The 144,179-nt window shown below is 43.8% G+C and overlaps 1 protein-coding gene across 4 annotated transcripts; it reads left to right on the top strand.

Moving 5' to 3' along the window:
- Window positions 1–56,707: 56,707 nt before the first annotated feature.
- AMOT (angiomotin) lies at window positions 56,708–117,687 on the top strand. 4 transcript variants are annotated; one of them, XM_047844912.1, is made up of 14 exons: window positions 56,708–57,111; window positions 65,315–65,387; window positions 71,663–71,811; window positions 73,770–74,703; window positions 81,230–81,707; window positions 85,903–86,047; window positions 87,112–87,204; window positions 89,763–89,908; window positions 103,433–103,582; window positions 104,545–104,735; window positions 112,988–113,110; window positions 113,864–114,096; window positions 115,191–115,886; window positions 116,247–117,687. In XM_047844912.1, the coding sequence occupies exons 4-14, from the start codon at window positions 73,832–73,834 to the stop codon at window positions 116,342–116,344; spliced, it is 3,225 nt and encodes a 1,074-aa protein (XP_047700868.1). In that variant the 5' UTR covers window positions 56,708–57,111; window positions 65,315–65,387; window positions 71,663–71,811; window positions 73,770–73,831; the 3' UTR covers window positions 116,345–117,687. The 4 variants fall into 4 exon arrangements, with proteins under 4 accessions (XP_047700868.1, XP_047700869.1, XP_047700870.1 ...); XM_047844913.1 differs by lacking the exon at window positions 71,663–71,811; XM_047844914.1 differs by lacking the exons at window positions 56,708–57,111; window positions 65,315–65,387; window positions 73,770–74,703 and having other exon boundaries at window positions 71,712–71,811.
- Window positions 117,688–144,179: the final 26,492 nt, after the last annotated feature.

Raw genomic sequence — 144,179 nt, 5'->3', positions numbered from 1 at the left:
CAAAGTGGTTACTTTTCCCCTCCTCCCTCCTGCCAAAAGCCTGGGGGAATTTTTCTCTGACGTTCACTGCTAAAACCAGGTCAAGCTCCTAGAGATACCATTCACAAAAGTGTGGATCCCTCCTTATGATTGGCTCCTCCTGGAGTTTTTAATTCTCCAATTTGTCAACATTAAGCATCCCGAAATTTGTCAACTGTAATTCAGGGTTTTCTACTCCATCGCTGGTTCTGGCAGAGGCTTCTAGTTATGGGTTTCTGCTCTGGTAACCTGTGATTATTTGTATTCACCTGTCTCTCCCATTTGGGGGGTAACAGTTTGCCCTGTGGCCTTACTTCTCTGATGGATCTAAGAAGAGTCGTTGATGTTTCCACTTGTTCTACATTTGTACTTGCTGAGATGTAGTGGCCACTTCCAAGCTCCTTACATGTTGGACTGGAAACCACACATCTCAGTCTTTTTAGTCTGCTATGACAAAAAGGACATTGTCTGAGTGGCTTCAACAGCATTTGTTTCTCATAGTTCTGGAGATTAGGGAACCCAAGATCAGGGTGTCTCCAGGTTCTGTGTCTGATGAAATCCTTCTCTCGAGTCTCTTGGATAAGGAAGGGCTCCTCCCTCATGACCTCATAATGCCATGGGGAATCTGGCTTCAACCTTTGAATTTTGAGGCAACGCACATGGTCAGTCTATAGCACCAGATGGTCTGAGGTTTTCATCACACTGGGAAATATACCTTAAAACAAATGATATTCCAATCTAGAGAGCATGCTACGAATTCCTCACACTATTACCAAGGGATCAATGGTTTGGCAAAGATCGTGTTCACACATGATATCGACAGTCACAAGAAAAACAATATCATCACTGGTCCTAGCATCAAGGAAAGACAAAATGAAGCCTCATGTAAAAGTAAAGTATCCTACAATCCCATGACAAACTCAGTATTCCTCACGTGCAGGTTCCTTAGCACACTTGCCCTGAAGAAGAGAGACTTGTTGTGTAGTTTTATCTGTTTGTTATTTTGTTAGCAGGCAACACCGGCAAAACTTTTCCACTGTTTTTTTTTTTATGTTTATTTTGGAGAGAGAAACAGAGTGCAAACAGGGGAGAGGAAGGGAGAAAGGGAGACACAGAGTCTGAAGCAGGCTCCAGGCTCCGAACTGTCAGCACAGAGCCCAACGTGGGGCTCAAACTCACGAACCGTGAGATCATGTCCCGAGCCCAAATCAGCTTAACCAACAGAGCCGCCCAGGCAGGTGCCCCAAAAGCGTTCCACTGCTAGGCAGGTCATATGTGTCAAACCTCTCACATCCAGAGGCAGAGGAACTGATCTCAGGGGTCTTTCCCCACTGTTGAGCAGTGGGATGGCAGGGTCCCCTCGCAAAATAAAAGAGAACTTCCGAACGGGACCATTTGGACAGGTGGAAGACCCAACAACTTCTCATGTCCGAGTGCTTAGAGTCACTGTTTTCCTTTCTATTTTGTCAGTTGCCTAGTTGCCATTAAACTTGCCATGCCAGGTGGGATCATTGCTTTAGCGTCAGCACCCCAAAATAGGTAACCCTCCGTGTCATGGTACCTTCATCCCCAGAACTGCTTCAGATACCTTGCAGAAGACGTGTCTTTCTTCCAGCTATTTGGTGCGAGTACTTCCTTTTGAGCCATATGCTGTTATTACTAATTTGCTGCAAGACATGCTATTAGTAGCAAGACTAGTCTTACACAAACGTGGGGTATACAGCCTCTTTGTGTTATTCCAGGGACAACAGGAAGTTGCCCTTCGCCAAAAATATCTCTCCAGCTTGTTCTATGAGGCTTGAAATCATTTAATGAGGACCTTGCATTCTCTTTCAGAATTAGAGATGCAGATGATAAATCAGATACTCTTGGGAGACAGAGCATTCCGGTTCCTACAGTATTGGGCTCATATCTCGGCAATCGCACTTAGCTATGTCACTTTATAATTTATCTGTTTGCTTGTCGGTCTACCTCCATGAGGTTGTGAATTCCTTGAGGGTACAGACTATGCTTCATTCATCTCTGACTCCTCAGGATTTTTACCAGTGCCGGGCAGAAAGCAAACACTCGGTAAACAACGTGACAAAGGAGTGAATTAATTAATGAGCAACTTTATACTTGTCGTGATGTCTGAAAGGACTGAGAAGAAGCCCTTTCCTGGTATTAGGGATAGAGGAGAAAACAAAAACTCTGTCGGGACCCAAAAAGAGGTGTAGGGAGAGAGTAAAGATAGTCATGACTATAGAATGTCCACTGTTAAAAAGACTGTCCTCTTTTCCTAATTCAGGGTTACTTCATCCGCTTACTTTTCAAGGCGCTACATCGATGCTGATTGTTCTAAGAAAAAGAGTTAAACCATTGTCTAAATGTTTCATTTTTCAAAAAGTCAGAAAGACCTAGCTGAGTTTGCCCCCAAGGATTGAGCTTTGCTGCTCCTTTAGAAAATTAGCTCTCACTGCAGGAAGTGATTTGTGAGCAGTTTGAGAGAAGACCAATGTTATTAAAGTCAAATTCTGTATGAAAGGAAAGCTCATCCAAAGTCCAGATCTGAATTAGAAAAATTAAAGGTCCCAGCCTGCCTGGTTCATTCTTATGTTCTAAGTGTCTTTAGAAATATGTTGCTGAAACGATCCAGTTGTAAAAATCCAGTAGGGTCATTATATTTTCATACAAACAAAAAAAGCCAACTCTAACCATTACATTTTCAGCTCTTAAAAAATTCCAAATAATTCATTTGTTTTGCAAGTATTTATTGAGCACCTACCATGGAACAACATCTAAACTCCGATTCTCCACGTGAGAGCTTGATTCCTCCTGACCCCGGGTGAGAAGGATGCAACGGTAGATAGAAAAAGGACCACAAGTGTTTGTGGGGTATGTTGCTCGTTAATTAAAAAAATAAAACAGTATTTTTAACCCTGTTCCTGTTATCAAAACAGCTGCCACAAACTAGCTGTGTCATTAGGAATCAGTTTTGGTCAAGAAGATAGAGGTCTTTGAGGGGCGCCTGGGTGGCGCAGTCGGTTAAGCGTCCGACTTCAGCCAGGTCACGATCTCGCGGTCCGTGAGTTCGAGCCCCGCGTCGGGCTCTGGGCTGATGGCTCAGAGCCTGGAGCCTGTTTCCGATTCTGTGTCTCCCTCTCTCTCTGCCCCTCCCCCGTTCATGCTCTCTCTCTGTCCCAAAAATAAATAAACGTTGAAAAAAAATTAAAAAAAAAAAAGAAGATAGAGGTCTTTGAGAGACTCCTTTTTAAAAATATTTTTTAATGTTTATTTTTTTTTCAACGTTTATTTATTTTTGGGACAGAGAGAGACAGAGCATGAACGGGGGAGGGGCAGAGAGAGAGGGAGACACAGAATCGGGAACAGGCTCCAGGCTCTGAGCCATCAGCCCAGAGCCCGACGCGGGGCTCGAACTCACGGACCGTGAGATCGTGACCTGGCTGAAGTCGGACGCTTAACCGACTGCGCCACCCAGGCGCCCCTGTTTATTCATTTTTGAGAGAGAGAAAGAGACAGAGCATGGGTGGGGGCGGGGGGGAGGGACAGAGAGAGAGGGAGACACAGAATCCGAAGCGGGATCCAGGCTCTGAGCTGTCTGCACAGAGCCCGACCTCATGAACGGTGAGATCAGGACCTGAGCCGAAGTCAGTTGCTCAACCGACTGAGTCACCCAGGTAGAAGGTCGTTCTATATTCTTGCCTTCTATATTCTATATTCTATGGCTCTATCATTATCTTCCTGTAAGATGGAAAGCAAATCAGTCAAGCTTTATGTGTCCATTTCTTCAAAGGCAAGGTAAGAATCATCTTCCCTGATATTTCTGTACTATAACATGATTTTGATTATAAGATTTATATTAATAAAGAACAATAATATTAGTGAACATGTGGACACCCTTAGTGTTCTAAGCCCTTTTGTATAGTCTGATTTAACGCTCTCAACTCTACAACGTTATTGTTACTATTTTCAGTTAGTTTACAGGTAGAGAACACAGCTCGAAGAGGATAGATAAGTTGGAATCCAAGCTCAGATCTGTGTGATTCAAGAGTCTGACCTAGAGGTGACTAGGCCATTTAACATATTAGATTAGAATTAGATATTATACCTTAGTATGAACTAATTTATTATATCCTGAGCTCTGGAACCCAAATGAAACAAAATGAGCTAATCCTACTGGATATGATTTCTAAACCTACGCCTCATCCTGCAACTTTAAGTTATCGCTGAAACAGATTTGATCACACAATTCACACTAAGATCCTACTACCTGATAAATGCTACTCTGTGTTACCCTTCTAAGGATCATCGAGCTATACCAGGAGACGCGAGCCACAGGAATTGTGAAAAAGGCATTTTTAGATTTGAGTGTCTCTTTTAATACTCTGGATTACAATCATGGGCAATCGCTTACTCAGTATATACACGGGGAACCAACATTGCAAAGTGTCATATAATTATCTGTATAAGCTAAGACAGAGACTAGAGATGAGAATCTAGGAACATGGTTAGAGATCTGCTATTTTAGAGCCATGCCTAATCTATGTATACAGGAAACATTTGAGGATCTACTGTGTGTGAGGCATTTTTAAAAGAAATATTTCATTGGATGTCCTATGAGATATGTGTTATTATGCCTAATTTGGCAGATGCATTACCTGAGAATTAGAAAAAGTAGCTAATTTGTCCAAGGTAGCATAGCTAATAAATGTACAAATCAAAATCATAAAGGCATTGGTGTATGTGGTGTTTCCTGGCCAACAGTAATTTCTCACTCTTTCTCTCCTAACGGATCCCCAATATGGTTCTGGCAGCAATATGTCCAGACCTACGAGGTGAATCATAATGATTTAAGCCAGCAATGGCAGCCCCATACCGCTTTGCCCGTGACTAAAAATTGTCTGTGGCTTCTGAAAAAGGCACGGAAAAAGGAAGCCCTTTTGGCATTGCTGGTGCATCCTGCTTTGGATGCTGTAATGTGACAATGTGGTACTTGGAACCACAGCAGCCACTTTCAAACTGTGAGGGAAGACATCGCTGACTCCCCGAGGAAGGCAGTGGAAGGATCAAAGCAGCTTGTCTCCTTAATGACATTGTTAAGACACCAGCTCAATTCTGGGGCCACCTCCTTTTTGATGGCCCTGTGGTTCGGCTGCTATGAATTAGGCATGCTATTGTTTGCAGCCAGAAGAAGCATTTTTAACAGCTGTTATAAAATAGAGTATATGATAGAGGCAAATGAGCGGTATACCAATTAAGTGCTAGTTGAGAGCAAGAAGAGGTCCTGTAGGTTGAGTTCATCAGAAAGAGTTACATACAATAGGATGACCTGAGTCGGGTCTTGAAGGATAGTAGATACATTTAAAGATAGAAAGGGGTGCCTCGGTGGCTCAGTTGGTTAAGCATCTGACTCTTGCTTTTGGCTCAGGTCATGATCTCGCTGTTCATTAGATCGACCCCCGCATCGGCATCCACACTGACAGTGTGGGGCCTACTTGGTATGCTCTCTCTCCCTCTCTCTTCGCCCTGGCTCACGTGCGTTTGCGCTCTTTCTCTCTCTGTCTCAAAATAAATCAACTTAAAAAAAAATAAAATAAAGATAGGAAGAAAAAAAGGATGTTAAGCCAAGACCACATCTGTCCTATTTATTGCCATAATTCCAATTTCTGGCACAGTTCATACCACATAGCAGGCGCTCAAAACACGTTTGTGAAATGAATGAATAAATGAGAACAGATGGGGGGGAGCAAGAAAGCACGGAGCATTTTAGACAGATAATGGACAAGGAAAAGAATGTATGGGATGGAGAGTGGTGGGAGTTAACGGAGGTGGCAGGCAGAGGATGAACAGTTTAGTCTGTTGTCTTGAGAGATTTGCCTCTTTCTTTCACCATTCCTAATCGCCCCCCCCCCCCATCCTACAATCGTAACAAAATCTACCAGGGCATTTGATATGGTGACCTATAGTATATCAAGTGTATATCTGAGTGACAAAACAAATTAAAAGTCATGGGTCAGGAGCATTTCTAGGTGGACTGAGAAATCTAAATATCACAGACAATATTAAAATAAAGAGTTTAGGGGCATCTGGGTAGTGCAGTCAGTTAAGTGTCTGACTTTGGCTCAGGTCACGATCTCATGCTTTGTGGGTTCGAGCCCTGCATCGGGCTCTGTGCTGGCAACGTGGAGCCTGCTTGGGATGCTCTCTCTCCCTCTCTCTGTCCCTCTCCCACTTGTTCTCTCTCACGAAATAAATAATAAACTTGAAAAAAGAAAAAGAAAAAGAAAGAGTTCAGTACCTGGAAAGTACCTAATTCTGCCTGTCAGCCTAGATACTAAGCCCCCACCCCAACAACTTTTCCTGGAGATATGAAATATGCCAATCTTGAGAAAGGCTTTCTTTTTGCTAAGTGATCGCTTCTCTTCTGATAGCAATTTCTTAGAAAATGAGCTCTGACACCCTTAACAGTATTCTTGTGCAGTTGCCATATTAAGTGCTCTGGTCTAAGAGACGAAAAAAATTTACCTGGAGTCATTACTTCCATAAAAATTAGAATTGGCATATCAAAGAAATTTCCTTCCCCTATGGAGTCAGGAGAACAAGTTTTATAATATAAAATGACATATAGATGTAGTACAATAAACATCATGTGGAATAAGATTTATCCAAACTGGGGGAATGTTAAGATTGAACTGGAATGCCGTGAGATAGGTCTAAGCCTTAGTGAGTACATTTTGTCCCTCATCATTTTCTAGCCCCCCGCTCTACTCTCCATGCTGCACTGTCTACTCTTTCTAGAATCCTGACTCAGGAAAGAGTTTGAAACTTGCTCATGGCAAGAAATCAATGACTGACAATGATAATAGCTACCATTTATTGAGTGCTTTTCATAGACTAGGTAGTACTCTGGGTGCTTTACAAACATTATCTTATTTAACACTCACAACCTTATGAGATAGGTGTGATTATATTCCCACAGTTTACAGTTGAGGAGAGAGGCTGAGAGAGGCAAAGCAACTTCCCCAGTGTCATTCAGTGAGTGGCAGGGCTTGTGTTTGAACCCAGGCATTCCAGCGGGCGCGCCTATTGGCTACCTCCATCCCACATTTATTTTGCTTTTCTTAACATCAGAGATAAAACATTAGAATAGAGAAATAAAACCCCTCAGGTTGAATTGCAAGTATCTGGTACGGGGGCAGGTATCATTGGTTTGGCATTCCGGCACTTTCGGTGCATGTTGAGTATGAATTAACGCAAAATCCCTAGATTGAGGCCACCATTACAGTTTTTAAATTAAAAAAAATTTTTTTTTTTTAAGTAGGCTCCATGCCCATTGTGGGGCTTGAACTCACAGCCCGGAGATTAAGAGTCTCGTGCTCTACTGACTAAGCCAGCCAGGCCCCCAACCATTTCAGTTTTGAGTTCTTTTTTTTTTTTTTCAAAAAGATCATTTAGCTCCTGAAATCAACCCTATTAATTTGATTTGTGTTGCTGTGATCCATATCCTCCTACGACCTATCAAGTTGCTTATGTGTTGATTGGGTTTGAGTTCATGATGATTTAACAAGAACGGTTTGCAGCCTAATGTTATTTTTATGCTACATCCTCATATTTTCGTGCTTACTTTTCTTCTTCTTAAAATTCTTTTTCAACAACTTGATTCCTTGACTCTCTTTCCCAGTGTTTGTCTACCATGTAGAGAGTATAACCCAGACAGAAATAGGTCTTGGTATAGTACCAATGTACAAGAAGAACTTTTTTGGGGCGCCTGGGCGGCTCAGTAGGTTAAGCATCCGACTACGGCTCAGGTCACCATCTCACGGTCCGTGGGGTCAAGCCCCGCGTCGGGCTCTGGGCTGATGGCTCAGAGCCTGGAGCCTGCTTCGGATTCTGTGTCTCCCGCTCTCTCTCTGCCCCTCCCCCATTCATGCTCTGTCTCTGTGTCAAAAATAAATAAACATTAAACAAACAAACAAAAAAAAAGAAGAACTTTTTGCTTGTCTGCCCACTCTCCAGCCAAGAAATCCTGATTATAATCAGCAAAGGAGAACACCAGTTCTAATACATCAGTAATAGCAGACAAAATGCTTAAAACATGACCTACAGGTTGAAAAACCTACTGTATGTAATGGACTATGTGTGTAATTTATTAAGCAGTTCACTTTAGCATGAATATGTATAAACCGATATGCAAATAATTTCAAGCATCACTAATAAGGATTTGGGTATTGACTACCAGTCCTTTCTTAGGAATTCGTGAAAAAATTTTGTTACCCTGTCTTCATCCATGATCTGTGCCCTCATTTCCGTATATCATGGCAAATATGAAAATCTCAAATGATTCTCAATCTCTCTGTATGCAATTATTCAAAACTCAGACTTCGAAAGTCATGATTCCCAAACCTGGTTGCTCTTGAAATCTATTAAATCAGAAAGCCTAAACTATGTCTTTTAAAGTGACCCAGCAGATGTAGCCAGGTTCGGGAATCACTGAACTAAATACAGTTTTCATCAAATATATTTCTATAGCTCTTGGTTTTTTTTTTTTTTATTTACTACTGCAATGACTTTTATAGATGTTCGAAGAACTATGGGCTCTGTTAAATATTTCATCTCCAAAACTGAATCTATTACAGCTGCCTGCAAATTTTTTTTTTTTCTCTCTGTGCTGTGCTGGGTAATGTCCTCTAGAAGGTTAATAAATATTCCTCACTAACAATGAAAAAAAATGAGCTTGGGAAGTAGTGGGTTAAAGAAAGTTCAACAAGTTTCCTTATTGGAGTGATTCTCAACGCTAATACTATGCTAATATTCAAAGCAAATACCTAAAGGAAGATTCAACGTATGATATTTTCCACAAGCTTTTTTTTTTTGTGGCAAAAAAAAAAACGCATAATAAAATTTACTATCTAACTACTTTTAAGTGGAGAGTATGGCACTGTTAACTATATGTACATCGTTGTGCAACAGATCTCTAGAACTATTTCATCTTGCAAAACTAAAACTCTATACCCACTGAACAATTCCCCTTTCCCTCCTCCCCACAGCCGCTGGCAACTACCATTCTATTTCCTGTTTCTATAAAGTTGACTATTTTAGGGCACCTGGCTGGTTCAGTCTGCAGAGCATATGACTCTTGGTCTTGGGGTTGTGAGTTTGAGGTCAACGCTGGGTGTAGAGATTACTTAAAAATAAAATCTTACACAAAAAAAGAAATTGACTTCTTTAGATGCCTCATTTAAGTGGAATCACGCAGTATTTGTCTTTTCATGACTGGCTTATTTCACTTAGCAGAATGCCCTCAAGTTTCATCCATGTTGCAGCATATGTAACAAGACTTCCTTCTTTTTTAAATGCTGCATAGTACTTTATTTTATGTATATACCACATTTTCATCCATTCATCCACTGATGGACATTTAGATTGTTTTTGTTATCTTGACTATTGTGAACAGTTCTGCTATGAACATAGGAGTGCTGGTAGCTCTTTGAGATCCTGATTTGGGATAAACACCCAATAGTGGGATTGCCGGATCATATGGTAGTTCCATTTTTAAATTTTTTGAGGAACCACAATGTTGTTTTCCATGGCACCTGCACCTTTTTGCATTCCCTTCCCAAGTTAATTTTGAACACGGACATGTTTTCTCTTGGAACATCTGTTAATTTCTCATAGAAAGTAAAAATTCCAAAGGACACGTTTGGGAGACATTATTATAAGGCACTCTGAATTTTAACAAGAAAATGAACAACTTCTGGGCTCAGTGCTACCTCAAAAAGTATTCTTCCATCATGTTAGATATATTGTTTTGCTACCAGACGTCCTGCCCTTGGGAAGTTCCTTATCATTTAGAGGAGACAGAATCCATTCACATTTAACATTTAGAACAATAAAAATATGTGCTCAAGGCTTCAGTGTAAGAGATAAGTACATTCTTTTTGATAATGAAATAGTACAGCAAAATCTTGCATTTAGAACACTGTAACTAAATAATCTCATTCAAAGCCTCTGAATTTCTCCTCTTCGTTAGCCGAGTATCCATTACCTGTGTCCCCAGAATTAAGAGGGTATGAAGGGAGAAACAAGAGTTATTATAATACAAATTATTCAAAAATGAACTGACCACCTATAAAATTAGTCTCTACCCAAACATCTCTTCCTGCCTAGTAGGAACCTATGTTGATCATTGTCTGGCAGGTTTCCTGATATTGTCAGACGATATAAGGCAAACCGATTTCAAAGTGAAACTACAAATCCTGCAACACATTTAGGATTTCATACAATTGATGAAACTGATGCTGAGGAACTACCCCGATCTGGTACAGTAAGTCCAGCTATCAAAAGAAGAATGAAGAAAAGGAAACTAGCAAGGATGATACCAAGATAGATACATTGAAGAAAATGATTTGAATACCAAAAGTTTCAGAGAAGTCCTTGGAAAATGGAAGTCCTTGACTACTTCAGCCTTTTAAGCATTTTGTTGCAAAAAAAATCGTGCAAAACTACAAGGCGTGCCCAGGTTTTGGTACATTTTGGTGAAAATAAACTTTTTTTTCCATCTTTTTGTTTCCATTTTATGAAAACTGGAATGCTGTCACTATCAAGGTTTGACTCATACAGACATCATCACTAGTCACACAGAACAGTCTTTTATTCCGCTTGGAAAATTAGCCAAACACATTGCATCTTCTCAGCTATTTTGCAAAAGAATGGTTGCGCTTGGAGGCTTCTTTATTTACTTCAGTTTGCAAATATTCTAGGCATTTGCAGGTGCCAAATATCTGAGCTCTAAATAAACAGAGTAGCATTTTGCTCCATTTATCTCCCTTTCCAGATGCAGTACCTGGCATAGTACTGACAATTTAGCTGGTGCTTTCAAAATGATTAAATTAATTTGAGCCCTTTCCCTGAAGATTCACAATCAAGAAAGTTTAGCCCCTTTGATTTGTGAAGCTTGAAAAACAAGTAAGTTGTTCGACAAACAACAGCTAGGCTCTCTCTCAAGGTACAGTCATTGTAAGGACTTTGTGGATGCTATAATGTTTAAGGACAGAATCAGTGATTCCTAGACAATATGACAATTTGAGTATGCAGATGAAGATAGTCTTTAGTTTCCACAGATAGATTCATCAAAGACCAAAGCAGGTAATTTGTTAAGATTAACATTATGTAGACATGATCTGAATTGGAACAAAACCAAAGGGTTATAACTTCTTTCTACCTTTTCTGAATAGTCTTCTTTTTTAAAAAAAATACACGGTATTTAGGGGTGCCCGGGTGGCTCAGTCGGTTAAGGGTCTGACTCTTGGTTTCGGCTCAGGTCATGATCTCGCAGTTTTTGTGAGTTCGAGACCAGCATCTGACTCTACGCTGACAGTGTGGAGTCTGCTTGGGATTCTTCCTCTTTCTCTCTCTCTCTCTCTCTCTCTCTCTCTTCCTCCCTCCCTTTCTGCCCCTCCCATGCTCACACTGTCTCTGTCTCTCTCAAAATAAATAAATAAACTTGAAAAATAAAAATTAAAAAAAAATTTAAAAAACAGCATTTAGATGCACTATCACTAAAGCAAACTATCTAGTATTGTGCATAAAGTACAACAAATGTATTAATGTGTTTTTAAAAATGAAATGTGTTTAAATTTATTTAACTATTTTTGGAAAAGTGTCTGAAAGGGCTTTTTTTTTTTTTTTGGCAGACTTGGAACAAAGATTCATGATTACCATGATTACTTAAAAATTTCCCTCAGCTCAGGTCATGATCTCACGGTTCATGGGTTCGAGCCTCACTTTGGGTTTTGTGCTGACAGGTCGGAACCTGGAGCCTGCTTCGGATTCTGTGTCTCCCTCCCTCTCTCTCTCCCCTGCCCCCACTCACACTCTGTCTCTCCCTCTCTCAAAAAAAAATAAACATTAAAAAAATTAAAACAAATTTCCCCCTCTGAGGAGGCATTTTACTCATGATAAAGGACACTAATGAAGATGAATTCTGAAACCAGTGCTACTTATAGAGGTGTAATTTCCTCCATGGATAAGTTTTTAAAGTCATAATCAAAGCAACTACAGGGGCCTAAACAATTATTAAGTTATCTTCCTTTTACATTCAGCAGAATTGTTTCTACCTTCTCAACTCCTCTGACAACGCCTTCAGTGGGATCACTCCTAGTAAACACGGTCCCTGCCCAGGAGGGATATCAGACAAAATAATTCATTCATTTTTCCTCATCATTGGGCAAGAGACATTATGATGGAAGAGAATGTTATGAGGAAAGGAAGTAAGGATCACAATTGCTTCAGCCTTCAATCAACAATTGATGACTCCCTTCACTAAATGTACTCTGGGAAGTTGTTGTCTATGCCAGAAAGTTCTGTTAAAAGTAGCAGTTCTCAGGGGGCCTGGGTGGCTCAATGGGTTGGGTGTCCGACTCGATTTCGGCTCATGTCACGATCTCACAGTTCATGAGTTCGAGCCCCTCTGTCTCTGTCCTTCCTGTGCTCACACTCTCTCTCTCTCTCTCTCAAAATAAATGAATAAACTTAGAAAAGTAAAAGTTCTCAAATTTCCTCATTCTTCAAGAAAAACAAGCAAAACCACGCAAAAATGATTCTTCAAACAAAAACAGTTACATTTCCATCTACACATCCACCTGTGCAGCCAGCATCATTTACTGAGCATCTTACTATTTACCTGCCAGCTTAAACTCGGATTTTGAGATGGTTTAAGCATCAATCAGTGTCCAGAAGATTTCAGGCTCTCTAAGATATTCAAAACTCTCATGGCATCCAGAAGGTTCTTAGAGGAATGTCTTTCACAGGAGTTTCCTAAGGCCTGATATTATAGCTCATGTTCCCCTTATTCAGAAGACATCCAAAATAAATGCTAATTTGAAAAGAAATGAAGCATTGGATTCATACCTCTTTTTGGCTTTGCTATAAAAATATAATCCTGAGAGGAATATATGTGCTCAGTTGTGCCGCATGTTGGAGTAAAGAAACATTCATCAAGTTCATTACCTGCAGAGCAAACCCTCCCACATCATTCACTCCAGCCACAACATCTGGATAATTGGCCCCAGCCTGGGGGGAGACACCCCCCCCACACCCAGGATTTCTGGATAATTCTTGATCATTAGGCATGCAAACTCTCCTCAGTGCTCACCTTGAATGTCTTTTCTCCCTTCTGTTTGGTCTACAGTCTGTAGTTTCAGGTTCTCACCAACTATCAAAGCACCTGAAGAAATTAAGAATAATGTTGTTGGAAATAAGTTCTCTTTAATTTAATAAAAATATGAGAATCCAGAAGTAATATGAAAGTTTCTTTTCCCTCTCCTTCCTAGGCATTACGCTTAAGGGTTTAGTTAACTCACCTCTTCCTGTACAGTTCTTTGGGGCCCCAGAACGGAGAAAAAAACATCCTAAATCCTTCCCCTACTGATATTATAAATAAGAAAACCCAATGCTTATCACTTTTAGATTGTTCAAATCATTAGGAACGTAGTTTCCCATCAGCACAGAGTGTTTATTCTTCTAGATTTCGGAGGAAATCTAACACAGTTTCCAACCCTCGTATAATTATAGGAATAGCTTATAAATTTTTTTTAGCTCATAGGTCTTATTATAACCAGTACTTTACAGTGTGTGGCACATAGTAGGTTTGCAATAAACATTTAATTGATTGATTGATTCATTGATTGATTGATTAAAGACTGACTTTATGCTTGTAAAATGCTTTAGGATTTATCTGGTGGAAATGTTATGGCCAAGGCTGATATTCAGCTGATATGCCCAATTACAGCCTTAAAAGTTTCCAAGACTTGCAGAGTCACCTTGACTCTTGGCATTGTGTTCTGATTGTTAAATATTTTGAATATCTCTCTTAGCAACACAATGCCATAGCACAAGAGAAAAAAACATATATGTGTGTGTATACATATACATATACATATACATACACACATATTTTATTTGAACCTGTTTTCATAGAGTGTTTAGGACCCAGGCCCTTCCTTTTGGATAACAATGACTGGGTTTGTCTGAGTTTGGAAGTGATCAAGGATCAAATAGAGAAGTAAAGCTACCAGGAAAAAAGGGTAGGCATTGAGGGTGGTGATGGAACCATTGTATCATGCTTGGTTTTAAACATGGAGACTAGGACGTTAAATTATGGTTTTCCAGAGGTGAAAGTGTCAGGGACACAGGAAGTCAGAGTTAGACTGCTATTTATAGGTTAAGTACAAGGGAGGTCAGATATCTCTTCAAAATCCTGTTTTCATTTCCTTTGGGTGTATACCCAGAAGTGGAATTTCTGGATTGTATGGCATTTGTATTTTAAATTTTTTGAGGAAACTTCATATTGTTTTCCATAGTGGTTGACCCATTTACATTCCCCCCAACAGTGTATAAGGGTTCCCTTTTCACCACATTGTCTTCGGCACCTGTTGTCTCTTGCCTTCTTGATGATTCTAACAGGTGTGAGGGGATAGCTCACTGTAATTTTGATTTGCATTTCCCTGATGAGGAGTGATGTTGATCATCTTTTCATGTACCTCTTGGCCATTTTCATGTCCTTTTTGGAAAAAAATGTCTATTTAGCTCTTCTGCCATTTTTGATCAGTTTGTTCCATGCCCGCCAATGGATGAATGTGTAAAACAGTTGTAAATATACACAATGGAATATTATTTAGCCATCAGAAAGGAGGATATCCTGCCATTTGTGACAACATGGATGGACCTTAAGCACATTACGCTAAGTGATATAAGTAAGACAGAGAAAGACAAGTATTGTATAATATCACTTATATGTGGAATTAAAAAAAAATCAGGGGCGCCTGGGTGGCTCAGTTGGTTAAGTGCCGGACTTCAGCTCAGATCATGATCTCATGGTTCGTGGGTTTGAGCCCTGCATCCGGCTCTGTGCTGACAGCTCACAGCCTGGAACCTGCTTCGGATTCTGTGTCTCCCTCTCTCTTTGCCCCTCCCCCACTCGTTCTCTCTCTCTCTCTCTCTCTCTCTCTCTCTCAAAAATAAACATTAAAAAATTACAAAAAATCAAATCTGTTTAAAAAAAAAACAGTAAAATGGTGGTTACCAGGGGAGAGGGAGCAGGAAGAGGGGGTGGGTGCTGTTTAAGGGTACAAACTCGCAATGACTCCTAAACAAGCCACAGTGCTCTAATGTACAGTGTAACGATTATAGACAACAATGCTGCACTATACTTATATAATGTGATAAATATCACTATAATGGCAACATATTACAATATATAAATTTATCAAAGTTAACAGGTTGTACGCCTTCAATTTACAAAACTGTTGTATGCAAAATTTGTTCAATAAAAAAAAGAATAAGGTAGTTCAGAAGCACAGGCAAACCAGGATAGATCACAAGAGGCCCACCGTGTCTCCAGCAGGAAGTTCTGCCATGCTGACACCCAGCACCCAGTCTTTATCAGCCTAGGTCAGGTTAACCACCTGTTGCCCCATCCGCCTACTCCCCCACTGGGACCTAAATAACATCTCAAATCTCAACTGCCAGCTAAGTAGAAACTTTCAGCTTGTTCCTTCATGAACTACTATGTGTTCTTCTTCCAGGAAGCAAGGCAATGTTTTCGTATAATACTTGTGTGTTGTGTGGAAGGAATGGTACTCTGATGCCAGGTGAGTGTTGTGAAGCCAAACGTGCCAAGAGATTCCATTTTACCTTGATAGAGACTTTGAAAATGCGAAGCAGACTCATAAGGTGTTCTTGACCATCTGCAGGTCACAAACATATGCCATTTTAAGATCGCTCATCTTTCTACCTTCATTTGAGATCCACATATTGCGTGAAATTGTCAAAAGGGGCACGTTTCCACCCTGAGGTCAGAAACGTAAATAACAAAATCCTCAGCAACAGCTTTGAGGGCTTACGACCCTGAATTGCACCATCAAACTCGATACTGCTTGATGATTTCTTCAATAAGATTCAGCAGAATCACCCTGTATATGGAGAACATGGTAAAACTCTTGACTGGATTCAATTTGACATTTTTAATGGCCCAGAAAAAGCTCCTAGGTGGTAAAACAGTATTGCTAAATGTCTCCTAGATCAAAAGAGCAGTTACCAATATTAAGCCTGCTCAAAACACTCAGAATTCGGACCAACTGAGTCAACAGAGCACAGACCGCATGCGTGCCCCAAATCTACAGGTCCCTGCAAATATACAAACCTATGCTCAGGCTCTGGATGATCGAAGTTGCGCTCACTGACTCAAGGTTATACAATGCAGATTCTCAAAAAGGAAGGGCCATTCTTAGACTTTGTCTTCCGATATGCATTTTTTCAACGTCCTAGCAGCATCACATAATGTCACATCGCCTTACTTCAGGTAAGCATTTCTGCTTCAAGGTAACAGAAGACAGAAGTTGTACCATATTCAGAGAGTTCATGGCAAGGCATTTTTTTAAGATTATAATACTTGCAGCAGTTCTAAGCAGTGGCCCTGAGTAGAAGATGGCATGGCCCTAACTTGCTAAGGCACTTTCCACAGCTCTGTTGCAAACGCCTACTCTCCAAGGTTATTGACCCTTCAGGGATAAGATAATGGCAGTCGATGTGGCTAGAAGTTTCTCCAGATTTATGTCGTGTGGCTCCTCCACAGAAACCTCTTAGGAAGTGACTAGGTAAACATTTCTATCCATGGTAGTGCTGGTTTAGGAGGTGATAACAAATTTCTTAAAGTGTCTTCCAGAAAACCAGGAGGTTATAGGAAGTCTGTGCTATAGACCCCATTTATCTGTATTTACTTATCATCTACCTCCTTCTGCCAAGGGCTTGAAGTCATAAGCATGTATAAAATAAGAAAAAAAAACAGTGTATTTTACTTTTTAAGTTTATTTATTTATTTATTTTGAGAGAGCGTGCGAGCAAGGGAGGGGCAGAGAGAGATTTGCCAGGGGGTTCAAACTCATGAACCATGAGATCATGACCTGAGCCAAAATTAAAAGTCAGATACTTAACCGACTGAGCCAGCCAGGAGCCTCAAACAAAAAATTTAAAGAAACAGGACAAATGGAAAATCATAAAACTGGTGGGCGGGGGAGATCAGCCGCCAAAAATGTATACGTGTGGTCGTACGAAGTTACTGAAAATAGACTTCAAATTTGGTTTTAAGATATCTACTGGCCAAAGTGAAGATGGAAACTCGCTCAGTTATGGAACTTACTGTGGGCAGAAAATATCTGAATGCAGCCTTTGCATCTACATGCTTGAGAGTTAAAACTATATCTTTACAATTTAATAAAATGTGGTAGAACTGAGCCTCAGGAACTCGTGGCCAATGGGTTATAATACTGGTGTCCACCTTAAATATACTAAACACAAAAGACAGAGATGTTAAAAGGTAACTTAAAATCCATGCAAAATAAGCTGGATAGTTGATGAACAAGTTCTCAAAAATCAAAACATCCTGCCTTAACAAAAACAAAAAGCGTAAAACTCTGAAACTCTCAGCGATCGGAATTCAGATTTTAAACCACACATTGAAGTTTTTAGAGAGTAATTTTGCTGTCAAAGAGCAGAATGAACAGGGAAAATCACGAAGAACTGTAAGAGGGGAAAATCAACTTTTGTTATAAACTGGCCAATATGAAAGCTGTAGGCCGCCCCAAAATTCAAGGAAGCACCAAGTATTAAATTTGATCCAGATCTGAGGCACCTGGGTGGCTCTGTCAGTTGAACATCTGACTTCCACTCAGGTCATGATCTCATGGTTCATGAGTTTGAGCCCCACATCGGGCTCTCTGCTGTCAGCACAGAACCCGCTTTGGATCCTCTGTCCCCCTCTCTCTCTGCCTCTCATCAGCTCACTCTCTCTTGCTCTCTCCACTGAAGCAAACGGAAAGAGATATTGAGGGTGAAATCTAGATGTTAAAAGCTGTGGACGTGGAAAAACCTAGAGATTTTAAGCAACTTCCTGTAACAGAAACATCCAAAACTCTAAGGAAAATGGACCAAATCAACTTGAAATTTTTGGCTCAGATTCAGTCCAGTTGCTCTCATTCAGACATATATCAATCCTTCTCTTTTGAAAAAAAGTATTGAGGCACCTGTTGTCATGAGGCACCAGGTGTTGTATGGAAATGTTGAATCATGGGGCACGTGGGTGGCTCAGTCAGTTAAGCGTGGGAGTCTTGGCTTTGGCTCAGGTCATGACTTCATGGTTCATGAGTTTGAGCCCCGGATTGGGCTCTGTGCTAACAGCACAGAGCCTGCTTGGGATTCTGTCTCTCCCTCTCTCTCTCTGCCTCTTCCCTGTGTGCTTGCTCTCTCTCTCTCTCTCTCTCTCTCTCTCTCTCAAAACTAAACATAAAACAATTTAAAAACCGAAATGTTAAATCGTTATATTATACAACTGAAACTAACATTATACTGTGTATTAACTAACTGGAATTTAAATAAAACCTTAAAAAAATTTTTAAATGATGAGGCAAAAACATTAAAACACAAATACAAAAGAACTCACCAAAAACTATTTAACAGAGGCTGATTAAATTCAAATCCTGGAATCCACAGAGCTACAAATGTGACGGTGACACATTTGAATTATTGTCATGAAAACACTAAAGCATCTCTTTTCTGAGATTTAAAAATGTTATTGCCTTAGCGTTGAGAGAGCAAACGAAATAAAATTAATTATGCTCTGCCAAAGTGACTATTGATAATAATGAACATTCGTAGAACTCGACATGAATTTACACCATTTTATAAAAGTGCTGCTTGGTGCTTAAAAGATTTATCTATCTATTTCCTCCAGCTTTAGTATGAATGACTTAAATTAATTCCAAATATACAAAATATTCTTAGGAAATAATTTCAGAACCCGAGGAATACGTGAAACCCTTAGCCTTTGGCTAAGGCCAATGGGCCCAATCTTCCACCCCACAGATCAGAGATAAAGCATCCTGTAGAGTTGTTTCTGATCTTTCTGGTTCAATTCCCTAGCCCCACCTATACTCTCCAATACCAAGGACACTTAGACCACCCGACACAGTATCTCTAATGGCCCCTCCCTTCCATCCCCAAACCTCACCTTGGTCAGACGTTCCTTTCTTAGATCAGATGAGATCGGACACGTTCAGGGTGGTATGGCCGTAGACCTTCCTTTCCTAAATCACAGAGGATAAGGTGTTCCACTTGTACGATCTCCTTCCCATCCTATTTCTTTTTCCATCATTCACCCCTTCTTTTGGAGACATCTTCAATCGCTTCCTCTTTACTGCTCTCTTCTCTCTACATAAAAAATACACCCAGGTCCCCCACCTCCCCCCCGCCAACAGTGTTTTCAAAAAGACCTTTTATTTACTCGTGACTTCTTTCAGTTATGTTCCTAATTCTCCCACCTGTAATATAACCATTTCCTCAACTGGTGCCTCCCATCTTCTCAGCATCCAATTACTTTTTACCTTTTGAAATCCGACTTCTGTCGTGAAACTCCATGGAAAATCCCCTTTCCCACGTCCCTCTCATTCATTCATTTAACAAGTGTACATTGACTACCTACCATGAGCCAGGCACCATGCCGGCAAAATGAATACAAATATTGGTAAAACTCGATCCTTGCTATCAAGAAACAATCTAACAAAAATGAATAGACTTCTCAACCTAATCATCCTTGCTTCCTCTGCAGATGTATTTGAAACTGCTGACCTATCCCTTGTAAAATGTGTCTCCTCCCTAGTGTTTTGCGTAGATACTCTAGTTCTACTTCTCGAACTCTCCTCTTTTGGCTTTACTAGCTCCATCTAACTTTGCTAACTCCAGTTGGTGGGTTTGCTCTAAGGTTCAGGTCTGAGGTCCTTTTCTCTTTCTACACTCTCTCCTAAGCTATTCTTTTTCTTCTTTTAAGTCTCATCTCTGTATTCCTTTCCCGATATGGCACTTTCTTCACAATTCAATTACTATCCTAAAACATCATTGTACATTTAAAGCAAATTGTTGGAAAGCACTACAGAATACTTTTACCAGCACGTTAAGCTCGGTTTACCAGCAGTTCTCCCAGACTTCCATCTATCTGCTGATAAAAATCTTTTAAAATAATAATGAAAAAATAATACTAACAGAAAACACTTATTGAGGACTTCCTACGAGCCAAGCACTGTTACATAGTGACATACATTTAGCAATATACAAACCTCACAATAACCTTACACAACAGATATTGTCATCATCATAATTTCATGGAACAGGAAAGTGAGACGCCCTTACACAAACTTTGTGCAAAGGAAGAAAGGCAAAATTCAAACCCAAAGACGCTAGGCTAAACTACTATGGACCAGTAAGCAAAAATTCAAGCATCTAGAATTTGGACTTTTTAAAAAGTTAACATTCTGTAATGATTCATTTTCACACAGTCAATTTTGCTGAATGTCAAGGACATCATGACCCAGCAGCTGGGGTTATAAGAAGTTGACTACAGAAAGGAAGATTACAATACTATTTTCTTTCATTGATGAGTACCAGTGAGACATCTGAGTATCTCCTTTACTGCACAACATATATCATGCCTCTGAGTTCATTGATTCATTTGCTTACTACGCATTTTTAAAAATTTTTTAATGTTTGCTTATTTTTGAGACAGAAAGAGCACTAGCAGGGGCGGGGCAGAGAGAGGGAGACACAGGATCCAAAGCACGCTGCAGGCTCCAAGCCGTCAGCACAGATCCCGACGTGGGACTCGAACCCATGAATCGTGAGACCATGACCTGAGCCGAAGTCGGACTCTCAACCGACTGAGCCACCCAGGCGCCCCTGTTTACTATGCATTTGCTAAGTAGCTCCTATGGGTCTAAACTGAACTGGAATTTGAGGTCAATCTGCAATGTTCCATTGCAAAAAACAAAAGAAACAAAAAATTGAGGGGGTGGGAGACTCATAAACATGGTGCTTTTGAATTTTCATGACCAATAAATATTTTGGCATGGTAACTTAGTGACTTTCCTTGTACCCTTTGATCATAAGGGCATTAAAGATTCTCTTTTAAAGTCGATACAAGTAGTGACATATGAGCCTAACAAGAAATATCCTCACATTAGTCCCTTTCACATGGGGAGGGGAAGAAATACATTAAGATTTATCAAATCCATGTATATCCCAAACCCATTCTGTAAATCACAAAGGCTCCAAGGAAACAGACAAGGGAAAACAAACATATCTTGACTTAGCTACGGTGCACAATAATGATAATAATTCATATTTACATTGACACTCCAAACTTAAGAGTATGCTCACAAAGAGATATCATCTCATTTTATATAAAAGGAAACAAAAAGTTTGCTTTCAGCAGATTAATAAACTATACTAAGTCTATCTTTTAGGCATCCATCCATGCCCCCCAAGTGTTACCTTCAAATCTACCCCCCCCCCACCTTTCTGCCATGTTCTTTTCATTCCATTTTTCTGTCCCTATCACCAGTCACCCAACTCGGAAGAATAGGTCTTTCAGAGAGAACATACGTCCATAATTCATTCATTTGACAAACATTTATTGAACTCCTACTATGTGCCAGGCACTATGCTAGATGTTGGGAATAAAACTGCAGAAACATGGAGTGCCTTCTTTATGTCCTGGCTTCACTTTATTGGTTCTTATATCAGATTTGTCCCTTCCATCTCTGGTTTTTGTTTGCTCTTACTCAGACTTGGAGATACAGTTTCTTAACTCAGGTATCAGAGTTTGGTTCATGAGCAGCTCTACTCTTAGACTATATCCTGTCTTTGGCACCCTATGTCCTGTCTATACTATTTACAGGGTCTGTCAATCTGGCTTTGCTATTTCTACCTCAACAGTTAAGAGCTCAATTGGTCTGTAAGCCCATTATGGATACTAAGATCCCTGCCTCCTTTCTTTGAATTCCTGCTCATATACCTCTCTGTTGTTCAATTATCCTTTCATCTGTATGGGTCTTATTTTCCCCTTCCACCCTTCTTGCTTCCCCCTTTTTGTCCTCTGGTCTATACCCCTTAAAGCCCTGGTAATCTACACTGGTAATCTCCCAAGTCACTCTTTGGTAAAGCCTGAAAACCCATAACACATTTCTTAATGGACTGTGCATATTTTCCAGACTTCCTGGATACCTGACTTAACTGTCATGGAATCCAGCTTGCCCAAAGAAATCTACTTCAGTGAAGCCACCAGAGTCTCTCAAAGCCAACTGATCTTTTCTGGAATATGTGAACTCCTTCAGTAATTCAACCTTCCTCAAAACATCATCCTCCGGGTCATTTGCTCTTCATAGTCATAATCGTTGTTGGGCAAATATCCAAGCTCCCAGCTTTGATAGAGGTAAGGCTTTGGATTCTGGTCCTCTCCAGAGGTTCTGGACACCTCCCAAATTCTATGGCAGAAGAAGATGTCCATATTGCCTCAGTGAAAGGCTAGACCTAGACTTCAAACATTCCTTAGAAACAATGTCATGCAGTAGAATGCATACTAGACTGGATATCAGAAAATCTGGGTTCTCTAACTCACGTACAGAATGGAGAGGCCATGCTAAGTCATACTCTGATTGTTTCCAGCTCATGATGTCCACAAACATATTTCTCTGTAGCCTCTAGGACCAACCAATAAGATCGATTTCTGTAACCACTTTCTTCTATGTGAAAAGCCACATGTTTATGGCTCCTAGTCCACAGTGGCTGTGCTGGGTAGAGCTACATAAAAACAAATCAACAAAACAAAACCGAAGAGTCCGGACAAAACGCTGGCTGCAGGTGCTTCTGTTTGACATTCAGACATAACCAAATTCCAGAATAGCAGAGTTCACAGTGGCCAGTGTCATGGAAACCACCGCCGCCTGGGAGTGTTACAAGAACCACCAGGAAACTGAAAGCAGCATAGTTGGTTGAGGAGACAGAAGTGGAGAGGCCTCTGAGGCCTCTGTGTGGATGAGTCGCTTCCTTTAATTGAACCACTCAAGTAGCAGGAACCAAAATGCAACCCCCACAGACATTTAAATGGCGTTCATATTTCAGCGCTTGAATATCAGCTCGGTGAATACCTAAAATGGGGCTAAGTGAAAGTTGGATAACATTTGCCTGACATTGTCACTGGCCTTTCTCTAATGTCAAAGATGGATTTGCATAATTATGCTGAAAGCTAGGGAAACTGCACCCAGCAGGAGGTTTCCTGGCTGGTTTTAGGTTTTAGTCATGCTCCAGCTGTGAGTCTCAAGATGAAGAAAATCTCCTTTCGGAAATGAACAGACAGAGCGCACACTTCCTAAGACAGTATAGTAACAGCTTAAGGACAATTTACCTCGCATACTGATTTCCAAGGTATCATTAAGATAGGCCTGACAAGCAACTGATTGACTGAACAACCTTCTGCTTCGTATCAAAAAGGGCTTTGGAGAAGAGAGAGACCAAGCAATGTTACCTCATAAGCCTCTTCTTAATTAAAATTCTCTTTAGGCTGGCCAGATGCCTCATGGAAGGCAACTTCTAAAGAGCGCCACTGTAACAGGTGTGTGAAATTGTGCAATCCTGTCTTTCCAAGGTCACCGCAGTCATAAAACATCTCTTTTGGCTGTGTCTACAAGGGGGGAATGTTTAAGTAAAGTGAGGCCTCTTCAGCCTCCAAGTTTTATCCTTCCATGGGAGCACTCAATAACCTCAGGTTCTCACTCCCCAAATGCTTTTTCATGATCCACCTCTGCTCTCACAAAAGGATTTGAGGATCCTTCTCTTAGTGGGTCAAGAGGTTGCCTAATTTTGTTTTAGTTTCAGTTTAAACCTCAGATCCCGTTTTCTAAAATTTTAAATTACACCCAAGAACTTGCAATGCCTTGATAAGAAAAATTATGATTTCCCAGGTGACAGCGAGCCCGCAGCGATGTCGGCTTTCCAAAGGAATATTTTCATGCAGACCTAACAATATATTGCACGTTGAGATTTCATGGCTTACCAACTTTTTTATTCTTTTCACATAACATATATATTTTGGGGGGCGCCTGGGGGGCGCAGTCGGTTAAGCGTCCGACTTCAGCCAGGTCACGATCTCGCGGTCCGTGAGTTCGAGCCCTGCGTCAGGCTCTGGGCTGATGGCTCAGAGCCTGGAGCCTGTTTCCGATTCTGTGTCTCCCTCTCTCTCTGCCCGTCCCCCGTTCATGCTCTGTCTCTCTTTCTGTCCCAAAAATAAATAAACGTTGGAAAAAAAATTAAAAAAAAAATCTGTGGGTTCGAGCCCCACATCGGGCTCTGTGCTAATGGCTCAGAGCCTGGAACCTGCCTCAGATTCTGTGTCTCCCTCTCTCTCTGCCCCTCCTCCACTCGCGCGCGTGCACACGCTCTCTCTCTCTCTCTCTCTGCCTCTCAAAAAATGAATAAACATTAAAAAATTTTTTGACATATATGTTTCATTCTCCTATTGATTAAAAGAATGTCCATACAATGTCTGGATTTCACGGTGGAATCGATCAATATCTCAGGATGATTTCATGGGGAAAAGCAAAAATGACAACTCACCCTGTTTCATTCACTCACACTACTTACTAGGTTCAAAACGTGATTGTTTCTTTGTTTGGTTGTCCTGATTCTAAGGCACTGTGGAGGAGAATCTGCATGTGTAGTTCCACTCAGATCATTTTATCCCGTCCTATAGAAACATAACTTTTACAAGGCTTCAAATGCCGCAGACTATACCTTCCTGCTTATTTCTGGTTTGAACCAGAGTTGGAGCTTGTGCAATTTACTAAAGGGCAATTCGCCCCAGAACAACCTCACGAACACGAAGTAGCCAGATAGATGGATTCCGAATTTCTGATTTTTTTTTAAAAGGGCAAGAGTGCAAACGGCTAGCTTCTCTAAGGCAAAAAGGCAGCAGCAGAAACAAAAGCCACATCCATTTGTTTAACACATTATTATTATTAAAACAGGGCACTTGCACAACACTTCATAATTTACAAAGCCCTTTTCCAACCATTATCTTATTTTATCCTTACACCAGCCGCCTGGGGGACCGGTGATCGTGGATATAGGCATTTGACAGATGAAGAAATTCAGGCACCAAAAGGTTAAGTGACTTACCCAAGGTTGCACTGCGAGTTGGTATGCATAAGAATCAGTTGCCTTTTGTGCTAGATAAATGAGGAATGGAGGAACCTGAAGAACTCGCGATTCTGTCCCCTAAGAGTCCTGATTGAGAGGAAACTTTCACCACCGCGGCGTGTGGCTTTCTCATCTCTATTTCCACTACTGTGTTCAGGATATTAAACGTGAGAAGCAGCAGACAAGCAGGTCGCTCGGTGATGTGATATAGCTAATGTTCAATAATGAGCTAATGCTCAACATTATGCGCCAAAAAATCAATGCCCGCTGCAACCCAAGCACTGCAAAACACCCTGATTAAGGTGTGAATCCGTTTGGATTTCATGATGGGTTATTTCCTGATAATCTTGGTAAATTCAACTCTACCCCTCGAGTAAGTCAGGGGGTAATTTCCTCACGCCTTGATCTTATTTATTAACCATCAGGCAGCCCACCTAACAAATGTGGAACATCAGCTTGTTGTTGAATATTCGCTGTGACCGACGACGCATCTCAAGACTGAGGGATTCTGTGAGATCTATCGGGATTAATCTCCAAGACCTAAAATAGCCATGCTGCCCAAACTCTCTGGAGTTTAACAACAAATACCAATTAATGAGAACACAGGAATACCTTCTGCTCTGATTCCTGCTGATTTTTTTTTTCTAAAACGGGAAAAAAAATTAGATGGAGTCTCTAGCATATTCTATGAAGGCAGGCTTCCAAAAATAAAAAAAAAAAATGGGAAGTTTGCAGCATTTGTAGCAAACTTTGCTTTCCTTAGAGATGTTTTTAAGGTAGCTTGATATACTCTTATTTTAAAGGCTATGGGGGAAAATGAGGTTCATTCACCAAATTTTATTGTTGAAAAATAGCTACTAAGCCTGCTAGCTGAAACGTGTCAATGTAGAAAGCCACACTTTGAAGAAGATAATCACGACTTTTATATGCTTCCATTGCCACTGCTCAATTCTCATTTTCATCATTTAAAAAGTAAAACAGATTTAAGTAATGCAATGCTTATTAGCATATGAATATGGACCTAATTGTCCCTTCTTGACTCTCAGAAGGAATTGGCAATGTCTTCTATGTAAGTGGGTTAAGGAATGTGCCACATATACAATTATAAATAAAAACTTTCATTTGGAAAATTGCAACCTTATCTTCATTGTCATTTAGTAGTGACACAATAGCTCCCTGTCACCCTGCACTTTCCTTAGACGATTTGTTACAAGGATATGTGTAGCGCAGTAAAGACAAGTATACCCAGCGTATTGAATTATAACAGAGTCAATCAGTGCCTGGCAGCACTCTGTAATATCGCACATACTCAGGTTGCATCAAACAAAGCCAAAAGGATAGTTGAAAAATAAAAGCAAAATGGTTATTTGACATGAAGTAGACCTTGAGATAACCCCCAGTTTCTTTCTTTTCTTTCTTTCTTTCTTTTTTTATTTGGATTCAGTTTCCTTTTCAACTGGACAAACCGATTCAGGAAGTGGCATAGCCTGAATGTTCTAGAATTTTCTCAGAAATCTTTTCAGTGACCTTTTCTAAGACTCGAAAAATGTTTCCGCCTAACACTGCAAGTTTCTTTTTCCTACCAGCTTAGAAAATGACTGTCACATTTCAAAACATGTGCTAGAGATTGATGAGATTTTAGTCAAATTTGCTTGATGGTTATAAACACTCATTTAAAAAACACTAGGCTCATTCCTATATGTGATTGCTCAACCTGGGAAAGTGAAAAACTCAAAAAACCAGATTTCTTTTTCGTTGTCTATTGCCAAATACTAGTTTAGCTGATTGTGTTTTGTTTGGTTGGATTTTTACCCAGAATGAATACGCAAATTGCCATTTCATAGACCCCCTTGTATATGAATTTCAAAATATCCTTGCTATGTATATCCCACGAAGCCAGTTTTCAATACATTTGTTTTATGTTATACTGACATCTATGGACTCCATAAGAGAAATTCAGCTTTTTTAGAAAAATTCTGTTGGCTGCTTATAGGCAACTTAAAATATAACCCAACTAAGTAGATGAAGAATCTTTAAATCTCCAGTGAGTAAGCCACTGGCTAATCTTTGAACCTTATCATTCAGAGCAAAAACATTACAAAGTTCTTCTACCCACCTACAATCAAAACTTAAGGAAGAGGACTGAGGCTCCATTAGTAAAGTATTAATATCTCCTCTTTAATGAAGAGTGGTCCTTACTAGTGAGATAATAAGGGAGAGCCTGTCAGTGCGTAAACATCTGTTTACTGTATGGTGATAATAATATCCATTGTGTAATCACGAGGTGCTGAACATTGCACTAAACACTTTGGATATAATGGTGCATGATTAGAGTCTGGCCCTACCCTTAAGGAACTCACAGTCTAATGGAGGAGACAGATAAATAAAACAGGCAATTTACAATAGAGTATGATAAATACTATGATAGGATATATTTGTCAGGATAGGCTAAACGCCATAACAAATCTCAAGATATCAGTGGCTTAATTCTGTAGAGGTTTTTCTTCTTTTTTCTTTTTCTTTCTTTTTTTTTTCTTTATTCAAGTCAAAGTCCAATGTAATTAGAAGAAGGCAGAGGGGCCTCTATTCTGGCCAGTCATTTAGCGACCCAGAGCCCTTCAGTCTTATAATAATAGCATATCAATATAATAATAATAATATAATAATACCATATCAATACACATGATCTCTAAGATCATTAGGGAGAGGAAAGAAAAAGAGTGTGGAGAAAGCACATTGACTCTTACCCACCTCTGCCCAGAAGACGCATCACCTCTGCTCACACTGCACAGGGAAGAACTTAGACAGGTGGTCCCACTTAGACAAAGGAGGACTGGGCAAGGTCATCCAGCTGTGTCCCTAAGAAAAGGAAACAACCTCAGCAAACAACTATTGATGAGGAGATGTAACTAATGGCAACTAGAGGAAGCCAAGAAACTAAAAAAAAAAACAACAACATCCTCTCTAACTTCTTATTTCTTGTTAGAATAATTAAGACCTATAGAAAACTGGGAAAAAAATAGTTAACTAGTAACTAGCTAACTAATGACTAGATAATGAATAGCTTGAGTAAGCCAAGAAGCTTAGAATGATACTTTCAACTCTAAATTCTCATCTCTTGCTTGGATAACTATTGATAACTAGATGTCAGAAGTGTTGACTGCACTACCACTTATGTGAAGATCACTAGAATAGCCAGAGGAAACTAAGAAGCTAAAAACCTCATTCCTTCCAAATCTAACTTCTTATTTTTTGTTAGAATAGCAAGTGAGAAGAATAGGAAACTAGAGAAAAATAGAAAAATCATGTAATTAGTTACCCAGTAAGAAGATAACTCACAGCTACATACTACAGACTACTAGAATAATTGGAATGAGCCAAGAGAATCAGAAACACACACTCCACTGAATACTAATGTCGCATTTCTTTTTTTTTTTTTTAAGTCTACTTATTTATGTTTGAGAGATAGAGAACACGAGCAAGCAAGGGGCAGAGAGAGAGGGAGAGAGAGAGAATCCCATGCAGGCTTTGCGAGCCTGAAGCGGGGCTCAAACTCACCCGATATAGGGCTCGAACTCACGAACCCATGAGATCATGACCTGAGCCAGTCAGATGCTTAACCCACTGAGCCACCCAGGCGCCCCAATGTCGCATTTCTTATTTGAATAACAATGGGTTACTAGATACTGCTGGCAGAAACTGGGTAAATAGTTAACTAGAGATAACTAGAATAACCAGACGGCACCAAAAACTGAAAATCTCATTCCTCTCAACTTTAACTTATTTCATGTTCTGAGAATTGTTTGCCTCTTGATTTCTTCATTATTGTAATATGTCCCCTATTAAGAGAGATGCCTCACTGTTTCGTTGTAAACCCTGTCTGCTTCTACTTCACCCTACCCTGATGCTGAGGACCAATTTCTTGACTGGATGGCTACTGGCTACTTCCAAAATGTCTGCTCCATTACCAATTAGAGTCTAATACTGCTGGATGGTGTTCAGTGGTCATGGGCCACAAAGAGCCAGATATGGAGTGAGGTCCTGTTTACACAAAAGGAGAAGGAGGTGCTGGAACACAGGATATATCTGAAATCTGAAGGAAGCCAGGCAACCAGGTAGACAATGGCAGTTATGGTGAAGCGTATTTGCAAATGACATAATGCCAAATCAAGTCGCTTGAAAAGAAAAATAAAATCATTGGCTTGTATAACCGGGAAATCTAAGGTGCATCTGAAATATCTAGAACAGACACTCAATGCCATCAGGAATACCTCTGTCCATATTTTGCCTTTGCTTTCCTTTGTCTGTTGGCCTTCATTCTCTTCTAATGAGTTAGGCTTTTCCGTATGACAGGGATGATGACTGCTTATACCTCTCTTTCTTCTCCTAGATTTATGAGAGAGAAAGCAAAGCCATTTTTCTCTAGCTCAAAACTGAAAACCTCAAGGAAGGACTCGAATGAGCTAAGTTTGGTTACGTGCTCAACCCAGACCAATCAGTGTGGTTAGAGGAATGGAGTGTTATGTTTGGAGTCGTCTGGGTTAGAAACCCACGCCTGTGACCAATGAGGTAGGCACTATGATTGGCAGAATCACCAGCATCACATGATTGGACAGGAGGAACATTTCCCCAGAGGAAGTAGGGATGTGAGACAGAAAAACCAAGATAGAACCACGACGGAGTCCAAGAACTTGTAATCTAATTTTCTGAGAAAAATCCAGACTTGGGCCTCTGCTCAGATATTATCCAGGGGTTTGACGCAGATTAGAACTACATTTGTTCTAGGATGTTGCTAGCTCAAGAATATTTGTGCCGTTGGAATCTTTGTCAGGCAGACGTGTGTAATCAAGATAGCAGTGGGCATGGTTGGAGTTGAAAGATACACGGGTGAAGCCCCATTTGGTATGTAATCTGTAAGACATGAAATCTTATAAGAAGTCCAGTGAGGTGGTACACCAACCTGTATAACTTGCTATAATGGGTACTAAAATGGAGTCATTGTTCACACTTGATCTTAGCCAAAAGGCCGAGAAGCGATAGGAGTCATTGTTCAAAAATCTGGGCATGATGTATGGAAGATAAGTGTAATGTAATGAAAAACCTCTCAGAGATGAACCCTGCAGATCCAGGAGATGAATCTGAGCCATAATTGGAGACGTAATGGTCAAGGAAAGATAGGGAGTAGGATGTTTGCCCAAGGGTGCATGTATTTGTGCATATTTTTGAGAGAATTCAGTTTCAAAACAGTGGATGGCAAGAGAGCTCCAAAGCTGTGACATACCCACGATCCAAGTATGAAGGTCCAGGCACAAATTAGTGTTGGATATACCAAAATACATGATGCATATAAAGTATTCAGCACAATAAGCACATATTAGGTATTCAGTCAATGGTTCTATTATTATTATCACTATGGGCATGGCATTATGCCGGAATTACATATACTACGTGACAATAACTCTATTTAATAGGTACTGTTACTCTATTTTAAATAATGTGAAAAGGTAACAGAAAAGTCCATTTGCAGAGTTGGAATTTAAATCTAGTCGATCTGACTCCAAGGTTTGTGTTTTGACCGTCATGCTACATCCCATGGAATGCTGACGATATCCCATGAAACCTAGAAAGATCAGGCAATTTATGGTGTATTTTTGATGTTTAGAGCATGGTGTGGACTTTGGTAGTTAGTATTTCTATCCCTTATAGGATGAGAAATCCGACGTTTAAAAGGTTGGATTGACATTTCTGGAACGTTTCATAAAATTAATGATGCCACTAGATCTGTCCAGAATGAGGTGTTCTATTCACTCAAGCAAGAATATTGGAGTACATCATATTATGTCTGTACATAACATTACTGCTACAGTAGACTGAAATCCCACGCTGTTCTAGGGTGTAATGAAACATAACGTTCATAAGTCTCTGGGAAACTTGAGGGTTGTTACACAGAAGAAAGTGAACCGGTATTCACATTGTCTATATTTAGTTGGAAGGTGGTTTTCTCACCCTCCGTCCAAATTCATATCAGATTTGTACGTCTTCCAGGAAACTAGGCAAAAGAAAATGTAGCCTAGGAAGTCACGGATAAGAGGTTTCAGTCTTCAACTCTGGACACTGAAGGCACTGAAGCCTCCATAATAGTTATAAAACTTGGGGCACCTGGGTGGCTCAGTTGGTTAAGCATCTGACTTTATCTCAGGTCATGATCTCATGGTTCATGGGTTTGAACCCCACATCGGTCTCTGTGCTGACAGCTCAGAGCCTGGAGCCTGCTTGAATTCTGTGTCTCCCTCTCTCTCTGCCCCTTCCTTACTCAAGCTCTGTCTCTCTCTGTCTCTCAAAAATAAATAAACATTGAAAAAATTTTAAAAAGAAAATAGTTATTAAACTGCAGTGGGAAATAGGACAGGGTAGGCTAGCTCTTTGTAAGCAGTTTTTAAAAACTTTGAACTTAGGGATTTATAATTTAGCTAATCCTCTTGGCAGAAACCATCACACTAGACATTCTGGCGATAGTCTAATCGCACTTGAAGTTGAAGATATCTCCTTGGCTTCTTGCTTATTAAGCCCAGTTCTAAATCCTACATATCTGGGATGCTTTCTCAGGGCAGCCTTTGTCAATTCCTGGATGGTGGCTACCTACTCACTGTGCTTCTGGGCTCCATAGAACACTAGGGTCCTACCACATATATATTATTGTTTCTAGGGAGAAGAGTAAAAATTAATTAAATTAAATTAAACTATGGGGTCAAAATGTTTGGGAAAGAGTGGTTAAATGTTCAACAGGTATAGTATTCATTATGGGACATCTCAGAGGTTTTAATAAGCTTGCATATGCCATCAATCTTTAGGAGAAGCATCTAGTACGAACAGTTTTCCAAATGTATTTGAGCAGGGTTTTGCTTGCTTGTTTCTTTTTGATGACTACATACTAACATCGTATAGAAAACTAGTATGGTTCCACGAAATACAGTTTAAGGAATGTTAGTCTAGGCTAATGTAGCCGCAAGAATGACCTGTATCAACTGTATCTACACCGGAGGATCATGGTGGTGTCAGAAGTTTCTGGCAGCCAGTCTAAAAGTTCTCAAGTCAACCCAGAGGAAGCTCATTAAGACCGCTATCCCCAGCAGGCAGCATGTCTGACAAGTCTTTCAAATTTAGAAGCCAGTGTGTCTGAGGAGGGTCCCGTGAGCTCCAGCCCCCCATGATCTATATACCCTCCCCCTGCCTTGCTCTGCTGTGTTCAATGTTGAAGGTTGGCCTTTCTTGGCTCCAGGAGTTATATTCCAATTTTCTCACTGGCATAGAAGGTCTTTTCTCCATTTCAGTCTTTATGGCATGAACCCTGACTGCCCCGTTAGTGTCATACCCCTCTCCATGGGGACTATAGATGATTACGTGATTAAGTATGACAAGTAAATAAAATCGCATACGTCTTAAGAGGTTAACCAAATTACACGTGTAAAGCATTCAACACACATATGCCATATGCATGTCATATGGCATTCACTCAGCAACTGTCAGTTCCCAAATGGGTATTGAAAATCTCTTTAACAAAATCTATACCTTCCATTCCAAGCTTTTACTTTTCCTTGCGCACATTTTAATATTATTCAGACTTATTTTAAGCACAAACAGGAGTCACCTTTACTTTAAAAATTAAAATAACTGGGGTGCCTAGGGGGCTTAGTGAGTTAAGCGTCCACCTCTTGGTTTTGGTTCAGGCCATGATCTCAAGGTTCATGAGTTCAAGCCCCACATGGGGTTTGCACTCACGGTGAGGAGCCTGCTTGGGATTCTCTCTCCTACTGTCTCTCTGCCCCTCCCCTGCTCGCACTCTCTGTCTCTCTCAAAATACAAAAATAAAAAAACTAAGCATTGAAATAACTAAATAAGCCAGTCATAAAAATACAAGTACTGTATGATTCCAACTTCTATGAGGTATCTAGAATAGTCAGATTCACAGAGACAGAAAGTAGAATGGTGGTGGCCAGAAGCTGGGGGCAAGGAATGGGGAGTTACTAAAGGGTAGAGAGTTTCAGTTTGGGAAGCTGAAAAATGTCTGGAGATCAATGGTGTTGACAGTTGGACCACAACGTTGATGCACTTAACATCACTCAACTGTATTCTTAAAAGATGGTTAAGACAGTAAATCTTGTGTTAGGTGTGTTTTACCACAATTTAATTTTTAAATGAAAATTAAAAATATAACTAAACAAAAATGTTTCTCTCCTTCCTTGCTTGTCCTTCTTAAAAGATCCCTGCCTCCCTCTACTCTCCCATTCAACCAGTTTTCCATACGACCACCAGAGTGGTGAGTCTGACCACAACACTCCCTATTAACCGCTATGAGATAAAATGCAGCCTTCAGCCTGACATGCAAGGCTCTTCACCTAAAGCCCCTGCCTAACCCCACCTCGTAATACTGCCCAATTGTGTACCTGTGCTCAAACCATACCAAACTGCTCTTATGTTTCCAAACACGGTATTTCATGACTCCTTGACTTTGCCTAAAATGCCTCCTCAGACTCCCTTATCTGCCTGACAAACACCTCATCCTTCAAGCCTAGGTTTTCGTGTCTGCTCTGTGGAGCCTTCTCTGACACCCCCAACCCCTCAAGCCAAGGAGAACACTGCCTCTTTTGTATCACCACTCTACCTAATATGGCACTCTATCACTGCAGGTAGCATGGGGCATTGCAATGGTTTGTTTATACGTCTGTGCCCAGTCACTGGATTGGGAGGACCTCAAGGGCTCATTCATGTTTGTATCCCCAGGGTTTAGAGCTCAGGGCTTGCTACATAGGAATTGATTAATGCATTGTTGAGTGAGTGAATAAATACGGAGAAGTAGAAGCACAGATCTGTTCATTTTTATTCCGGTTTCCACCACTGCTATCAATAAAATCCTAAAAGAAAATCCTCAGAGGCTGCGTTGTCAGGACTGCAGGTAGACCAGACCTGGTGACGGAAAAGAGAAAGAGTGGCCAACCTCAAATGCCTAAAGTCTCTGCCTTCTTTCTGCTTTTCTGCCCCTAAGGAAACCACATCCGTCTTGGAACCAAGAATGTTTCACTTTCACGCTGTCTTACTAATAAAAGGACTCAGAGCTGGGGCAGGGAGCAGCACTGGAGGGGACTCGCTGAAGGAAAGGGAAATTTATTCTGGTTTTCCCGTTTTGGAACTGAACTCTGATTTTCGTAGAAATGCTATTATATATGATGTACACACTACTTTACTTCAAGCGTGTTATGGGTTAAGAAGCCTTGGATGGACTGGTTTGGGAGTGTACCCATAATTTATAACATTGTTTATATGGGAAAATTGTTTCTGAGTTCAAAAAAAACAAACCTTCGGAACTGAATTTGGTGACTTCCGGAATTCTTTTAGAAAGTACCACGAGTGTATCAATGGAAATCCAGGGATATATGAAAATGAAGGGTTTTAATCAGGGGAAAGCCATGATGGCTATATTTAACGGTCCCATTACAGATATCACGACTAGATTATACCAGTCCTACTCTGTGGTTCTTGAACTACACATTATTGCAACTAGTATCACATTCTATAACAAGGCAATCGAAATAAAGTTGGAAAATGCAAGTTTCCATTTTAACCTGATCTCATAAAGGTCCAGCATCCAATATAACCTGTGAGTGTCATACAAGATGCCTGCAACTTTGCTTCAGGACCCAAGCAGCCTGTAAAAGTGACGCGCCCTCTTTCAAGCACTTTTACAGAAAAATGTCAGGCCATGAAAATGACTCACTGACTTACAGTTTGTCATCAGGGTAAAATATTCCCTGAAATAAAACAGTCTTCTGTAGGGACCCTCTGTGCGTAAACAGATGCATTTGAAAAGCCCATATGACCTAAATGGTTATTTCTGGCTATTCTCCTTCCCACATCCAAATGTTTGTGATATATTACTATGCAGTTGAGGACTGCAAGGCAATACGCATGATTTGAGAGGAAACAGTTCATTTACTGACACTCCACAGAAAAGTTGAAGAAAGAGGCTTTCTTCTTTAAAAAAAAAAATAGGAGCAGGAATCTAAAACTGCTTTTAAGAATCACCATTTTCCTGTTAGAAAAAACAATCATGGATATCTGTCAAATACTAATGACAGTCTGTCGATCACACCCCAACCCCACCCCTCCCTGTTTTCAAGAGCTTGTCTTCTTATTGTAAAACTAGCTTTTAACTATTTCCAAAGCAGCAGAATTATATTGCTGCTATGTGTGACTGAAATGTGTGACAGGCTGTTTGGATTGCAATTCCAAGGCCCCAGTTATGACCCTATCAGGGAACACACTCTCCTCATTCAATAGAGCCTTGTGTCTACATAATGTCAAACAAATGGTAGGGCACTAAACAAATAATGAGCTGATTCAGTAACTTGTAGAGTGTCTCAGGTTGTGCCTACACCCTAGGTTGGCAACTTGAGATTCTTCTGAGGGGCACAGTCAAGCCTGTCCTGTGAAGTTGAGGAATTGTCTGGGCCACCCTGGCACATCTCATCTTGATACACCGTCATGAAGCTTAAGATACTTTAATATTCATTTAATGAGACTTCAATATTGAAGCGTAAGACTCTCGGACCTTTCTGAGATGTACTAAAATAACCTGATTTTGTCCTATTTTGACCATCTGATTCATACTCATTTAAATGCATCCTCTACTCAGCTGTGCGATATTTTTTAAAATGTTCACCCGGGGGGGCGACTGGGTGGCTCAGTCGGTTAAGCGGCCGACTTCGGCTCAGGTCATGATCACACAGTTCGTGAGTTCAAGCCCCGCGTCGGGCTCTGTGCTGACAGCTCAGAGCCTGGAGCCTGCTTCGGATTCTGTGTCTCCCTCTCTCTCTGCCCCTCCCCTGTTCACAGTCTGCCTCTCCGTCTCTTAAAAATAAATAAACATTAAAAAAAATTAAAATGTTCATCCAGGGACATCTTAGACTAAGACAAATGAAGGGGATTGATCTGCTTGTCTCCTGACTTTGGGCCCTGCTTTTTTTTTTTTTTTTTTTTAACCAATCCCCACCCTGTGCTGAGACCTACTTTTTAACAGGAGTAAACCTGTCCTCTCTACCTCTGCTTTCTTCTATCTCTGGATTCATCATTTCATCCTTCCCTCAACCTCAACACAAGTTGTGCACCCAATCATTGTCCAAGCTCAACCTTCCTGGCTTTCCTATGAACACTTTTAGTACTTTTTGTTACATTTAGCATGGATGGCTCTACTAACTAATATCACCAGTACTGTGGCTTGTCTACACAACTGGACTATATAATCTATCTGAAGAGAGGGACCTTGACTTCTACTTCATAGGATAGTGATGCAGTGTTGGGCATCTCTTCTCTTCCTGCTCCTGTTAGATATTTTACCTGGATCTTCTTTGCTTACCAACATGCACAGGACCCTCTGATTGGTAAAAATAACAAAAATATAAATCTGCCTTCCCTAAGGTTTTATCTTCAACTGGCTTCTCTTCTTAGTATATTCTCTTCCCTAGATGTTGTCACCCAGTCTCAGGACGTCAGCTATGAGTCATGAAGATGATTTCTTACTGGTGGTCCCCAGCTTTGATTTTGCCTCAGAATCCCAGTGCTACCTCTCAAAAGGGACTCATGACCTGGATAACTTTCATACTTGGCCCAGGAACAAAATCTCCCTCTTCCTCCCAAACTGCCTTTTCCTCTATGACATACAGATTTCTACTAATGGAGCATGAGTCTCCAAATTATTCTGCCAAGTTCAGTTTATTTCAACAAAGATCAGTTGGGTGCCTACCACGAAGAAGACATTGAGCCTGGAAATCATGCTGGCATGTTTAAATCTTCCCACTAAATTTTCCCTTTGGTTCTTTGTCTTCAGCCTATCCAGAGGCTCAGGAAGTTCTTATGAAAGTCACCCGCAGCCAAACCTTCCTCTTTATTGCCTTTGCCACTCACTCCAGTAGTCCCAAGACTCATGATTTTAAGCTTGCATTATAATTGCCTTCGAGCTGGTTTCCATGCTAGTATCTCTCCTTCCTCCACGGCAGAGGCTCTCAAACTTTGCTGCATATTAGTAATACCGGGGGATTTTTTTTTTTAAATCGTAAGGCCCAGGCTACATCTCACACCATTACGTCAGAATCTCTGGGGTTAAGAGTGAGGAATCAGTATTTTGTAAAGCTGCCAGTTGACTTTAATGTGCATCCAAGGTTGTGTGTGAATCAATGTTTATTCCATTCTACTTCATGCCTCCAGGGCTTCTACAGACACTGCTTTCATCATGCAACTCACTGGCTCAATCTCCCTAAGAAACCTCCATTGACCAACCTCAAGGCTCCTTACAATCTGACTCAATTTTATCTCATGAACCCCATGACTTCCCATCTCAATGACCATCTGATGAATACCTCGTCTCTGCCTATCCAAATTTTCCTCATCCTTCAAGGTCCAGTTCATCCAAGAAGAAGCTTTCCCGAAGGAATCCAGACCACAGTGATTATCTAGCCTCTGGGCACCTATCGCACATCTGGCCTATATCACCTTATATTGTAGTAACATTTTCTGTGTGTATATCTCATTTTCCTAATTAGTTTCTAAGTCCTGGTCACATAGTCTATATCTACCTTGTAGCCCTCTCCCCCCCCCCACCCCCGACACTATACTCAGTCCAGTGCTATGTACATAAGACATTCAATAGATATGCTGGTTGGCTTATGTTCATCCTATCATAAAAAATGTTTCAATCAACATGCAGCTAACTTTATAGGTTTGTGCCATGTTGTAATAGTATACAATTGAGCAATATGCTTCATCTGTACTCTTGTCAGTAGACTGACAAAAAACAGGACAGCCTCACTTTCAGATGGGACTGCTTATCTTGAATACCTCCTGGGTATAGCTAAGGCATGTAGATATACTGTATATAATAAACCCAAGGGAGGCTATTAACAATTCAACATTTCCTGTTCGTGTAGGAATGCTAATTCCATTTATCAAAGAAGCACAGAAACATTGTTTCTTTAGGCTGATCCTCCCTTTTTGGCTCCTCAGGGCCCAAGGCCGTAATCCCTGTGGAGCCAAAGAGGGGAGAAAACCCTCCCACTGACCCCCTGACCACTGGGTTAGAAAGTCAGGCTGAAAATAGTTAAAGATTTCTAAGTTGAGAAAGATTGAAATGGGCCATTTATAACTGGAGGTACTTGTGGTGTAGTGTAAAAAGCATTAGACTGGGGGCCAGAGGAGCTGTGTTCCTACCCCAGCTCTGGCACATAATTATCCTGTGATTTTAAGCAAAACACTGGGCTTCTATGGACCTCCGTTTCTTCATCAGTAAAAGAGGATTAGTAATAAATAGCATAGCGTTTGGGGGAATTCATAAAGAAAACAATATGTGTAACTATCCCTAACACACAGTAGGCACTCAATAAATGTCAGCAAATTTGAACAATAATGCTAAACTATGTCATTTGCTTATTTAGCATAAAATGCAAATATTTTAACAAGGAGGATCCATCCAGTTCCCCAATTAATGTTCCATACATTTTGTTAAATTGCTTTTTATTTGGTAATAAATTCTAAATTAGGAAAGTTATAAGAATAAAATGACACAAAGAACACTCACGCACCCTTTACCCAGATTCACCTGTTATTAGGATTTTGCTCCATTTTCTTCTATCTATCTATATCTCTCTATCTCTTTCCTGAACGATTTGAGGGTAAATTGCAGGCATCATGACCTTCTGCCCCTAATGCTTTGGTGTATATTTCCTAGTTATAAGGATATTCTCTTACATACCACCATCCACTTAACAACTTCAGTCATATTACCATCGGTACAATATTTTTTCCAAGCTTTGTCCATTGGCCCAATAATGTCCTGTATACCATATTGCCCCCCTCTCATACAGAACCCAGTCTCAGATGGGATTTTAAATTTTAACATTGAAACAGGGTTCTTTTACAAAGCATCGTGGTGAAAAACATAGGCTCTAAAGCCAGGCTGAGTGAGAGTTGAGCTCTGCCACCAATTAGCTGTGCAACCTTAAGTAAGTTACTTCATGTCTCTGTGTCTCAGCTTATTCATATGAAAAATAGGCTTGAAAACGGTACTTCACAAAGTTGTCGTAAGGATTAAATAAGTTGATTCACATAAAACACTTTATTTTTTTTAATGTTTATTTATTTATTTGAGAGAGAGAGAGAGAGCACGCAAAGGAGCAGGGGAGGGGCAGAAAGAGAGACAGAGAGAGAGAAAGACAGAGAGAGAGAGAAAGAGAGAGAGAGAGAGAGAGAGAGAGAGAATCCCAAGCAGGTTCTGCATTGTCAGCACAGAGCCAGACATGGGGCTCGATCCCACAAACTGTGAGATCATGACCTGAGCTGAAATCAAGAGTCAGACGCTTAACCGAATGAGCCACCCACGTACATAAAACACTTTAGAAAAGCACATAGTACGTAGTAAGTGCTCGATAATGTGACAGATATCGATATCAACATTTCTATAATTCCAATGCCAAATCAAATGTACACAAATTTACTGAGTACCTCTTATGTGCAAAGTATTTTACTAAGGTCAAGTCACATTTATCTCACCAGCTCCAGAGTCATAGAATGTTAGATTTCCAAAGGCCTTCAAAGTCATTGGCTCTTAATTTGTCCCTATTTCACAGACCTTGGAGAATCTGGTAAATAAACTCTCTGGAACTGCCCTCAGGGGATTTAAAAAAAAAAACAAAAGCAACTCCAGGAAAGATACATTCATGAACTAATCCCCAGAACCTGTGACTGCGACTTTATTTTGAAAACGAGTCTTTGCAGATGTAATTAAATTAAGGATTTTGAGATGAGGAGATCACCCCAGCTATCCCTGTGGGCCCTAAATCCAATGACAGGTGTCCTTATAAGAAATACACAGAGAAGACAGAAGGGGACAATGCAATGTGAAAATGGAGACAGAATGTGACCAAGAATCCAGGAATGCTGGCAGCCACCAGCAGCAGTAAGGGGCAAGGAAAGGAACCTCCCCTAGAGCCTTTGGAGGGAACATGACCTTGCTGATGTCTTCATTTCAGACTTCTGGCCTCCACAACTTCCCTTGCACAAGTTACCAAGTCGGTGGTAATTTTTTATATTAGTCTCAGGAAACTAATAGAAATATACATACTCACTCACAATCTTGCAGATTTCAGTGAGCCTGTGACACCCCCCCCCCCCCCATCCCTGGTACCATGCCAGCCAGGCTGAGAAACTCTGCTTTTAACTTACTTTCTCACTTACTGATCAGGAACCAGGAATGCAAGTAGGGCCTAAAGCTAGGTATTGAACTGGTGTGTGTGTGGGAGGAGGGGGTGCTCATTGTGGCAACCCAAAGTCCCTGATGTGGGGATAGGATATGGGAGATAAGTCCTTAGGGAACACAGCCATACTAGCTGGGCCTAGCAAACCATGGGATAGGACTGAAATATTTTCTGTTTACTTCATCAGTATCTCAGTCCTTCCTGCTTCCTCAAGAACCCTCCTTTCCCCACCCCCAATATTTGCAAACTAGAGAAAATAAACATCTTGTCACACCAAAGGAATTTGAACAAAGAGCACTTTAAAACAGAAAGTAAGCAAACCTAACACAATGGGGATGGGCATACCATTTGTCCAGTAAATTAAGATGTTAAAAGCATGGCCTTTAAAAAAAGATTGTACCTATATTTTCCCCTGAAAAAGCATGTTTGGGAGAGAGAGTGAGAGCTTGACCACGGTAGAGATCAAGCGTAAAGCTAGTTTTGGAGAAAGATTATGTTCTCTAAACTTAATAACCAGGAAATGCTGCTAGGAATGTGGGCTCGTTTGGGCCCTGTTGCCGGTACGCGCTGTTCTCCAAAAGATATGAGGTCATTTGGGTCACCCTCATCCGATATGATGGGTGTTCTTATAAGAGGGAAAGAGACCCAAACAGAGGAGAGCACTATGAGGAGGTACAGGGACACATGAAAAAAGATGGTCGTGTGAAGACAAAGGGAGAAATTGCAGTTAGGCTGCCAGAAGTCAAGTGGCACTTGGGTTTTCCCTCACACCCTCAGAGGGTGCATGGCCCCCTGAGTATGGACTCCTGGCCTCCAGAACTGTGAAAGAATACATTTCTGTTCTTATAATCCATTCCTTTCATGGCACTTTATTACAGCAGCCCTAGGAAACGAATACACACCTTGATTTGGGTTATCAATGAGACATTTACTTAATAGCTACCATGGGCCGGGCACTGTACCAGGCACCAGGGATATAGAAAGATAAGACGGGTCTTATTCTTGCTTTAAAAGCAGACTTCAGGGGCGCGTGGGTGGCTCAGTCAGTGAAATGCCCACCTCTTGATTTCTGCTCAGGTCATGATCTCATGGTTCGTGAGTTTAAGCCCCGCATCTGGCTCTGTGCTGACAGCTCGGAGCCTGCTTGGCATTCCCTTTCTGTGTGTGTGTGCGCGTGTGTGTGCGTCTCTCTCTCTCAAAATAAGTAAATAAACTTTCAAAATAAATAAAAGCAGGCTTCAGTTTTCGATGATAGATTAGGCTGTTTTCAGGGCCCCATAGATGCCTTTCCCTAACCTGTAACCTGGCACACACATATTTCTTGTTTTATTTGCTCACGTATGTAGACTATTTAGGTCCTCTGAAGACCAGATTTCTCCTGGCATTTTGGACTATTCCATTTACCGAGGGACATAGTTATTCACACAACGCCCTCTCCCTGGGGTGGCCACGAAGGAAGAATGGGGAAGGTTCTAAGGCACCTTTCATTTTGTTTCCTACCTGTATCTTTCCCGATACATCCATATCCCCACTGACATTTCTCCTGCTCTAAAATGAGGAGCTCTTCACACATTTTATGAAACACTATGCAGGGACCACAATGTGGCACTGTTTCATTCCTAAAATTTAATAAAATATACAGTTCATTTTATGTGACAATATGAGGCATTCACCTCAGGGTCTAAGGTGTGGGGAGGGGAGAGTGCATATTTAAGGCCAACTCAATGCCAATCTCAGTAACAGAGCCTAGGCCTTATCACTTGAATCCTGATGCCACCATGGTAAGCCTTTGGTAAACTGATGAAGTAGGCAGTATTTGTCTTTATTTTACTCCCATATTCATAGTTAGAGACCCCATTTCCCATAATGTTCCACCTTCTCCCTTCTGTGTATTCCCAGTAAGGTGCCCTTACTTGTATCCGTTGCCACAGTCTTGCTTTGGCTGTGGTGATTTTGCCTGCTAAGGTAATAACCAATAACAAGGGGTCAGTTTGAGGGGTGACCCTTCACAGAAGTATATTATTCTTAAAGGGGGCCCTTCTTAGAGATCAAAAAGTCCTCAAAACCAAAAGCAAAATGGCTCTAATGATAGACTGGCATGCAGTAGGTCAATCCTTTGGGGCAGGAGTCCTGTACTCTGTCATATTTTTTTATTTTTTATTTTTGTAAGTCTCCTGTGATTCTGGCTTGAGTAATTAGGCAATAAGGTGGACAGTGGTGTCATTTATGGAGATGAAAGATAGGAAGAGGCAGATGAGAATTATGGGTAGGGATGGAGGCAGATGATACATTTGGCTTTATATGTGTTCATTTTAAGATGCCTATGTAGCTTTCAGGGGATTTTAGCAGGCAGTTTGATACATGGATCGTGTAAGAGATGTGGCAGGTGGTATTGATTTTGGAATCATCAGTCAACATGTTTCTTTGTTGTTCTGTGAAGCCATAATAAACCTGTGCCTTCTAAATCTTCAACAGCAGGTGGAAGAGACATTTTTAAAAAGGTAGAAACTTCCAGGTATCCTTGAAACACTTTCATGGTCTTGGCCACTAGCTGGCCTTAACGCTCCCGGTTCAATCTAGCTGCTCTTGACCCAAGATAGGTGTGTGGACCTTGGTTGTGAAGTGTGACGTATGCAGTGGTTAAGGTATTCTTCGGAGAGTGGTAAGAGATGCCAGGAAGGCAAACGTGGTTCCTGTCAGTCTTGTTCCCTCACTAAATAGCATTTATGCTCAAGGAGAACTGGGCCGAATGAGTAAGAGGTTGGACACTCTTGGCTTTGGTTTTCTTTGTTCTTAATGCTTTGCAAAGTCTTCCTGGCCTCCAGTGGGTACACACCCTCTAAACCATTCTCTACACCACCAGGTTATTTTTCATAAAACACCACCTTTGTCAGTGTCCCAAACCTCCAAAAGAACAATTTCCAATTGTTCTAGTTGGCATCCAGGTTCCTCAAAACTCCGGTCCTACCTTTCATAGCTGAACTACACCTTTCCTAGCCTCTACACAAACTGTCTACTCACTTGTGCTGAAAACAAACCAGAGTTTTTCAGATGGCAAACCCTTGCTAATGCTATTATTTCATGAACTTCTCTATCTACCACAAATCTTCATTGAACACGCACTATGTACCTTCTTTGCCAAAGTTCAGCCAGCTCTCTCCCTTCTCTTGCCTATACAGTGAGCATGGTTCCAGCAACCATATGTTCGGGATAAAATGACAAGGTGGCAAATATATGCGAGCTGTGGGACAATCACAGAGAGACTCTTTAAAACCGAGGCTACTCACTCATCTAAATTGTATCAGAGAACGCCTTCCATAGTTATTTTCGCATTTTGTCTTTCCAGCCACACTGGAGGTGTTGGAGGCTGAATCCAAGTTTAGACTTCTTGGCACCCCACATGGCACCAATCATACGGTAGGTATGTAACAGTTTTATGGTAAGTGTTTGTGTTTGGACTGGCTTCTGATGTTCTTTGTTTGAGTTTGGCAACATTCGGCAGAAAATACATTTTTACCAGAGCAGATTAGCCCTTCTGCTGAGTAAGCTGAGCCCTCGTAAACTGATCCTGCCTTCTTCCAAAGAGCTACGGAAATAAATCACCTTGTGGGTGAAACAGAGTTAGTCCTCATTTGCAGGGGGATTTGAAGTGTCTCCGTGGTTCAGTCCTCCACAAAAATCTCCCCATATTTACCATCTGCTCTGTCTTCAAGTTACCTCGGCATTTTTCTAAGACTCTGTGAAAATGAGCAAGGAGCTCTCACTTTCCAAAGTGTCCACCAAAGCCAAGGGGACATTAATTAGAGGCAGGAGGGGCGGGATCAAGGAGCTGGTCTCACCAAAGGAAGTTAGTTTATTCCCTGGGAAAGAAATGAAATGTGAGTTCAGGAGGTAGAACAGAAACCTTTTCAACTCTTCATGGCTAGACAAGAAATTGAATGGAAGAGATAGATGAGATGGTAAAATGTGGCAATAAATAAGTCAGAAATTTCCTGTAACCTTGGGAGAGAAGGTGATAGGGTCAAACGGCTTCACGCTGTTTTTGGATATCAAGAGAAACTCTGGGAGGCAGCAAACGTTTTCTACAAAGGGCCAGATAGTAAATATTTTAGGCTTTACAAGCTACAAACCTATATAGTCTTGGTGGCACATTCTCCTTGGTTTCTTTAAATGATCCTTTAAAAACATTTACGAAAAGTGTTAGCACCTTTGCTCTAAAAGATGGCGTACGTGTAAATTTCAATTAGATTTCAACTTGAAAAATTCTTATCGTGGTAAGATTAACTCTGCAGAATTCTAAATCCCAAGACTGACTAACCAGGGATCCTCAGCTCACAAAGAGAGCGGCTACTCCCACCACGGAGTACTAGCTAGAGGAGGGGAGCAGGTTTGAGTGAGTCTAAGGGTTTTTGCAAAAGCTATTCAAAGTGAAAAAAAAAATCACAGTGAGTGTGATTTGAGCAGGACACTGAGCATCTGGCCAAATTAAAGCTGGGGAACTCCCCCAGGAGCTTTCAGAACAGACCCAAAGGCAGTCTGGAAGCTGGGGTCAAGGAGAGGCAAACGCTGAGGGTGTTTTTTGACCACAAAGGCAGGGGAAGTCCTGGGCTTTGTAATTACCAAGCAGCCGAGACTGCACTTTGGGAATAAGTGAAGTATCTGTGAAATGTAACTTACCTGCCTGGGATCAGCCTGAAATACCTTCTGGGGTACACCCTGATGGATGTAAAGAAATCATGCCTGAAAAATTGGAGTCTGGGGACACTGGGAGTTCTGGCCGAGAGAGGAAGAGGTTAGACGTGTTCCCTTTCCCCTTCCCCCACAGGAACCACTTTTCACTAGGGAGCACAAAGCAGGCCTGAAGGTAGAAACTACAGAGAATCTACAGCACCCCTGACAAACATGGTTTTGAGAAACCAAGGGAGGGGCTCCCCCCTCCCCAGATGCTGACGGAAATGACCTGAGGGCAACATGTCTTAAGCTGAGATCAACTTGTCAGGAAGATAGGAAGAACAATGCTTCCCCCACCCAGCTCTAGCCCACGGCTAGAGTGCTGGAGACCGAATAAATGCTCAGTGCCTAATTGGGAGGTGGAGGGTTAGTGTGGGTGGTAACCACACTTACCACAGGTGTCCTAAAAGTAACCATATATTTCAGTCTCCCAGGTGTTCTCACAACCGTTGTTTGATCCGAGCCTCACAACAAGCCAGTGTGATCCTAAGACAACAACAGAGATTATTTTCGCAAATTGTGTGCGGTAAGGAAACAGGCTCAGAAGGGTTGGGCTACTTGCCCAAGTTCACACAGCTTTCAGGTAACGGTGCCACCCTCCAATCTCTCCAGATTCCAGACGCGATGCTTACTGTCACACTACTGCCAGTCTTCTCAGGGAGGAAACACCAAGGTGGGGAATGGCTGGCAAAGAAGTACATCCCTGGCAGAGGTGACCCACTTGGGAGCTGGAGAGGGTAGGGGGGACATGAACAATTCGAAGGTGAGGATGATGGAGTTGTGAAGACATTTAAGGCTTGCAGAACGCTGGGAACTGAAAAGGCTTTTAAATGGACACACTTCTCGCTCTCTCTTTTTTTTTTTTAGTGTTTATTTTTGAGAGAGAGAGAGAGAGAGAGTGTGCACGCACGCGCATGCAAGAATAAGTGGGGGAGGGGCAGAGAGAGAGGGAGACCCAGAATCCGAAGCAGGCTCCAGGCTCCAAGCTGTCAGCACAGAGCCCGAAGCGGGGCTTGAACTCACGAACTGTGAGATCATGACCTGAGCCGAAGTGGGACGCTCAACTGACTGAGCCACCAGGTGCCCCACTAACTGGAAACAGTTCTGAAGCCCGGGTCCACATTCCAAGGAAATGAAGGGATGAGCTTTTAAAATGTTGAGGGGTAGCTTGGGAAAGCCACAAAGATGGGGTTGGGGTGGCTTCGAGGGGCTTTCACGGGCGCAGCGGGAGGCACCAGAGCAGTAACTTTGCCTGCTCGGTCGATCCCAGATGCTGAGAAAAATAGCTTTGATTTTGGATCTCGACACAAAGTAGGATCGGGGTATTGCAAAGGGTGACAAATGACTCATTTATACAAAAATCTGTGTCATGAACTCCATGTTTCCTTCAGCCAGCAAGTATTTCCTGAGCACCTACTATGTGCCAGATACAGCATGAGCTAGGTGTCGGGGATACGGCAGCGAATAAGACACTGCCCGTGACCTCAGAAGAACCCTAAGTCTAGCTGGGAATCCAGAGAATAAATAGCTGCAAAACAATGTGATAAGTAATCTGATAGAGAGAGGAACAAGGATGAGAACCGAAGCCTAGGGAAAGGGGGAGGAAGTCCACAGTGCACCAGGCTTCCCTAACTCCCTGACCCAATGCCTGCCTCACTCCCGAGTGGGAGGGCAGCAGTAATGCTGGAAATGCGATAGCCCCAGAAACAGGATACCTTGTAAAATGAACTACATAAATTGTGAAATGTAAGTCATGGTTCTATTGTTCTGTAACAAGGTAGAAATGACAATTTTTTTTCTTTTTCATCACGCTAGAAACTATGAACCATGAAAACCTACAAGCAGTATTCCCTTCCTTTCCCTTTTCCTACCCTCTGCTTCTAGAAAGGAGGCTACTGGACTAGAAGGGTGGAACGTGGAACTTCCGTTAAAAGTTTGGTCAGTTGACATCACAGGGGTAGGAGCATGACTAGAGTGGTTATAGGGTAATGTCGGGATCCCAGATTTATGTTCTTTGAACTCCTGGAGATAATGAAAGAGGAAAGTTTGTCCAAATGGAGGTTCAACCTACTGATAAGGGCCACCATGGGCTAAATTTTGCCACAGATGGAACCGCTACTGAGGAAACCATAGCAGAAAAAATATTGCCACTTAGGATGGAAAAACTCATACGAACCACCTGCGATTACCAAACCGTAAGAATCTCGAGTACTTTGCTCAAGCCATCTCTTGTCTCTTGTGTAGAAATTACCTGGCTTCACCTGAGTTTTCTTCTTTGTTTCTTTTTAACAAATCCTTCGTCTAGAAATTTAAGCTTGTATAGACATTACCTGGTTTCACAGATGGTTATTGCTTGATTAAAAATATAATAATAATAATAATAATAGCTACTGTTTATTGAGTACCTGCCATGTCCCAGGACTGTGTGGACAACAGCATGAATCCTCACAAATTTAAAGGTCTACCCACCATTCCCACAGCCCTGAAAAATATAATCTCCCTAAGGGCAGGGATTTTGTCTGTTTTATTTACCAGTGCAACCCAAGTACTTGGAACAGTGTTGAAAACATAGTGGATACTCAATACATATGTGTTCAACCAATAAATTATAAAATTGAGACTTGAGAAGTGAAGTGATTTATCCAAGGTCATGTAACCAATTGAATGTGGGGATCTTAACCCAGTTCTATCTGAATGATGATCTCTTTGTTTCTTCCACTATACTGGGCTGCGTTTTGGTAAATCTATTCCAAGTTTACAGTTCTGATGGGGGTATAGGAAGTGATGCCATCTATTAAGTCATCTGGAACCATCTTCTAGCCATCAAAAGCACTGTTGCCTTTCTAATTCATCCACTCTCTAGCACTCGTGCCCGTACTGCCTTTCTTCTGATCTCACAGCATTCATTTGCGAGGCACCAAATGAACATACCACCTCCTACTGGAACAGTGCATGCCCACATTGGCACACACCACTTTTCAAAACTCCCCATGATGCACCCAGATCAAGGAACCAACCGGAAGGAAGGAGGACATGCACTCAGAAAACCTGCCAGCACTCTTGACGACTGCCAGCTGTCAAGAGTTGCAAGGAACCCTAAACATCATCTAGTTCAATGGCCCACCTCATGCAACAATAATTCTAAAAAATTACTGACTTGTACCAGCCCATGGGTATCCCTAAAGTGGGGGAGGCAAGAGAGAACCAGGGGGTACACAAAGCTAAGGATAAGCCTGCAGCTTCTTCCTGGACCGATAATTTTCTAGGTTGGGAGACAACGTTAGATAATTTACCTGTTGAATAATTTAAATATTATTTGTATATATACTTAAAAAAAATTTTTTAATGCTTATTGATTTTTGAGAGAGGAAGAGAGAGAGTGAGTTCGAGCGGGGCAGAGAAGAGAGACACAGAATCCGAAGAAGGCTCCAGGCTCTGAGCTGTCGGCACAGAGCCTGACGTGGGGCTTGAACTCACAAACCGCGAGATGATGACCTCAGCCGAAGTCGGATGCTTCACTGACTGAGCCACCCACGCGCCCCAAATATTATTTTTAGATTTAAACCACTTCTGATACAGTTTATCACACAGAATCCACAATTCACACCACTGTTGAAAGATAAACAGGAGACTGGGGTAGACGTTACTGCTCAGGGAACATTTCCCTGAAGAAGTGATAATTGAGTTGAGGCCTGATACGTAAGATTCAGTTAGCAAGGGGAAGGGTGAGAAGAGAGTGGAGAGAAGAGAGGTATGAACGTCTTGGGGTAGAAGGTCCAACAGCCTGGAGCTGAGATGTCCACAGTGGCTCCAGCATCACCCCCCAAATCCCTTAGCCGAGACCAGAAAGCCAGGGACACACAGCTATCATTGCTGAAGGATTGTCAACACGCTTGCTGAAACCGCCCGTGCCTTTAGATTAGAAACTACTTGGTGTGAAAGGAAACGAGTCGGCTCACCATACAAACTATGAAAAATACCAGTATCTGCTAAGATCCGTATGTTGCTATCATCTTATCCTCACCGCCACCCTTCGAAATAGGAGCTGCTGTTACTCTTACTTTACAAACGAGGAAACAGGCTCCGAACGTGCCCAAGGTCACAGAGCTAGCGAGCAGGGGAGCAAAGACTACGACACCAGGTCTTTTGGGTGCCGAAGCTCATGTGCTTAGTACCACACTGCGCTTCTGAGCATGGTTAGTAAGGAAGAGCGATTATGAGGGCCTTAAACCCTGCAGGCCGCTGAGCAAACCTGTGGTCCTACCCCCCCTGTGTTAAGTGACTGGCAAATGCCAGGTATCGTGATTGATAACTCTAAAAGAGTTCTTTCATTTAATACTCACAGCAACTCCTCATGGTAGAAAAAATTATTAGCCCCCATTTACACGTGAGGGAACTAGAGCCCAGGGTGGTTAAGCTGTTTACCTCGCTGGTCTAAGTGCCGGGGCTCTGACCGGAATCCAGGCTTTAGTGACTCCAAAAGTCTATACCCTTTCCATGAGAGCACACCAAAGATGGCTTAATATTTAACCCTTCCCAGGTTACACATTTGCACTTTAACAAGGGTCTTTCCTGTGTGAATCTCACAGGACCATGGCAGACTGGAAAGGAAGGCTGATGGGGGACGGCAGGGTGGGCCTGCCTTAAATCACACCGGAATGGCATTGACCTACCTTCTCCCTGTAGTTCCGGAAGTGGGGCAATGTGCCAGGGAAGATAAATCTCCACTCCAGTCCCAGGCCTCGCCTCCTCCGACCGGGATAACAACTCTCAGACACTCTGGCAGCTACAGAAGCAGAGAGAGAGAGCCGAATCAATCAAGAGTTTATTTGCAAAGGGTAATGTCAGAGGACGGACTTCCTTTAAATCCTGCTAACTTTGTACGCTTAAAGAGCTAACTGGCTCAGGAATTGGATTTCTCTCTGACTTGCTTTCAGAGATTTGTGTTTTATCATTGACTAAGTCGTATTCTTTTCTCTTATCCCCCCCACCTACCTTTTGGAGTACAAACTTCGATGTGTGTTCCGAGGTCCTCCTACCTCCCTCTTGCTCCAGCTAACCTAGGACTTTGCAAACAAACCCTACTGAGGAGCGTGGACAGTCTGGGCCTTTCCAGAAACTCAAGCTGCTGAAGGAGATATGGTATTTAGTTAAGCTGAAGTGAAGCCCTGCATAAATCATAAAGAGGCGAACCCGGGTTACTCAAACAGGACCCTAGGAGGTGCTTGGGGAATAATCTCGCAGGCAGCTTTATTTTTCTACAGCCGATTTACTTCCAACACGCTGGGGCCCACAAGTACCCCAGGAGTAACTTGGCTCCCAGATGCTGGAGCAGGTCTTGGCCTTGGAGCACAGTTCTGGTGTTGTTTCCTGCATTCCCACATTGCTGTTTTCCACACATGGATCAGGCTTCAAACTTCCTGTGTCTGGACTGTTTGTGTGCATGTGCATGCGTGTGTGTGTGTGTGCACGTGCGCGTGTGTCTGCGTGCCTCGATGTTTATATGCTTGCAAAGGGTGGGAAAGGGGGAGGAGGCATCCAAAAGGAAGAGCATTCAACTCAATGCTCATATTGCATATGTGTCCCTTTGTTCCTTTCCCGTTCAGATAAAGCTGCTATTTTCTGATCAGCTGGCTTCTGCATGTTCAGGGCTAGTATCCTTGCGAATAAATAGGAGAGTTTAGGAGAGATCCTGAAGAAGGAAGGCTACTTTTCAGGGTTTGGCTGATATATTTTGAGAGTTACGTGGAGCCATAAACCCTTAAGATTTCTTTTCCCTGGTGTACGCGCTTTTGTTTCTAGATGCATTTAAATGATTTAGTCGTTCACCAGGCAATTAGAGGAAGATGTGCTCGTTTCACACTCCCAGTTGATTTGGTGGGTGGAGGAGAATGCCACTCAGTACAAAGCACTATGGTTTTGTGGTCTTTCCCTCTAGAAGAACCTAGCCAGGGACTGAGGAATAGATTACAAGCTACGTTCTCCTTCCTACTTTTCCTGTGCCCTGGGCAAAAACATTGCACACAAAGATCATATTTTTTAAAATTGAAAAATTTTTTTTTAATTTCTTTTAACGTTTATTTATTTTTGAGACAGAGAGAGACAGAGTATGAACGGGGGAGAGTCAGAGAGAGAGAGGGAGACACAGAATCTGAAACAGGCTCCAGGCTCTGAGCTGTCGGCACAGAGCCTGACGCGGGGCTCGAACTCACGAACCATGAGATCATGACCTGAGCCGAAGTCGGACGCTTAACCGACTGAGCCACCCAGGCGCCCCTAAAATTGAAAAATTTCTTAATTGCCAAAATTAAAAACCAAGAAATTTTACATTAGAACATTTCACTTCTGGTCTCTTGAAAAATCAGAAATCGTGGACCCATTGGGCCTGTATTTCCGATGGTGTTGACCAACCTGCCCCCTTTGCTGCCAAGAAGAAGGCAGCCTCCGTCACTGGTCTTGTCATCTGACACCGTGCCTGAGGGTTGTTACCTTAAAAATAATTTTTTTTTAAGAATTTTTATAATGTTTATTTTTGAGGAGAGAGAGAGAGAGCCAGAGAGAGCGAGAGCGAGAGCGAGAGCGAGAGAGAGAGGGGAGGGGCAGGCAGAGAGGGAGACACAGAATCCAAAGCAGGCTCCAGGCTCCGAGCTGTCAGCACAGAGCCCGATGCGGGGCCCGAACACACAGACTGGGAGATCATGACCTGAGCCAAGGTGGACGCTTAACCGACTGAGCCACCCAGGCGCCCCTAAAAATTTTTTGTATTGTGGTAAAAATGCACATAAAGTACAATTTATCATTTTAGCCATTTTTAAGCATGCAGCCCAGTGGCAATAAATACATTCCAAATGTTGTACAACCACCACCACAATCTATTTCCAGAACTTTTTCATCCTCCCAAACAGAAACTGTGGTCATTAAACAGCAACTCCCCGTTCCTTCCTCCCCTTGGGCCCTGATAGCCACTACGCGATGTTCTGTCTCTCTGAATTTGCCTATTCTAGGCCCCTGACCTAAGTGGAATCATACGTTTGTCCTTTTGTGTTGGGCCTCTTTCATTTAGCATGTTTTTAAGGGAGACTTTTGATTTTTTAAATTGCCTTTTTTAAAGAGCGTAGACACTGATTTTTATTGCCTTGTTAAATGAGGGGTTGCATTTTATTGGAGGAAGATAGGGCCAAACAGGACAGGTGGTTTGGCGTAGAGGCCCTTTATTCATAAGCTTAAAATGATCATTATACCCATTATTAATATACGGAGGGTCTTAATGCACTTAGGCAACTCAGTGTCTTTACACAGGTGTTTTTTGGTGAGTGGTTAATTCTCCTGGTATCCCCCCGAGGCCTCTCCATATTTTATAGTCAGGATATGAAGACACGGGGGATGCTCTAGGGATTAGTTAAATGCGTGTGGCATACTTTGCTGTATAAACTCACTCTCTGGAACGAGTTTTCGCTCCCCGCTCTCAACTTCCACAGCTTTTACTGTCAATCCCATTCATTTAGCGCTTAGCATATGCGTGTTAGTTGCCTTTTTCTTTATACACCCTTGAAGGCACAAGCCAAGCCTCATCCCTCTTTGTTTTTTCAGTCCGGTCCGTAATAGGGGCTCGATCAATGTTTGTTGATGTTGGCTTCCCCCTCCCCCTACCTTTTAAGTAGAACTGGCAAAGAAGCGTAGGTTTAAATTCAAACCCAGTTTAAACAAACTGAAGGGTTTTCAGGGTGAAAACAAAAGGAAGTCTTGCGTGGCGGGAGAGAAGGAACACCTAAGACGTTTGAAGACCTGGGCCAAGCTCGGGTACCCAGAAACCTGTTGTTTGCCACAGGCCTCAGTAGTGACTCACACACGGCCTGATCCACCATTAAATTCAGGGCTCCCTCACTCCATCAGAATTCAAAGCTGGGGACCGACGTTCTACAAACAGCCGTCATGCCTTTGCCACCAGGATTGGCTTCCCAGTATTTTCTGTAACGGCAAGAGAGGGGAAATAGACTAAATGGACTCTCAGTAGGGGAATGCATAAAAGAATTTGGGCACACTTGCGCAATGGGACACTGAGCTATCACAGAAAAGAACGAAAAGAACGAAGTTGAAGGAAGTTGTCGTGAGATGGAAAGATATTTAAGAGACATTGTTGAGTAAAGAAATGCAAGGTGCGCTGTGATTGATGACCCCACTTATAAGGCGCAAAAATGGGACATGTGTGTGTGTATGTGTGTGTGTGTGTGTGTGTGTGTGTGAAAATAATATGTTTTGAAGATTACACACAGATATATATGTGTGTGTGTGTATAATGTGTGTGTGTGTGTGTGTGTGTAAATAATATGTTTTGAAGATTACACACAGGCATAGAGAGAAAGGGACAAAGGGACTATGAGAACCGAGTGGTAGAGAGGAACTCTATTTGGTTCAGTACTGATTTTACCACGGGCATAAACTACTTTTTCCATTTTATCAGCATTGTTCATTTTAACAAGTATCCTCCTGTTGCTCTTGTGATCAGTAGTAGCCTGCTGCCTACACTCACCCTGTCTAGCTCTGCTGGCCACCCCTCCAAATAACAAGGCTGGAATAATCTTCCCTTGCTTCACGAACTAGATGCCTCCATGTCTTTAACACTCAAAATCCTCTCACTTTCCCCATTAAAAATAACCCAGGGCACCTGAGTGCCCAAACCGACTTCGGCTCAGGTCCCAATCTCGCGGTTTGTGGGTTCGAGCCCCGCGTCGGGCTCTGTGCTGACAGCTCGGAGCCTGGAGCCTGCTTTGGATTCTGTGTCTCCCTGTCTCTCTGCCGGCCCCCCACTCTCACTCTGGCCTCTCTCTCTCTCAAAAATAAATAAACATTAAAAAATAAAAATAAATAAAAATAAAAATAAAAATAAAACTGTCAGGGCACCTGGGTGGCTCAGTCGGTTGAGTGTCCAACTTTGGCCCAGGTCACGATCCCATGGTTCGTGAGTTCTGGCCCCATGTCGGGCTCTGTGCTGACGGCTCAGAGCCTGGAGCCTGCTTTGGATTCTGTGTCTCCCTCTCTCTCTGCTCCTCCCCTGCTTGCACTCTGTCTGTGTCTCTTTAAAAAATAAATGAACATTAAAAAATTTTTAAAACTCACCCCAGTAACTTCACCTCACACATAACCTGAATTACACCAAGAATCTATCTATCTTGCCCACGTTCCTGCTTCTGAATCTCTAAGAAGCCCAAGCAGACCATTCTGAATGTCCAGGTTACCTCACAACATGTCACCAGCCGATTACTTTTCCTGGACCCCGTTATATTCTGGGACCCCATTCACGGTGAGATCGTGTCTCCTTTGAGTACATTTTCTCTTGCATGCCTTCACCCATGGCCTCTCAGAGGGCTCCCTTTTGGCAGGCTTGAATTGGATTTCACCTTTTCAGTGGCGGGAGTTCACGATAATAACCCTGGATTGTCGAGGCCTTTACAATTAGTCTTGTTTCCTCCTTTTTTACAAGTGTATTTATTTATTTATTTATTTATTTATTTATTTATTCATTCATTCATTTATTCATTTTGAGAGAGACAGAGAGAGCATGAGGGGCAAAGGGACAGAGAGTCAGAGGGAGAGAGAGAGAGAGAGAGAGAGAGAGAGAGAGAGAGAGAATCCCAAGCAGGCCCCACATGGTTAGTGCACAGAGTCCCACTCTGGGCTGGAACTCATGAAACCTGGTGAGAAGCTGAACCAAAATCAAGGGGCAGACGCTTAACTGAATGAGCCACCCAGGCGCCCCTAGGCTCGTTTCCTCCTTGTAAGGTTTTCTAGGAAATTTACATCTGTGGTGAAGGGTGACTTCCACGGTGAGTGTTCCCTCATGTTTGTTTTCTCAACTTCACTTTGGAGATACACAGCATGATTTCCTCTTGCAGTCCCAGCACCACAATAGATTTACGTTGTGGCGCCACTGCAGAATTGTCGAAAAGAGAAATCTCACCCATCCTGGTTAGAAAAGGGATTAATTTATTATTCTAACTGCAGGGATCTAACTTCATATCCACCCTAAAAACTGTAGGAAAAGAACTGACTTTTAAAAATAAAGCCCCAAACCTACACACCTTGGATGCAGATGCTTGAAACAGATGAACAGAATAGTTGATTGTGGGACACAGGTGGGACTCTCCACCATGTGACATACACAAAAGTAGGAAGATACACACGTATGGGGTGCTCTGTGGTTTAGAGTTCACACACACAATTCATTTTATTTTCATATGCCATCGTCACTAGGTTAATTGGCTGTCTTACAGCCTTTCTTTACAGATGGAGAGATTAAGGTTCAGAAAAGTTAAGCGACTTAAAAGTCGCACAAGTACCTGGTAAGTGCCACAGTCCAAAAGGAGTTCTTCCTTTAGTTCCAAATTCCATGTATTTCTGCTACCCCCTACACTGCTGTTTCTTTGTGCTTTCGTTCCCCAGATGTAAAATGGTAGGTTTTCAATGTCCCCAGGATGCTGTTCTCAACTCTCTGTGTTCTCAGGCACTATCATTTGTTCGCAGCCTGGAACTGCGAACATCACACGGACACTTCACGTACTTTTTACCCTTCCTGGCTTAATGAATTAAGGGGGAAGAAAAGCTACCTATTCCCAGAGGGCCGGACAGTGCCACAAAGGTGTACGGGAGCCACCGGACACACTGTCGCACTCTCTTAAGAGACTGAGAAACCAAGCGTCTCTTTCTTTTCTCAGCAGTAGCTGGGGGAGAACGGAAAGCTAGACAATGGTCTCTTGTTTAGTTTTATTAATTTTGAGGGCGGGTGGGACAAAAAGATCGGATGGACGACTCAAGTGACCAATCGCGAGCGAATCCTAGGCCGGGATTCACCAACCGGTAGCGGCGAAAGAAGGGTGGGTGGGACTTACTCTTCGCGGCCCGCTCCGCCCAGGCCGGCCCTCCCAGCCCGCCCAGGAGGCGGAGACTCCGCGGAGCCCCGCCCACGCCACCCCCGCCGCCAGCGCGGCCCGCCAAAGGGGAGGGGGGCGGGAATAGGGAGGCTAAGGGGACCGGAGGAAGAAAGAAGGGTGTCGCACAGAGCTGCGACCTGGGTGGGGGCCTGCTGGTCATAGGAAGCAAGAGGGGAAGGAAAACGAAGGAGCGCTGTGCCTTCCTGCATTATTTTGAGCAGACGGCGAGAAGCTGCTTTTCAGCATTTCTATTATTTGTGTTTCTTCCTCCCGCTGTGGGGCGGGGAGCCGCGCTGGCTCTCCCACGCGACTCCGCTCCGCTGGTGTCGTAGATTATTATTGTAGTCTTTGCAGAACCCTTTCCTTCCTCCCAGCCAGTCCTTGCGTAGCCTCTCAGGACTACAGTAAGCGCATAAAGCCACACGAGTGGGAGGACTAGAGCTAGGACCCCCCCGCTTTAGCCAGAGTGGCTGGACCCCGCCGTTCAATTGTTTGAAACTTCCCCGCCCCCTGGCCCCGCCCCTCTTCCGCCCCCCGCCCCCCCCTCCCCAGGGTCCAGGCCGGCTCCCTCCCTTCTTTCCCCGCCCTCTACTCCGCCCCCCTCTCTAGTCCACCCCCCACGCCTGGGCGGTCCTAGCCGCTCACCGCAAGAAGAAAAGCCACCCATTCGTCCCCCTCCCCTACCTCCCATCCTTTGCCCAGGAGCTGCCTTCATCGCAGTCACGCCCCTTCCTTCCGAGGAGCTTTCTGGCTGCTCAAGCTGGTAGACCCCCTGATTTATTCTTCCATCTCCGCTCTCTTTCGCCTCATCTTCTCTTAGTTCTCACCGCTCCCTCCACCCCCCACCTCCAGTCTGTCTTGCCTCCGACCATCCGCTGCTCCACCCTCCGGCCCGGTATCCTGCCTGTCCACTGCCACCAAGGAGAGCCCGGACGGAGCAGCGAGGAGGGGAGCAGCCGGGAGTTGGGGCTTCCCCCTGCCCATCCTGGCCTCCGGCCCGGGACCGAAGCCACTTGAGCGAGCAGAGAGTCGTCACCTTGTCTTCGGTGCCTTCAGGGGTAGGAGACGCATGGTTACTTTTCGCGGGGAACTGGGGCAGGAATCCATGGTGGCATGAACTTGATCGTGCCCTCGGCGTGAGTGAGTCGATCTAGATGCATGTGGGGATGCCCGGGTGTTCTACTTTCTTTGCAGCCGGCCTTGAGTTTTCCAGGATGAGCAGCAAGTTAAATGGGTTAAAGAGTGTGCGCTCCTTTCCCGTCCTACGGAGATGCTAGTGGGTACCACTACTTGACGGTACTTTTACTTCCTTGCCTCCATGGGTGCTTGTAGGTATCTAGGTAATTAGGCACAAAAAGAATGAGGGAACTGCAGGTCAACATTTACCTCAGGAGGAATGTCTATGGGCGCTTATCTCAGATTGCTAGATGCGTTCCTCCTAAGTGTTTAGAGTCGAGGTGGGGGCTCACACTCCCCTCCCCCGGGGGCTGTGAATTCTTGAAGTCTTAAAGTCTAGGAGTAATCTACAACGCTACACTCCTTTTGGTAGATGTGTGTGTGTATGTGTTTGGTGGTGAGGAGGGGATTGCCCATTATCTGCTTTATAGATGTTAGTTAACGAGTTTTGCAGGGTCATGCAGGTGCCTTGAGGGTCCCAAGCCTTGGCCACTGTACATTGGAACTTCGACAGCAAGGTGGATTTATTGATATGTGAAAACAAAGGAAAGGAAAAGTGAGAGGGAAAGTGACAGTCTTTGTAGTCTGGTAAATTGCCACTAATGATAGTATAATAATAATTTGCAGCAAAGAACTAAATACAGTTAAATGAGAGGAAAAGAAACGTTTGTGAGGAAATAGCATTTTCAATCTCTGGCATTTATTTTAGAAAGAGTTGTAGAACACCTTGGAGTGTCTAATTTTGTTCTCCTACCTCCTCCCGCTTCTCCCGGACCACCACGTTAAGAGTGGAAGTTGGGAGGTGTTTAAAACTCTTTTGAATATAACCCTCATCTCCCATCCAGAGAGGAAGATAATTAGTCACCATAATCTTCAATAATGGAGGGCTAAGGTGATTTAAGTCTCCTTGAACTACGTTTTGTGAAAAGTCCTTTCCCCGGGCCAGCCTTTGTGAAGCCTTCTCAGTTAGACCTTTCAGCACCCTCATTTAGTAGCTAAGAATACTTTGAAATACCATTTTGGAGGCAGGATAAATTTTCACCCGTCTCGCACCTATCTCCAGTTGAGCAAGCATGGCAAACTTCTAAGAATGGTGGTCTTCAAAGACCTGTTACCAAGATGTCACCAACCCATTGCTTCTTTGGGAACCAATTATTTGGCTCTATTTTTAAATGATTGTGTTGGTTGATTTTAATGGGGGAAAGGAAAGCAGGAAGGGAGAGAAGGAACGTTACGGGGCGACAATTTTAAAGGCTATCGTCTTTCAGATCAGCTGGGAGGGAAAAGTTGGCCTGACCAAACTACATTTTATAAGTGGCCTGGGACATTTTAATAGCCAGGTTGTTGTAGAGTAGTTGCATCTATTTACAGATGATAACTCAGGTTCCAGTTATTCTGTATGGGTTTATCCGGTATCATTTACAGACACTTTCTGGCACTACATCATACTTCATTTTAAGACACTTCTTTCTTTGGAAAAGTCTGTGGCTCCATAAAATTGAAAGTGCTTTTTCTAACTTCATGGCTTGCTATGAAGTAAACCTCTGCCCATGCTGTACGTAGTTACTTTTATGTGAAAGTTGGGGATCGGTTTACCTATTTAAAAGATTTCAGGAGGAAATTTAAAAATTCATACTCGATACCATTTTGGATTTGGAAATTGAAAGCTCATTTCTGCTTGGTGAAGTAGGGATTATGAGACTAATGTATAGCCATGGCACTTTGTGGACTTGCATTTTCTGAAATTTTGTAAAGAGCGAATCAGATGCTTTCTAGAATGCCTTAAGAACAGTCTATTCAGAACACAGAAGGATGGATGCTATGACCTTGGGGTCCCATTGAGTGCCAGAATTCTAAGTGGGTACATCTGCTTCTGTGCCTCTCCTAAGAGCCCTCTCCCAGGGCCTGTGCCTTCTTTAAAAGGGTGTCTTTGTAATTAAGCAGCCTGTCTCTCCCACCCCCCTTTCTTCCTTTGATCCAGCTTTTTAAGGCCTTTTTCCATTTGGAAACAAGAGGAGTTTCTCACACTCTCCTACTCCCCTCTTAAGGTTTCTTTTCCTTTACCCCCAAAGAAAGTCCCCCAAAGTTCTCAGGGTGGTTATAAGTTGTTTTGTTTTGTTGGAGGGAAGGGGATGTTACCAGTGAGGAGAAGTAGAGGATATATTCCCTCTTGGGAAATGCTTGTGGCCAGGTAGCCTCTTCCATGGAGACTGAGCATTTGGAATGCATGAGAACAGTCTATTCTTAGGGACTGTCTGGAAGAAATTGTCCTTTGCACCCATTAAGTGCAGCTAAAACCCACTGAAAAGGGTGGACAGAGGTGTGTGTGGTCGTGGCTGAGCCTTTTAGGATGGTAAATGGGTAAATGTTCCCAAATCTCTTATTACATCACCTCTTTCCCCCATGGATTCAGTGGGTTTGGAGATCTGCTTGACAAGTTAATTAGCTTGGGACTAAACCAATTTGTTCAGAATTGTGCTCTATTGATTTCCTGTCCCCAGGAATTTTTGTTGGTGGTTTTCTATGACGTGTTGCCTTTAGTCTTGCTTACTTTTTCGTTCCTTGCTGCCTTTTGTGGACTTTGGTCCAAAATCTAGGGTCCCACCCCCAAGTCAAAGGTTAGAATTTGGTCGAAGGAACGAAGGGGGCATTAAACACGCTGCCCATACTGCACTGCCCTCCTCCATGGTGGGCTCCTGACCCCTTTTAACCCGGAGAAAAGAGGGAAGTTTCCCCTTCTACACACAACACACAAAATCTGAACTGAAAAAAAAAACAAGGGGAAAAAGAAGGAAAATAAGAGGCCATTTGCTTTATAAAAGAACCCACTACAGGTTTCTTGGAAAGAAGTAGCTTTCTTAGTTAGTGCCTTTGAGCTATGACTTGATAATATAAAGCTTCACTATAACCGGGCCTTCTCAGAAACATATTTATTGCATCAAGGAAGACATTAGAATTTTGTTGTAATTATTATAGCTTGAGTTAAGTGAGGCCATTATTTGGCCTTTGAAATCTTTTTGTTATATGGGATGGAGTTAATTGTCTAGATCGTTCTGGCTTGTAATAATGCTGGCCACGTTTAGCTCCAGCGGACAACCACTTGTAGATGGGAGGTGGTATGACTTTCTGGAAAGAAATCAGACTTCACAGACACTGCTAAGTCTGACGGTGGGACTCTGCCCCATAGAGGTAAAGAAATTTAATGCTGGTTGTTGTATTTGAATAACCCAAGGGTCCAGAAAATTGCTTCTGGTAAGTGACGTCACGTGGTGCCGTTTTTCATCGGATAATCTACAATAAGCTTTCCTAGTGAGCCTGCTGGTGCATGGGACGTGGGCTGTAAGCCCACCTCTAACTCAGTTTACTGCCCTTGGCAAGTCCTCTGTGCATTGTGAGGAGCTGGACAAGGTGATTTTGAGAACCAGTTCTGAGAAGTTTATGGTTCCCTTCCTAGACCTCCACTTGGGACGTGAGTGTGAATGATTCGTACCAGAATGAGGTGCAGCAGTCATTAGAAATACAATCAGGTAGTCATCTGGATGTAAAAAAAAAAAAAAGCCTCTAAGGATATAGCAATATAAATGCATTGTGTTTTGTATCTTAACAACATATCAAATTAAAAAGCTAAGATCCTGCCCAGAACTTCATCACGAATCCTGTCCTAACAGATCACCCGCTTACATTTTTCCTAGTTCCTCTCATGCCCTTGTTTCTGTACTTAACATGAATTTTACATAGTTGTGGGGGGGGGGAGGGGTCATAGAAATCTACAAAGTTTCTTTCAAATAAGAGCCCAACTAAGACTTAGTTTTGTAAACCCATGTGGAAGAATGAAGTCAGAACCTGACTGAGTACCCGTGAAGAATCGCGTATGTTTGTTCCTTGAAATGCCGGGAGAGACTAACAGATTTAATAAGTAATTCCTCAACGTTTCTGTAATTTAGGGGTGTTCGTGTATCTACCTAGGCTGTTAAGTCTATTCCGTTGACCTCCTGTTACCCCTCCCCATTTTTTATTTTATTTTTTTTTAATTTTTTTTAACGTTTATTTATTTTGAGACAGAGAGAGACAGAGCATGAGCAGGGGAGGGGCAGAGAGAGAGGGAGACACAGAATCCGAAGCAGGCTCCAGGCTCCGAGCTGTCAGCACAGAGCCTGACGCGGGGCTCGAACTCACGGATCGTGAGATTGTGACCTGAGCCGAAGTCGGCCGTTCAACCGACTGAGCCACCCAGGCACCCTCCCTCCCCATTTTTTTAAGCGAAAAGACAACTAAGGTTCACTGTTTACTTTGTCTAAATCGTTAGGAATGAATTCTTAAATCACTGTATCATGATACCCCATCAAGAGAGTACAAATTTGGGTAGACTATACAGTTTCCCCAAGGAGAAAGGAAAAGCAGGAAGGCACAAATGTTTTGTTTCATAGCTTTGAAAATAATATGTTTAAATTAGACTAAAAAAATCGTAAGGAAACTAAGGGTTTGGGACAATTGAAGACATGTAGGTGCGGCAGGATGATGGGCTCTTCATTTGAGGTCTTCACTGTATAGTGAAAGCTCAGGTACGTGGTCCCTTCATTTTCCTTTGATAGAGAAGGCATAATATACATGTGATCTCCATTTTGGATGAATTCATTCCTGGAAACCAGTGGCTCATCATAAATTAGATTAAATACCTTTAACCAGAAGAGGAAGGTGAAGTATGGATTTTTTGTACTTAGAAAGTTCCAAGTTAAGTACGTTTTTTATGATATGTATTCATGGGGAGATGCAGATGGAGGTATTTGCTAATATCTCGTAAGATAATTTTTGAAAATTATCTTTTTCTTTTTAACTCTGTAAGACTGCTCTTGACGTTTGTAAAGTCACTTTCATTATTGCCCCAACTCCATGAAACAGCATTAGACTCTGTGACTTGAAGCCAGGATCTGGGTTTCTGTGCCCAGCCCTCTCTGATGTGTCATGTGACCAAGGGTAAATGAATTAGCTGCTCTGGGCTTCGGTTACCCTTCTGGGAAGCAGGGATATTAATACCTCACAGAGGTGTTTAGGCATGCTTCATATTGGACACATGCTTTGAGGTCATTGGATGAAAGGTGTTTGCATGAAGGCAGAGAAGGCTTATTATAAGGTCCTGAGCAGGTGTTCACTTTTAATGAGCTTTGCTCTCTTATAACTTACAGTGCCCCTTGGTGCCCCAATGCCTTACTTGACTATGATTGATCATCCCAACATTTATGTTATGGACCCTCTTGGCTTTTTTTTTTGTAAGTAAACATTTTCCTTCTATGGGGTAAGTTGAAGTTCGAATAAGAGGACTCTAGCATCTTCCAGGGTGATGAAAAATAGCTTCAAAAAGAGACATCAGTTGAAATGTGCCATAGAGATCAGTGAGTTCTTCAAAGCTCTTCCAAAAGATTAAAAAGGGTAAAACAAATTTCGGCGTGTGTCTGTGTGTGTGAGTGTGTCTATGTGTGTGTGTCTTAAGGGAGAAAGTTTTGAGTAATATTTGCTTGTGACACATACTGATGATAGCCAGTAACTGAAACCCAGCCATTGTAGTGTTTTATACACAGCTGGTTTTTATTAATGATGGAATATTTATGCTTGCTGTACAATTCGTGGCTCATTTCCATGTGTATGTCAGAACTCAAATACCCCCCAAAGCAACATTAAGATAACATTAAATATAAATGTGGCCAAGCTAGAAAGGGTGGATTGGGGGGGGGGGGTCTCCCTTATTCTTATTGGTGTTGCTTCAGATCACCATAACTGCCCCCCAACTTTAGGTGCTGGTGCTGATCTATTTTTCCTTTATGTGTCCCATAGCAAACTTCACATTCTGATCCTTTTGATATGGACAAATGATCTCCCCCCTTCATAATGCAGATGAAACTGATGTATGTGTTTTTTAAGAGCATATTTTCGCTGCACATGCTTCTCATTATCCGAGAGGCCTGGACTCAATCAGTAAAGGAGCAGAGAAACCACATAATTGAAAGGAGAATGACGGTGGTGCATACTTGGAATATTTGTGGGAAGGGGATTGCTGACATCAGAAAATGTAGTGGCCTGAGTGTTAACAGCATTGAAGAGAAATAAGCTTTCTGTGTTTCTGTGCATCGAGAATTATTTTTAAGGAGATAAAAATATGGGCCAGGTTTGACATCCTTTTACGAAGTTGCCCTGGAAACTTTGATGAAGGTTGTTAGAGAAGAGTTCAATTAAAACCTTCCCCATTAGGAAGCTAATTAGTACATCACTTACTCGTTTTGGTTGTTTTCAAGGGGCAGGATTCACATTGAATTAATGGCATTTCTTTCCATGTGACAGTAAAGTAAGATAAAAATCACAGATGGGGAAAATTATTTAGATAGCCTATTTTGAAGAAATCTAATTTCCACTTTATTACATTTAGGTTTTCAGTTCGGATTTTTGTCTCACTCTGTTTATATACAGTGATCACATTTTAGTTTAGTAACCAGTTTTACGTTTTGGATCACGGGCTATAAACCAAAGCTTATGAATCTGAGTTTCCCATATGAATTGGAGAAATACGGTGAATGACAATAAACCATTTTATTAAGGTAACATTTGTGGTTTTTTTCCGCAATTAGTTTCTCTTTGCTGTGTGTGTGTGTGTGTGTGTGTGTGTGTGTGTGTGTGTGTGTGTGTTTGGGGGGAGGGGAGGCAATTTTTTTTTAAAGTAAACAATTTTTGGAGCTAAGAAAGTTTGGATGACCCCCCCTACCCCCGAGAGCATTCTGTCTGCCTCAGGCTCTCAGGCTTCCTTGAGAGCAATGCAATGACTATTCTGATCTGGTACTTTTTGTGACTAGGCTAAGTGGTTGTCTCCTGGCAGCCTGAAAGAGCGTGGTCACGATGGGCACTGGAGGGCAGGGTTCCTGTTGTGTTCTTTCTACTGTACTCTGTCTTTTTTAGGGGAATGAATACTTGCTTATGAAGTTTCAGGGCCATTTGGAGTAGAATAAGAATTCTGTAGCTAAATACGTAACATGGGTCTGCTGTGGTCCTCCTTTTCTCCAAAACTAGTAGGGGGCAGTCATTCTGTACATATACTCCCTGATGCTATGATGCTGTGCCCGCAGCATATGCCTACACTAGTCTCAGAGAGTGGGACAGTTGGCTGGGTCCTGTGATTTGCACCTTTAACTGATTTTTCCCTAGGCCTTCCTGGGAAGGCAGAGTCTAGATTTAGTTTTGCAGTGGCCACTCAGTCAAGACAGCTTCTCGGGGCCTGCAAGTCAGCGTGAGAAGGAGGGGCTGCCTTTGGGGAGTGACTCAGGCCCTTTGGTATGAAGATATGAAACTCTGGCTCCTGTCCATGCACCTGCTGGATGCCACACCTGCAGTCAGCACCTGAGCCCCACTCAGACACAAAAACCAGACCGAAGGCAGATGGGGCTCCCTTCAAAAGTGCTACAGCAGAACAGGGAACCCCTAATGATGTTAGGGCAGCACCACTGCAAATTACATTTAACCGCTCCGGTGTTGATATGGGGAAACGTCTTAGGTATTTTCTTAGAGGTGCAGTGCACTGGCTTGCTCACGATACTGTTAGAGTCCCGAGAGAATTTGGCTTTCGTGGCGAATTTCTCTTGTGAACTGGAGAGTCGGGGCACCTGGGTGGCTCCATTGGTTGAGCGACCGACTCTTGATTTCTGCTCAGGTCTTAATGTCACGGCTTGTGAGTTCAAGCCCTGACTTGGGCTCTGTGCTGACAGCACAGAGGCTGCTTGGGATTCTCTCCCTCTCTCTCTCTCTCTCTCTCTCTCTCTCTCTCTGTCCCTCCCCCACTCTCTCTCTCTCTCTCATTCTCTCTCTCAAAATAAATAAATAAACATTAAAAAAAAAAAAACCCTGGAGAGTCAGTTCCATAGAGTTCTGTGTCTAGTAACCCAGCACAGAGCAGGAAAGTCACAAGACCTGGGTGCTGATCCTGGCTCCACCAGTCAGCCACAGTGAAACCTTGGTCAAATTGGTTATCATGAGCTATCTGTACTGGACTTAAGTTTCTCCAGTTGTAAAATGGAATTAATCACATCTGCCTTTATTTCCTCACAGAGCTGCTGAGGAGGACAACTAGCAGAAGGGAAAGAGACTTTGTCTCCTCGGAAGAAAGGCTAAGAAACTAAAGGTAACAGAATTATGGTTCTTGCTATTCTCTGTCTTTCATTCCTTGTCTTCCTTCTGTTGCCTCTAGCAAAGTCTTTGGGAAGTTGCGATTTACTCAGTATGCAGTATGCAACCCTTCTGCATATTTTATGTGCCAGTCAACGTTTTAGGTGTTGGGAAGGGTATGGAGGAAAACCATGCACCCAGCCCGTGACCTCTAATCTCTTGCAGTCTGGCAACTTCCAATTTCTGCCTTGGTACTTAGAAGCTTAAAAGACAAAATTAGCTTCTCTGTCTCTGTCTCTGTCTCTCTCCGTCGGTTTCTCTTTCTCTTTCTCTGCATTGCAACTGGGGACTTCTGTACCTGGAGCATGTATTCCAACATCTAGATCTATGGGTGGGTGGGTGGGGGAAGCCATGAGGTAAATCAAGAAATTTCTCTCTCACTACCACATTTGCAGAGTACCTGACCCTTGAATGATTGTTTCAAGGGTCCATCGTTAGTTTCATCCTTGGTTCTGCTCTACTCCTTGCCCTACGTGTTCCAGCCCACTCTTTGACCTTACCTGTTATCCATATGCTAATGACTCTCAAAGATATATCTGGGCCTATCTTTGGCTCCTCCCTTTCCAACTTCCCCAGTTATCAAATTGGTTATCAGATGTCTCATCTTCAGCTCATTGGTCTTTTCCTCTGGGAAGCTTTGCTCAGGTGGCCCAGAGTTTTTTGCAGGGTCCTCTGTGTTTCCCGTTGGATTGTGCCCCCTCTGCTCGACCAGTAGCTTCTGGAGGACTGGACTCAGGTTTATTTCTTTTTTAATCCACCCTAGGAGCTATCCATTGCCTGGCTATAGTAAATGCTCAATAAATGTGGAAAATACGGTGTGGTAGAGCTGCAATAGAGATGTGTGCAAAGTCCAGGGGCAACACCAAGGGGAGAGAATTAATTTTCCATATCGAGCACAGTTGGGAGCGGAGGGAAGATAGAGAAGGATTAGAGAACAACCTTCAAGGAGAAGGTGGAAAGCGGACCTACCCTCTTCTGAGAGCTCTGACTAAGCAGCCCAGGAAAGAAATGCCTGTTGTGTCTGCTCTTGCTAAGCCAGGGCATCTCTGGCCTGTTGCCTTCTCTGCTTATCTGTCTATAACACATTGACCATTTAAGACAGGTGCCACTTAGTCATATAATATTAAACAGAGCTGACCTTCAATGCGGCACCTTAACTGGGGCCGAAAATAGAGGTCCACACATAGGCTCCTTGGTCGTGTATACTTAGGTCTACACAGAAAAATACCCTTTACAATATATTGAAGATCGGTATCCGAAAACTAACAAATTTAATTCTCAGAATGTAGCAGGCTGGGTCATTAGAACTGAATGTCTTCAAGCTGACTGTCAGATCTTTCCAAGGGCAAAAATGAAACATGATATAAGCCATTACAGGCCATGAACCTGTTCTCACCCACCTGATGCTTTTACTAATTAGCTTCTTGGCCGGGTGGCAATTTGGGGCAAGTGCATGCAAGCTGGCTTCACAGGGGAGCCCACATTCCACTCTGCCATTTCGCAAGTCACTGGGATACTACACTGCTTCTCTTGGCTTCTTTCCCTCCCAGGAGTCCTGCTCTGCCCTGGTGGAAAAATGGGAGAGGAGAAAGTTTCATTAAATGACGGAGAGATTTCACGGGGCTTTGGTGTTTTGCTAGTTTTATTTTTGTAGTGGGTTGTCTAGAGTCATTCAAGTACCTCGATCCATTAATTTCACTTCTGGGATTCTATCATAAGGAGCAGATCCAAAAAGTTGCAAAAGGCCAAGTCTCCAAGATGTTTTTATAACATTATTTAGAGTAGCACAAAATTGAGAGCAATTTAAATGTCTTAACAATTGGAGAATGGGTAAGTGAATCTTGATACACATATGTAAGGGACAGTTACACAGTCATGGCAATGTATGTTGTGAAGTCTACACTGCTGTCTACACCATGGAGAAAGCGCTTATGACAAAGTGAAATAAATGTAGGATCCAAACTCCTATGTACATTAATATCTCATGGCCTTGTAAAACCACAAATACACACAGAAAACACTAAAGGAAGTGTTCTATATTGGTAACAATGTTTAGTTCGAGGTACTGGGATTGTGAGCGATGTTTTCCTCTTCGTTACAAATATTTGCCTGTTGTGCTTACATTACTTGTAAAAGAAAGTAAAAACAAAACTAAAAGTGAGTAGTATACCACCGAAGATAGGAATTTGGTAAAGTAGGCGGCTTCTAGGTATAGTCTTAAACTTTTCTCAGTTTATGCTCAGTCTGATTTCATGGGCGACTTATCCCTTTTCGGAGGCAAAGAGAAATGGGATGTGATGATGTGCTCTATTTTTCCCACGGAATGGGTGTGTGTGGAGGGAGGTGGCATGGTGATGGCCATGTACACTTCAGGGTTAATCATCTCCGTTGCCTATTAACATGTTCAAGTTAATTGCTTTAGAGTACAGAAAAGTGAAAGTGGGACCCAGTTGACCACACCTTTGAGTTACCATCTCAAAAACAGATAACTGACCCTGATTGTCAGTAAGATTTGGAAATGCGAAGGCCTTGTTGTGGTTCTTAAAATAATCTTACAGCATCATCTAAATAGAGGTAGGGCTAGAAGCGAAGAGGTGGGGCCAACTCAAACTCGGTTTCTTAAGTCCGTGCTAGACTAAAGTAAGGGCAAATTCCAAGTTGCTATGACATTGACCAGATCAAGAACATAGGCCTGGAAATGGTTGATCAGTGGAGGTTCATGTTACTCTCCAACCCACCTGCCGATCTTGGCCTAAAGAGGAAAGATTTTGCAAGGTCCTTCTGCCATACTTCTAACTACACACATCTTTCTGTCTTCCCTCTTTGAATTTTTCCTCCCGCCATTAACATTTTACTTCGGACGGAATTGGAAAATTGGTGGTAGTAGTGAGCCAGGTTTATAGTCTCTTCAAACCAGAGCCAATTTAATTTAATGAATATTTATTAAGCGTCTTCTACACAGAAGCTAATATGCTAGATAATATATTAGAGTGGAAGGACCATTGCCCTCGCTCCAACACTTGTCAAGCTCTAGCACCTTCATTATACAGAAAGAGGGAGTTGGGCCACTAGATGGTCTCCTAAGAGTCTTTCTAGTTCTGGCCTCTGCTGATCTAAGAACCCCTGCATGCACAAAGACTGCGTGGCAAATAAAGGTTTTAAAGACAACTAAAAACTTGAATTCATAAAATTGCTGGGGTCTTCTAGATAAAGGGCCACTTTGAAATAATATTAATAGACATATTTTATTGAGCCTTTACTATGCCCAGGCTCTGTGCTTCGTATTTTACATGGATTACCTCCTTTGATGTTTATAACAGCCCTAGGAGGAAGCAGCACTGTTATCCCTATCTTGAAGATGATGAAATAAGATTTGGAGAGGTCAAGAGAAATGTATGAGGTCAGCTAATAACCCATAGATCCGAGATTTGAACTTCAGCAGTATGAATCTAGGTCCAGGCTCTTATCCATGGTGTTTATACTGCCTGTGTGTCACCCATTGAAAGGTTAGAGCAAAGGCACTATTATTTCTTACATCCCAAAGGAAGTGAATTAGTATCCTGGATTGCAAGACTGTTGGGAAAGGTGTTCTCTAGGACACTTCAGGACACAACATCAACCAACCTGAGAGGACACGAGAGAATTCAGGGGGCTGTTTTGCCTCTCTCTTTGTGTGGGAGTGTGTGTGTGTGTGTGTGTGTGTGTGTGTGTGTGTGTGTGTTCTGCACAGATATATGCACGTAGATGCGTACACATAGGGGAAGCTTTGAACTGGCTCCTTTCCATTTAGCTGGAAGTAAAATCATATGGAGCAAATTGACCGAGATTTAGCCGAGAAACAGATATCCCAGACTTACACCTTCATCTTGGTTGGCAGAGTGAGGGTGGGGGGAAGACTAGGAACAGGAGGGAGGAGGGATAGAAAGATCTTGCAGCCATAATTTCACAGCTTATTTGAAGGGTAGGAATTTGGTCTGCTCTGGCCACCTTGTAGTGTGGGTTTTCTGGGACTTGGCTTGGGAAGCATCTGGGCTCTCACTAATGGGTTTTGGTTCAGCCAAAACTGTGTTTGATTGAGGTATACTGGGAGGGTCCAATGACTGCAGATATAGTAAGAATTTAGCTTGGCCCTGCTCCCTTGTTGTTATTACATAAGAGCTGAACATGTAGATTCAAATCGTACTTTTAGAGAGAGAACCATGGATATCTTCTCTTCCCCTATCAAATATTCTCAGGGACAGCCTGTTTGTCCAGGAGAAACAAGGTTATTTTATTGATTGAAGATGATGTCACAACCCTGGCAGTGGCATGATTGAAGGTGTGGGCAGATTGAAGGTTGCAGAGTTCATACTATTTTAGTTCCTGCGCACGAGACAAGGAATCTTTTCGTTTCCTTTTGCTAATAAATAAATGGACTAGTGTTTTCCTTCTTATGTGACTCTTAACATGTAGACGAACATAAGTTCCTGAAGAAAAAAAAAATCTGTAAATTGGAGAGGAATCAGCAAAGCTCTTTTCTTAGGCTGATTTCTTTTCCTCTTTTAGACAGAAACAAAAAAGGCCAGGGGGCGGGGTAGTGGGGAGGGCCAATCTGTGTCCGGTTGACATAAAGTGATTTGGGTTTTGAAAAGGATATGGAGGAGAGGGGACAAAATTAAGGGAAGAGAGTAAGATTTTGGACAAGTAAAGTTTTCTTTGTGAGAAGCTGGGGATGAGGAACAAACCAGTCAAAATCGGCATGAAGAATCTAAATAGTCCTGGAAAATAATTGTATGGTGGTTTCTCGCCAGGGGCTCAAGTTTAAAGGCCTCAGGCTGTTTTCTGCATGTTTCGGTTGGGAAAAAAAAAAGACAACTGTTTTGTTCAGAATCGCACAATAGAAGCACGGTGTTATTTACTACACTCTGTTAATAGTCCAGCTTCGATTCCAATTAGAAGTTGCTCCTCTGCTTTGAAATTAGGGAAGACACCCTAAAATAATTACCTAGCAGATCGGAGATGATTTTGGTTATGATTGGGATTATATGTTGGGCCAAAACAAGATGGAAAGACAAATATCCGTGTTTGCTCATGCTGTATCTCTTCAGTTTATTTTTGGCAACATCGCAAGGAAATAATGTTAAATTAATCACTGTGTGGTTTTGTGGCTTTTTTTTTCTTAACTTGGATGTTTTGGACAGGCTCCCAAAATACAGAGACGCTTGTGTGCTTCCTTTTTGCATTGCCTTGCTCCTCAAATGGCATCTCTGATGTGGATTAAAGAAAGCCTTTCCTCTGAGTGACAGGAGTGAGTCATGGCGAGGCTGGGACAGAAAATAGGAATGTGGATGATGTGTGTCTCACCTAAACACAAACTCCTCAGTTTTATAACCAGCTCGGTTGGGCCTGCAGGGCTTTGCGGGGGGTTAACCCAGTAATTCAGAACAAGGACTATCAAAATCCACATCTGGTGGGTATTTGCATCTAGTCTTTCTAATGTGAGTCTAGTAGTTTCCTTTCGGGGAGCTCCTGGGCAGCGGAAATGCTGAGAAAGCAAGTGGAGGCATCTTGTCCTTGGAGAACAGTTGGTACCATGTGCTGCGAAGAACGCATGAGCCGTCAATCAGATTGTAAGCTCTGGGAGGGCAGGACCTATCCGTTGTGTATCTTTTACCTCCTTCCTTGTGTCTAGCAGGAGGCTGGCAAATGTCTGGAATGGCCAGTATGCAATAAATACTTAATGACTTGGTTGAAAGGAAGTTTTGGGTTTCCTCTGCCCCTCTGAGGCTGTGGCTTTTAATTTGGAGCTTAACTGAGTGTCTTTTTTTTTTTTTTCCTTTTCTTTTCTTTTTTTTTTTTTTTTTTTTTTTTTGACCAAAAATCTACCATCTGATGACTGCCTTCCCTTCTGGGATGTGTTTAAATGTCTCACCCTAAAGGTCACATTGGTTATGTCTTTTGTCATGTCCCACCATGCCAACTCAGAATGGAAGCAGCAGCAATCTTTGCCAGTCTGGGACCTGACCATTTGGATTCCTCTGGAGACTGACTGGCTGACCTCCTGAACACAGGTGCTGGTAGTGAGGTTTCTTTCTCCCCTAATGGAAATGGACTCTGCCACTCATAGAAAAGGCAAACACCTGGGAGAAGTCATTCCCTTGGAAGGACTGGTTTGGTTAACTGTTGGCCATTGGTGGCAAAATAGAAACGACGTTTTTATTTCTCCCTCCCTCCCCCTCCTGAACATTTCAGAGTGACCAGTGGTTGGACTCTTGGCGGCGCTTACCCTGAACCTGAGTGTTAGGGGAGAGGGAATCTGCCGTTGCGGTTTCTGGAGCTGCTCATAAGCGAGAATTCCCTATCCTGATCAAGGCTTTAAGCCTAAAAGAAAGCAGAAATAGGTATGGACCGTGTGTGTGTGTGTGTGTGTGTGTGTGTGTGTGTGTGTGTGTGCGTGCGTGTGCGTGCGCACGCGTGCGCCTGTGTGTGAGTGCGAGCCTGTGTGTGTGCAGGGTGGGGCGGGTGTGGAATGGGAGGGGGTGGTATGCTTTCAGGGTCTGGGGCAGCTCAATTTCTGCATTTCCCTGCCTTGTAGGGTAGGTTCGCAAGTGATTTTGTTTTAACCATACATGCTCCCATTTCCACTTTTTTTTTTTTTTTGAGAGAGGAAAAGTAGTTTGGTAGTCATCTTTTCAGTTTAAAGGCACCAAAAGAAATTTACATGTTATGCTTGTCAGCCTCTCAGAAAATCCCAGTCTGACAGTTTAAATACAGGAGTCACAGACGGCCACGGGGAAGGAGGGAAAGGGCTGGTTGCTCAGCCCTTTGGGGGACACTTCCCCAAAGAATATGATTATTAGGATTTAAAAAAGAGCCTTTGGGAGGTTAACTGTGGGGTCAAACTGCTCCTTAGAACAACTGGAAACCAGGCAGCAATAATCACGCGAGAGGTACAAAAAAGAAGATGACCTTTTTTCTATCTACCATACACATCTTCTGGTCATTCCCTGCAGGACTGAAGGAAAGGGATCATGTTTCCAGAGAGACTGGAGGCTGTCTAATATCATAGAAATCAGAGCCTGGAAGCCAGGATTCCAGAGTTCTCATCTAAGAACCTGAGGCTGGTTAGGTTGACCTTTACGGCGACTTTTTGTGCGACATCATGCCCATTCTCCAACACTGCTCGAGACCTTTAGAGTAAAACTTTCATTATTGAATATATTGAATTGCAGTATTCACATGACAGACTCTGTCCAAAAATTGTATGAGCCTCTAATGAGTTTGTGTGTACTATACCATGCAAAGAGAGAGAGAGGGGGGGAGAGACAGAGGGTTGGGGAGAGTTCACCCTACTACTAGTTTTTCAGGTGGGAAAATACAAGACAAGAAAAGAGGAATCAGTTGCTTAGGTTACCCTGTAAATCCATATCAGGATTAGAATTTGAATCTTGAGTCGTCTTACTATTGATAATCTGTTTCACTCAACCCATATTTCTTCCTTGGGAAGAATTAGTCGTGGTGTGGAAGGGGAGGGATAAGGTAATCGTACCCTTTCTAGAAGGATGACCTTTTTATTTTTCAATTTCTAAATACTGTCAGAGGCGCACTTCAAATGAAAGAGGGCTTCCCATTTAAGCTCTTCCCTAGCCAACAACAACAAAAAAAATCTCAATGACTATTCCTGGATGGCTGAAAGAGAAACTTTGTCAATATCAGTTATCTCAAGCCCTTCTCTTATTAAGCCAAGGAGAATCCAAAATGGACAATACAAAAAGGATTAAAAAAAAAAACTGTGTTTCAGAGTTTTATGAGATCAGAGAAAACGATTTGCATCAAGTGGGATCATTCTTATCCGGTGCGAGCCAAGCTCTCTTCACCTTTTATTTATCCTAGTTATTTATTTGGCTTTTTGTAGCTCCCTTCACATGCTGGCCTGCTTTACAGATCCTGTCTATGGGGTAAAATCTCCCTGTTGGCCTGCCCCCAGTACCACAGCCATAAGAGTTGGATTTTTCATTTAAGTAGAATACGGAGAGATGAATCTTCTGAGTAAGGACCTAGGAAAATTGCCCTCTCTGGTCACCCTACCTGACTGCTCCAGGTTTCCCCAGTTCTCTTAGGAATTAAGTCAAGATTGGATATCTAACCCATGCTACGTGAAAGAGGAAACAGTGAGTTCTTATGCCCCCAAGTTCCTCATCACGTCAGTGCTAGAGCCAGGAGTCACCAACAATTAACCTATTAATTCTATATTCTCTCTGGAATGGAATCCTCACCCCCCAAATACCCATATTCTTCCCCTTTAGAGGAATGACTTATCCATCAACTGGGTGTTAAGCTTCCTGTTTCCCCTTCCCAGGTCAAGGGCAGCCCAGGTGCCCAATTTCTCTCTCTCTTCACAAGGCACCACCAGCAATAGAGATGAGAAATTCTGAAGAGCAGCCAAGTGGAGGAACCACAGTGTTGCAGCGTCTGCTACAAGAGCAGCTCCGCTATGGCAATCCTAATGAGAATCGCAACCTGCTTGCCATACACCAGCAAGCCACAGGGAATGGCCCTCCTTTCCCCAGTAGCAGTGGGAACCCAGGCCCTCAGAATGATGTGTTGAATCCCCAAGACCACCACCAACAGCTTGTGGCTCATGCTGCTCGACAGGAACCCCAGGGACAGGAAATCCAGTCAGAAAACATCATCATGGAGAAGCAGCTTTCCCCCCGAATGCAGAATAATGAAGAACTCCCAACCTATGAAGAAGCCAAGGTCCAGTCCCAGTACTTTCGGGGCCAACAGCATGCCAGTGTTGGAGCTGCCTTCTATGTGACTGGAGTCACCAACCAGAAGATGAGGACCGAGGGACGCCCATCAGTTCAGCGGCTCAATCCTGGCAAGATGCACCAGGACGAAGGACTCAGAGACCTGAAGCAAGGACATGTCCGCTCCTTGAGTGAACGACTAATGCAGATGTCACTGGCCACCAGTGGAGTTAAGGCCCATCCACCTGTTACCAGCGCTCCCCTCTCCCCACCACAACCCAATGACCTCTACAAGAATCCCACAAGTTCCAGTGAGTTCTACAAGGCCCAAGGGCCACCTCCCAGCCAGCATAGCCTGAAGGGCCTGGAACACCGAGGCCCCCCACCAGAGTATCCCTTCAAGGGCATGCCACCCCAATCTGTAGTGTGCAAGCCCCAAGAGCCAGGGCACTTCTATAGTGAGCATCGTCTGAACCAGCCAGGGAGAACAGAGGGGCAACTGATGAGGTATCAGCATCCCCCTGAGTATGGAGCAGCCAGGTAAGAGAGTTCCCTTTCTGTCATTTCCTGGCCTCATCCCCAACCAGCTTCTGCTGTGTGTTGGGAATCTTAAGGGAAGGAATGGGCAGGTGTTTGGTATAACCAACTCTGCAATGCATGGCTGGCCCCTGGCTTAGTCAATTTCCTGACAATCTGAATTTCTAGCCTCTTCAGCCATAATTAGTACCGTATAACATTCCCTTGACTTTATAGGTTGAGCATGGCCCCAACTGCCTAGTGGGCGAGCAGGAACGTGAGTCCTGATTTCTCCAGCGATACGCTGTCCTGTCTCCCGGGATTTTGAAGGAAGGGTCAGTGTTCCTCTTCTCGGGAGTTGTTAAGCCTTTCCTTGAGGAGCAGAGGCAAATTATCTTGTAGTTTAGTCTGGACTATCCTGTCACTTTTGGTTACTCCCCTCCGCAAAAGTCTCATCACTTATTTTTAGGAACGGATCTTTCTGCAGAATTACTATGATTCTTTCGGACACTAAACAGACACCTCGATATTACTGCAGGGTGGGGAACTATATATGTGCAGGTTCAGAATGTTACTTGCCTCGTACTTCTGTTGCAGTTCATGAAGTCTGGACCGCTCCATCTTTCTTCTGTAGAGAGTCTGTTAGTTGCCCGTCTCATTTTTAATGTCTGAGTTAAATTCACATCATGTCACATCGAAGTTTGATCAGATGCTAAAATGCAGAAAGAATACTGTTCCCATGACTTCTTTACCACTTGTCATTAGTTCAGGAGAACTATTTCATATGTTCAGTTATTCCTAAATAGACTTCTGAATTATTCAGAGGCCAGTTGTCCCATTGCTTTATCACCAGACCTCATGATTCCATGATTGTGTTCATTGTTCTTACTGTTACCGTGGGGGCCACGTCTGCGATCAGTAGCAGTTCAGCATACAGGGAAGAGGGAAGGTTTCGACCATGGGCAACAATGATGGCAGTTATGTGTGGCGTCCCTGTCCTGTTACCATGGGTAATTATGGGTAACCGTGAGGTTTGAAGTCCCTGGACCTAGCAGAGGCCTCTTCCCAGATTAGGCCTGTGATCTCTTTATGGTCCAACTCTTTGCCTCCTGTCTCCTCACTTATTTGGGAAAGAGCCGCTTGGCTCGAAGTTCATTGGGTGACTCAGGAGAGAAGGCTGTCGGGTGGAGTAGGGTGAAGGTAAGAGAATGCACCTGGCATTTCCTGGTATTTCATTTTTCCCCCTCCAGGTCCTGTTTTATAGCCAGAAGCAATTCACTTTGGGCTCCACCCATAACTTGGCCAGTATAGGATTTTTTTTTTTTTTCCCTTAACCCAGGTTGAGTTCCTAACCTTTTTCAACCTCCTCTGTGCAGCTTTCAAAGGGCAGGAGCCTAAGTTCTGATAAGTGGCTTAGAACAGGAAATGGGGTAACGGACAGGGCCCTTCCGGTTTAAATGAGAGCCCCCATCTGCCCAGTGAAACGGAAGACCCAGGGAGGGGTTGGTCAGTTGGACTGCTTAGCTTAGTGGAAACCCATCCAAGCCAGCAAAATGTCAATGAGGCTGGGGATTTTTGTTTGGCGCTTCCCATCAGCATGGAAGAGCCTGTGGGACTCTGTCCCTTCTGTGGATGGGCTGACGTCTGTTGCCTTGTGGGAGGGGAGTGTGTCGGCTGGGGCGTGGAGCAGAATCCAAAGCCCCGCTTAGCACAAGGCCCGCCTTCCCAGGAAAGCTATTTTCAGAACTCATTCACCAGTATTGTTTGTGATCTGAAATGACTCCCACAGTGTTTGAAGCTAGATGGAAAAGCCCTTTGATCTGCCTAAATAAATAATAAGGAGCCCAAAGAGGGATTTCTTTTTCTTCCCGTACTGATGAAACCACCAGAGAAATTTAGACGCATGTATTTTACAGGAAGATGTCCTCCCTCCTATGTTATCTGTGGGTCTCTCTACCTATCCCCAAAAGCGGTACGGCCCATGCTGATTACCCTCCTTTGAGCAGAATTTTAATACGCAGGTTTGCTCTAATAGTTTTGTTTTGTTTTGTTTTGTTTTTTTCCTCTATGGGAGAGGAACACGGTACTTGATACGCTTGGTGAATAATCAAACCTAAACCAGTCCTGATCGAAAGATGCTCTGTGTGGAGTTTGGGGTCTGCATCAGACAAATTCTGGCAATAAAATGTCTCCAGGGCCTGGGGTGAGGGAGTGGCACCTATTGACAAATTACTGGCAAGGGGAGGCAGTTGAACTGCTTTCCAGAAATGTGCTGCTTTTAGGTGGTGACACATTTTTCCTCCTTTATTTCCTTGAACCAACTTGCTAGACAGTTTGCGAGTACCTTTCCAAGTAACTGCTGCTAGCCCCAATTAGAAGACGGAATTCTTAGTTCTTAATCCATAAATTACAGATCAAGGCACAAAGCAAGGTCTCTGAACAAATTGCTGTGCAGAAAGCCTTTGTGTGCTTTTAGAGGTGCAGTGAAATGCTAGAGATTTGCTGTTAAAATGAACAAAATGATATAAACAATCTTTTTATTACTTCATCTTCCCTCTGCCCTCCTCCCTGCTTGAAAAATAAATATCCTGAATGCCCAGAACTCCAGATGGGGAACAAGGCCAAGCCATCTGAAGAATTAAAAGATTTTTGAATCTTTGTCTTTCTGAGTGCTGAGCCCTTTCTGCATCTGGAGTTTATACGTTTATCAACTGCTTTTAAAAAATTAAAACCTTTCTGTTTGTAAAGCAGCCACCTCCTTTCATTTGTTGAAATCATGCCCAGATCTGAGGTTTCTTGAAATCCTTGTTTAGTGGAATCTGAGGGTGACCTAACTCTGTAGTTCAGAGCAGGGTTGGTTGTGCAAGAGAAACAATCCAGGCTGTTGGTGGCACCCGCTCTGGTGAGAGTGTGCACGTGTGGGTTTGCACACGTGTGGGCCAGGAGTGTGTAGTGTGGGGGTGTGGGGGGGTGTGTGACTGAGGAGGGCGGGGGGTGAGGTGGGAGGGTGGAAGGTGCTGTGTCAGCTCGATGACAGGCTTTGGCTTTCCCTTTGTGTCCTCGCAAGCCGTCTTTGGGAGAGAGTTCCCCTGGCTTGGGGGAAGGATGCTGATTCTGGTCATTGGTCTCTGTCCCGCGTGCCTGCCAAGTCCCCTTTTCCTCCGAGCACCAGGGGCCCAGGTTGTCTTGGGAAGGAGCAGGATGAAGGGAGGGAAGGGGCAGGGAGGCAGGTCGGGGCTTCCATGGGATCATGTGATTCTATTGTCTGCAGGCAACTTGTTGTTCCTGGTTAATATGTCAGCAGGAAGTGATTTGCACTGCCTTACCGTGGAAGCGCTTGGGGACCGTGCCACTCACCCAGCTGCCACCTGTAATATTATCATTACTGTTAACTCTTATTATTTAATCTTGAGCGTAGTTTTGCTTCCTCTCACATCCCCCCCCCCCCAGCTCTCCCCGACCCCATCATGCCTCTGTCCCCTCCTCTCAGGGGGAGCTCCACAGGAGTGTTAATACAGTCCTGCTTTATTTTTGTGGTGGGTGGATGCTGGAACCCAGATGGAGTTCGTTGGCTGGAGGGCTTCCTCTCCTTTTGTGACTGCCCAAGCCTTGCTTCATGTTTGCAAACCTGCCAGGGATGGACTGCCTGGTTTTCCCAACATCATGGTGCAAGTGAAATCTGCTTCCTTTTCCAGCCTGGGGAGCCCGAGGGGCAGCTACCTTGTCTCCATTCTTTCTTTCTTTCTTTCTTTTTTTTTTTTAGTGTTTATTTACTTATTTTGAGAGAGAGAGAAAGAGAAAGAGAGAGCGAGCTGGGGAAGGACAGAGAGAGAATCCCAGGCAGGCTCCGGGCTGCCAGCCCGGAGCCCAACGCAGGGTTCTGTCTCACAGACCCGGAGATCATGACCTGAGCTGAGAGATTGAGAGTCGTTGGACGCTTAACTGACTGAGCCACCCAGGCGCCCCCTTGTCTCTGTGATTTCTAAGTAGAGCTCAGAGTCGGGACCGGAGCCACTGCTGTCCTGGGCTTATCTGACTCTAAAGACTTCTTTCCAGAGACCTTGTGATCTCTTCCTTCCCCAGGCCCCTGGGAGGCCACGTACTGAGGGCATGGAGGGGCCTTTCAGCCTCCAAGCAGGAGGGAGGCCAATGATCAGTCTGTTTGAGAGAGAGGCCTGGGCTACTGATGGGGCCCAGAGGAGCCGGGAGGAGGAAACCCATTTCAGAACTGGGCATTCAGTCTTTAAAAGAGAACACCTCCCAGGCCTGGGGTTGCCAAATCTTGGCAACAAGGATGAAGGTTTATTTGGTCATTTTTTCCCTTAAATTTTGAGAGCTGGATTGGAGAACATGAAATTAAAAGTCCCTCTTTTCCTCCCAGGAGAACCAAAAGCCCCAACAAATCCCATTATATTCTAACTCTCGGGATCTATAAAAATAATGAAAGCTCTCACTCCAAGCGGAAGGAGAGCACGTAGTCCATTTTACCCCTATGGAAGCTGAAGATCACGGTACAGAAAACAGGGACCATTGATGGAGCTGAGATACAGAGCCCAGGTGTTGAGCCTGGGTTCTGGCCAGCATCTAGGTTATTGGGTATCCATTAGCAAGTGTTTAGAATGATTTTGCAGCTGTCAAAAGCCCTTCCAGAGAGGATCTCTCTCTCTCTCTCACTCTTTTTTTTTTTTTTTAAGTTTATTTATTTATTTCGAGAGAGAGACCGAGCAGGGGAGGGGTAGAGAGAGAGGGAGACAGGGAACCCCAAGCAGGCTCCGCACTCGAACCCATGAACCGTGGGATCATGACCTGAGCCGAAACCGAGAGTTGGATGCTTCACCGACTGAGCCGCCCAGGCGCCGCATTGAGGATCTCGTGTAGGGATAGATACATGAACAATAACAGTAACTGAAGTGTATGTGGGAGGGACGTGCTTTAGCATCTGAAATGCCAGTTTTAAAAGTTAATTGCTCCTAGTGATTTGCCCCAGGTCCCCCATGAATTTGATGCAATTTAGTGCCAAGATTAAATGGATATCCCATACGTAAAATCCCTAACAAGGTCAACCTATCTCACTGGGAGGTAGACAAGAGACTCTTTGTAATTCCTACTGAGCTCAAAAATGAGAAGAGCCCAGTATTTTTGCAATTCATTCGTGACCTCAGGAACAAAACGGGCTCATGCAGATTAAGTAACTTGAGCAAGGTTACACGGCTAGTAAGCAGTAGAAAAGGTCTCCAAATTCTGTCGGGATCCAAATCCCATGCTCTTAGCCATCTGTCTTCCCTGGATTGAGAAATATCAGCTGTAGGACAAGCATCCACAGGATGTGGGAGTATATGAGGTTAGTTGGGCATGGGCTGGGGGATGAACAAGTTTCTCATCTTCAGCATTTACTTACAGATATTCTTGCTGGTAGTGGTGATGGTGAAAGTGATCTTTCACATACTGTGATTGTTGCCCTTAATGACTAATAGTCCGGTGTTAGGTACAAAAGTAGGAGAGCCACATTAAGCAGTGTACCAAACCTCTCTTTCTAGAACTTTCTACAAGGAATAGGCTGGGGATCTGAACATCGTGGTGTGGAAATCAATGAATTGTGGTAGTGGTGGTGTCTCTAATGTCTGCGTATCTGCATATCCTCAAGTAGTTTTCTGTGACTGTATGAATTACGAAAGAGAGTTGCTGATAGCAAGAAGAGGGCTGGTTTTGACTGTAGTTTGCCATTTGCTTGTGGGCAAGTGGAATATATTTTCTAAATCTGACTCTGCACGTGCTGACCACATACAGAACGTCAGAAGTGTTTAAAATAATGACGTGAAAATCACCTTCTGGAAGACTCATTTAAATGCTTAGACCTTCAGTGAAGCATCGGAATCTTGGTTTCGGCTCAGGTCATGCATGATCTCACGGTTTTGTGGGTTTAGGCCCCACAAAGGGCTCTGCACTGGCAGCACGGAGCCTTCTTGGGATTCTCTTGTCTTCCTCTCTCTCTGCCCCTCCCCCACTTACACTGTCTCTCTCTCTATCAAAATAAATTAATAAACTTTAAAAAAATGTAAATGCTTAGACTTGAGGGGTGCCTGGGTGGCTCAGTTGGTTAAGCATCCACCTCTTGATTTCGGCTCACGTCACGATCTCATGGTTGTCGTGGGATCGAGTCCTGCCTTGCGCTCCACACTGAGTGTGGAGCCTGCTTAAGATTCTCTCTCTCTCTCTCTCTCTCTCTCTCTCTCTCTCTCTCTAACAAAAGATGCTTAGATTTGAGCAACCAGAGTACAGGCATACGTCACTTAGATTTTCACCAAACAGCCCTGGAAATCACCTGGCTCAGTCGTCCACGGGATCACACCTCTGTCAGGCACTCACAGGTCAGGCCTGGAAAGAGCTGTGGAGGTCTTTGCAGAGATTTCCTTAGTCTAACCCTGCCTGCTCCTTACTTTGCAGGGACCCTGGGGGGCATCGGAAGCCTCCTCATCTCACTTCCCTGTGCCCTTGTCCCCGAGTGCCTTCGGAGAGAGCTTAACCTGAGCGCGCCCTCCATGTTTTACAGGCCGGCGCAGGACATCTCATTGTCATTGTCGGCCAGGAGCTCACGGCCTCACAGTCCTACTTCTTCCCTCACGTCTGGGGGCTCCCTGCCCTTGCTGCAGTCTCCACCAGCCACAAGACTGTCTCCTGCCCAACACCCCTTGGTCCCAAACCAAGGAGACCACTCGGCTCACCTGCCTAGGCCACAGCAGCATTTCCTTCCGAACCCGGCTCACCAGAGCGATCATTACCGGCTCACTCAGCCTGGCCTGGGTCAGCAGCAGCAACAGCACCACCACCATCACCAGCAGCAGCCAGGAGAGGCCTATCCAGCTATGCCTCGGGCCCAGCCGTCGTCCGCTTCCTATCAGCCGATGCCGGCGGACCCCTTTGCCATTGTGTCCAGAGCCCAGCAGATGGTTGAGATCCTGTCAGACGAGAACCGGAACTTGAGGCAGGAGTTGGAAGGATGCTACGAGAAGGTGGCCAGGCTGCAGAAGGTGAGGCCCCCGTTTGGGGGTATCAGAGTCGTCTTTCAATCTTACTCGTTTCACATCGATGTAAGTCTCCACTTACTGGTGCCTGCCCGACTTCTGGGAAGGTCTTCTGGATTCTTCTCTCTGAAGGTTAGGTGTGGATCAGACTTGGGGAAAAGCCTTCTGCCTAACTTTCTAGGGGAAGTCACATTTGACATCCGTGTGAGGAGAAAACAAAACAAAACAAAACATAATTACACTGTTTTCCCAGACACCGTAGCCCTAATGAAAACTTGACTGGTTGGTTTCAAATTCCAAAAGGCAGAGAAACTTCTTCGTAAGGTCAGGAACCCTGACCATACCTGTATAGGTGAACATCCTGCCAGCCTTTTGTCTTGGTTATATTTTCCCCAGTACTGAATTGGGATCTTCAATGTGAAACCACAGTTCCTACAAAAATCTCACCACTGTAGTTAGATCCAGATCCTGCCCTGCCTTGTTCTGGAAAAGTCTTAGAGCGCTTTTCCAAGTGGGAGTTCTCATAGCAACTTTTTTCAGCACCTCTTCTGTTGCCTCCTTTTTGCTTTGGTTTTCCCCTGCAGCTCACGGTCAGCATCTGCTGTCTCTCTCTGGTGTGTGTGGGGGGCAGGAGGGGCTTAGCACCACAGCTGGGTGACAGGTGCCAGCCCTAGGCTGAGGAAGTCCAAAAACGGGTGTATGTCCCATAGAGTTCACTTGCTTCTCTGGGTCCGTCCTGTCTTCTCCAGCTGGGACTTTAGCTCTTGAGTGCCCTAAGCGAGGAATCTTAGCTCTTGGCCTCCAGTGGCTGTCGGCGAATAGGGTTATGCCTTTGGCAGCCTCTTTGCAGCTTTTCTCATTGTGGCGCTCATGTGGTTTTGATCTCCCGACAACGTGAACTGTTCCGGGGAGGTGAGGGTGAAGGTGTGGGAGGGAGGGGACATTGCCCGGTTTTGTTCAGCAACTCTGTCCTTAGGAGACACCCAGGAGTGGAAATTTCAGGGGCCCGAATGAAACTGAGAATTTGTAAACACCAGATCTGGGTCCTAAAGTCGAAGAGGGCTTACTGTCAGCTGAGGATTTTTTTTTTTTTTTTATGTAGCAAAACCACCTCCCTCAAAGTGTGCCAAAATCTGGACGGGATTTCTTGGGGTTGAATGAGAAGCGTTTCTGTCTGGCTTTGCCCCCACCCCCCACCCCCACTTTTACATTTTCTCCCTCCTCTCGTTTAACTGTACATCCCTCCCCCAGTCATACTGGTGCAACAAATTTAACCATACTCTCACTCTCAAAGCAGACTGGCCTGTTTGGCTGATTGGGTTAAACGCTTAATACCCCTCCCCAAACTGTCTATTTCAGGGTGGCTCCAGCCCCGTCTCTGACGCAGTGATCGGCAAGGTGGGTGACAGGGGAGAGAAGCAGAATAGGATTTGTGTCGTTGTTTGTTGTTGCTTGTTCCCCAGTGGGGGGAAAGATGCCTCAACCAAGTGTCATTGGCACAGCGTGAGTGTTGCGGGGAGTGAAGGTTGACCCAATGCCACAGTGAATGAGAGGCATAAGTGGGGCAGAAGAGGGAAAGGAAAGGGGGAAGAGTATGGTAGATACCAGCTGGTGCTAGACAAAATACGAAGGTCCGAGGCTTATGAGGGGAGTAATTAGACAGAAACCCACCACCACATCCCTCTTCCCTGCCCCCACCATCCTAGACCAAACCAGGGGATATGCCCTTCTGTGACTTCTTTTCCTGGAAAGTCCTGTGGACAGAAGTTAACACCGGTCCATCTGGCGGCGGGGGGGGGGGGGGGGGGGGTACGGCGTCTACACAGGGGGTAGGGAAAAATTTGGTACCAGATCTCGAAATAGCACTCCGAACAACGGGAGTGAAGGGACTGCCCTCCGGGTGTGGCATTCTGTGAGGGGACTGGAAAGCCTTGCCTTCTCAAAGCTGCCCAGAGCCAACTAATACCAAGCCTGATCTTTCAAATGGAAATGTTTATTTTCTGTACCCAGCACTTGAATTTCATGCACGAGCTTTATCGGGCCCAGGCCTCGCAGATCTTGTCTCAAAATGCCATTCACCAGTTTTCACCTTCTGTGCTGTTATCTTGGTGCCATCTGCAAGGAGAAAAACACTCTGGAGTCCGCTCTTTTCTTTGGTGTAAGCCTCATTTGTTTGCAGGCAGTCCTGCCTCAGGCATCATTTTGGAGCTGGGGCAGGTGGAATCTGAGTTGTTTGGTAACCCAGCCTTTCCCCCAGTCTCCCGCTGGAGGCCTGATATTTCTCTCCATAAAGTACCCCGAGCTGTGTTAAGAAGGGTGGTGGAAAACTGAGAAGGAATGCGGAATGGCTGTAGGAGTCAGATTTAATTTGCAAATTGCTTAATAGGCCATGGGGTTTATTTATCTTATATAAATTATATGCAAATATCTCTGTGGCTGTTTTGTGTGCAATGAAGCTATACTGGTTATGGAAAGACTCTGGAGTCTAATTTCGTGTTTTCTTCCCGATTCGGGCTGATCTGGGGCAAGACCCTTTCTCTTTGAGGTTTTGTGTGTTGTTGGGTTTTTGTTGTTGTTGTTGTTGTTGTTGTTGTTGTTGTTGCATTTTACAGGATTTGCACTGGTGTCATAAAACACAACTCCGATCACGAATTTCTGTTCAAAAATCTGTCCTGGTCTCCCACTACGGGAGAAAGTCCAAATACCTGGCATTAAAGCCCTTTTATGATCTGACTCCAGTCTATCTTTGCAGCCAGATCTCATCAGCTTCCGTCCGTGTACCCCACAGTGTCCAGCCAAATGAGACTACTGGTCATTCTGGGAATGCATTCGCTCACTCAGAATAGAATACCCTTCCCCTCACCTCTGCTCATTGAAATCTGACCCAGCTTTCAGGATCTGACTGAAATGCCACCTCCTGCCTGAAATTGTTTGCCTCTCCCCTCACCCCAACCAGGAATACCTTTTCCTCCCCTGCTCTTTTGTGGCACTTACTTCTACTGTTGTGAATAATGCGTCCTTCTCTATATTCTTGTTCTTGATTAGGTTGAGAGCTCCTTGAAGGGAAACAATAATGTCCTCGTTCATATTCACACACCCTACCGTATTTAAAAAAATTTTTTTTAACATTTGTTTGTTGTAGAGAGACAGAGCACGAGCAGGGGAGGGGCAGAGAGAAGGAGACACAGAATCTGAAGCAGGCTCCAGGCTCTGAGCCGCCAGCAAAGAGCCTGATGCGGGGTTCGAACCCACGAACCATGAGTTCATGCCCTGAGCCAAAGTCGGAGGCTTAACCGACTGAGCCACCCAGGCACCCCACCCCCACCGTATTTGTTAAACGCTTATTTATTTGTGTGTGTGTGTGTGTGTGTGTGTGTGTGTGTGTGTGAGTGAGAGAGAGAGAGAGAGAGAGAGAGACGGAGAGGGAGAGAAGAGCGGGGAAGGGGCAGTGAGAGAGAGGGAGACAGAATCCAAAGCAGGCTCCAGGCTCTGAGCTGTCAGCACAGAGCCCGACATGGGGCTTGAATTCACAAACCATGAGATCATGACCTGAGCTGAAGTCGGACGCTTAATCGACTGAGCCACCCAGGTGCCCCTCCCCACCATAGTTTTAAGAGTTCTGTAAATATTTGGCCCTTGGTAAAAGTTTGTTAGATTGAACTGAACTACTGCATAAGGCTGAGGCTTCGCCTCTGCCACCAACTCGATCTCAGAAAGGGCAGTTTTACTTTTCTGTCTGCTAAGATGGGAGGAGGTGTCCTTGTGAAGGCAGATATCCGGGCAAATTGAAACAAACATGGGAAAGCCCTTTGGAAACTCTGGAATAATGTTACCTATGTACCATATACATTATTAATAGTATTTTCAAAATTAGGAAGATTCTCATGCAGAAATGAAAATCATTTATAACTGTACTGATGAAATTTATTCTCTCCTACCACCTTCTCTGACGGCAGAAACGGTATTTGTTTCTAACCTGAGGGAGTCTCGTGACCCTGTGAATTAGTTGCTGAGCTGAAGGTTGATTTTAGCAATTCTTCTGGGAAACTTTTCTCATCTGACTGTGTTGTGCTGGCGTCGGGCCATCTGTAAAGCCCTGGGAGAAGCTGTTATTAAGGATTTGCATATATGTTTTCAGACCATCTTTCCCATTAAGCTCCTACCATCCCCACTATCTTTCCTCTTTTTTTTTTTTTTTCAGGTGGAGACAGAAATCCAGCGAGTCTCGGAGGCATATGAGAACCTTGTAAAGTCATCCTCCAAAAGAGAGGCCCTGGAGAAAGCCATGAGAAATAAGCTTGAGGGTGAAATTAGAAGAATGCACGACTTCAACAGGGATCTGAGAGGTGAGGGACTTCCTTCTGAAGCACTGGCCAAGGTAGTGAAGGGAAAGGCGGGGGAGAGTACCTTCAGGCTCTCAGGGCTTGACCACCCGCTAGCATGGTCGCTAAGTTGCAGGGCATAGATAAGGCTAGGGTTCGGGAACTGCAATAGAACTTGGTCCCAAGTTTGCTTAATCGAAGTGGGATGAGGTGATGTCTGAGTCAGACGGTGTCCCTCCCGTGACTCCCGGATCCTCCTGGCCCTGCCCCCACAATCTGTGCTGCTTCTCTTCCCTTATGGGTTTTGCAGAAGCCTGCCTTGGGGCGGTGCAAGCTTGAAACAGTGACGTCCTCCACTGTTTCTAGGGCTCCCTGCTTGTGTTTCTACCTTAACCTTCATCATCTTCAAAACTGATGGCCTGGGGGATGTTATCTTCCGTCTTTGGATTTAGATGACCTTATTGATCAAATGAGACAACTGAACTGGATGCTGCCCATGGTCCCCTTCTAGCTCTGATGTCACACGATTTTGAAGACTTTTTATGACGACTTTGGTGCTCTTTTTTCCTGGTGAATGAAAGATGTCATATATTCAGGGATAGATTCCTTCATTCGCATCTAGAATTCCACACTTAGGTTTTGTCAGTGAGGAGTGAAAGTGTTCGGTACTCACCTCCTCCTTCCCTACCATGGCTCTGTTCTGTTTGGGGTTCCACATTTGCAAATGTGTGTCTGTGTCACCTATTCCTGAGTAACAAGAAGAAGCAGGCTTGTTTTGCCCAAGATCAGTATTTATTTTTTTATTTTGAGAGAGAGAGAGAGAGAGAGCAAGAGCGCGAGTGGTGTCAGGGCAGCGAGAGAAGGAGAGAAAATTCCAAGCAGGCTCCACCCTCTCAGTGCAGAGCCCGACGCAGGGCTCAAACTCGTGAACCGCGAGACCATAACCTGAGCTGAGATCAAGAGTCAGACGCTCAGCTGACTGAACCACCCAGGCGCCCCCCTCAAGATCAGTGGTTAGAGGGCAGACACCATGTGCTTGGAAGTTCGTATATGAGGACCTGTTTGTTGATTGTCTTTGAATTCCACAGAGCGTCTCGAGACTGCCAACAAGCAGCTTGCAGAGAAGGAATATGAGGGGTCGGAGGATACTAGAAAAACCATCTCTCAGCTGTTTGCAAAAAGTAAGTCTGAAAGCTCCAGCAGCAGGTATGAATGTGTGGTTGGGAGCGAGATGTGTAAAAAGATCACACAGTTCTGTTATCTGTCTAGAACAGCCAGAACAGGGTGAATGCCATCTAGGGATTCTTTTTCCTGTTGGGGCATAAAGTTGGGAGTGTTGTTCTTTTCCTTCTAGGCCAAGAAGGCTGCTTGCCACATTTAGTCACATCGACGTGGCTCTTTCTGGATTAAAGCAGAGAAGCCCCTTTGAAATCCCTGCTTTTGTCAAGGCTAGCTGCAAAGGACCTCAGTGAACATGGGGTCGCTTAATGTTGAAGGGATTTATTATTGAGGGCTCCATGTGCTGGCTCTGGTAGAGATGGGATTAACATGCAGGATTGATGATTAGTGTTTGGGATACCTGATGTGCACCTGCGGCTCCCTTGGTTCAACACCCTGTATTAAATCATATCGTCACATATTGGCAGACTCCAAGGGCAGCTACAGGAGGACCCGCCGCTATGGCCTGAACTAGTGACTCTGGTTGGAGAGTTGGAGGGGTGGGGGAGGGCAGAACTATGTCTTTCCTCATAATACTGTTTCCTTTGTCTGGAAATACTCCGGAGGACCGTGACAATGAACTAATCCTGTTCTTTATCGGTCCCTAATAGACTCCACCCAGCTAGACAATGCCTCATTCTTTCCAATTGCTACAATAAAACCAGCAATAAAAACTATGCAGTGGATTGAGTCCACAGGGGGAAACAGATGAACTACCCTCGCTTCTGCAGATGTCCATAATTGGTGTTCCCTACTCCCAGCCTCCCTCACTGGGGCTCCCAGCTAGAGTAGTGCATGGTGGGGACTTGTCAGGCCCCATCTCTGCTGGGCCTCCACATGACCCTTTCAAGTCATTCCATGCAGCTTCTAGTCAGCTTTTACAAGTTTGTTTGATCTTCACTTACAATACCCCCCTCCCTTCCTGGGTTGCTCTGTTGTGCTCTGGCCTCAGAAGTGGGGCTTTTTTTTCTTCCTCATTTCCCTGAGCCTCCCGTTCCTTTGTCAGTATGTCTTAGAGGGAAGAATGTAGTTTTTCTGGTGTCATCAGTACCTCGTGTAAATTGTTGTGAAGTTGCTTTTGCGGTGTCACCGTTACCCTGGAAGGTAGTTCGCTGGTGGAGAAGATGGCGGCCTCCCAGGACAAAACGAAACAAAAGAGAAAAATGTATGGATTCTTGCCCTGGGATCTGCTAGTTCATATTCCTCCGTGTGTGTGTGGCGATGGTATTTCAGGTGTGCCACGAGCTCTGCTACTGGTTTATACAATGTGGGAATTTAGTAGAAACAAAAATTGTATTAACAATGCGGTGAGGGACTGTCGAATGGTTCTAGAAGGGAAAAATGGACTCCACTCAGCAAGCGGGGAAGAGGGCATGACTTATGGCCCTTTAGTTCTTTTCGCCTTTGGACATCGACGGGGTGCTGCATGGTTGGGGCTGTGGCAAGAGCCAAGAAGGTCCTCTTGAAAAGCCTCCCTGGGGAATGTGCTCCAGTTACACTAAAGAGACCCAACCAGCTCAACCCTAGGAGAAGGCAGTCTCATTAGAAAGAGTTTAGAACAGCCTGGCCTTAAGTATGGGCTCCAGTGTGTCCTCAATTACTAATTGTGAGGCCTGGTACACGTTATTCAAGCCCTCCGAGTCTCGTTTTTTTTTTTTTTTTTTTTTTTTTTTTTCACATACAAAATGGAAAAGAGAATAACGCCTCCCTTGTATGGCTCTCCTGAGGATTAAGTTAGTACAATATTTTGGTGTGCAGTGAGTACTCAACAAATGTTCATTTCTTTCCGAGGTGCCCCTCTATGGGTAGGTAAAGGGAGAGTGGGAGGGAACCCGGGGCTGCCCTATTAAAGTTTCTCTTAGAAACTTAAGTATCACGGTGTGCAGAGGAAGGGCACTCTAACCCCCAAGTGAGAATCAAAACTGTCCCTTTGCGTTTCTGGTATGAGGTTTGTCCCCGTTAAAACGGGAGGGACCTAGAAAGGCAGGGGGGTATCTACACGTGTCATGGTCATCTGTACCTACAAGGCAATCCTGGACTTATTTCAGTTGGAAAATCACGTCAGTGAGTAAAGGGTGGGATTTCAGGTTTTCTACATTCTACGGAATACCATTTTTAGATCGATTTAACGTATTGTCAGGAGGAGGTAACTGGGAAAATTTCGGGGGGCTTAGTTGCTCTTTTGCCAATACAAGACCACTTGAGGAAATACAATTGAAGACCCAAGCCTACCTGTTCTGTGTGTGTGTATTCTTTGCATAATACTTTTCATAAAACTTTTTTTTTTTTTTTACATCTGCATTCACCTTGCTTGTGTACCACAACCATTGTTAGGTGACTTTTCTGAGTTTACATAACAAGTTAGCGGTAGAGCCAATGATAGGGTCTCAATCTTGGGTATCCTGGTGCATTTAGCCGTGTGTTAGAGGATATCTAGTAATGGGTATGATTGTCAGTTTTGCTCAGGTAAGCTTTTGAGCTAGCTCCAGAATGGCGGTATTGATAATTCATGTCTTCATAGATAAGGAAAGCCAGAGGGAGAAGGAGAAGCTGGAGGCCGAGCTGGCCACTGCCCGTTCTACCAATGAGGACCAACGACGACACATTGAAATCCGAGACCAGGCCCTGAGCAATGCCCAGGCCAAGGTGGTCAAGCTGGAGGAAGAGGTATGTGCGGTTTCCTTAAGGTAGCATATGAGTCCCAAAGAGGGGGCGAGCTGGAAAATCAGGGGCACTGGGGACTCCCCATTTTTGTGAACTGGCACCTATGCTGTCCCCCAACCGGAAGGTACCATCTGCTACTTCTCCTTACAGCTCTCCCGGTATGAGTGGACTTTGATTTCTTTCTTCTTCCCTGCGAGTCCCTTCCTTTGGCTCCAGAAGAGAAAATCACCAAGGTCAAGAAGTAATTTCCATTTGCTCATTCAAATAATAAACTGACCACCTCCTTCCAAGTTCTTACTATGGACCTAGCCCTGCCTTAGGCTTGTGACAGATGCATATTTTTTTTTTTTAATTTCTGCCCTTATAGGGCTTTAAAGCTTTCTCTTAGAAGGGCTAAAAAATGGCTCCAGATATTTTAAAGTACTCCAAGGATCTTAAAATCAAAATGGTCCTTGTCTCCTGATATTCAGTGGGAAGTTGGTCCACTCGGGTTAAAAAAAAAAGAAGAAGAAGAAGAACCTTGATGGCTATGGCTCTCGTCCTAGGATTTATTTTGCAGATTGGTTCTGAAATAGAAGCAATCTTGAAGGGGTCCAAGACAGGATGGGACCCAGGGAAAATTTACAGTTTATGGCAGGCCAGGAAATGTGCCCTGGGCCTTTACTGGCTATGTGACAGGGAGAAAGTGTCAGTTATTTGTGTGCAAGGATGGGGTCTTTCCTTGACAAATACAAGGGCCCCCCAAATCCTAAGCATATGATAAATGTGCATCTGATTAGTCTTGATGTGGATGTTACTCGATTGCAACACTGAACTGTGTTCATGTGAAATAGAGGGAATATTGCTGCTGGACTGTCATTAATTAATCGTGGGTGTCCGTCGTCATTGTATTGACGCTTCAGTGTTTTGTACTTCAGGGAATGGGTATGTTCCAACAAAAATGGATGCCAAAGTGTAACTTGGTGAAGAAAATTTCACATCTCACTATTCTAAAACTTGAATGTTTAAAAAAAAATTTTTTTTAATGTTTATTTTTGAGACAGAGAGACAGAGTGTGAGTGGGAGAGGGGGAGAGAGGTGGGGTGGGGGGAGATGCAGAATCTGAAGCAGGCTCCAGGCTCCGAGCTGTCAGCACAGAGCCCGACGCGGGGCTCAAACCCAGGAGCAGCGAGATCATGACCTGGGCCGAAGTCATATGCTCAACCGACTGAGCCACCCAGGCGCCCCTAAAATTTGAATTTTTTTAAGACAAAAAATAGCCTCCATTGTAACAAATTGGAAGCTTTATAAACCTGAGACCAAAAAAAAAAAAAAAAGTGTTTTGTGACCAAGCCCTCAGCCTTGTGGCTTTGGTATGTGAAGTGTCTTTCCTACCTTCATTCATGACCTGCCTCCTCTCCCTCGGGAAGAATGGTTCTAGTTCCCAGAGATCTCCTGACTCACAGATATCTTTTGCTTTTTGGGGATGGGGATTAAAGTGCTTGCTGGGATTGGGTTGTGGGTTCATACATTTCCAGTAGGTAATATTGCCTGACCTATGATGTCCTTGACCTGACTTACTTAATCATTCAACTACAGGTTGTATAAAATCTGGCTAGCGTCCTGCTTCATCCGTGGTCTGTGTCAACTGCTGAGTTGCTTTCCTGAACATGAGGAATATTCGTATATGTCTGGTGTCCAGACCTCAGGGGCACACTGCTTAACCTTTTGCTACTTCTCGTACATTCTTTCCCTTCCCCCTCTTGTGAAGAAATCGCAGAATCAATTACAGGACAAGGATAAGACTGTATTATTTTAGAGAAGGGACGAGAGACTGGCCGAGAAGTAGCTTGTTGGGTAGAGCCAGGAATAAAACTGGAATCTCATGACTCCCCAGCCCATGAATTCCCTAGCCCTTGCTGCTCGTCTCCCGATCTGAATCATCCTTTGGTTCCATTCCCAAGGAGAAAATGTGGGCGCTTCTTGTTCAGATTTAGTAACCCCTGCATCTTTTCATTAAAAAAAAAAAACGCTCTACCCGTTGGGCCCCTCTTTTTCAAGAAGAGGCTTGTCCAGACTGCTTCGAGATTGGGGTATATACACAGTCCTGCTGCCCCTCCAGGAAGGGTGCCCATCCAGTTGGAGGTAAATGGGACAAAGACTCTGCAACTCTCTCGGTTTGCTGTGTCCTAGGGCTCAGTGGTAACTGGTTGTTAATCATGAAAATAATATGCATCTAAGGAGAGGATGTTAATTTGTAGTTCCCACTGGGCAGCCCTCACTGAAACAGTTGCCTGAAATATATTTCTGGCTTCAGACTTCTGAGGCTTTTCTGGGCATTCGTTCCAGAGATTTGTAGTCTTCCAGGGCCCTGCCCCCAAAACACGTAGATTTACAATTTAAAAAAGAAGTTCGCAAACTTAGGCTAGGGTTGAATCATGGCATCTAGCGGCCAGATATGTCAAATGAACTCATCAATTATTGTTAATTTTTTAGCCCTCATCCAACTTGTGCTTTCGCTCAGAGGCTAGTGGTTGGGAAATTCTGAGTTGCTCTTGCTACAGGAGGTGGAACATTTGATGGGGGAGAGCGGGCTGGGAGCCTTCTACCCAGTAGAATCACAAGGGCAGAGGCCGTGTAATATCTTCCAGACTCTTTTTCTCAAGAAAAATCCACTGATTCGTGTTTTCTTTTCTGTTTTAGCAGCCTATCAGAGCTCGCTTTGCTCTTAGGTGGTGTTTGTCTTGTCTCCTCTATAATATTCAAAGGAAACATTCCTTTTCCTTATTCTCAAATACAGGAATTGATCATTGAAGTTTGGCTTTTCTGCTGGCACTCAACCCCCACTAAGCTCGTTCTACCTGACCTCAAATTTTTTAAGTACGGGACATTAGGGAAGGTGGCCCTGGAACTAATCGAGTAAGGAATCTTTACTGTTCACAAAATCCGTGAACATCTCTAAATCAAGAAATGGTATTCGCGAACAGAAAATGTATTCCTCTATCTGTTGGAGATGGCTTATGTATAATCCTTTTGGAAGGCAGAGGAATATGTCAGACATTTGCCTATGTCTTGTATAAACAGAGAATTAAGTTATGGCTCACAAATGGCACCCCAAATTTTTCCTAGAAGTTCTTCCAGGGGAAATATTTGTAGTCTGCTTAGCAAAGGAGAATTAGGGAAATTTTCCCAAATTAAGTCATTTGTCTAGGGAGTATTTTCTTAGCCTGCTAAGTGTCAGGGCAGGTCAATACATATATCAAGTTGTTATGTTGTACACCTGAAACTAATATAATGTTATATGTCAAATATATCTCAATTAAAACAAAGACTTCCAGGGAAAGATTATGGCTACGTTAACGGTCCAAGGACCCTTGCATGCATTTACGTCTTTCTCGGTACAAAGTCCTCACGTAGATGCTTTTCTCAAAATTCATTTCATTTTTCTAATCCCATGAAGACTCTTGCCCGTGATACTGTGCATCCACTGTGCTCTCTAAGCTCTATACAGAAATGTGCCTCAGGCGTACAGAGAACTTTCTCCCGCCGCCGTCACAACTTCCGTCCCCTTCCACACTCAGCAGAGATTCTCTGATGGACCCCATTCTGTTGACGTTAGGGAAAGTATCTTGCTGGCAAGGGGCTAGCACTTTTACTAAAGAACAGACCTGTTTGGGGTTTTGTTGTTTGTTTTTTGTTTTCTGGGGTTTTTTGTTTGTTTGTTTGTTTGGTGCTTCACTATGATCCAGGTCTTGCCACCAATCTGCAGCCTATGCAGCAAGCAGCAGCCAAGGTAAATGGTGCCTTTCCATCCTTGCCCTTATCTTTCGGGACACGTAGGTCCTGTTGAAGTGAAGGCTCATTAAACTCCCAAGTCAAAAGAACTCTGTGTCCCACAGCAACCATGGCATTCTCCCATTCAGAGAGATCTCCCCCACCCCCACCAATTCGACCTCACTGGAGAGTTTCGACAGATGCCTGGCATATCCACTCACAAGGCTCAAGGCAGCCCAGGCTTCTGGCTGGCTACTGTCTTATGATGACCCAGAGCCGAGCCACTGCTTGGGTAATTGTTTCAGGGATGGTGGGAAAAAGGCCCCGGCGAGATCAAAGAGGGAAGATGCTGCGGGTGGGCCGCTTACTGAGAAGAGTGCACTGGAAGGGACAGAGCGGAATGTGGGAGGGCTGGCAAAAAAACAAAAAACAAAAAACAAAAGAAAAAAACAACGACAAAAAAAGCCCAACAACAACCACCACCAGTGAGCCTTGTTTTTTGGCCCGAGGCTAGAATGACGGCCACAGAGATTCAGGGAAAGGGGGCCCAAGTGTTAACCTTGGCTCAACTACGATGGCTGGTGATGCCTTAGACATCGCAGCGATAACTCTTGGTGGCAGCGCGTTTTCCAGTGTCCTTTTGCCACTGCGCTCGGTTCTTCAGAACGAAATTCATATTGTTTCCCTCCATTTCCACTATTAGTCTCTATGGCTGATAGTTTCTCTTATGTCTGGCTACCTTGCCACTTGTTTGATTTGTCATTTTGGTTGGAGAGATGGACAGCTTTGTGCCATCCTCACAGTACCGTGACTGGTCTCCTTTCCCGGGAGTAGAGGAAGCCGTGCTAGGCGTCGACATTTATGTCCCATCCCAAATAATCGTGAAACAGACAGGGTTTTGTTGCTCTAGGTAAAACTCATGTAATAGTTACGCTGGATTATAAAGTCTGGATGGAAGATCTGAGTACGTTATCTAGCCAGGAATCTTCCAGGGTGTTCTGCTGATGAATTATTGACTCATTTGAAGGGCATTTCATCTAAGAATGGCCTTTCCTAGATTTAAGGCCGCATATTTTATTGAGGTAGGTGTTGCTGCACCCAGTATGTGAAGAAATTATGTCCCCACCCCAAATAGAGACTGAGTGACCTCCCAGAGCTTGCTTTCTCTCAGTTTTTTTTTCCTGTGGTTTTACCTTTTTAAATTCCCAAAGTAGAAGCCTTGTGTAATTCCTTCAGTCTCCTTAACAGAATGAACTCCGTTCTCTTGGTAGCAAGTTTCTAGAGGTGGTTTCAACAGACACAGGCAGCTTGCTAATACCAGGGTAGTGTTACCAGATTGCTTCAGAGGGAACTCTTACTTGGAGCCCGGGGCTCCTGAGTAAGGCTGAATCAAATCAAACAGAAATCACTAACGGCTCACGGAGCAACAGATAACTAGTTGTGTGGAGAGGAGACGAGGAAAGAAAGTACAGTTTATTTCTGTGTTTGTTTAAATGTTTGTTCACTTATTTCTTTTGAGAAGGAGAGCCAGGGAGGGAGAGAGAATCCCAAGCAGGCTGCTCTGTGCTGTGAGATCGTGACCTGAACTGAAATAAGACTCAGACGCTCAACCGAGTGAGCCACTCAGGCACCCCCTTATTTTTTTTTTTTTTTAAGTTTACCTGTATATTTTAAGAGAGACTGAGAGTGCATGCACACGAACCGGGGAAGGGCAGAGAGAGAGGGAGAGAGAATCCCAGGCGGGCTTTGCACTGTCAGCACAGAGCCCGACGTGGGGCTCGAACCCTTGAACTGTGAGATCGTGATCTGAGCCAAAATCTAGAGTCAGATGCTTCACCGACTGAGCCACCCGGGTGCCCCAGAAAGTATCCTTCCATTGTGACATTTGTGACACAGTGAGTGGAGTTGTGGGCAATGGAAGGGAAGATGAAAATGAGACATAGTGAAGGATGTTTTCTATGGCACTGGACTTAGTTCTGTATTATTTGTTTCAGTGTCTTTTAGCCAATGAAGTGTGTGTATATGATGATGTTCAGCCAGCCAGTAATAATATCCCACCCCCTCTACCTATCCATCTGTATATTTTTATTACTTAGTAAGATCTTACTTTTTAAGCTTTTTTAAGTGTTTATTTTTGAGAGAGAGAGAAACACACACAGCACAAGCAGGGGAGGGGCAGAGAGAGACAGAGAGGAAGACACAGAATCCGAAGCAGGCTCCAGGCTCCGAGCTGTCAGCACAGAGCCCGATGTGGGGCTCGAACCCATGAACCTCTAGATCATGACCTGAGCCGAAGTCGGACGCTTAACCAGCTGAGCCTCCCGGGCGCCCAAGAGTTTACTTGTTAAGACTGGTTTTGGGTTCCCCCCAAAATAGAAGGGGAAGGTACAGAAATTTCCCATATACTCCCTGCCCCCACACCCGCATAGCCTCTGCCATTATCAACATCCCCCACCGAGAGGCAAAATTCGTTATAGTAGATGAACCTTACATTCACACATCATTGCTCCAAAGTCCGTAGTTTATATTAGGGTTCACTCACGGTGTTGTGCATTCTGTGGGTTTGGATAAATGTATAAGGACAGGTGTCTGTCATTATGGTATCATATAGATTATTTTCGCTTCCTAAAAATTCTGTGTTCTGCTTATTCATCCCTACCCCCTATGTATTTTTTTTAACTTTTTGAAAACATTTCCAAACGTATTATTATATCTCCCACTATGAACCTTGCAGGTTTTGTCTGCTTTCAACAGATTAGGACATTGAAGTGCAGGCAGATTATACAGTTAGTGATAAATCTAAGACAAAATCCAGATCCCTTAATTCTAAAATATCCTACCCTATGCTGTGTCCACCAGTGCATACATGGAAAAGGTTAATCATTAAATGACTTCCTTGCAAATGGCCGAGATCAATGGGTAGCTTTAGGGGCCCCAGGAGTAGTTTTGTATATAGCCATCCTTAAAAAAATACATTTGAAAGACGTCCACAGTTGTTGGAAGGAGGGAAAAGATGCCATCACATGGTATTCATTTGCAGGGATCAGATTTTCCTGAGTCAGAAGGAGGTTAAGAGATCTGCCAAATGCTTGGGAATGGGTTCAAATTATTGCAGAAGTGCAATGGAAAAATATGATTGATTGAGCTCAAGAGTATCTGCCCTATTCTTCGCTGGATTGCCTTTCTGCCATTCATCCCACTTTGGTTCCCCTTTAAAAAATTCTCTCTTAATCCGAATGACGTGACACCCTTAACTTGACTTGCCAAACGGAGTAGATACATTAATGAATGTACGTGTTTATTTTTTATATGTTTGTAGTGTTACAGCTGAGCTATGCTATGCTCATTTTTACTCTTCTGTTCGACAGCTATTTCATATGAGCTGGTCACCAAGAGGGCCGTGAAAACATGAACTCGAACTAGGACCTCAGAGGGATGCAAAGGAAAAAAGAAAGGCCCTGCCCTAATGGGGCTTATGGGATGTTGCTCTCTAATGGGGCAGGGACTTTGTCTTGCTTTTCGTTGCGTCACTGCTCCTCTCAGATGTAGAATAGGGCCCGACACATGATAAGCATTCAGTAAGTATCTGTTGAATGAACGAATGAACAAACGAACAAATCCACACATGAATAAAATCTTACACAATGACTGATACTACTAGAGTGCACATTATGAGAGACTTCGAGAAAAGCAACAATCAGGGTCAGGTCAGATGATTTGAATGACGGATTATTCTGTGACTAAAGAGAGCATGATAATATTAAAGTGTGAATATAAGCAGTTGTTGAAGGTGCGGCATGAATGAGATCTCCTCAACATTATTGACATTGGGGGCCAGATAATTCTTCATTGGTAGGAGTAGAGGAGGCTGTCTTGTGCATTGCAGGACGTTCTATCCACAAGAAGCCAGGAGCAACCCAGTCCGAGCTGTAACAACCACAAATGTCTCCACACATTGCTGAATGACCCCTTAGGGGAAAAATCGCCCCCAGTTAAGAACCATTGGTATAGAAGCAAAAGAATAAACACCCATACATTATTAGACCTTTGTGGTAGCAGGTAGGGATGGAGTTGGAAGGGAAGGGGAGTCTAAAATATCAAGACACAAATTAAGAGTGATTTAAGGAACACCATTAGGAGAATATAGAATTATAGAAAGCAAGGGAAAGGGAGCTCTGACAAGTTTTTGAAAACTGGCTTTTGGAAAGAAAACTTGAATGGGTGGAATGATTTCTCCTATTCACTGAATATCCAGAGATCATTTGTTTTATTTTTTTTAATGTTTTATTTATTTTTGAGAGAAAGAGAGAGAGAGGCAGAGAGAGAGAAAACAAGCGGGGGAGTGGCAGAGAGAGAGGAAAACAGAGAATCTGAAGCAGGCTTCAGGCTCTGAGCTGTTAGCACAGAGCCTGACACAGGGCTCGAACTCATGAGCCCCGAGATCATGACCTATGCCAGACTCGGACGCTTAACAGACTGAGCTGCCCAGGTGCCCCGAAAATTTGGTTTAAATGATGGATTTACTTGGCTTTTTCTAGAGGCCATGAGTACTCATCTCTAGACCTGAGCCACTACCTTGGCTTTAGAAACTTTTCAAGTGAACTTTCACTTCCTTGAATGCTGAAGACATGGAGAAACGAATCATCTGAGATCCTATGGAGAGTACACCCATTACATGTTCTGTCTTTTGCATGCACATACACACAAACTAAAGCAGAACTTCTATTTTGTTTTTGCCCCCAAGAATGCGCCCATACAGAATTCTGGGATCTCATTTTGCCTCCTTCCTCAGTTGTTGGTCAACGTTGAAGGGGAAAAGGGGAAGTTGAGATCCATAAAATAGTTGTGAATTGAAAGACTATTAGAGACCTTCTGAGGTCATCTCTCTAGCCTAGTGATTTCTTTTTACTTCTTTTTTTTTTTTCAACGTTTTTTATTTATTTTTGGGACAGTGAGAGACAGAGCATGAACGGGGGAGGGGCAGAGAGAGAGGGAGACACAGAATCGGAAACAGGCTCCAGGCTCCGAGCCATCAGCCCAGAGCCTGACGCGGGACTCGAACTCACGGGCCGCGAGATCGTGACCTGGCTGAAGTCGGACGCTTAACCGACTGCGCCACCCAGGCGCCCCTAGCCTAGTGATTTCTTTTTAAATTTCTTAAAATCTCCATATCCAAAGGCACTGAGGTGTGAAATACTATGGGGTCCTCAGGGACCTTAAATTATTTAGCCATGCTGAGGTGTCACGTGTGAAAAGATGATGGAGTGAGGTCAGATGACAGGCCCAATCGCTAGGGCAGACAGACAACACACAAGAACATGTATATATTCATATATATTTTCGACGATGTGGCAGTCTTTGTTGAAGTTAAGTTTTAGGTAGAACCCTAATATATACAACACGTAAAAGAGAAGCCATTTGATACAACTTACCCACCACCGTGGCCTCTGAAGCACTCCACAGAACAATTCAAAAATCACTCCAGGGTCTGGCATTTTATCTACAGAAGGACCGGATAGTAAACAGTTTCAGTTCTGTAGACCATACAGTTTCTTTTGTAACTGGCCCTGCTCAACTCTGCCATTCTAGCCGGAAGGCATCTGTAGCCAATATATAAATGAATGGAGATGGATGGATTTAGCCTGCCGCTGACCATTTTCCTTTGCTGACTCCTGAAACCCTCCTCATTTTGTACAAATTGGGATGCTGAGGCCGAAAACACGGAAACAAATTACCATCAACGGCAGAGCTAGGACTAGAATCCAAGTTCCCTGATTGCCACTTGGTTCCTTTAGCTTTCATTTCGCTGTCAAATAGACAAATAGCTGGGGGCGCCTGGATGACTCAGTCAGTTAAGTGTCCGACTTCCACTCAGGTCATGATCTCGCAGTCTGTGAGTTCGAGCCCCGCGTCGGGCTCTGTGCTGACAGCTGGGAGCCTGGAGCCTGTTTCAGATTCTGTGTCTCCCTCTTGCTCTCTGCCCCTCCCCCACTCACGCTCTGTCTGTCTCTCTGTCTCAAAAATAATAAACATTTAAAAAATTTAAAAAAAAAGAAATATCTGAGACTCTGTGTGGTATTGTAGGGAATGAGGTCTGCCTAAGGCTCTTTTTTTTTTTTTTTTAAGCAGTACCTTTGACTCTAAGTAAAGTATTTATTTCTCATTTGGAGAAATGTTGTCATTTGGAGAAAATAGGGTGTCCATGTGGCTACTTAGCGCTTGCTTCTAATTGTATCTCCAGTGAATGGCCTTGTCTTATAAAGATATCTGAAGCTCTATCATATGAAGCGTTTGAGGATTAGTTTTATATGTCTTCCTAGGGGAAAATGGCTGTGTTTTTAATGCCTTTAAGTGTTTTTTTTTTTTAATTTGAGTGTAGTTGACATACAATATTAATTTTAGGTATACACCATAGTGTTTCAACAATTATGTGCATTACAAAATGCTCACCATGATAAGTGTGCTACAGTATTATTGGCTACATTCGTATGCTGTGCTTTTCATATATATTTTATATGTTATATATTTTAGAACCAGAAGTTTGTACCTCTTAATCCCCTTCCCCCACTTTGCCCATCCCCCACTCCCCTCCCCTTTGGCAACTGCCAGCTTGTTCTCATATTTACGAGTCGGTTTCTGTCTTTGTCGTTATTTGTTTGGTTTGTCTTCATTTGACATGAATGTGATAATTAGAGTTACAGAAATAATGAGAACCATATCAAGGCTATCTGGCATGAATGTTCAGAGTTGAAAGGACCAGAGCATGTGTGATTTGACATTAACTTTTTTTTTTTAAAAAAAAAGAACAACTCTAAGTACTTTTTGTATGAGGTGGTCTACTAAGCACATCACGTGTTATCTCATTTGATCTTTATAGAGGTATATCACATTATCATCATCTCCATGTTGTTGGTGGACGAATTACATAGCCTACCTAAGTTTGCGTACCTAGTGAGTGGGAGAACTCAGATTGTTTGAGGCCAGAGCTCATGACCATAACCGTTTTACTATGTGGCCTCTCTTTTTACCTAAGAAGGAACCACTGGAGTTTCTGATCACATTGGAAGATGAAGTTGGGGATCCAGAATGTCCTAATTAACAATCTAACATTTGAGGAGCTTAGCACAGGAGATACGTGTACAGGGGCGAGGCAGAAAAGAAAAGGGGATTTATCACGATGACGATAGTAGAGGAATGAATAAACCATATAGACCTTTGTTCCTTTCTACATATAGATGAGATCTAGAAAACAGAGTATGTAACTTAGAATACAGCTGACTTGTGGATTTCATCTCTAGGGTCTTGCATTGGTAGCATCCAACACTTGTCCTTTTCTGTCTTAAGTTATCTACAGATTAAGCATTTGCTAAATGACCATGGTATTTATGGGTGAACTACACTCTTTCTTCTTTTAAAGGAGGTGGGAGGTGAATTATGCCAGTAACCGTGGTCTTGGTACCTTATGTATAATCATCTCAGTGGCAAAGCATAATTGGATTTGTGAAAGCTGTCTGACCTGCATGCCTATCTTCACCCAGCTCAGAAAACTCCCTGGGCCTTTATTGCTTTTCCCTTCCGGAAGGGTTGGTTCAGTGACTTCTACTGCTGGAGATGCTTTTGCTAAGGTATTAAGGTTTTCTTTCTCAAGAAAGGCAGGGTGTGGAGACCTCCACCAGGCCCTGGGCTGCTTGTTTTTCAGTTCTCTGAGCTTGCACCGGAGTACTTTACCATTAAGGCAAGAACTGCATGCTAACTTTAATTGCCTTTAAGTATAACTGCTGTAAGCCTCAGTAATTATAGTTAACATTCTCTGCATTAACATTGCACTGCTCCCCTAGGATTTTCAGAGTGATTCACAAATATATGCATTCAACTTGAAATAGCTCATGAGGATTATGGAACCCAAAAGGTGAAGTTAGAGGATATTCCCTGCTCTCCAATTATTCTAAGCTTAGCAAATAGGAAGGCAGAGACATCCATGGCCTAAAGGTCTTGATTGCCCTAGACATTGTTGTTACAAATAGTTACTTATCCTAGGAAAGAAAAGTGTAAGCTTGCTGAAAGAAAGAGAATGGCTTTTGTTTGTTTTATTTTCTAGGAAAAAGTCTAATGGATAAAAAAAAAAAAAAAACCATCTAGACTTATAACTCACCTCAACTGGTCCACAAGGCTAAATTGAAGTAGATCTTAGAATGAAAGGAAGTGTCAAGAAAGTATAGGAAAAGAATTTTTTTAAGTTTTCTTTTCCAAGTCACTTAGGCAAAGTATACCACAGGTCTGATAGGAAAATAGAAGATCGGTTTTCTACAACCTAGATGAAGTTTGGCTATCCTCATTTGGGGACAAGGCATTTAAGACAAGGAGAGTTCGGCATATGCCATTGCTGTCTGACTGGACATTCTCGACAGCAGTCATTTGGACTCATTACTGTTGAGTTACCTGGTTTCCGCAATGGGGGAGCCGGGTTGGTCCTGCTGGCTTGCCCCCCCCCCCCCGCTAAATGCGTCTGGGCAGTTCTGGAAGGGTAACTTCTAACATTGGAACTATCTAGCTAGCTAGCTCAAGGGCTTGGGAACGTGTTGAAAAGTTCGAGTTGAGCTGAATTCTTCAATTCCCTCTTCACAGGGTCATCAATAATATTTCGATTTAGATCTTAAAGTGAAAGTATCCTTAACTAACCTCAGCTTCCATGATTAATGATAATGACAGATGTGAGACTAGCCTGGAAGAATGTATTCATTAGAAAGAATTCGTGGGTTGATTCTGTTAGCAAGAGAGGCACCCCACGAATATGATGAAAAGCATAACCTCCTCATTTGCTAACAAGCTGGGAAGCTGCACTTACTTAGCCCAATCTTCTTAAGTGTTGAGGTATATGCCTTCTTAAAAGAGCCTTGAGATCCTCGTTCCTCTATTCCAATGGAGCCAGGATTTGGCCTATAAACTACAAGGGGACAAAGAACTCAAATTCTCTTAGTCTCAGGGGTGCCTGGGTGGCTCAGTCAGTTTAGCATCCGACTTCAGCTCAGGTCATGATCTCATGGTTTGTGGGTTCGAGCTCTGCGTCGGGCTCTGTGCCGACAGCTCGGAGCCTGGAGCCTGCTTTGGATTCTGTGTCTCCCCCTCTGTCTGCTCTTGCCCTGCCCACACTCTGTCCCTCTCTCTCTCAAAAATAAATGAACATTATAAAATAAATTAAAAACTTCAAATTCTTTGTCCCAACCTGCTTCTACCTTTGCTTTTAGTTATGGTTCATAGGCTTGTAGAGAGGAAGAATCACGTTTGACTCACTTAGGTTTGGATTTGACTCATTAGTTCGAGTCTTTAGATATCTGTAAAGGGCTTAGCATAAAGTTGAGAAATTATAGTCCTGGGTTCTCAGAGTCCAGTGTTATCAACTCAGGCTCATGAGTGAGGCAGAAATTGCAAATAACCTGTGTTCTTTTCATAAACGTGTAGTGGGGCAGTGCTAGTCAATGAAGAGGTTTAAAAACTCTTATAATCCATTGCATGGTAACTTCACTTTTGAGAAGCAGAAACTGTCCAAGGGGGGCTCCTAATTCCTCTTCCCCATCGCATTTTCTGCACGATAAGTACAAGGCAGCGTACTCCTCATCCTGAAGGACCTTCTTGCCATTTCATTCTTTACTTGGAGCGGGGCAGAAAGAGATGTAAACACAAGGCTGGATTTGGGGATAACTGGGATAATTGGGATAACCGACTCTGCTGTCCTCTTTTGTGCCATCTCACATCTCTCCCTACTTGGAATTTCAGCTGAAAAAGAAGCAGGTGTATGTAGATAAGGTCGAGAAGATGCAGCAAGCCCTCGTACAGCTCCAGGCAGCATGTGAAAAACGTGAGCAGTTGGAGCATCGTCTCCGGACGCGGCTAGAGAGGGAACTGGAATCGCTCAGAATTCAGCAGGTACGGAGAACTTAAAACGAGATCGCTCCTGATTGGTGGTTTTCCATTGGGTGTCGGACATGAAGATAAGAGCCACACTTTTGCTCATCTTTAGGTGTTTTTGCCCCACTTGATCTTCCTCCAGACCACCTCCTGATTGCGACAGTGAGGTCGGCTTCCTTAGCTTTCGTAGCCCGGCAAAATCCTTAATGCCTATTGTCTTGTACCTTTTATTTTCATGTGAACAGTAGACCCTATAAGAAGTGAAAATGCTGTACAAATAGACTCCAGACATTTTAGAATTGGCTCCGGTCTTTATTTATTTTTTACGTTTATTTATTTTTGAGAGAGAGAGAGACAGAGCACAAGTGGGGGAGGGGCAGAGAGAGAAGGAGACACAGAATCCAAAGCAGCTCCAGGCTCTGAGCTGTCGGCACAGAACCCGACGCCGGGCTCGAACTCACAAACCGCGAGATCATGACCTCAGCGGATGTCGGACGCTCAGCTGACTGAGCCACCCAGGTGCCCCACGCTCCGGTCTTTAGAATCATCTGGCCGTACCCCTCCTCATTTTCACGTGGGAGAAAATCAAGAGCCAGGAAAGGTTGCGTGACTCACTTAAGGCCACACAACAAGTTGGGGGCAAGGTAGGGGCCCAATCCTAGGTGTTTAATGTCCATTTCTAGTGTGTGCCGTGCTGGCAGGCAGGGATAGTGATTTTTCAACCCACGATCCACTTTCTGAACGGCATGACTATTTGATGTGGCAAGCTGCTTTCCCGATCAAAGGAGTCTCCTGTTCAGGCCCCAAGATAGAAAGTGCCGTTGCCTGGGGAGGAAATCTGAATTCCCCTTGCTTCTGGATCAGGATCCAAACTGAAGTGGCACGGGCAGTCACGCTCTCCAAGAATAGGGGCTCTTCAAGTGGGGCTGCCAGCATGGTTCTCTCACTAACCCGAGGGGTCTCGGCATCTCCCCAACCAGCGCCAGGGCAACCCTCAGCCCGCCAGTGTTTCAGAACACAGCGCCACTGCGCTGATGGAGTTGCTTCGCGAGAAGGAGGAGAGGATTCTGGCCCTGGAAGCCGATATGACAAAGTGGGAGCAGAAGTATTTAGAGGAGAATGTGATGAGGCATTTCGCTCTAGACGCCGCCGCGACCGTAGCTGCGCAGAGGTAAGTGGCTGGCTTCCGGGATCCTTGCTTGAAGGGCATGGGTGGGTGGGCAGAACAGAAAGGTGACCTGTTGAAAGATTTTTCCATGTGTTGCTTTCCTTGTCTCCTATAGTGCTCTTTGTTCCCCTCCCCAGTGTCTGCCTAAGTGTGTTTCCTTTCACCTGGTTAAACAGAGACTTTTTAGGAATTGGGGTCAGGAATTTGAAAATGAACGTTAACTTCACGAGATCAACTGAAGGTTCGCAGGCCTCCTTCGCTAGAGCCACGCCTTCTTTTGGCCACATGTGTAGGTTTCTTTGTTTAGCCCCAGGAGGGGAGTGAAAGCCACTCCGGAGAAAGGCCACTCAGAAACTAAATGTCACTCAGGAGTGGCTGAGCCACATTCTCCGTGTCCATGAGTTCATCACATGTAACCGGTCACATGCCATTTGGCAAGGGAGAGAAAGCGGCAGAAGGATTTTTTTCTTCTTAAATTTTTTGCCTCTTCCGTGTCCCCTGTGCACGTGAAAACATTTTTTATTTATTTATTTAAAAAAATTTTTTTTTTCAACGTTTATTTATTTTTGGGACAGAGAGAGACAGAGCATGTACGGGGGAGGGGCAGAGAGAGAGGGAGACACAGAATCGGAAACGGGCTCCAGGCTCTGAGCCATCAGCCCAGAGCCCGACGCGGGGCTCGAACTCACGGACCACGAGGTCGTGACCTGGCTGAAGTCGGACGCTTAACTGACTGCGCCACCCAGGTGCCCCTGCACGTGAAAACATTAAATATGGGTCTTTGGAGGAAACAGTGCTCTTGTCCGGTTTGTCCATCTCGCTGCTGTTGATAATCACCCGTTGGAAAAGAAAGAGAGAAACGACAAAAACTAAATTCGCATCAGGAGATGGCGTTGGTTGCTGGAGAGACAGACAGAGGCTTGGTCTCCAGTCGGGTATCTAAGGAGGCCAGAGCATATGGTACCCAGAGAGGCTCTACCCAGAAAGTTATTAAAAACCACAGTGTTGTTTCGAACGTTCTCCCAAAGGTGGTGAGCTGGCGGAATCTGGAAACACTTGCCAGAGTTTAGGCTGTGATGTGTGTGTCGAGTGGGTGGCAGATACATTTATTTGCGAGTCCTTCTCATGCCAAATCGGGAGGAGGTCAGTGCTTAAGAGCTGGGCTCGTGATTTGCACACGTATTCCTGATTCTCCAGGAGGACATCTTACTGTTTCTCTAACACACTCTGCCTTCCTCCAAGTACATGGAGACCTGATAAATCTTATATGGCTTGAAATCACCTGTGCATGGATTTCGAGGTCATCATGGGCTTAAGCATACCTGTCTTTGTTTTCGGAGAACAGGGCGCTCCGTATGTGCGAGGGCAGTAACGGAGCGCACGAAAGCCCCAGCTGTGCTAGAAGATGGTCGGGGAGTTTGTAGGCAGATTAGAAGCGGAATTAAGTGTAATTTTAGCTGCTCCCTCCCAAGAAAACACCTGTGCCCAGTGCTTATTCAAAGGTTATTCAGGAAACCCCAACACAGAAAAGGAGACGAAGGGCGAATTTTGTCACCTTTGGGCAGAAACTTAGAAAGATCTAGCTCGTAAAGGTGTGCAGTGTGAGAAAATGTGGGAAAGCCAGTGTTCTTGATGCTGGGAGGTTCACTGCTAAAATCAACTTCAGAATAGACTTCAGGTCAGGAAATGCAAGAAAGCTAGGAGGTTGTCACTGGGGTCCTTGTAATAAAGAAACTACCCCCTTCCTTCCTTCCTCCCTTCCTCCCTTCCTCCCTTCCTCCCTTCCTCCCTTCCTCCCTTCCTTCCTTCCTTTCTCCCTTCCTCCCTTCCTCCCTTCTTCCCTCCCTCCCTTCCTTCCTTCCTTCCTGCCTTCCTGGAAAGTTTTGATACTGGGGGAACCCACTTTCTGAGAGACTTCTTCCCAGAATCTGGGGTCCTTGTGATAATTCCTGCAGATGCTTCTATTTCTAGGATTATGCTGTTTTTTCCCAAAGATAGTGCCTCTTATGCTCAGCCACAGGGATTGGTTTCCTTTTCCTCTTTTCTTAATGAGATTTCCAATTTACAAGGTGGCATCCAGGAAACTTAATTTCAGAACCTATGGGTTCTTCTGCCTTCCTTTCTAACATCTCTTGCCCTTTCTCTTCTGTCCAGTGGTTTCATTCGACCCTACAAATTTGACCAGGGTTCTGCTCTTTGCCCCTTTCTGTGGTAAAGGCGTTATATTCTACTTTTCCTTCTTAAGAAGTTTTAAATGTCTAGGATATTGGTTGCATATGGAAAGTGCTCAACCTGTATTTGAGTAAGGAAGGAGAGGAAGAAGCAAAAAGGAAGGAAGGAGGAAAGAAGTGACAGAGAAGGAAACGGTTTCTAACTCTCTAACTGCAATCCGTAAATCTAGTGCCACATTTTAATGACCTGCTTGGTTTCTGTGTATTCTGCTAGTATCTCTGACTTTATAAGTTCCCAGTGTAATATCTTACAGGTAAATGCACATTTGGGAAATGTTGCTTGGGTGGTATCAATGGTAGTTGTAGAATTTTTTCAATTAAGGTATTATTTACCTATTAAAAAGCACCTATTTTATGTGGTGTGATGAATGTTGGCAGGCATATACAATAATGTAGCCACCCCACAGTCAAGATAGAGGGTGCATTCTAAAGTGCCCTTGTGCCCCTTCAGCTTGATCCCTTCCTCCCCCACCTGACACTAGACAACAATCGGTCTGCTTTTTGTCGTTACAATTTTGCCTTTTCCAGAATGTTGTACGAAAGGAGTCATGTAGTATATACTCTTTCTGCTTGATTTCTTTCACTGGGCATAACTATTCTGAGATTCATACAAGTTGATGCCTGTATCCATAATTAGTTCCTTTTCATTGCTGACTAGTGTTCCATAGTCTGGGTGCACCACCCCAGTTTATCTATTCACTTGTTGATGGATATTTGGATTGTTTCTGGTCTTTGGCCGTTGTGAATAATAAAGTACAGATTTAAAAAAAAATAATGTTTGTTTAATTTTAAGAGACAGAGAGAGGCAGGGCACAAGCGGGGGAGAGGCAGAGAGAGAGAGAGAGAGAGAGAGAGAGAGCGACACAGAATCTGAAGCAGGCTCCAGGCTCTGAACTGTCAGCACAGAGCCCGACATGGGGTTCGAACCTACGATCCGTGAGATCATGACCTGAGCCAAAGCTGGACGCTTAACTGACTGAGCCACCCAGGTGCCCCTCAAGTACAGATTGTCATATAATAATAGACAACTGCTTTTTCTCAGGTGAGAAGACCTATTAGGTGATCCGTTCATACCCCTGTTAGCACTTTGATTCTACAAAGCACCACTTGTCAAAGGGACAGCTGTCAAGGCAAGAAATCACATGTACTGTTTGTTTTCTATATAAGGTACTCTGCTACGTGCTTTACCGTTATTGCTTATGCTCACAATAACTCTTTGCGATAAGTACTATTATCTATTCTACATATGAGGAACAGTTTAAATAATTTGCCCAAGATCACACACAGGTACTAAGAAGAAGAACTGGGATTGAAAGTGACATTTTGACACCTTCACCACTACTCTGCTGATTTGATGATTTCAGGATGGTGATTAGATTTCAAGATGGTGATTAGGGATTATTAACTGTTTAAGAGTTACTGTTTGAGGCTTATTATTAATTGTTTAGTCACTGAAAAGTACGGTAAGTAATCACAATAATATGGCCCATATTATGACTTCCATATTATCGTGTTCCTAGAGATTCTTTAGATGCTTAATTAACATAAGGGAAATTATTACCGAGTACTTTGACCTAGAAGAATAGATGTGGCAACGCAGACTGTGGCTCACCAGTGGTGAATTTATTTCCGAATAGCAGCAAAAGGATGAAAAGATAATTGGGGCGCCTGCGTGGCTCAGTCGGTTAAGTGTCTGATTCTTGATTTCTGCTCAGGTCATGATCTCATAGTCCTGAGACTGAGTCCCGCATGGGGCTTTGATGGGTCATGATCTTGCAATTTGACAGTTGACGCCCTGCATCAGGCTCTGTGCTGACAGCATGGAGCCTGCTTAAGATTCTCTTTCTCCCTCTCCCTCTGCCCCTCCCCCGTGTGTGCGTGCATGCTCACACACATACACACACACACTCTCTCTCTCAAAAAAAAAAAAGATAACAAACCCGATCAGCCATGTAATTTACTAGTTTGCATTTCCTGAATCCAGTCATTAACCTTCCCCAAACGTGCAGTGTTTTGTTTTTATATTGGATGATGTCAATCTGGGAAAGAAGGAAAGGAAGGGAAAGCAGGAGGTAGAAGCTGGTCACACACATTATACGTGCCTACCTGTTCCTTCCTTATAGGCTTTTCTCCGTTTCCGTCCTCAGGTTTGTTTCTCATTCTGACATCCCTTAGGTTAAAGTTAGAATTGTCAACAACTTGTTGGATATTGTCATATGGCTATTCCTAAGATGTGTTAACTCTGATGGAACTAAAATCAAAACCCGTTATAATGTTTCCCCAACAATCTCTCCTTATATTCCTATCATAGAAAATGAGCTGTATGCCATCTTTTCTAGTCTTTTGAATTAGAAACACCGAAAGTTCTCATTCGTTCTTCCCTCTCTCCAACACCCACATGTAAACAGTCTCCAAGGTGTAGCAATTCTGCCTCCTATGGCCTGTTTGCATCGGTTCATGATGTCAGTATCTCTTGCTGGGATTATTACCATAACCGTTCTGACTGGTTTGCCCAAATCCAGCGTATTGCTCCCCGAATCCCCCATCACATTTCAGCCAGAGACAATGTTATCTTTTTAAAACACAGCTTGGATCATTCCAGCTCTCATAATCTTCAGTGCCTGTTGGAATAAAGTTCACGCTCACCTCTGTAACAATTAATTGCTTGCCCTTATATTTTTTTGTCTCCCTTTGCAAGTTTCCTGCAGTCAGGGACTGATGCATGTCTAGCCACTTTTTAGCATCGCAGTAATTTCAACCACAGGGCTCCAGTCATGGTCAAGTTCACATGTTAAATAAACAAAAGGATGCTACTGACAGGAAAAGATGGATTCGAAGTTGAAAAGTTGAAAAGTCTAGCTATTTTAATTAGGGAATCCTGAGTGACGTTCTGGAAAGCGATGTAAGCAAGGTGATGGGGATAATCTCATTGGAAGGAGAGAGATGCCTGGAGGGACTTACTTAAGAATTTAGACGTAGGGGGCACCTGGGTGGCTCAGTCGGTCTGACTGCAGCTCGGGTCACAATCTCATGGTTTTCGAGATTGAGCCCCACGTCGGGCTCTGCGCTGACAGTGTGAAGCCTGCTTGGGACTCTGTCTCTCTCCCGCTCTCTCTCTCTGCCCCTCCCCTGCTCATGCTGTCTCTGTCTCTCTCAAAATAAGTAGATAAACATTTTTAAAAATCTTTAAAACAATACAAATAAACATTAAAAAAAAAGAATTTAGATGTAGGATGTCGAAATCAGGGGTGTACAGTCTGGGGTTTGCAGATTGTGTATTCAAGCCCAGCATCTCTCTCCTGACGTGCTTAAGGATAGTCTCAGCATACTGGAAGTTAGGTCAAGTTGCTTCTTCAAACGCTGCTTGCTTGCTTTTGCCTGAGCCACTGGCTCAGTGGCCCCAGTCTTCTAGAAGGAAGATTGATGTTGAAGGCCGTCCTGGCAGCTCTGGAGGAATTCACTAAGTGCCCCACATTTTCAGGCTCCATTCCTGAGGAGTTCGCAGTGTCCATATCAATGAGCTGGCAGGGCTCTGTGTCCCCAAAATGGTCTTTTATGCAATGAAAGTGGCCGTGGGCCAGCACTGGCTCCCCCAGCGACAAACCGCACGCTCATGGCCCCGGTGTCCATAGTCACCACGCAGCCTTTAGAGCGGCCTGGCTCTGGAGCGGCCATCGTGTTGGAACTCTGCACTGCAGGAACTGCCCCTAGGATTCCACCTAGAGCCGGAATTGGTTAAAGTCACACCCTCTTGCATGTCACTCTCCTCCCCATACTTCTCTGTCTCTCTTTTTTTTTTTTTTAATTTTTTTTTTAACGTTTATTTATTTTTGGGACAGAGAGAGACAGAGCATGAACAGGGGAGGGGCAGAGAGAGAGGGAGACACAGAATCGGAACCAGGCTCCAGGCTCTGAGCCATCAGCCCAGAGCCCGACGCGGGGCTCGAACTTGCAGACCGGACAGTGAGATCGTGACCTGAGCTGAAGTCGGACGCTTAACCGACTGAGCCACCCGGGCGCCCCACTTCTCTCTTTTTTAAAAACAAATTTTAAGTTTGTTTATTTATTTTGAGAGAGACAGAGACAGCGTGAGCAGGGGAGGGGCAGAGAGAGAGAGAGAGAAAGAGAGAGAGAGAGAGAGAGAGAATCCCAAGCAGGCTCTGCACCATCAGCGCAGAGCCTGATGGGGCTTGAACACACAGAATTGTGAGATCATGACCTGAGCGGAAACCGAGTCATACGCTTCACTCACTGAGCCACCCGGGCGCCCCTACCCATACTTTTCTCTCTAATTACGGATATGTTTGTTGGGCGTTTTTACTGTGCACTGTATCTTTTACATGCGTGCCTCCCCCCAAAAATGCCACGAGATGCAGGTGTAATTATGACTTCTGTCTGAGGTCATAATTGTATCTTTTACATTTGAGCCCCCCCCCAAAAAAATGCCACGAGATGCAGGTGTAATTATGACTTCTGTCTGAGGAGACGGACGTCTCGAGCAGTGAACTGACTTCCTGAGCATAGAGTTTGTTCGTGGCGGGGTACTTGGGAAAGGAGGCTTGGACCCTCGTGTGGTCTCTAGTCAGAGCCCGTGCTCTCAACATCACACAACGCCATTTCCCCTTGAGCACCTTGGAACACAAGGGCCATTCCTGGTCGCACTAGGAGCAAGTGTAGAATCCTGAGATGCTAAAATGTTTTCAGTTTAGGTGAGCCACTGCAAGGCCTTCTCTCTCTTGGCCCAGTTTGTTTCACCGTTCAACTAAATGGCATATCAAGTGTAAGCATGTTGGGGCAACAGGAGTTTTGAGGAACTCACCAAATTCCCTAACTTCAGTACCCGCTGTCTGTGTCTTCATTCCCTGCCCTTTCACTCCTGTCTGTACTGTCACAGTCTGTAAGCTGACAGAACATAATAGCCAGGTGCCAGCAGAAAATTCTCCCACAGATCCCCGTCCTCATAGGAAGTATGATGAAGCGGTGCTAATTCATTGTTTTCCCAGTCTATTGTCGGCTTTTCCTTTAAGACCAATATAATTACATCAATATTCTTCCTAATCCCTTTTTCTTTCCCTCCAAGTTACTCAAAGAGGATCCAGGTCGTTTTCATTCCTTTCCCTCTTTTTTTCTACCACTGGTTCTAAATGAACTAAAGAAAGGTGCATGACCTCACTTATCAGGACGATACAGGATCCCCGTGAATCTTTGACTTGTGCTGTTTAGACATCAGCCTTGCCCCGCCCCCTGCCCTTCCTCCTCTCCTTGTTCCTCTCTTTCTCTCTCCGTCTCGCACCCACGCACACACACGCTTTACTCCTTATTAATTAGTATTAGAGTTAATGGCCTGAGACACTTTGAAAGGAGACATGATGGTCCCTCATGCAGTTCGGACTCTGGCAAGAGAACAGTCATGTAGCTGGGGGAAGAGACTCCTTGATTTGGCACTAGAATGTTTCCAACGTAGGTTAGGCAGGAATTAAGTGGCACTGACTCAAAGGCCATGCTTTTCGCTCAGCTCACTTGCCCAATCTGACCTTTGCTGGGGCGGTCTCTATAGTTGCTGGTATACATCTGTAGCACTGGCTGTTTAGTACGTTCTCGGACTTTCATCACAGTCCAGCCTTTTTGCCTTCATAACTATCATGAGAATAAAGTGAAAGTCTATAATATCTTCTCTATCATATAAATAATAATATAAAGTGAAAATATAAAGATCTTCGTATAACCTGGCCATGATCTAAAAACTTGAAGGGATTCTTTGCCAGGAGGTTTGTGTCCCTCTCATAGAATCCTCTCACTGACTTTTGCAGCTGTATCCATGCCAAAAACCTCTTCTAGCTAGCTCTGAAAGCTGAACCTTCCCATCTTGGAGGTTCTTTTCGATCAGTCATCCAGAAACCAACCATTCCTAATGAGTTTGACTATAGCTTACCGCTTTCCAGCAATACCTTTGACGTGGGAGGGAGATGATAAGATTCGTTGATTTTGCTGCCTTATCTTCATCACTGTCATTTTCCTTCCCAGGGATACAACAGTCATCAGCCACTCTCCTAACACCAGCTATGACACGGCTCTGGAAGCTCGCATCCAGAAAGAGGAGGAAGAGATCTTGATGGCCAACAAGCGTTGCCTTGACATGGAGGGCAGGTAAAATATCAATCTGGACCCCAGTGGATCTGAGAAGAAAGTATAGAGACCAGATAGGTCAGGAGGGAAGGGTAGGCATCTTCATTCACAAATGAGAAACCTGATAACGCAGCCTCCCCCGACCCCTGCACCCCTGCCAGCCTGTTCACTTGGGTTTGAAATGCAATGACCCTTACCTTGCTTTCCCCATTGGCTTTGGTAATTGCTTTCTATCTTCCCTCCGCCAGAACCGTATTGTTGGTATTTGTACTCTGGGTATTCCTTCTAGCATTGGACTTCAACCCTGTGATACAGCAGAATGCACAGTGAAAGAATATCCATTCAGACTTGGAGGTAGGGCACCTGATATCTCTTATAAACTCAGGATCATTTACTTATCAACTCAAGTTGCGGCCCATTCAAAGAAGTCCTCATCTTCTCACTAAGTGCGTTGTTCCATTGACTCAGAATCTTCCGTATAGCACCCACTACATCCGTTTACTCTCTTACGTACAGGCCTTTTTCCCACCGGTACCTTGCTGTGGCTTCCTGAGGTGTAAGCAGCGACTCCTGGATGCTCTCCTAGATTCATCTGGGTGTGGAGAAAGGCGTTTTTAAAAACACAGCACACCTCCCCTTGCTTTTCAATGCCGAAAGGACTAAACCACTCCTCAGCTGAAAAGATCATGGAAACTCAAGTCCGTGCAGGCAGTGAGACCAGAACATGGAGGTGGCAATGAGGTTTTTTATGTGTTCTTTGTCTTTGGCTCCTAGGATTAAGACGCTCCATGCCCAAATTATTGAGAAGGACGCCATGATCAAAGTGCTGCAGCAGCGTTCCCGGAAGGAGCCAAGTAAGACAGAGCAGCTGTCATCCATGCGACCAGCAAAGTCTCTGATGTCCATTTCCAATGCCGGGTCAGGCCTGCTCTCACATTCGTCCACGCTGACCGGCACCCCCATCATGGAAGAGAAGCGAGATGACAAGAGCTGGAAGGGGAGCCTAGGTAATGACAGTAGATAAAGAAGATTGAAGTGACGCGTTTAGATAATGTGCCCATTTGGCAAGGAAAGGGAGTGATGGTCCAGATTCTGGAGCAGAAGATATATCAGGTTGGGTATCTGTCCTCCTGAGAGGCTAGCTGCCTATTCAGGAACTCCTCCACACTCTGACGTCTCACTGACAGAACACTGGTGGAAGCCAAGGCCTTAAAAGCTAAGAATTCTGAGCTCTGTTTGGGTGGGAAAGAAGACAACTCCAGTTTCCTCTAAAAACTTCTCAGATTTGGCCTTTGCCATGCCAGACCTTTTGTCTTTGTCCAAAGCCCATGTGACCTTCATGTCAGTCAAAAGTTCAGAATTCCAGACTTTTCTCTGTTCTCTCCTCCCACATAATACAAGGATTCAGAGTTCTAGTTAAGCTAAATGGAGCTGGGTGGCAGGTTTTTGTTACCCGAATGTTCTGAGATGAGAACTGAATGTACTTTTTCATTCCATTTCTGTCCATTCCTTCCCCTCTAATCAAAACCCCAGAAGCACTGTGGATACCATGAGGCACTTTTTTAGAGCCCGAGAAAGCCAGCTTTGTATTTTAATTGTAGGTCTTTTTGTTGCTTCTGATACCTTCCTTGGTCCTCTGATGCTTGCAGTGTCCTTTGGATAGAGTAGGCGTTTCGGGGGCTCCCGGTCTTCATGAGAACGTTAGGTTACACAGTTATCGTAGCACTCATCCCTGACCACCCATCGTTCCCCCACTCCTTTCTGGCTGGCTGGTCATGGAAGACGTGGGTTGTAAGTGGAGCCAAGTAGAAGCCTTCTGCAAGCTCAGTGGAGATCAATCACCGCTGGAAAAGTAGATCAAAACAGATCCGCGGGAGACTTAAAGGATTAATACACCGTGCTGGGGTGGAGAACGAGGACCAGAAGGGACGGGCCTGCCGAACCGATTTCCTGGGTTCCTCGGAGGCGCAAGTGGAGACTCGCGTCCCGTTGTTCGTTGTTCGAGCTTCTCCTGAACCTCCTGCAAGGAAGACGACTTAACCCGATGTCTGCATTTGAAGAACCCGTACTTTTCTGACCTCTTGCCGTCTTCCCTTTGTAGGTATCCTCCTGGGTGGGGACTACCGCGCCGAGTCCGTGCCCTCCACACCCTCGCCGGTGCCGCCCTCCACTCCCCTGCTCTCCGCTCACTCCAAGACGGGCAGCCGCGATTGCAGCACGCAGACGGAACGGGGCACGGAACCCAGCAAAACCGCAGCTGTTGCTCCCGTCTCTGTCCCCGCGCCAGCCGCCGCTGCCGCCGCCACTGCTGCCGCCATCACTGCCAACGCTGCCACCAACACCACCACCATGGTAGCCGCTGCTCCACTTGCTGTCGCTGCTGCTGCTGCTCCTCCGGCTGCCGCCGCCGCCGCCCCGTCTCCAGCAACCGCTGCTGCTGCTGCTGCTGCTCTTGCGGCTGCCGTTTCTCCAGCTGCTGCCGCTCAGGTTCCGGCCGCTGCCTCTGCCGCCGCCGCCGCCGCTGCTGTCGCGCCTCCTGCTGCTGTTCAGGTTGCTCCAGCTGCTCCGGCTCCGGTTCCAGCTCCGGCTCCGACTGCGGTTCCGGCTCCAGCAGCGTCTCCGGCTTCTGCTGCGGCTCAGACTCAGGCACCAACTCCAGCTCCGACTGCGGCTGCTACTCCGGCTCCAGCTCCAACTCCAGCTGTGGCTCAGGCTGACGCTTCTGCAAGTCCAGCTGCCGGCTCTGGACCACGTCGTTTGTCTATACCAAGTCTGACCTGCAATCCAGATAAGACAGGTAATGACCTTCCATACCCCAGGTAGCCTTGGGTTCTGCCCACTATTACGGATTGCTTGTTGGCACCCTGTGGTGTAGACACAGCCGGTCGTTGGGCCAGAGTTGTTCGGGTTTTAAAGGGGATTGATCCCAAGCGATGGGTGCAGAGCCCGTAAATGACTTTTTGGGACACGAGGATGGGAGCAGAAGTGCGTCAGGGTGGTTCTTCCAGTTGTGGTAAATGCTCAGGTGAACAAGGGGAGGCGGTGTCAGGCAAGTCTCACTTGGCCACCGGCTTCGTGGCTCGAACGCTGGCTGTTTCTAGCAATCTGAGTCTTTACTTGATCCCTAAGTGGTTTCTAACCCCCTGTTTCCATTCAGATGGCCCCGTTTTCCACTCCAATACTCTGGAAAGAAAAGCTCCCATTCAGATCCTGGGACAAGAGCCTGATGCAGAGATGGTGGAATATCTCATCTAAACGGCCTATTCAAGAGCTGCAGTTTATCAGCAAGAGTGCTTTTAACCATTTTTCCTTTTTGATTGTTCTTATTTTGAGGGTGAGGACAAGGGGTGGGGGGGATGTTTTTTAAAGGAACTTTTTATTGAAACAATATAGTACTTAAGTAATACCATACAAACTCCAGTCTATTCTGGTACACACTCAGAGAGTACCTCTAAAGACAGATGAATCAGAATGTGCTCTAAAGTTTATTGTTTGGGTTTATACAAACACTTGGACTGTTAATCACTGGGTATACACGAATGTTTGCAATGTGCGTGATTTTACTTAGCATTTCCGTATTCCAGATCATTTTCATTGAAGAGCACAGTATGTTTGGGAGACAGTGCATAACATGTAGATTTCAGAAGTGGGAAGCCGGAGAGAATTTGCACCGATGCTGTTTTGTATACTTACCATCTAGGCAGCATCCAGAGAGGGAGCTCTCATCTCAGGCTCATGAAAGGGAATAGGTTTAGGAGCTGTGTAAGCTGAAGAAAAGGCAGGGGATATTGGGGTGTGGAAGGGTGCTGGAGCTAATTTTCCCTCCCAATTTCCCAGCTACCCTGTGCCAGGAGATTGTGTTTATCTTCATTTCAGTGGTGCTTTGGAAGTGGATTCTTTTGGTTCCCTCGCGGAGGTTCATACATTCATATATATACTCTGGAGTAATTTATGCATTTGGATAATTAATATATTGCTTTCAGATGCTAGGAGAGTAAATTAGCTGTGTGCCGTACATCTTCCTCCTTCTTAGGGAGTGAGACCTTCGGAGGCCTTGATGGAGAGTTGCGCGAGGTGCTGCATGTGGCCATGAGCACAGCTCGCTTGGCTTTCCTGAGACCAATCTGGTTAGTGTTCATTGTTTCTCCAGCACAAGTTCACTGGCTGTGTCACCAGTTTCAGGTTTCCAATCATTTGCAAAACGAGGAAGCATTTTTGTTGATGGGCTGAATGCTTTGAATTTCTGGTGACTACTTTCAAATAACTCCGTTTGTTTTCCCCAATTCTTAGCATAACGTCTTAAAAGGCATCGTTGACTGTAACCTCCAAGGGAATAGCAGTCGGGGGAGAGGTGGGCTGCAGATGTGTCCTTAGCTGTCCCTTCTCACTGCCAGTGACTCCATCTTGGAATACCTTTGGAGAGCAGCAGAAAATGTGTATGTGGACAGGGACCAAGGAGGCCATGGCTCCGGAGCTTTGCCATAGGGCCACCTCCAGGGACACAAAAGGGCTGCTTCTTGCCACAGGTCCCTGCTCTGTGTCACCTCTCTGCCCTTAATTAAGGTGACAGATCCACAGACAATGTCATTCAGATCAATTTTCAGGGGTATGGGAGGGTGAGGGAAGTGGGGGGTGTTAGGTAAGGGTGGGGGGGTTTAGAAGTTTGGGGATGTATTAGTTAGAAACCGGATTAATAGAAGAGTAGGCCTGATATATTACGTTGTGAAGCATAGTGGCTGGAAGGAGCTTCAGCAATAGAGCCCTACCCCCTCGTTTTAGTGGTGAGGAATTTGAGACCTGGAGAGGTTAGTTTTTCAAGATCACACAACACAGCTTTCCATTTTGCCAATTACCATGCTTATTTTGGGAAACCCTTATATACCAAAAGCCTCATCTTAAGAAAAGGCATCTTCATGGACCAGGGCATTCGTAATTTGTAAAATGTCCCTGGCCTCGTGGCTTTGTCCAGGGTTCTAGACTCCTACCTTGCTTCCCCTGCAGTGCCTTTTTGCAAGGTTATCTCTTTACTGGTCCTCATTTCAACATTGACTCACATGAAACTCCCCCCTGAGCAATCCCCCTCACTTCTTGTCTTGCTATGGGATTGGCTGTCTCAGGTCATCTTACAGGGTCCCTCCATGACCACGGGAATGGCATATTTAACAGTATTTTTGTGTCATTCCTAATTACCTGCCGAAGGAGTTCTTTTTGTGGGGCCGGGGGAGAGATGAGGGAGAGTGACGTGATTTTCAGCCAGTCTAGACATTTCAGTAAAGAAGTGATCGTCCTACACGTTAGTCTTCAGTCATCAAATGAATCCCAAATAGAAATGATAAGTGCCATTGTGCTAATACTCGTTCATACCGCCCCTTCAGTCATAAGGGGAAAAGTCCTCAAATAGAAAGCAAACTTGAGGACTGCTGCTTTCTAGCCAAATAAGTAAATACAAATAAGATGAAACCTTTCATCTTCTCCTTTTATGGTTATTACACATTGCCAGATTTTTTGCTAGCTCTGGGAGCCATGATTTTAATCACATTCTGGAAGGTGACAAATGTCATACGTTCCACGCTGTGTGGCAGCCATCTCTTTAGCCTCATGTACTTTGGGGAAGGGAGGAAGTTCTTGGCTGAGTACTACTTTGAACTTTCCACAGCATCTCTGCCCCCTCACACCAGAGGCAGTCCCTTTTGGCTCAGTTTTTTTTTAATCCCAGGTGATTTGCTCAAGTAATATCGTACATCTAAGAGATGGAAAGAGTCCGTGGCATATACTGTGTTTACAAAGAAGGTAGATTCAGCCTTTTCAGAAAATTTCTAATAGGTGTCCTTCTAAAGATTCAGGTTTATGGGAGAAATGTCAAGTCAATCACCTTTTTCACAATTGTCAGGGTATAACACTTGGGGGATCTTTCTGGACTCCCACTTATCTATGCATTTTACTGGCACCTCAGGACAGAAAGGTGACCTTGTCTTAACGCGTACTGCCTGGTGATCTCTGGGGACCTATTTAAGTCAGTTGTACCCTGATGCCCCATGCACAGAAAAACTTCATTAGAATGAATTGTGCTTGATGGAAAACTCCCATTAACCATTTTTCATTAACGAAAAGTAGCTTGCACATTCTCTTAAAATCATGTATCTCGATTGTTGTTTTCATGAAGGATTTATTTTCGATGTTGCTTTCGAGCTTCAGGGTGACAGGGAGAGCAAGAGCCTGAAATATCTGCCATCATCTGCCACAGAAAACATACCAAGTGTTCTCTTGTTACGTGGTTGGGTGGGCACAACGATTGGAAAATGAGCAAACTGATTCTGCAAACTACTTTTTATGCAGAGCCTAAACACTCATAACGCGGCAGCTTAAAGTATATACATATGGACTAACTTTTATAAATTATATTCTCATGTCTGTTAGCCGTACAATCTCCTGTTATCTCAGTTGCTCCTTCACATATGGAATGTGTTACTTAAAATGTGTGCATTCTTACGGAACATGTTTTCAAAGGAAGGCATCAGGATGGGCTAATTGCCATCAATTTCAGCCCGCCACGATCCTTGGAAATATATCTCCTGAGTGTCATTCATCATCAGTAGGACAAGTGTCAGAGCTTGTTTATTTTTTTCCAGTAGCAGCGGTGGGTTACATGGAATCATCAAACCTCCTTTCTGGCCTCCCTTGTGATTAATGGCATGTGTTAATAAAATGGATAGCTGGGGTTGGCAGATGGCTAGAGAAGAATCGCCTTCGGTGTAAAATGTATGTGGCCCCTTGTTGATTGCGACCCCATTCTGTAATCGACTGAGCTAGTTCCAATAAAGTTAAGCAGGTTTGAATCCACTTTGTGCCTATCTTTTCACTGACAATAAAGTTAGCTATTTTAAAATGCAGTACTGTGTGGAAAATGCTTTGGTGTTTACCCAACAGAGGCTGTATTTACCCTGTATCAGTGATTAGTTTCAATTTACTATGCACTGAAATTGCCTTTCAAGGGCAGCATTGGACAGAATTTGCATTTGCTTAAAGTACGGAATGTGATTATAAAGTATTAAGACAACACTACAGGCCACAGGCTCTAATCGCTTCCTTTATATATTCAGGCAGCATATATTAAAAGCTTTGCATCTTTTTATCTCCCTGTTTCTGAGGGCTAAAATGATGGCCACCCAAAGCAGAGAATTCATCCTTTAGTTAACAATTTGGAAGGCCCCTTGATGTTTCTTTTGTACCCTTGTTCTTATGCCAATTCATCAGTTTTGGTTGAGGGAGCTTGTTATTAAAAGCAAATCAAAACCGCGAACAAGCCGGCTTTTTTGGACTGAAAATGTTCAAGCTGCCTTTACACTGCCCTCCCTGCACCTCCTGTTTACCACTGTGTCCCACCCTGACTGGGGAGGGGACGCGGGCTTTGAGTTGACACTTTTTACAGCGAAATTGGCTTGATGGGTGTTGCAACATGGATGGGAGGAAGGTATAGAATTCATTAAACTCGAAATTTGATTTTTTTAAATTAAGTTGGGAGACATATTCCTTACATATTTAAAAAAATTTTTTTAATGTTTACTTATTTTTGACAGAGAGAGAGAGAGAGAGAGACAGAGCATGAGTGAGGGAGGGGCAGAGAGAGAGGGAGACACAGAATCCGAAGCAGGCTCCAGGGTCCGAGCTGTCAGCACAGAGCCCGACGACGTGGGGCTTGAACTCACGGACTGCGAGATCATGACCTGAGCCCAAGTCGGACTCCCAACCGACTGAGCCACCCAGGCACCCCATATTCCCTCCATCTTTATGACAAGTGCATTGAAAACTGTGCGTGAAAGCCCACTCCTCTTTTTTGGGACGAAGAAGATGGTATTCAGTCAACTGCACCTTCGTACAAAGGTTTGCGAGGCATTTCTTTCAGAAGTACGTTGTGCCCAGTTCTTAGTGAGCCGTCATTCGTGGGGAGAAAAAACAAGTGTTCCCTCAAAAGTGACGAAGATTGCCTTGTGGGAGCATCTGTAGATATTCTCCAGTATTATAACTGATCCGATTATCCGTGTGGTACTTCACCTCCCCTCCTGTGGGCATCCCTTACTGTGATAAGCTATTCACAGTCTATATGAGTTACACATTTGCAGAATAAAAAAAACATCTTCTGCTTCCCACCTCTACCACCATCTTATCTTGCAGGAAGGTTTTTATTGGAGGAAAAAAGTGTAAGCGATTTAGTTTCCGAATACATTTTACACGGGGTGGCAATCACCCTGATACTTGAGTGAAGACCCCCTGAGTGATAGGACTTGGTTACCAAAATGAAAACAACATGTCACAAGTACTCTTTCCTCAGACGTCCAAACTGGCCAAACCCAGGGTATTTATTTAGGCCCCCATGTATTTTCATTTGCTGATCGCCTCTGCTAATGGTTTCAGGCATGTATGAGTTGCTGAGTAACTACATATTAGATGTTGCCATTATCTAAAGGCCCCAAAGTTAAAAATAGTCCATGGTTCTAATTTACTACAGAAAACTACACATACACACATTCACAATTCATTGTGGTGTATGAAATGAAAAAAGTTTGACCAAGATTCAGAACTAATGCCAAGGACAGAATGATTGTTGAGACGGCACAGAGCATGTGTGTGGGGGCTGGGGAAGACGAAGTTGAGTTTTGAAGGATGTACAGGTATTAACCAGGGTGAACTAGGGGATGGGGATGAACATTCCATGCAGAAGGAATAGCATGTGCAAAGGCAATGTCACTTTGCTGGAACTGCAAATGAAGACCACTGTTTCCAAGATCAAAGCCCTAGAGAGCTACTCTGAATTTTAACACCTCTTAATGGAAACTTACAAACTCGCTCAATTAGGTGATCGAATGTACTGGTCCAGAAGTCAAAATAACATGGGAATTCTAGTCCTAAATCTGTGGCTAAACAGATGTTTACCTTTGGAGAAGTCCCTTAACGGGATCAGAGAGGTCAGTAAAATGGAGGTATGTATCTATCCTTGTGCGGCTTGTGGAGAGGGGGGTGAGAGCTTCATAAAATGAGAATATTAAACAGATGCCAGTCAAAAATAATGGGCTGAATCTATAAAGATGAAGTTTCTGTAACTTTTTATTAAAGAAAAACTCAGACCTACACAAAACAGAATAGTACAAGGCACCTCTCTGTGTGCATTACTGGGCTTCGGCATTGTCACTGCATGGTAAATTTCGCTTCGTTTATCACCCCTGCCCATCACCCCTGTATTATTTTGAAGCGCATCCCAGACATCATAGCATTTCACCCGTAAATATTTCAGTATGCCTAGACATGAACTTTTTAATGATGAAAAGTATAAAGTGCTACTCCTGGAACCAAGACATATATAACCAAATGAGACGATAGTACATTTGTGCTTTGCTACTTACAAAGCTTCTTGTTTGTTAGGGGTGTGGGTGTAGCTCAGTTGGTTAAGCATCTGACTCTTGGTTTCAGCTCAGGTTATAATCTCAGAGGTCATGATCTCACCATTTGTGAGTTCAAGCCCCGCATCGGGCTCTGCGCTGACATTACAGAGCCTACTTGGGATCCTTTCTCTCCCTCGCTCTCTGACCCTCCCCTGCTTGCTCACTGACTCTCCCTCAAAATAAATAAACTTAAAAAAAAAAAACAACAACAAAGCTTCTTTGATCTCACAACTCCCGCCTTAACCCAAAACCTACTTTCTCAAAAATAGGAGGGTTCATTCTCCCACAATCTGAATATCAAAGAGGAATGTAGTTTCTTTAAAGTCTCCCCAGTGCATGTTCTAAGCTATTATTTCTCCTCCACTCATATAAAAAGGTCCAGCTTCTTTAAAGTCCCTGTCATCCACCTGTTTTTTATTTATCATGATCCACCGAATTGGCCACACTCCCAAGCTCACTGATGATTTTGGCCCCTGAGTCACAGTTGTCCTCTCCGGGCCCAAAAGACCCAATCAGCAGCTCACTGTCCTTTCCAACTCCGCTGACCTCCATGACCACTCCACTTCAGTCTGCTGTGCTCACCGCTAACCCATACTTGGTCACCACGTAGAGCTGATCCACCGTGGAAATCACATACACCAGCACCTCACTCTCTGGCCACAGTCTCCCATTGCCCCAGTTCTCCTAATCTGACTCTATCTGCCCTTTGACTTCCAAGACACCTGAAGTCCCCTGATGCCCCCATTTCCTCCCAGGCTTTTAGCCCCGACCTACTTAGTCTGGACTTTGTGCTCAATCACCTGAACCCTCAATTCATACATACTCCTTAAGATCTCAACCATTCGTTGCAAGCCAGAACGTCATGTGTCAGAGTTGACACCTCCCTCTTCCTCGTAGCTGATAGCCAATCCGTTATTGATCTTAACAAAACAAAATCCATTCACTGCTTTCCATCTATAGTCAACAGCTCATTTTAATCTACCATTATCTTTCATCTAGACTATTTCAGTAGCATATTGACTTATTTGCCATGTCGACCCCACTAGTGCTGCCGCTATTATATTGATTCAGCAACAAATATTTATATTTATACCTGTATTTGTATTTATATTGATTCAGCAACAAATATACTTCATATCATGTCATTCCCCTACTTAAAATCTTTTGAAAGCTACCCATTACAGTAGGTAAAACAACAAACCTAAAGTTTTACGGTTGATGGATTCAAAACTAAAACCCAGATATCTTGGACTTATTCCAGCTGCATTATCATCATCATGCTTTGTTCTGAGTATCTTCTTTTCTTAATGCTTACAGGACTCTACTGCTGTGGCGTCATGATTTTCTCTGATGTTAACCTTGAACGGTGCTTCTTTTTTTGAAGGGTCTTTTTATTTAGTTATTTTAGAGAGAGAAGGAGAGAGAGTGCATGTGGTGGGAGCAGGGTGGGGAGGGAGGGAAGAAAAGAGAGAGAGAGAGAGAGAGAGAGAGAGAGAGAGAATCTTAAGCAGGCTCCACACTCAGCACAGAGCCCAATGTAGGGCTTGATCCCATGACCTTGGGATCATGACCTGAGCTGAAATTAGGAGTCAGATGCTCAACCAACTGAGCCACCCAGGTGCCCCCAGAACAGTATTTCTTGAAGTCATCTTCAAATCATGTGTACTTGAATCACCTCAAGCATTTATTCAGTGCACACCCCCTGGTCTTGTCCCCGGAGAAGTTTATCCTTTAGTTCTAGGGTTAGACCCAAGAATGTGCATTGCAACAAGCTTCCTGGGAGATTTTGATGTAGCTTGTCCCGACACTACATACCTGGACAAACACTGGCCGAGAATTTCCTGGCATTTATCTTCCCTTCCCGTCTTCAGTCCCCCTGCTACAGAATAGACTCCCAACTGCACATAGTGAAATGAGTAAGTCCGGGTTGGACATCAGCTATCACACACACCCTTACTTCAATAGGCAGCCATTTTATTTTCTTCATTCACCCTTACTGCTGATGGGGAAATGGCTGTCTCTTTTCCCCAGATATGACTCTTAAGTGGGTGGATTTACTGCTCTGATCAAACAAGACATGTTGTTGGTTACTTTTGTAATTAGTTTACATGGTTTATAGTCTTTGAAACAACCACAACTGTATTTATGATCTTGGCCAGCTCATTTAGCCCCAGTGACCGTTCTGTAATATGAGGTCACAGGATTATGATCTCTAATGTCCCTTCTGGCTTTTACATTCCTTGATTCCATGAGACTAAATACTACCTCTGAGGTCATAAATTCTTTCACATGGATCCAGAATTGGCCATGCGGCACAGATAAAAGACGTTTTAAAATCTGAATATACTGAAAATATTCTTAATTTTTTTTAACGTTTATTTATTTTTGAGACAGAGAGAGACAGAGCATGAACGGGGGAGGGTCAGAGAGAGGGAGACACAGAATCTGAAACAGGCTCCAGGCTCTGAGCTGTCAGCACAGAGCCCGACGCGGGGCTCGAACTCACAGACCGCGAGATCATGACCTGAGCTGAAGTCGGCCACTTAACCAACTGAGCCACCCAGGTGCCCCTATACTGAGAATATTCTACCGGCCTAAGATTTATTCATCAGGCTTCAGTTTTACCCCCCCACTGGCCGTGCCCATGCTTGACATTTTATTCCGTCTTGACTAGACCTACTCCATTCTCCTACGAAGCCTGTCATTTTCCAAAGAAGACATATCCGCAAGAATAAATTTCCCAGGAAAAACTGAGGTCAAAACAGAAGGAAAGCAGGATAGTTTTACACTTCTTTTAATAATTTGCATTTATTCAGTTGTAGGGGACTAATAAGTGGAGCTAGGAAAAGGGAAAGGGAAATAACTTTTTTGTAACCTGCTAGGTGTTAGAGACTAGTTGTAGGACAAATACATAAAATATGTATTCTTCCCGACAACCAAAGTGAAAAGATCCAAAACATAAAATGCGTGTGTCTTTTAAAACTCTTTTCTTTCTCTCACGCCCAGAGGGAGATCCACATCTCGTGATTCTTGAAACTTAAAACAGTTTGGAGGGTCCTCTTAATAAAAAAGGATCTTAAATAATTATGCATACACTAGATATTAAAGTATTTAATTAGAATGAGAGATCACAACTAATTATAATTTTTAAAAGCTGACAAACGTCACAAGCATGATAATGAATAAGAAAGACAACACATTATTAATATTTTTTAAGTTTTTATTTAAATTCCAGTTACTTCACATACAGTGTAATATTGGTCTCAGGTGTAGGACTTAGTGATCCAACACTTCCGTACAATACCCGATGCTTATGACAAGTGCCTTCCTTGATCCCCATCACCTATTTCACCCATCCCCCCACCCACCTCCCCTCTGGTAACTATCGGCTTGTTCTCTATAGTTAAGAGGCTGTTTCTTGGTTTCCCTCTCTCTTTTTTTCCCTTATGACCATTTGTTTTGGTTTTAAAGTCCACATATGAGTGAAATCATACGGTATTTGTCTTCCTCTGACTGACTTACTTTGATTAGCGTAATAGTCTCCAGCTCCATCCATGTCGTTGCAAATGGCAAGATTTCATTCTTTTTTACAGTTGAGTAATATTCCATTATATATATCTAATATATATATATATATATATATATTACACTGTACTATTTTACACTATTTCTTCTTTATCCATTCAATATATATATATGTGTGTGTGTATATATATATATTATATCAGTTAATGGGCACTAGGGCTATTTCCATAATTTGGCTATTGTAGACAATGCTGCCATAAACATCAGGGTGCATGTATCCCTCTGAGTTAGTATTTTTGTATTCCTTGGGTAAATACCTAGTAGTACAATTCCTGGATCATAGGGTAGTTCTATTTTTAACTATTTGAGGAAACTCCATACTCTTTTTCAGAGTGGCTGCACCAGTTTGCATGCCCACCAATGGTACAAGAGGGTTTCCCCTTACTCCACATCCTTGCCAACACCTGTTGTTTCTTGTGTTGTGGATTTTAGTCATTCTAACAGGTGTGAGTTAAGAGCAACACATTAATATTTTGTAATTTTTTAATGTTTATTTTTGAGAGACAGAGAGAACGTGAGTGGGGAGGGACAGAGAGAGAGGGAGACACAGAATCCGAAGCAGGCTCCAGGCTCTGAGCTGTCAGCACAGAGCCTGATGTGGGGCTTGAACTCATAAACCATGAGATCATGACCTAAGCCAAAGTCAGATACTTAACTGACTGAGCCGCCCAGGCACCCCAAGTATATTCCTAACAGAAGAAAACTGCCTCTGTCTTTATGCATTAGTGAGAATTGGATACTGTGCATCCACTTTGCAAGTCAGGTAATGAAAGGCATTTTCCACAGATCCGCTTCTGGACCCATACATTTCAAACCTTACTTCAATCCACATACTTTCCGTGTCAAGTACCATAAGACACATTCATATAGTGATAAGACTCCGGCTTTGCACCTTTGTATTACCATGCTGGATAAGTCAGCAGAGTGAGCAATAGGGGTATTTCTAGAAGCCATTCTTTTACCAGGATGGTTTTGCAACAATCTATCTGTACACAGGACTGACAGCAAACCACATAAATATATGTCACTAAACACAAACTAAGTATATCTCCAATGAACTTCCCCTTTGTTAGATCTCAAAGATGAGAGAGAATGTAATGGAAGGAAATCAGAGTGGAAAGAGGTATATTAGGGTTCTCCTGAGAAACAACACCTGTACATGTATGTATGTATATCCATATGTGTGTGTATGTATATATGTATATATGTATATGTAGATGTATGTGTGTACGTAGAGAGGGAGACAGAGAGAAACTGTCAAGCCCCAAATATTGAGGCAGAACTGCTTTCACTCTGTGAAACCTAGTGTTTGCTATTAAAGCATTCAACTAATGGAGCCCACCCTGTTATGAAGGGTGATCTGCTTTATACGAAGTCTACTGATTTAAATGTTAATCACATCTAAAAATATCTTCATAGTATTTGAGCGCACAACTGGGCACCATGGCGTAGTGAAGTTGGCACATAAAGACAATGATCACAGCAGAGCCCCTGCCATGACATTGGAACGGGCCCATGCCATTCATCTCCCGCGTCCAATCCATCAGCAAATCTCATCGGCGCCACCTTCGAACTATATCCAGAATCTGATCATTCCACTGAGTTCTGCTAGTTCAACCTTCCTCTGTTGTATCACTATCTCTTCCAGAGTTTCTTCATGTCTACTTTGTATTTGTCAAAGGGTTGGTTACCTCACTGTTTTTTTTAATTTTATGGAGGAACGTTTGCATACAATTTTCATCTACTTGGTATAATTTTTTTTATGGTGCTTTGTTTTTGTTACGCTTTTCCACTTTTTCAAAGATAGTATGCTTTCATCAATCCTGTGTCAGTTCCTTCTTTATTACCCACCCTTGAATGATTTGGATTATCTGGTCTCAGTTATTTGCAGAAGATTCCAGCTATGGAAAAGGGGCCCGAATAGCCTTCCGGGCTTCACTCTATTTTGCATGATTTCCCAGGGAACGAAAGGGAAAAGGCTTTTATGCACCACTTTGATATTGTAAATGACTCTACTTTTGCTCATTATTATATCCTTAGAGCCTAGAATAGAGTGCCTGATTAAAAAGTAGGTGCTCACTAACTTGTTTTTTTTTTTCAATCCAGCCAATAACATTCTCCACTCCTGTACCTGACTTATTGTGGTTTCTGGAGAAAGGTGAGTAAATTGGTGCCACTACATATTCAGAAGCTCCAATTTCAGTGGTATTTGCCCTTGGCCAGTTTCTTGTTCTCTTCAGAAAGTATCTCACAGATAGCACTCTTCTCACACAGCCTGCAGTCATCTTTTTCCCCCTCCAGGCTCTGTGGATAAAGCATGCTTCTTCCAGATCAAGATCAACCGCATCATCTCCACCTTTGCTCTGGACTTCACCCTAATCTCATGCACTTTGATCCGCCCATGAAATCCCCTCTTTCTCTTATCTGCAACTTCTCCTCTCCTTCCCTGTTCCTCATCCCTATCTAATGAATGCACTCAAGTTGCAGGTGGCTCTCGTTGTCCAAACTAGGGCACAGGTGGGGAAGAAGCCGGGCTTCAGGAACTAACCCAACAAGGAGAGTGCCCGAATGTATGCGGCAGGGAGAGGGTGGGCAGTGATTGCAATTTGGAATGGAAGAGGCTGAGGGCGGCCACTTGAGGACTTCCTACCTCAAGCTTCAGTTGCTCTGGAAACCGGGGCTGAGCCCAGTCCTTGGGGGTAGGTCAGCAGGCCAGACTGTGGGTGGGGAGCTGGAGCAGGCAGAGGCAGAGACACGGGAGCTGAAGAGGGGGTGGCCGATGATAGTTGCATCGGAATATTCTGAAGGGTTGTCAGGTGAAAAGGAAGATTTACATTCTGTGCCCCCGGGGCTAGGGCTAGGGCTGGGGCTAGGAGTGGGTGGTGGCAGCAGAAGTGAGGAAGATTTATGCAAGGTGAGGAAGAGTTTCTATCAGAACTATCTGAAAATGGAATGACTGCTTAGAGGATGATTAGATACTCATCATTGGAGCAGTCCAGTCCAGAGGCCAAATGATCACTTAACAGACATTCATCAAACTGCACAGTTATTCACAAGACTCCTTCAGGGTAGGGACGCAAAGGATTTATTTTTGTCTTCTCAGCATCTGGCGCAGTGCCTGCTTCAATGCCTGCTACCTAGTAGGTGCTCAATCAGTGCCAGTGTTCAATGAAAAAAGTAATGGTAAGTTCTCAGTTACTGTTTCATAAAACGAGTGCGTTATAGTCGAATTAAAATAGGCATCACGAGGATGACCAAACAAAATGACCTTTCCTGAAATGATATCCCGGTGGTTGCCATACAAAAACATGGAATAAAATAATATATGTGAAAGCGCTTTGCAAGCTGTGAAGCACTGTATCAACATTTAAGTATTTTTAGTGAGTTCATCCTCTTGGCCCAACTCTATGCTACACGTTAGGGGCAATTCGATAATCTAAAAAACCTAGGTCCCTGATTTTGAGAAACTCACAATCTAAGGAGACCAAATAAATGTATATGAAATAATAGGAGAGGACTTCAAGACTAAATGTGTGGTGCTTTCTACATAATAGTACCTCTGGTATGTAAAACAATGTGTCCCCATTACTTTATTGATGCCTGCTAACATTCCTGAAGACGCCAGTATTGACTCTAACAGTAATTTGCCTCGTGATCTTGGGCACTGCCGAAGCTCCTTTATATCTACATCCTCACTCGTCGAATGGGAACAATAACTCCTGGTTTACTTTGAGGCCCAAATGGGGTAATGTGCTAGAATGTACCCAGTCAAAGTAAGCCATGCTCTACAAATGCAATTGTAATCATTGCTGTACGAGTATTTCATGTCTCTGCTCTTTTCGTCCTTCGCTAATATTTGTTTTTAGGACTTGTCATGTTGGTAATTGATACACGATTTATCCAACTTCCCCTACTCTTTCTCCTTGGAGGGAGGCAAAAAGGAGCCGTTGGGAGCATAAGTCTACTATCTGGGGTGCCTGTTGAGAAGCGAGTTAAAGCAGACACTCCTTAGCAAACCATACGCATCCAACTATAGGAGATGGCAACAGGGTGGGGGTGGGGGTGGAGGATGGGAGTCAAGGAGGGCAGACTCACCGGCCCTTTGGTGGTTAGCTCCTTTGTCTGCAGTGTGCTTCTTTTTCTTTCCAGAAGCTCGGGTCTTTCCAGAACCTGCTAGCAAGCTGGACTATGTATCTGTTTTCAGTCTTCCTAAGCTGCCTTCTTTCTATTGACTGAATCGTGACTACCCCCTCCCCAAATTCATACGCTGAAGCCCTAACCCCCAATGTGACTGTATTTCGAGACTGGGCTAAAAGGAAGCAATTAGAGCAGAGTGAATTCATAAGGGAGGAGTCCTAATCTGATGGGATTTGTGGTTTTATAAGAAGAGGAAGAGAGATGTCTCGTACTCTCCTCGAGCGAGCAAGGAGGGAAAGGCCATGTGAACACGCAGCGAGAAGGTGGTTGTCTGCAATCCAAGATGAGAGCTCTCACCAGAAGCCAAACCCCGCCAGACCTTGATCTTGGACTTCCCAGGCTCCAGAACGTGAGAAAATAAGTATCTGTTGTTTAAGCCAGCCAGTTTGCAGTATTTGTCATGGCAGCCCAAGCTGACGAAGACACTTCTCTTCACATTTGGGGCTCACGCAGACTTGCACACAGAAGCAGTGGAGGAAGAGGCTACAAATCGAGAGGAACAGAAAGTCCACCCTGATTTAAGGCCCCTAAACATGGGGAGCAGTGGTGTATGGTGTGAATGAGTGGTGCCTGTATTCTCAGACAAGGATCACTGAAAGTCAGTGTTAGGTTTGTGCAATCAACCACTGTTTGCCAGCAGGGGGTCATTTGCATTTTAAACTAAAGCCACATTTCCCAGCAAATGGCTGAAACCTTCTGTAGTAAGGCTGGCTTGATTGGATCATGAGAAGCTGAGTTGCTGAAGCAAGGAACAGTCTGTTTCTTTTTTTAGCGGTCAGGTTCTGTAGCGGCATTCTGTAGCAGATGGGATTATTTCTGTACCTTCTTCTGCAATGTTTCTTTCCTGTTTCTCTAGAACTAGAAGTAAATTAAAAATTGAAGTCTATTTAGAAATTAAACAAAATAGTTTTCTTTTTCTTTCTTTTTTTTTTTAAGTATTGCTGCTTCTGATTCGACGCTCCATTTAGCATATCTATTTATTTCCAGGCCCCCAAAGGAGCAGTCGCTCCTTCAGACTGCGTCACCTTAGCAGTGAATGCATCGAGATGGAACGAAAACCCACAGGCTGAGGACTGCTTCGTGCACAGGCCTCACCAAGCTTCCTTCACCAAGATGCCCAGGAAAATGTTTGGTTCCCAGATGCTATGTATGACAGGGCCCTTGTTCTCTCTCATGGTCTGTGTGACCTGAGCTATGGATGCCTTTGGGATATGGTCAGAGCTTCTTGCTGTGGACAGTTTTCTCAGTAAGTGTGTAAAGGTTAGAGCGAAGGACAGGTGGGTGATGTAGGCTGGGAAGGATTCAGTGACATCTACTGGCCAATCTTGACTATCTGTAAGGCACCACTTTAGAGCCATTTGGGCAGATTTCTAAAAATACAGGGTCCTGGAGTCCGTTCCCAGAGGATCTAATTTGGTAGGTGGTTATGAGACCTGGGTATCTGCATATTTAACAAACTCCCGAGTTACCGCGATGCACAGTCAGGATTGAAAACCCTTGCCTTTAGAGGGTCTCCACAATTAAGAGGTGGACATAACTGGATAAGAGCCAACCTCAGGTTTCCTTAGCTAGATCTGTTCCAGACCCTTAGGCTGCCATGGTTTGGGAAAAGGCAATTATTTCATGCTGATGTTTGATATGTAAGGCAAATGAATAACCTGTCGTGCTTGCTTTCCAGTGAAGAACTATGGAGTAGCCCATTGAGCCAAAGGGAATGGGAATATGTCATTTGCATATTGCCATTTAAGTGCCATTTATCAATTATTTAATAAGTCCCCAAAGTGGGCAGGAAGGGAGTTTCAATTCTATTGTTTATTTATTCATGTTTTGATTCCTACCCATTCGTTCGTTCGTTCGTTCGTTCATCAAACAATGGTCTAGATGCTGTGCTGGCTTTAGAGATACAGTGAAGAAGTCAGGTATCTGCCTTTAAGGATATTAGTGATAAAGCAAAGAAGTAGTTAGCTGTCTGGCACAAATGTCGCCAACACCAAGTTGTGTGTAGAGTGGACCATACGCATGGGCAAAAGAGGCAAGAGGCTCGGAGAAATATATTTGCTGTCATAACCCAACAGTTACATGGTACTATCTAGGATCCAGGCACTTTTCTAAGTGTTTTACATCTATGAATTCATTTCATCATCACAATGATCCTAAGAAATTAGTTCTATTATTATCCCATTTTATAGATGAAGAAACTGAGACACAGAGCGCTTAAGTAACTTGCCTAAGGTCACTCAGTCATCAAGCAACAGAGCTAAGGGTCAAAGTCCTTTTCTTAACCACTTTTCTATATTTCCTTCCCTTTGATATCTGAATCTCCACCATCAGGGAGTCATTGTTTTCATTCACTGTTAACAGTCAATGATGGTAACGTCATTAAAGTCTTAATAAGCATCAGGTACTATAGCAAGCGTTTCACATATATTGCTTTATCATTTAACCTTTACAACAACTATCTTCATTTTAGGAAGAAGAAGCTGAGAATCAAAGAAGTGGTGACGCAGTCAACGCAATATGACAGCGAGAGATCTGGAGTTTAAAGCATACATTCTGGAGTCAGAAGGCCTGGGTTTAAATTTGCTGGACAACGTTCAAGCTGTTGTGACTCTGAATCATTGTTTTCATTTATCAAATGAGGAGGATAGTGGTACCTATCTCCTAGGGCCGTGATGAAGATTAAAGGGATTAATAGAAGAAAATACTTGGAAAATTGCCTGTCACATGGTGAGCACTGTATAAGTATTGGCTATGACCAGCGTTATTCTTTGACAAGAAGTAGCCACCAGCCATTTCAGGATGAGTGTCTATCAGATGTTAGCCAGCTTGTCACCCAATAGAGCTCTGATAGGCTGTGCTATCGGATTTGTAAAGGATGGTGGTGGTATGGAGAAGGGTATTCAGGGCAAAGGCATGAAGGTCAGAAATAGCATGGGGTGTTTGGAGTTGAGGAACGCAACATTCTCAAGACAACCGGGCAAGCCATATTTGAAGACGAGTGTTCAGTGCAGAAGTCACATCATATAGAGTCTTACATGCCACACACAAGGATTTAGACTTGACCCTTTGCAGAGTTATAGAAGGTTTCAAGGAGGAAAGGGGCATGACCAACTTTGCATTTTGGAAAAACATCACTCTGGCAGCACCCTCGTGGATGGATTGAAAGGGACACACTTGAGACAGGAAGTTCCTGTAGTTGTTTCTTTTTTTTTTCCCCCAATAAGTAATAATGCCTGAATGAGTGCAACTAGCAGCAGTGAGAATGGAGAGGAAGGATGGATGTCAGAGAGAATTAAGAGGTGGCCTTCACAGGACATAGTGAGTGATTGAATGTGGTAGGGGAGGGTAGAGAGAGGAGTGTAAGATGACTCCCAGGTTTCTGGCCTGAGTGTCTTGGGGAATAGTGGGGCAATGCACTGAAAGTGCACAGGAAGAGAAGGGGAGGGGTGGGGGAGGGTGGGGGAGTAGAGATAATTGATTTAGTTGCGGACGTGTTGAGTTTGAGGTGCCTTTGGGATGCCCGGATGAGATAACCAGTAGGCAGATGGATAAATGTGTCTGAATCTGAGAGAGAGATGTAGACTGAAGATAAAGATTTTAGAATCATCAGTGTTGTGTTTAAGACCACAGGATCGGTTGAGATTATGTAGGAAGAGTGTACAGAGCGCAAAAAGAAAAGGGGCAGGGAAATAACCCTGGGTCAAAGCAGCATTTAAGGGTTGGGCACAAAAAGAGGGGTTAGTAATAGAGCCTGGGATGGAACAGCCTGAGAGGAAAGAAGAGAACAAAGAGGAAAGTTTTTATGCTGGGAATTGGGGTGAAATTTGGTAGTGTTTAGATAGCATTTGTCCATAGTACTTGGGCACGTTCAAATCCTTCACAGCCAGTCGGGGTTTTCCCCTCTTGGGATTTCCCAGGGAAAGATTTGCAGAGAACAGTAGGCAAATGGGAGACAAAGTATCACTTAATAGAAAATCTGAAAATTCATTGCATGGCTCTCCAGGAATGCTAGGTTTGCATACATAGCTTGGGTCATGGGCCTAAGTAGGGCTTCCGGCTCCTTCTAGAACCTATCATTCTCTGGGTAAATCTGGAGGGAGCTGCAAGAACAACAGAGCCAAGGGCAAATTCTGTGACCCCTTGTCCATGCCGGTGCCTGAAAGAGTGGCGATAGGAGATATAGAACCCTAGTGTAATCAAAGAGAGAAAATAGATGAGAGCGGGAGAGGCACCAGAGAAACAAAGAGTAAACCAGTCTAGAGAGGGAAGAGACAATCCCAGAGTGTGGAGAGTTTCAAGAGAGTGAAAAGCCGCCAGAGAAGTCACATAGATAAGGCGGCAGAAGAAATGGATGGACTTCTCTCCTCATTTTCGCTTCCAGTCCTTACCCCCCAGCACTGTGGCACCTACAGTAGAACAAACTTTCATAGGGAGCTTAACTGGTCTTTGCTTGCGCCCTTGGTTTACAGAGGGGGTGCAACGTGGGGCTCTGACTTACAGCCTGAAGTGACTCCTTGCCTGTTTAGTTTGCCGCGTCCTTCCCTACTGCTTTGTATCCGGGCTGCTTCACTCATTTCTGCCAATAGCCTGGCATTTTCCAAGCACAGGACTTTGGGAACACACTAGCAATTCATAGAGGAGCATGCACGGGAGCAGGAGTTGGCAAACATTTTCTGCAAAGGGACAGATGGTAAATAATTTGAGCTCTGTGGGCCATGCAGTCTCTGTATCAATGACTCAACTCTGCCATCGTCGCGCAAACGCAGACACAGACACATTTATAAACTAACGGGATTGGCGTAAAACTTGATATATGAACTCTAAAATTGGAATTTCGTGTAATTTTCATGGTCATGAAATATTAGTTTTTTCATTTTTTTAAACATTAAAACGTATAAAAAGCACCCACATCGTTTTCTCATGGGCCATGCAGAAATAGGCCGTTTGAGCAGATTTGACTGCTAGGCTGTGGTTGGCCAACTCTTGACCTAGAGAACCCATATGTTTAACATGGTAGGTGGCAGGTGGATCAGAGGCTCCATTCTCCCAGTTAGGACATGCGATCATGCATGTAAGCTGGGAAAATATGATGATGGCCATGATAAAGACAAGACTGGCTTGAGGACACGATTTTGCTTGGATAGAGGTAGGATACTACATGGATCTGGCTTTATAAGCAAGCTCCACCCTCTACAGACGTCCCCAAAACAAGGCAAGAATAAAGAACTCAGAAAAAGACACCCATCGGAAACCAATCAGGCAGAAGAAAGGTACGATCTGGGGCTCTGAATTACAGCTTGAATTGACTCCTTGCATGTTAGAAGCCACAGAGAAGGAGTTGTAAACGGGTAGTTGGCAGGCATGATTTATTTGACCTGAGCTGTGTTTGCCACCATAAAAAAAATCAGGAAAGTTCACATAAAAAAATCTGGATTTCTCTCCTCTCTCGAAAAATAAGAAAAGATGACAAAGTTGAGCCTGCACCACGAATGGTCACAAATGCGCCATTCGCGGTGGCAAACAGTGACCCATAGCAGGCAGACTCTCTTGTTAACCTCTTTGGATTGCCACCTTCTGATAAATGGTCTGACTATTCTGCAGGTCTTAGGGACTCCAAGTAGGCAAGCATCTGAAAGAGAAACCAGCCAACTCTTATGGAGACAATACCGAGAATGAAAAAGCTGTTAAAATGATCAAGCAGCCAACCTGAATTAGAATGGGTCCAAGGGGTAGTTGTGTGTAGAGCTGGGGGTGGGAAGAAAAAGGCTTTCAGAGGAAGGCGTAGTTGAACCTGGGCTGGAGTTTATGAAATGGGTACGTGACAGAACACACACCTTATGGTCAGCAATGCATCCTGGGGACCTTATCAGAATCCACTAGGGTACCGGGTGGGGGGAGGTATGAGCAAGCACCAAAAGATGTCCCCTCACCTCTATGTGGAGATGGAAATAAGACTCTTTTCTGCTATAGATTGAACCTCCCCGCCATTCAGATGTTGAAATCCTAACCCCCAATGTGATGGTATTAGGAGGTGAAGCCTTTGTGAGGTGATTAGGTCATGAGGGTGGGGCCTTCATGAATAGGATTAGGGACTTATAAAAGATGCCCCAGAGAGACCCCTCGTCCCTTCCATTATGTGAGGACACAGAGAGAAGGCACTCACTGTCTATGAACTGGGAAGTTGGCCCTCAGCAGACATTGAATCCACTGGCGCCTTAGTCTTGGACTTCCCAGCCTCCGGAACTGCGAGAAATAGATTTCTGTTGTTTATCAGCCACCCAGACTACGGCATTTTGTGACAGCAGCTCAAATAGATTATGACACTTTCCTTCTAGCTAACTTAAAAAAAAAATCTTGGTCCCATTTATCAAAACAATACAAGCTAGAGTGGAAATGCAATAAGCACAGTACAGTAAAGTGTAAAAAAGCCCATAAAAGCATTCCTTGTTTTCTTTAATGTTTATTTATTTTTGAGAGAAAAAGAGAGACAGAGCGGGACTGGGGGCGGGGCAGAAAGGGAGCAAGACACGGAGTCCGAAGCAGGCTCCAGGCTCTGAGCTGTCAGCACAGAGGCCTGATGTGGGGCTTAAACCCACGAACCTTGAGATCATGACCTGAGCTGAAGTCGGATGTTTAACAGACTGAGCACCTGGGTAACCCCCCTTCCTTATTTTTCCTCCACCTAGATGCAGCCTCTGCTCATGTTTTGTTCCACTTTTCTTCCAGTGCCTTTAAAACACCTCTACATAGTTGAGAATTGTATACATTATTTTTAGCTTACTCCCCACCACACTTGATCTTAAACTTTTCTCCATATCATGAAAAAGTTTTGCAAACATGCACACTACACCCCAGCATTGTGGAGCATTTGGGCATTCTCAAAGGTTTTGCTATTAGTGTAAAAGCACTACTATTTGTCGTATGTACATACATATCTATATATCTATGTATATATTTGCATACAGTGTAAACGCTTTATTAATAATCTCAGATCATCCCTGTGAGGCCAATGGTCCACCCAGAAACCCAGGACCCAGCCATAAGGTCAACGCATCCCCAGAGCTTCTGGCTGTGACTCCAAAAAGGTGAGCACGCTGCCCTCGCACAGGGGGCGTTTCACATTGCGGCTCATGTAGTCCACGAACTCTGTCCACTGTCCACCAGCACCTTGGTGACCCTGGCCAGCTTGATGGGCTGCATACGGCTGGTGTCCATGATGGCGGCATACCGGCAATTGGGCGGAGCCCAGCTGATATTTTTATTCCTAAATCTCTACATTTAAAATGATTTCTGTAGGCATAATTTACAGAAGTTCTAGCAGTGGAACTACAGGGTCAAATGGTAAGATATTTCTAAGTTCTTGCTACCTATTTGTGTCTACAAAATTGACGAAATTTGTGCTACTTATTTTAAGCTCTTTATGAGGATCTTCACGAGCGTACTCATTACCTTCACATTTTTCATAATCTTCATTATTTGTAGTCATTTAACAAACAGTTACTACCACTTACTGTATGCCAAATCCCTGAGGTGGATACAAAGAATTTAAAGATACACAGTACGTTCTTTGGAGCTTGCTGTCTATCCAAAAAGACAAGACCCAAACACATGAGATGTTACCAAATTCTATTGGTAAGAACTTACCCTATGAGTAGACTTGCTAAAGTTCACCAGGAAGTATGAAGAAAGACATTTCGTGCAACTTTGTAATAGGAAAACAAACCAAGCCACACGCACACACAGCTAACAAACTCCACAACGAAAAACCTGGGAATTACCCAAAGGCTCACCAGTAGGGGACTCAGTAAATAAATAAGCAAATAAATATTGGTACAGCCATACATTGAAATGTTGGGGGATAACATTGGAAGGAATAAGGTAGAACTTTTGGGGCCAATAACAAAAATATCTCTATGTGTTTCAGGGGAAAGGGGAGGAAGAGTAGAGCAGTAGGTATAGTATCCCCTTTATGTGTGTGTGTGTGTGTGTGTGTGTGTGTGTGAGAGAGAGAGAGAGAGAGAGAATAATCCCTTATCTACTTTTCCTTAATCCCCAAAGCTCTGAAAACAACATTTTTCTCCCAAATTTGGCCTAGATTCATTTGGTGGGGGAAACGTGATGGTAACTGACATGTGGCTATTTGTGGTCTCCATTTATAACAAGTAGTGTGAATTTTCACTTTGCTCCATCAATTGTAATGTGCTTGATTAATACTGAACATATCTAATTTATGTCTCTGTTGTCCCAAACCCTGCTGAGGGAGTGACATACTAAATGTCAAAGGCACTATATCACCATGTAAAAATCTTAAAAATGTTGAATTCCAACATATTTCTGCCCTCAAGGGTTTAGGATAAGAATTATGCCCTGTAGTATAGATACACATATGTATGCCAATATATGTTACCTTCTTTTCTTTTCTGGATGATACTACATGAAATATTTTAGAGTGATCTTTGAGAAAGGGACTAGGGATGGCAGGGAAAGACTTTTGATTTTCATTTGGTACCTTTCCACAGTTTCAATTATCTAACTTTTTATGTGTCTATATATAAATATTTATATATAGTGCCAATAGAGTTAGGAGGGGGAAAATTATGGCTCATTTGTTTCCTTCTTTGTATCTCTCCATATTTATTTTTATTTTTTTAGGGTTTATTTATTTATTTTGACAGAAGGAGAGCATGGGAACATGGGAAGATCAGAGAGAGAGAGGGAGAGAGAGAATCAGAGTCAATGCAGAGCTCAATGAAGGGCTTGAACTCACAAACCATGAGATCATGACCTGAGCTGAAATCAAAAGTCAGGTTGCTTAACCAACTGAGCCAACCAGGCACCTCTGTATCTCTCCATATTTAAAATTGATATGAAAGTAACTAAGTTTTGAAAAGAAATGCATTTAAAACAAAAAAATAGCTAAAACAGGAGAACAGTCTATGATAAGAATTAGGAGGTGCGCATCCCGGAGCTATGTATTCAGTATCATGAGTGATCCGTGTAGCCTGGAGAGCTACCGAAAGCTTGCATGGGGGTGACGGGACTTACACTAGACCCTACACTCATGTTGGATTTGGTTGGTAGAGCTGATAGGGGGATTAGATGGGGAAAGTGGTCTCATAGAGGCAAGAAGGTGAGAATGAGCACCTACAATTTAGGAATTTAGGAGACCGAGTACAGAGAGGGATGCCAATCTGCCCAAAAGGTACGAACGCCGGGAGGGTGAAAGGTGGCTTCATTTCCCACTTATATTTGACCCTGAGTGGTTTTCCACCAAACTGGAGGGTATGAAGTTACAGCTTGTCTCCTACTCCCAGCCACCGCCAAATCCCAGTTACTCCCCTTTCCTCGCTCCCTTCATGGGCTTTTCATTAAATAGCTTCTTTTTTTAATTCTCAGGATCCCAGTTGGTGATCTAGAAACAATTACCACTGGCATTTCTGTGCATGTGAAAGATATGCACAGAATAATTTTGGGGAGAGAAAGCCTTTGGAAATCAGCGCGTCCACCCCTCTTACATACCAGAAAGGGAGTATGAGGTCATGAGAGTTAAAGCATCTAAGTTGGATAGCCCCCTGATGGAGACCCACAAATAAACCGTTTTCCACCTTACAGACCAGTTTTAGCCTACTCTTCTTCCTTTTGTATTTACTGGTGGTATAATTGTTTCCCAGACTAGCCTGTGATCTAAGACTCCAGCATGTTATTGATGTCCAGAAAAGGGGAAATAAACATAAAAGCTATAGAACTGGGTGGTCACTAGAGAAGCATCATGCTTGTGTGGATTGGAGCCTGATTACTAGTGAGTTGCCATGGCAACATCTGGGCATGCATTTCAGGCTCAAGGGAGAAGATAGAATTCTCACATACTGCCTGGCCTCTCATTCCTGTCAAGATGGGATTCATCACGCAAAGAGCCTAGACCTCCAACTCTCAAGTGTGTGTGTGTGTGTGTGTGTGTGTGTGTGTGAGGTGGGGTGCAGGAAGAGGGTGATGGTAAGGTGGACATTCTTTTTGTACTGTCTACAATGTTCTCATTTTTGAAAGTGAAGGGAGGGAGGGGAGGAAGGAAGGCAAGAAGGAAGAAGGAAGGAAGGAAGGAAAGAAGGAAGGAAAAAAGGGAGAGAGGGGAGAAGGAAGGGAGGAAGGGAAGGAGGGGGGAAGGGAAGAAGGGAGGGAGAGAGGGAGGGAGGGAAGAAGGAAGTGAGGGAGGGGAGAGGCTTTTTTTCCATTGGAATTTTGCTTGCAACAAAACGCTTTGCTGGCAGTAACCCTTTCTAGCCTGGAAAAAATTGTTCTAGTTATATGTCTTTCCTTGCAAATCCAGCTCTCCTTAACTCTTCTCTCCTGATTTCATGTGCTGCAATAGGATGCCACCAATGGTCTGACATGGCTGAGAGATTCACAAACTTTTGTAGCAAAAATAAATGTTTTTTTTTCCTAGAGGGCTCTCCCCACCTGGAGCAAAACCCAACAGTCAGGGTCAGCAGTGAAACAAGAAATTTAAATACGGACAGATCTGGGTGGGGGGTTGGGGGGAGGTTGGCAAGGTTCTGGCTTGGATGTGAATTGCTTTGGGAGCCTAAGGTAGGGAACGGATCAACTTCAGCTCAGACCTCACAAGCCTCACTCTCATAACCCAGCCTACGTACCTTGCCAAATCTCAGTGGAGTTCTGAGAAGGAGATATTGTGGCCTTGGAAACCGAGGGTATATCACATGGCCATTTGCACGGGAGCCCAGAGGGTGGTCTAGAAGACATGATGATCCAAAGTGGACAGACTAGGGAAGCAGAGCAAAAGGTTGCTGCTGGATCTGAGTGCCGGCTGGTGCTCTTCTAGTGACAAGGCTCAGTTGTTCAACCCATGATGTGGGAAGGAGGATGCTATCAGCCTGAGTTCCTCCTACCTGTCTCTGTCATTGACTCCTGGAACAGTCAGGACAGTCTGTCTGTTTCCTTTACTCCACACACACTAGGGTCCCTTTTCACCTTCTATTTCCATGATTTCCTCTGCTTGCATTTCCCCCTCCCCTTCCCTTCTGCTTAGCCAAATTCCAGTATGTGAGTAAAAAGCAAATTTCCATTTCCTCCATAGAGCATTTCTTTATTGCCCCAGCCCATGATAATTACCCCTTATGCAAAGCTCACTTTGATTTTTCATTACATAGCTAATCTCTCTGTGCCTTGATGGCGTGGGTGAAGAAAACAGCGGCATCCACCTCTTAGGTTTCTCATAAGTCTTAAATAAAATAGTGCATTTTGAAAGTATTTAGGGGCACCCAGGTGGCTCAGTCGGTTAGGCGTCCGACTCATGATTTGACTCAGGTCAGGATCTCGCAGTTCATGAGTTTAAGCCCTGTGTCGAGCTTTGCACTGACAGTGTAGAGCATGCTTGGGATTCTCTCTCTGTCTCTCTCTTTCTCTCTCTCTCTCTCTCTCTCTCTCAAAATAAATAAATAAACATTAAAAAAAATAAGTGTTTAACAGGGCAGATCCTGAAACATAGTAAGTGCTTAATAAGTCATATCTGTTATCATAGTGGGGCATTACCTAGTCCCTAGTTAAGACCACCATACATCACTCTATGTGGTGCATAGTAATGGCATTGAAAGCAGCAGTTCAGGTATCCACTTGTGCTGTGGATACGCAAGAGAATCCCTTGCCTCCCAGAATAGGTGAAGGATAATAGCTAGTGTTCACTGAGTGCTAACTACGAACGAGGCCAAGTTCTAAGGGTTTTACTTGTGCTAACTTGTCGAATCTTTATAAAACCCAGCATTCAGGGCTATCATTACGATCGCCCATCTACTGAGGAGGAAAGAGGCCCAGAGAGGTTGGGAAGCTGGCTACAGGCCACACAATTCAGTAGCAGAGCTGGATATGAACCTAGACACTGTGGCTCCAGAGCCTGGAGTCTTAACCACTATGTTATGCCCTTGCAAATTAGAAGCTGAAGCCCCAGGGAAGCCTATGGAGAGCGAGGAGGCCATTTAGAAAAGTGAAGGGGGGGTTTAGCTGGAGAGTGTCCAGACTCTTCAGAGAGCACGAGTTTTGGGGTGGCCTGTGTCTGTGGAGAATGAGTCAGCCCTGTGTCAACTGGTTGCACTTCTGCTCTCCTTGCCGTCCGTCCCAGAACACTTTCAGCTGCACGCAGGGAGCCCGGCCTGGGAGTCTATGGCGGTCATGACTCACTGTGAGGAAGGAGATGGGAGAAAAGGGAGAGGGAGACTAGCATTCCCAGGCGGTGGGCACAAGAAGAGCCTCAGTGAGTGCTGGGACAGTGGCAACGAAGCTGGAAGAGACAAATCTGTCAGCTGCCTTCTGGCCACTGAGGGATAGGAGCCACTTTCAAGAAACTCAACGTCATAAATCAAGCCTCGAAGTCTTATCTCTCACTTCTTTCTTGGCTCCTTCTTGGCCACGATCCTGGTGTTTATCTGGAAGGAATTTCGAGTGTTACACAAAGCTGAGAGGGAACATAAATACTACTTGGGTTCGATGAAATAGTGCTCAGAGGGGGATTGGAAAACTCCTCAGAGGCAGGGCTGGGTGGGAGCTTTTGAAGAAAGGGAAACTGTTACAGCTCCCAGACCTTGAACCACAGGAGCAGGGTGGTTAGGGATCTGACCTACCTCAACGTTCGTAAGTCTGCTCTAAGCTTTTGTCACTTGCTTTGCTTTAGGCTGTTCTCAAATCTCTGGTGACTTCACAAATCCTTGGAGCATTAGGTTCCACCAGAGGAACTGCTATAGTCCCTCTAGGTCTTACCAGTAGGGCGCTTACATGGTTTTTCCATCATAGGGAATGTTACACAGAGCCTTGTCCCTAAAATACCAGCTGCCACCATACTGGTCATGTGACTGTTGGCACAAAGTTTTTGAGCCTTGAAGTTCTTTCCCCATCTTCAGGAATGCCCATCTAAAAACTAGAAGGGCGTCTGAGGTGCATCTGATCCAACCCAGCTCATTTCTATTAAGTGTGAATACTCTTCGATGCAAGTAGTATATATATTAAGCTGAGGCTTATGGGTTCTCTGAACTCCCTGCAATTTTTATTTTATTTAATTTTACCTTATTTTATTTTTTAATTTTTATCTTATGTATTTTACTGAAAACATTTTTTAATGTTTATTTTTGAGAGAGAGAGCAGGGGAGGGGGAGAGAGATTGGGAGACAAAGGATCCGAAGCAGGATCTGTGCTAAGAACAGAGCGCGCAATGGTGGAGCTCGTACCCGTGAACCGTGAGATCGTGACCTGAGTGGAAGTCGGACACTAAATGGACTGAGCCACCCAGGCGCCCCTGGGTTCCCTGCAATTGTATGCAAAATTTAGTGTGCCTGTGCATATGTGCGTGTTTTTAATTTACCCATCGCGGAGCTCTTTTTTAGGCCAGAATGTAAGTCCTTTGTGTTAATAGTTGAGAGTCAGTGTGGCACAGAGAAAGGAATAGGCTTTAGACTCCAGAAGGACCTGGCTTTGAATTCTGGCTATACCACTTAATAGCTGTGTGATCTTGAACGATGCATGTAACCGCTCTGAGCATCATCTCTCCGTAAAATAGGAAAAATAATGCGCTTAACTGGAGTTGGTCTTGTGAGGTTGCAGTGAAACAAGGTAGGTCGAGCACAGAACGTAGTGCTGGGCACAAAGAAGCTGCTTACTAGATGTTTATTCATTCCACAAATATTTATTGAATGCTTGCTCCGTGCCATTCCGTCTTCTATGTTCCAGGACGATAGCACTGAACAAAAGTCTTTGTTCTCGTGGGGTTTATGTCAAGAGGTCAAACAAGTAAAATAGCTAAAAAGATGATAAGCACCATGAAGGAAGGAAACAACAGGGGCCGAGAAGGAGAATAATGGGGAAGGGGAGAG

This window comes from Prionailurus viverrinus, chromosome X (assembly GCF_022837055.1).
Source record: "Prionailurus viverrinus isolate Anna chromosome X, UM_Priviv_1.0, whole genome shotgun sequence".
NCBI classification, from domain to species: Eukaryota; Metazoa; Chordata; class Mammalia; order Carnivora; family Felidae; genus Prionailurus; species Prionailurus viverrinus.
Note: the sequence above shows the minus strand (reverse complement) of the source record. Positions and strands in the feature narration are given on the sequence as shown.

Bases quoted from the DNA above. Each gene is read 5' to 3' on its own strand.
- AMOT (XM_047844913.1), top strand. From the start codon at position 73,832: ATGAGAAATTCTGAAGAGCAGCCAAGTGGAGGAACCACAGTGTTGCAG. The intron at 89,909-103,432 runs GTATGTGCGGTT...TTGGAATTTCAG, and splicing joins TGGTCAAGCTGGAGGAAGAG to CTGAAAAAGAAGCAGGTGTA. The intron at 115,887-116,246 runs GTAATGACCTTC...GTTTCCATTCAG, and splicing joins CTGCAATCCAGATAAGACAG to ATGGCCCCGTTTTCCACTCC.